Raw genomic sequence first — 140,142 nt, 5'->3', positions numbered from 1 at the left:
TTCTACTGGGTTGCTGTCTCCCAGAGATCTGCCTCTCCCCTGCTCTCTAGCGCCCTCTTGGTCAGATAGGGGGAGGCAAGTAGGGCACTTTCACCCTAGGTCCACCCTGCTTGTAAGACCCTAACCCAGCAGCATTTCTAGAAAGTGAAGCTTGGCTGCCACTTATTCCCAGGCTCCCACCCACCCTGGCCAATATAGAGGTCTGTGGGAGGAGCTGGTCCCTGGGTGGGTCTGTCTCACCTCTGGCAGGTGTTAAGAATGCAGAAAGGAGGTGTTTACTGAGCACTCAATATATGTAAGACATTCTGCTTGGTGTTTCGTGGGTAACAAAGGACACTGACCCATCTCTCTCCCCCAGGGAGCTCCTAGCCTCATAGAACCCAGAGGAGGAAACTATTTGGTGTGGTACCAGGTGTGGTCTTAACGTCAAATTACATTTCAAGAAGGCTTTCCTTTTTCAATTTTATTTCAATCAACCTGGGCCAACACATCTTCACCAGCTTCCTACCACTTGCTAAAACCTTTGGCAAACAATGGATTCAAGCTAGAATTCATTTATAGTCCCGGTTACCTTCTATTTATGGCCAATGAGATTGGTTTTCCATTTACAACAGTGATTTGCTTCTAAAATAAATCCATTGGAGTTTTTTTAAAAGGAAAAAGTTCACCCACTTGAAGAAGCATATCAACAAGTAAAAGTGCAGGTGGTGACGTGCGGACATGCCAACAGCTATCTAGAGTTAAGCAAGAGGAAGACACACTGTCCCCCGCCCAGCGCCACAGACTCAAGCTGTCTGTGGAATCCCCGTACACCAATTTCCAAAATACCCCAGAGATTAGAAGATTTTCCTTTTGGCCCAGGATCAGCTGGCAAAGGACCTGCTCGGGATAAAAGAGCAATTAACAACCTTGATATTGTTTTCTGCGGAAACTGTTTTCTTCCCTCCCACCCCACCCCCTGGGAAAAAAGATTAATATAAACAAAACCACTTGGACTCAGTTAACGCTGAATGAGCTGAGTGTTGTTTTGCAACTAAGGTCTTAAGGTGATTCAAGGGACAGTGCTCAGAAAACAGCAAGGCTTTCACCCACACGGGCGGGGGGGGGGGCCTGAATCCCAGCCACCAGGACCTCTGTAGATCTTTAGATGCCTGAGCACTGTGGTGCCCCTAACCAACCTCTTCCCATGTAATCTGAAATATAAATAACATCAAAGTACAAATACATACCTAACAGGCATGCCAAAATTAAAACTAGTTTATGTTTCTGGATTCAAAACTTACCAATTGCAAAATTCTGGATAAGATTGTCAAAATAAACCTTTGTTCTTGAGGTCTGTTTGGATTTGAGGCTTTCTTCTACTTTCCTGGTGCCCTGGGCACAACTTTTAGCCTAACTAATGGTCGTTAAGGGAGGGTGGAAGTAGGGTGAGAGGATGACCCGGCCCAGCCCAGGGACTGTCACCAATCCCAGGCTCAGGATGTTGATGTGCCACCTGTCCGCTGTGCTGTTAGTCTGACATCAGCCTTTTAGCCAGCGGGTCATGAACCTGTCCGGTCACCTGGCATAGGCTACATTCTCAGCAAGCAATTATGAGAGTTTACGCCACACAGACCCTCTCTGTTGAGCATATGGAGAGATGAGGAAACACAGGTGTGTAACAGCCCAAGCATAAGGAATAAAATAACCTGCCACCCATTATCATAACACACAATAGCTATGAGATACCTCATTCCTAGTCCATCAGAGCATGGTGGGGCCCAAGACCATGCCTTGTCCAACCTTGTCATTTTACAAATAAGGAAATAAGATCTCAGTGTTACCAGAGGCTCCTGCCAAGGAGGGACTAGTGCGCAAGTAATTTAATTTGATTTGTTGACGATTTGCTGGAAGACAGAAGAGGATGGTTGAACTTAGGAATGGTGGGGAGATAAGAGGCGAAAAGAGAGCTTGGTAGGTAGCATCTGCGGCAGATTCCGGCCCACCTCCCTCCCAATGAATGGTTGCCTGGTCTATGAACAGCTTCTGTATCTAACTAAGGGCAGAAGCACCGAGATTGGTGCTTTGGAGAAAGTATTTCCTGAAAGTCCTACTCCAGCCCTGCTTTGACTTACACTGGAGGAGTAAGTCAAAGGCCTGGAGGAGGCCCCTCCCTCCCGGGGAACCCTCCCCTACTGCCCTCAGGGATGCAGCGCCCACGCTCTGGCGTTGGTGGCCATTTAATTGTTTCTACAGGACATTTTGGGCAAGTTGCTTTCTGTTTCTTGCCTCTTGGGGGAGGTCAGATGATACTGGGACAAGGCGGGCATTGTGGTGTCAACCAGATTGAAAAGTGTCCTTAAATGGATGGGACTCTGGTGCAAGCTCTAGGCACACACATGGGCACAGGCCCGGGGGTTTTGGGAGAGGTAAGGGGGTGGGTTGGTTGTGCCTTCTCTCGCTGAAAAAAATAAGGAAGTTGGACTATTTACCGCTCGTTTTAGGGAGGGATAAGGAAGTGAGTTTTCCTGGGCTGGGTATTTTTGCTAACACAAAACAAACACTTGGGTGGGGAGAGGCTGTGACTAACTAGAAACGCCAGGTATCTCCCCGGGCCCAGGAAGATTAAACTCAGCCAGGACCCTCTGGGGCTGGAAGTGGGAGCTGGGGCGGCGGCGACTGGAGCTACTTGCTCAGTGTGTTGGGCGGCAGGTCGCTCTTACCTCGGTTTCTCCGCGAGGCTCTCTCCTCTCTCGGCCGCCACGCTCCACTTCCTCGGCTCCACAGGGCGCTCCCTGACCCCGGGGCCCAGGAGAATCTGACCTTTCATCTCTCCTGGTCAAAACTGCCTCCCCCCCTCAGAGCTTCTTAGTTCAGCTTCTGATTGTGGAGTCAGAAGACAAGTCTCAGGGTCGGCTGAACCCGACCCAATCGGCTGTGTCCGGATGGGGGGGTGGTGTGTGTGACGGGTGTCCTGTGATGGCCACCTCGACCTACAGGTGCAACAGCAGCAGGCCCTCCAAGTAAGCGAGGCAAAGACGAGCGCGTGTGCTCTCAGGGTGAGAGCCAGGGAGTTACGCGGCTTGTGACAGAAGGAAGGGGGGTAATGGAACCTCATCCCCTGGGCGGTCAGTCCCATTCACAGGCCAGTCCCTCCTTGGGGGGCTGCCATGTTGGCACCGCGTAACCCCGCCCCACTCGTAGCTGATTGGCCAGGGAGTGGACATGTGACCCAGCTGGACCAATCCAATGAGCTGTCCCGGACGCTGGCGCCGCAAAGCCTTAATGCGCTCGCGAGGCTGCCCGGGGGAGGCCAGGTGCTGCTGCGAAGGCTGAGCGGGGAAAGCAGCTGTGCAGGGGGGAGAGGAGGGAGCAGGTGCAGAGCCCGGAGACTGAGAGCCAGAAAGTGGTCTCGGTTGGTCACAGTCAAGTCCCTGCTTCCAGTCTCTCTGGAGCCTGGCTCCCTCTGCCTTTGGCTGTCACGGGCAAACCTTTTATTTTTTATTTTTTAAAAATATATCTTTATTGATTTCAGAGAGGGAGGGAGAGAGAGAGAGAAACATCAGTGATGAGAGAGTCATTGATCGGCTGCCTCCTGCACACCCCTGACTGGCAATCCAACCCCGATCACCTGGATCCTAGGTCGATGCTCAAGCGCTGAGCCACGCCCGGCCCGGCCCGGCCAACCTCCTTTAAATAAATTCCTCTTTTCTGTTAGTCCAGCAGGGGTGTTTTCTATTACCTGCAGTTAGGATTCTCCTTAACACAGATATCTAAGAAAATAAAACAGCAGTAGCTGATGTCTATTGAATGCTTATTCTGTGTCATACACCCTTCCACAGGCTTTCTGTGGATTATTGATCGTATTTTAACCTTTCAACAACTCCCTGTGGTAGGTATTATTACCCCCCGCGCAGGTGAAGAAACTGAGGCACAGGTGGGCTCACCTGCTCAAGGTCACACAGCCGGTGGAGCCAGATTTGAACCGAGGCAGTCTGACTTCAGAGCTAGGCCGCCGTCCATTACTACAGCATTTTTGGTTGAGGCTGCTGGTAGAAGGCCTGCGCCCACCGGTCACATGCTCTCTCCAATCCAGCCCCCACGCAGAAAACCCGAGGAGCTGGTAGCTGAGGCGGAGTGTTTGCCCTCTGCCCACCCTGCCCTGAGCACCCACCCCTACCTCCAGAGGTAGTGGGAGAGTCCGGAGTCCCTGGGTTTCCATGACACTGCACTTTGGGGTGGTAAACATTAAACCCATTGGTCTCCCTTTCTCAGAGTGCTCAGAGACCTCTGGAACCACCTAGGAGGGGGCTGGAAAGGGGACTGGACTGTCCTGGAGGTGCAGCACCTGGCCACTCTCACCTTCCAGAAGTGCTTGCTGGGCACTTGGAGAATGAGCAGCAGCGGCATCCTCCCTCTCCCACGTGGAGGCTGTCGGAGGCTGGGTTGTGAGTCTCATCCTGGCTCCCTGCTCTTGACTTGATCTCCAAGCCTTTGTTTCATTATCTGTAGAATTCGGATCGTAATGACGCCTACCCAGAGGAGGAAACGAGATAATGCAGTCAGAGGACTTAAAAATCTGGACAGGACTAGGGAAAATGTTTATGTATTGAGAAAAGCAGGGCCCCTCAGGATGTATCCTACAATCCCATTCTTTCAGGGTTTTTGTTTTGTTTTGAAATCTGGAAAGATGAATGTCAAGGTGTTTGGTGTGATGAGATTATGGGGTATTTTAATTTACTTTCTTTTTGCATTTAAACTTTCCAGTATGAACATAGATGATTTATATATTTAAAAACATTGTGCTTTACATATATAAAATATTCTTATTATTTACTTCAAAATGCGTTGGCAAGCATAAAGTTTGTGAATGCAAGAGTGTGGGTACTTGCCCAAGTCTTAAAGCCTCTGGGTAGGGAGACCCACTCCCCTTCTTATTTTGGAGCAGACTGGACGAGTTGGACCCCGTCCCGTCTCCACTGGTGGGACTGGATTGGCTCAAGTCAATCATTGTGGTGACTGAATTAGGAGTAAGGTTTGGTCTATGACACTCCATTCCAATACTTGTGTTTGAGGAAATAGATTTCCATGTTTTTGATATATTATAGGTGACTTCCATATGTCACCTGGGAACCTCCACCTGGTGAGATTAGGGCCAACAGGGAGGAAGAGGAGCTGAGAAATGGAAAGAGAGAGAAACCATGTCCTAATTACATCACTGAGCCACTGGGAAAAGCCTCTCCTGAATGCAGAATTTCCCACTTCATGAACCATTTAAATTTCCTTTATTTTCAAAAATAGTTTGCAAAATTGGATTTTCTGTTACTTACAAATTGCTAATTGAAAAAGAAGCTGGAACCAGGAGTGGGATGTTGCAAGTAATAGACCCTACAGTGCAGGTGGGGCTGCAGAGGAAGGTGGAGCATGGCTGGCTGGGAAAGTGGCAATTCTAAAATAGCTGGTGATGGATTCTGTTACACTGTAGTCCGTTGAATCTTGGACTTCAAACCAGGTGCCTGCAAGTCTGCCTTTTAGAAGCCTTGTAGGAAATTATCAGGATTTTGGAATAGTTGACCATTTCTTTTAGTAATGGTAAATTCCTACAAGAAAGAGACGTGATTCCTTTGAAGGGCTTTCTTGAAAGGAGAGGAAAGAACTGGGGCTTCGCTAAGAGAGGCCCTTTATACCCAAGGCCTGCAATCCAAGTTGATGGTGAGTCTAGGATTCCAGCCAAAAAGCTGAATTCTCTATGCCAAGCTATACTCAGAGTAAGCAGAGGCCAGGAGGTGGGGGACTTAGCAGGCTACAAAACTGAAGACTCCTCAGGTCCCTCCCAAGCGCATCCCATTAAGCATTCTTTGTGTGACAAAGAGACTCAATTCCAATTTTCATGCTTCTGCTGGTATGCAGACTAAGGACAAGAGGCCATTAGTGAAATCTCTCTACCCCTGCTGTGGCTTTGACATGCCAAGGTCAAGGCCGTCCATTACACTGAGGGCAGGGTGATGCATTGAGCCCAAGGCCAGTTGTCAGGAGATACATATCCTCAAGTCATGTTCTGAACACAAAGATGTGGCAAGGTCTCCATGTATTTGACTGGAAACAAATAGACTAAACCTTTAAGAATATTGCTAAAGTGATCCCAAATCAGGCCAATATCAGCCCACAATTGCACAAGCCTTAAAGCATCCTCAGGTCTCTGAATTTGTATCTAACAGGAAATGGGATGCTAAAGTGGTACAGCCCCCCAGGGAGCATCTCCAAGGCCCATCTTAGATGTGTCCATCGAAACAGGGAGATGGATGGTTAGGCTGACGCTCAGGCAAGAGGGTGGAGTAATCTTCAGGAAGACTTTATCTGAGATAATGAAAGCCCTGTGTGTGGGGGGTGAGGGGAGATGGGGGAGTGGAGATCTTCTCTCTGCCATGCTGGCTACAGCTAAGCTCCTTTCCTATTTATTAGGGATGGTTTCATTCCTGCCTCCATTCTGGAAATGCCACTGGACTGCTAAGGCCCTACCTGCCCGACTCTGCGTTGGCTTCCGGAATCCAGCCCCCCAGTAGAGGACCTTGACCCTTCCACTTGGCCTGCAGCCTTTTCCAGGACTAAGAATAGGAAGGAACATGCTCCCTCTTGGAGCTTGGAGCTTGCTCACAAGTCCCTTTAGCAATAAAGGACAAAATGGGGACATTGTTCCTTGGACAATGGGGTTTTCTCACATGACGAGCTCCCCAGGCCTTTGTGAGGGGGGCTTCCTACAATGGCAGCTAGGGCTGGAGGGTACCCTCTGGCCCGGGGCTGGCCAGTTCTTAGGGTCCTGAGCACTGGGCTGGCTGCTGGGCGAGCCTGGGACTGAGGGCTGAGCTGTAGGGGTGGAGGCACACTCAGGGTCAGTCTGTCTAAGAGAGAGGCTGAAGAGCGAGATGATAAGGGCCGTACCTCAAGATGGGATTAGGACAGGGACTGGGGCAGGATTAAGGGGGTAAACCTAGGACTGGGGCTGAAGCCGGGGCTGAGATGAGGTTCAGGCTTAGAGCTGCTCCTGGGAGACCTGACTCGCTGGGTGGTCTCAGGCAGGCTCTCTCTCGCCCTCATCTTCTCACCCGAATACCCTCTTTAATGCCACAATCTGCTCACTCCGCACTCCTGTTCCCCCTATACCAGCTCTGGTTCTTTATCCATTCCCTTAGCACCTTCTGACTTAGTGTATAATTTATGTATTTAGAACGCTTATTGCTTGTCTATCTGTCTGCCCTAACAAGCATGTCAGCTCCATGGGGACAGAAACCTTTGATTTGTTTCCTTGTGTCTCCAGTTCCTAAAACAGTGGCTGGCAGAGAGCAGGCATCAATAAGTATTGTTGAACGAGTAAAGTCGCTAAGCCTCTCTCAGCTGAGAGCATCCTCACGCGAGAATGACACTAACGATGCTGCGTCTGCGTTGCACAGAGGAGGGGATGCAGTCTCACCCGTAAAGAGCTTTGCGCCAGGCTGGCGGACCTTTCCGCAATGACAGCTCGGATATGCCGCCGTCTCCTCACCTGTCAAGTGGGGATGGAAGGCCCTGGTCTGTAGAGCTGTTGGGAGGATCAGATGGGCTCATACATACAAAGCACTTAGACCAAGGCCTCACATGACGTCAGGGTTAATAATGCGGGGCAGTGTCATTATCGGCTTTAATGATATTGCCTCCGTTTTCTTAGTCCCTTCCATTGAGGCACTGAGTGGAGCTGGAGGTGGCTCAGGGGGTCAAAAGCTAAACCTTTGATTATGCCTGGGCTTGAGATAAAATGGTCCTTCCAATCGAAGGGTCAAAACAGATGAAGGGTTTCCAGACCCCTTCTTTTTTTTTTTATCTTCACCTAGGGACATGCTTAAAGAGAGGAAGGGGAGGGGGGAAGAGAGAAACATTGATGTGAGAGAAACGGCTGTATGTGCCCTGTCCAGGGACTGAACCCAAAACCCAGGTATGTGCCCTGGCCAGAATCGATCCCGCAATCTTTGGGTGCACAGGATGATGCTCAGCCAACTGAACCACTCTGGCTGGATGACCCTTCTTTTTTAAATATCCACCTAGGTTTTCAGCAGTCTCTCTCCCCCACCCCCACCCCCGGAGCTGACTCCTTGCTGTTCTCTGTACACAGGCCTTAGAGTTTTCTTCTTGTCTCTCCGTCTTTTCTCCTTTACCCCTCACCACTGAGGGCCTGACCCCCCTGTGCTCACCATTTCAGCATTTCTCATTGTAGAAGTCTCCCCAGGGGTCAGTGGAAATGAGAATTAAAACTCTGGGGCTCCCGGCCTTCTCACCTCTAACTTAGCTTCTAATTCCTGGTGAACTTCAGGCCTCGATCAAGGCACAGGGGCACTTAATAATGGAATGGAATAAATGAATGAGCAGAAGAAGGCCCCAGCTCTGACGCTGACCTTTAGGTAACAAACGTCTCTGGCCTTTGGTTTCCTCATCTCTAATGGGAATTATAAATGCCTGTCCCGTCCACCTTGCAAAACTTGTGAGAACCAAATGAGATCATCAGCTCTTAGAGCAAAGGGTGCATGGAGGTCAAACAGTCCAATTTGCTTATTTTTAAAAAACAAGGCACTGGATCCCCAGAGACAAGATGTGTACAGTATGGATACAGAGAAACCTAATGTAATGGACTGCTTTCTACCAGCCAAGTGGTCCTGGAATCTTGCACTCTGGGCTGGATTTAGAGATTGTCCAATTCAACCACCAGAGGGAATCTGAGCCTAGACAGGGAAAGTGACTTGCTCAGCTCAGCCGGGAAGCTAGGGCACAGTTGTAAGTTGGGGCTCTTAGTTTTTAGTCCAGGCCTCCTTCCTGATGTGTTGAAGTCACCAGGCGGGGTGGCAACCAGCAGGGGCAATGGCTGCTGGGTTCCCCCTCCTCAGTTGAATTCTCTTTGGGGGCAGAGCCCAGGAGCAGGGTAGGAGGGCTGAGGGAAGGAGGTAGAGGGGCTGGACAGGCAGAAGTCCCTTTTGCTGATAACCGATCCCTGGACTTCCAAGGTGGAGGGGTACCTAGGGGAAAATCACCCCAACACAGAAACCCAATAGTGGCACATGTGGCACAATCAGAAGAGCCCATCCCTCATAGTTTTGGGGAGATCAGAAGTCAGGGGTAGGTGCTGGGGCCCATGATAGGTGGGATGGGGTCCCCCAACTCCCTGCAGGCTGTGACAGACTTTCCATGCCTGGGGATTTGCCCCAGGCTCACTGAAGATGATGACATCATCTCAAGCCTCCTGGTACACCTAAACTCTTCCTTGGAGTTTGTGAGCAATTATAGAGCCTCTCCCAGGTTTCAGGCTGTGGACACTTTCACCCACAATTTCTTATGCAAAGGTGTTTTATTTCCTAAACTTCACTCATTTACCGCCTCCATGTTTTTTTGCCATAATAACCTAACCCATTCAATATATAAATAAATATTTACTCAATGTTTTGATTCACTTTTTAAAATATAAACTTATGCCAAAAAGGAAACTTCATGTCACTCCTATAAATAAAGAAAAAACGAACACAATTGCTAAAATTACAAGAAGAAAGAAGAATAAATACAAAGACTTTCCTGGTTTCTGGTGCCAGGCTCCAGCTCTGGTTCCAGTCATACTGACAAGACATGTGAGTGCTCTCTCTGGCCCTCTGTAAAACTGGGTTGCTGGGAGATAATGGGTTCAAGATGCCTGGTGCTGAGCTGGCATGGAGTAGGTAAAAAAGAGAGAATTCTGGGCTGATATTGGTTCTGCTGGTGCTGACGCCACCTCCCCTCTGCTCCGGCCTCAGTCCCCTCCTGCTCTTCCTCCCTACCCCATTTATCTAGAATATTGGAGTTTCCTGTGCACTTTTCAACCACCGTCTCATATGACTCTCACACCCCGTGGTGAGGGAAGCCAGAGGAGATGTCTGCGTGTTAAGGGGCAGGGGAGTCCACCAGGTCAAGGGACTTGCCCAAGGACACGAGGGTGGAGTCTTGAGAACGGGCTGACTCCACTGCCTGGAAAGCTGTCCCAGGGCTCTGGCTGGGAAGCGGTCAGCAGGAATCCTGGCTGGTCCCTTCCCTCTCTAAGGAGGAAGGAGGGAACAGCCCTTGTCCAGGGGAGGTGCCCCTCCAGAAGCCCACCCCCCAGGCCTCCTTGGCTTCCTCCAACCCTAGCCAGGCAGGCAATGCAAGGGCAGGGGAGAGAGGGAGAGGCTGGCGGTCCGGTCTGGAGCGGGAAGGAGAGAGGTCAAGGATGAGAGTCAGACACCCAGGTGGACAGAGACCGAGAGCCGGACACTTGGCCAGAGGTGGACAGAGACGGACACTCAGAAAAAGGCAGACAGGCGCTGAGACAGATCCACGGAGAGGGGCGGACAGGACAGAGGGCGCCAGAAAGACACCCACAAAGACACAGGGCGAAAGGGGAGCTAAAGAGATAGACAAGAAGGACACACGCGGGGACCAGGATCAGAGTCGGAGCTGGCGGGGAAGAGCGGGGGCTGCGCGGGGAAGCGCGGAGGCCGACGGGCCGGGAGCGTCGGGGGCCGCGGCACCCAAAGGCAGCGGGGGACACCCCCGTCCGCCCCAACCCCGCGCGGGACAGGAGCGGAGTTGGGGGTGCGCCCCGATCCCCGGCAGGGGGCGCCCTGGCCGCGTGGCCCGACCGGCGGGCCGGGCTTGGGCCGGGGGCGGGGCGGGGCGGGGGCGGGGAGGGCCGGGGGCGGGATGGGGGAGGGCTGCCCGGCAGGGCTCGGGCCCCGCGGCCGCCTTTATAAGCTCGCGGGGGAGGTGGCCCGGCAGCTTCGCGCACCCGTCACTTCACGCCCTCAGGCCCAGTGTACGGACCCCACGTCCCTTGTGCCGGGACAACGAGCTCTGCGCAGGTAAGGACTCCACGCTGCCCCCGGCTCTCCGGGACCCCCGGCTACTGGGTCGATCCCCAGCCCCTCCCACACCCTCCGCTCGCTCGGGGATGGCGAGGAGGGCGGATATAAAGGGCAGGGCAGGGCAGGGACCTCCGCGCCCCCGCACGGCCGCTCGCTGCCCGCGGGGACCTGCAGCCGCTTGTCGCGCTCCGGGCCTCGCGCGCGTCGAGGCGGCCGCGGGCGCGCCGGGGCGGCTGGAGGTTGGACGTGGCTCCCGCGGAGCCCGCGAGCTAAGGGACCCGCAGTCCTGGGCTCTTCTGCCTCCCGGACTGCTGCCGGGGACCTCCACCCGTGGTCCAGCCCCCCGCCCCCCGTGCCCGGTGCCCGGTGCCTGAGCAGCCCCTATGGTGAACCCTTGGTCGGAGATCTAGAGACTCAGGCTGCCAACTCCAGCCCCTGCCTGGCCCCTCTCGTGCCTCCCGCCTAACACCCTCTAGATCTCGCCACAGCCGCCAGGGCAGGGGGCTGGTCTGCCCGCGTGGGGTCTAAAGTAGTTTGGGCCAGAGCTGGGAGCAGCAGAGGGAGGGAGGCGCTAGGGGTCCGGGAAGGAGAAAGGGGGCTATCTGGCGTGTAGGTGTCTGTTTGGGTGTGGGGGTGGGCACAGCAGCCTTGGGTCAAAGCCCTGGAGTCCCCGAAGCCGAGGGAGGCAGCGACCCACCTCTGGACGTGCCTGCCTGTGAGTGGGTTGCTTAGGGTTGGTTCCTGTGCCCGGTCTTGATAAGAAAGGGTTAAATGCATAGTCAACAAGGATGGGGTGGGAAGCTGAGAAGAGCCCAGTCTTCCCCGACGCCCTCTCTTTGTGACCCTTTTCTGCACTTAATGGGGCTGGGGGAAGGGGAAACCCTGGAGACCCAAGGACCCGGTGGTTCTCGGGCCGGCTGGGGCCTCCGCAGGTGGGCGGGTTTCCCGGGCCGGCAGGGGTTGGCTCCCACCCCAGGGATTGCCTGCCGTGCCCCAGAGCCCCTCCAGCACCTCAAGTGCATCGCATTGTTTACAAGTGGAGAGAGTGACGCTTAGAGAGGTTAAGCAACTAGGTGACAAGTTAAGCAAGCAGGGCCAGGACCTGACTCCCAGACTCAACCCTACAACCTTTGCGACCTACTCCCCAGTCTAACACTTGGAAGACCAGGGGCTGATGCCTCCTTCTGGCCCTTCTAGGGCTCAGTCCTGCCTCCCACCACCCTCCAGACCAGCCCTCTTCAAATCTTTAGTCCTTTCTACCTGTGTTGTCCCCACCCCACCCACTCTACTCCATGCCCCTGCCCTGTCCCTCTGCCTCCTTTTTCCTTCTTGAGTTCCATGCCTCCGAATTCCCTAAGCAGAAGAGACTCCTGGACACAGCTTCCCAACTTACTTCCCAGCCCCTGGACGGAGACTGGCTTGAGTGTGTCCGCGGCCCCACCTGTAAAATGGGAGTGTGCTTCTCCCGTAAGGCTATTGTGAGGGATAAAACTGAACTGAGGCCAGAAACAAAATTTCACAGCCCTGTTCTGCTGGGAATACCACAATAAATTAAACAGACAAGAGCGCTCTTCCTGGACATTCAGACATTTGCATAACAAACTTTTTTCAGGCTCTGAAATAGACATTTTAGAATTAGAATCAAACAATTCACAAGGGATTAAAATGCAATAACATAAAATTAATCCGACAACATTTAGTGCTCACAGAGAGACAAGTCAACCTAGCTGTGTGACCTGGAATGAGCTCTGTTCCCTGTCACGCTTGGTCTCCTCCTTTCGGCCAAGGAGATCAATGATAGTACTTATTGGTGGTGAAGTCTAGATTAGTGCATGCCAAGTGTCTAGCTTGTGCCTGTGCTTAAGAAAATATTGGCTATCATCAGCTCTAATTTTGGCAGAAAATGCAACTCTGAGCCTGAGTGTGTCACTGCCTCTGAATCCTGGAAACACATCACCCAACTTTGTCGAGGCTCTGCCCATTCCCTGATGGACTGCACTGTAGGGTGCCTGGTGACCCCCTGCCCACACTCAGCCGCCTACCATCCTCAATTCATCGTTGTTCAGGAGTCTGCACTCCATGTTGGGAATGGGCCTGGGGCTATTATCTCCTCAGGGCCTGTGCCCTCTGCCTTGATGTGTCCCAGCTTGGAAATGGTCCGAATCCAAACTCAAGTCCTGCCTGTTCTATGGCTTACATGCTTGATATTCCCTGCAAGCTAGATGTAGTCCTATCAAAATTGAAGAAGCAGGGCTTAGAGAGGAGAAACAACTTGTCCAAGGACACACACACTACCTGGGGAGCTGGGGCTGGATGGAGCCCGGGTGTCTACAATGCCAAGTCTAGTGATTTCATGTTGTACCCATCTCTGGGGATGAGGCCTCTTAATCCCGGGATATGATCCAACAGCATAGCCAGGAGTTCTCACCTTGAAATAGAAACTGGAGTTATTAATACTAACCCCAGAGCTTGAAGAGAACATTGCGGGGAGACGAGCAAGCTGGGCTGAGAACCAGCACTCAGAAATCGCCTCGTGGCCACAGGAATGCTGACTCAGCTCCCCAGCGCTGGCTGGGGCTAGGCTGTGAGGTATGCTTGTGTGTTTTTTCATTTTCCTTCTAGAGATATCCTCACTTTGAGAGGGCAGCTGGGGGCAGTAGAGTGGAGGTTCATTCCCAGCATTGCTATGCGACCCTGGACAAGTCACTTTCTCTTTCTGAGCCTCAGATGAGGAAATTGTGCATAATGTGGATTAATAATATGCACTTTGCAGCATTGCTGTGAGGAGCTAGCAAGATCATAAATGGTTTTCAGCATTGGGCGGAACCTGTGTTGGCGACTGTTATTGAGAAGTTAATATTCCTTGAGGGATGGCCCTGTTTAGGTTACAAAGGCCTAGAGATAGCAGGGGAAATGCTGGCTTTGGGGTCAGCATCTTGCGTGCCAGTCCTGGCTGTGTGACCTGAGGCAAGTCACTTTGCTTCTCTGACTGTTAGGTTCCTAGTAGGCTCTCAGCAACTTTTATAGGATGCTCAGTGTCCAAAGAACATTCAGGAATAGTCTCCATATTTTTCCACCTCCCCATATCACCCCCCAACATTTCATAATTGCTCCCAGAAAAACTTCATGCTTAAAGTTTTCCATGCTGAAATTCTCAACCTCACTGTGGCATGAAATCAATTGTTTGCATTTAATTTGACTTCTCAAATTAAGGGGTAAAATTTGAGATGAGGGTAGGGGGTGGGGGGAGATGAGGAAAACGAAGTTAAACCAGATGTGTTTTTGTTTAACTGCAGGATGGTGGTTAAACTGCCCGAGTGTTACCATCGTTCCTTCTGAATTCCAGTAACTAGGAGTTGGGTTTCACCAGAAATTGTAGTGTTCCTTCCTGGCTAGTGTGGACTCGCCCTCCCCATTATTATTATTATTACTATTTTATGTTCATCCTAGGCCACAGAGGACTGGCCAGAAAGGAGACCTCACAAATGCCTAGAATTTCAGAACTAGAAGGCATTTAGAGGCTGGCTCTGTCAACTGGCTGCTTTGCAGACCCGGAGACTGAGGCCCCTGCAGGGGAAGGGGCTTGCCCAGGGTCACTTGGCTGCCTAGGCAAGAGGTGAACTATGAAGTCAGTCTCCCAGCTCTGTGCTCCATGGCCTTCCCCCAAATAACCAAAAGTCTTGAATTGGGTGTGTTTCCTTTCCATCGTACATCCTTAATGTATCTTTTTTTTTTTTTTTAAAGAATGAATTGTTCAAGGGAAGATGCAAAATATGGGTTAGTAGAGAAAGATCTTCAGCTCAGAAGAGTAGCATTTAAGTCCTTGACCTGTTGATATGCTACCTGAGTGCCCTTGGGCAAGTGATTTCCTCTCTCCGAGCCTCAGCTTCCCCATTTGTAAGCAAGCCAGAATACCTGAGGGGGGGGTGCGGGAGGGGGGAAGAGCCTTCTCTAAGACTTGGAATGGGTCTTGATTTAATCACTTGGGTCTTGATTTAATCACTTGGTCCTCAAATATTTATCGCCTAGGTTATAGCACGTCAGTCACAAATTGCCCTCCTACGGTGGCAAGAGACAGGTGTGGTGGATGACCCACGGTGGGCCACATCGCTGCCTGGCCACCAAGGCTAAACCTAATTAGCATCTGCTCTGTCCACTTTACCACAGTCCCCACCACTCCCTACTCTCTCACACCCAGCCCACTTACCTCATCAACATTACCTGCCTGCCTTCTGAGTTTGCGATTTCTGGGCTAGGTGCATGAGGCCGTGGAAGTGGGGCTCAAATCTCATCTGAATGACTGCATGAAGCTTGGGCCAGCCCTCGGGGGCTCAGGATGGGAATGTGGGATGCATGGACATCAGCCCCTCTTCTGCCACCTAGCAGTGTCTCTGAAACATGTTGGCTAGGTGGAAGGAGCTTTCTTTCTGCTTTGGTGGTCCCCAGGAAGAATCTACAGGCTCCAGAGGTTTGGGGGTGATAGCATCAGCCTGTTGGGGCTCAGAGAGCTGGGCCTGGGGCCTACCCTCGGGGCGGACAGGCAGCCCTGGGTGCTTCAGTCCCGAGATTATGCAGCCCCCTCAGGGAAGGAACTCCCTTGACATCTGCTACCTCACCTAATATTCCCAAATATTCCCTAATATTCCCTGTTCATTGGTCACCACTTCACAGACAAAAAACACCACCTTGTACTCTGAACCCACAGCTCTCTGTTCCACTCCCTTTGCTGGGAGCCAAGACCTGGAGGTAACAGCAGGCACCACGGCCGCAGCCCAGGTTGCCGAATCACCATGACCATACTTGAGGGCAGCGTGGGAGGCTGTGAACCCTCATGGTTAAATACTGGGCTCTGGAGGCAGCTGTTTAGATGGGAGATTCTAGAAGGGCTCCACAGACTGCTCTGGGGGTACAAGATTCCTGATAGTAATCACAGGTCCCCCGGTCCTGGAGCCTGCAGAGTTCAGAAGTGTGCCTGCCTGTGAGGGAAGCAGCATTTTGTAAGGACCCACTGGGCACCAGGCACCTTCAACACTATCTTGGACCCTCACCTACCTCGACCCCTGTTGTTTTACAGTTGAGGAGACTGAGACTCAGGGGGCAGACACCTTGAGTTCAAATCCCTCCCGCAGGTGCCTCTGTCTCCTGTTCTGATCTAGGGAAGGGAGGAGAATGGAGGGGAGGCTGGGAGGTTATTTCTGGGCATCGATCCCGGTGACCCTGTAGTGAGGCCCTGACCCTGGCTTGCAGCAGAAAAGCATCTTCCTCCCAGACCTCAGTGCGTGATTCAGGTGGATGAACTTCACCTGGCCAGGTCTTCAAGCTGCTGGACCAAGCTCAGTAAACATTATATGTTCTTTTTTTAAAGTGTTTAGGTGGCCTTTATTGGAAAACCCACAAATCTAACCTTTAAAAGGCTCTACCATATGACTTTTGGTTAAGTCAAGCGCTTGCCTTCTCTGATCCACCTGTTCTTTGTCTACAAGACAATGGGATGGATACCCTCTCGGATCCCAGGCCGAGCTTCTCATGTCACTGTCCTGTCCTCCTCCTAGGCTCTTTGTTGGCTCTCACTGGACTGTATCAGGCTTGGCCTTTCTCTATCATTTGCCTCTTTCTCCTTCCACCTGTTCCCACTTTGATGTACTGGCCTCTTAACATATAGAAGTTAATAGCTTATTCATCTCCACAATTCTGGGCAAAAAGTGTCTCGGCTGATTCCCAGCCCCCCCAGTCTTCCCTCCCTCTCCTATTGCTCTTCTAGAGTTGCTCTGTTTTCCCTGCTCCCCCCTCCCACCTGCACACACCAGTGCCAGCGTTGCCTTGTCAGGTGTGGTGTCCAGTGCCTCACCTGGAGCCGCCTGGTTTTACAGCAGCCCTGTGTGGCAAGTGCTGTTATCCCCATGTTACAGGCGAGGAAACAGGCACAAAGTCGCCTAGCCGGGAAGTGGGAAACATACCCATTTGACCTCTACCATTGCCAGTCCACCCACTCAAGGCTGCTTTCTTCACTGTGACATGATGGCACAATCCAGCTTCCTACAAGAACCCAGTTCCTTCTTTATTCTGAAGTCATAAAATGTAATTCACATTTCAGCTTTAGTTATCAAGATATCGAAGATAAACAGAGCTCCTCTCGACAGCTCATCCAAGCCTTGGCACGAATCACCTGAGTATTTCTTTGTGAAAATGCTGTGTTTTATTTTTCCTCTTGACCTCATCCTTATAATTAACATTTAAGGGCTTGCTCAGTGTCAGGAACTGAGCAAATCACTGTGAATGACCTTTTTGTATTTAACTTGTTATCCTCTCCATTTTGCAGAAGAGGAGACTGCAGCTCAGAGAAGCTGAGTAACTTACTCAAAGTCACACAGCTGGAAAGTGGAGATGCTTTCTTGCTCAATCAGATTGGCAACTGGATTCAGATTTTTACGTTTGGATACAGGCCCTCAGGGGACCTTGCTGTATACATTTGCTTTCAGTAGAAGCATCTATCCTTGGGGTTTGCAGAGTGATGTGGGTGGGAGGTTTCAGAGGGAGGGGACCACGCATAGGCACTCCCAGTGAGTCTCAGCCGGAACAACCTCTTCTTGTCATGAAAAGGAAATAAGAGTCCTAGCAGGAAGCATCCTCAGAAACCCAGAGGGGTGTGGGGTTGAATCTGCCATTTCAAGACGTGTGACTGTGGGCAAGTCCCTTTCCGTCTTCTGGCATGACCCTGCCCGACAACCACGGCCTGCACTGAGTGAGGCAAGGCCTCAGGGCTTTTCTAGTTCATGTGTGGCAAATAGCTGGCATGCAGGCTGCCACTCCCCTGTCCTACACTCATGTCAGACATCACTAATCAACCACTGCTTTTTTTCCTTCTAAACCTCAAATTCCTTCTAAATGCAGCCCTCCAGGCAGCCACTATCAACTACTTAGAGTTGGCACACAAGATTGAAGGACATCCCAGAACCAAATTAGATTTAATTATTGTGTGGACAGGGGTGGAGAAGGGACAGGCCCAGGGTGGCACCCAGGTCAGTGTCACTGTGCTTCTCAGCCTTTTCCTTGTTTGGGACAGCAGGAGGAACCCAGAGCAGTGCTCATGTTCAGTCCTCAAGGTTTCTGGGGCTGAAAGTAAGAGTGACAAGGAGGGGGCTGGCCCTAGCTGTTTTGGCTCCGTGGTTAGAGCGTTGGCTTGTGGACTGAAGGGTCCTGGGTGTGATTTTGGCCAAGGGCATGTACCTCGGTTGCAGGCTCAATCCCCAGCCCCAGTCTGGGGAGGCAACCAATCGATGTATCTCTCTCACATCAGTGTTTCTCTCCCCCCCCTCCCCTTCCATTCTCTCTGAAAAGCAATGGAAAAAAATATACTGGAGTGAGGATTAAAATAAAAAGAAAGAAGGGAAAGGAGGAGGCTGGTTTCAGACATGCCGCAGAGTTGGCTCCCCCTCCTCTCCCTCTGTAGCAGAGGCAATAGTAATAACAGTACTAATGAGAGCTGTTAACACTTGCTGAGATTTATTAGGTGCCCAGCCACTCCTAAATGCTTTGTATGCATTCACACTTTTAATCCCTGTAAGGGCCCATTTTTCAAGTGAGGAAAGTGAAGCAACTCACCTGAGCTGCCCTGGCAGGTGAACCAGGGGAGCCGCTGAGATTCGAATTCACAGCCGTCGGACGCTGGCGCCACTTCCCAGTGTGGGGACTGCCCGACTCCGCCCTTGCTCTCCCTCAGCTCGCCATCGTCATGCCTCACTCGTGACCGTGACCGTGACCGTGGCACTGCTTTGCCTATGGAAAGCAGTGCTCTTCCACGTGGACCTCCCACGTGCGTGCGCAGGAGCCGGGCAAAGGCCTCCGTCTCGCGAGTTAGAGAACCGGGGCTGGGATCAGACAGCGAGGGGATGGTGATCCCTCCAGCAGAGAGCCCGTTCCCTGCGCCTTGCTCAGCAGGTGGCCCAGGGGGTCCCGGGGCGGGAGTGTTGGGGCTGATGCGGGCGGGGTTGGGCTTGAGCCCCATCCCAGATGGACCAATTCTAGTTCCTGTTATAATCAGCCATTGGACCCTGGACGAGTCACTTTAATCCTCCCAACCTCCGTCTCCAGGCTCCTATCATTCTTTTCCGTTTTTAAAGCCCTTTCTTATTCATGAACTCACTGACCCCTTCAAACAGCCCTATAAAGTATTATATTCCTTTTGCGAAAGGGGAGGAGGCTGAGGCTCAGGTCAAATCGATGGCAAAACCAGCCCTCAAACTCAGGTCAGGGTCGCAGGCTAAGATCTTTCTTAATGTGTCCCTGCCTCTCACATCTTTGCTTTTGCACCTACTGTCCCCTCTCCTGCAGGGCTCACCCTGCCCTTGTTGCCAGTTGCCACCGCGGCTGCTTTTCTGGATCTTGCTCAGGAATCTCGAGTCCTTTGTAATCTGATTATTTACATAGTGCCTGGCTCTGAGTATGAGTTCCTGAAGGGCAGGAAGCCTGTGGGAATCATTCACGAATTCCAGTGTCTCTCCAGGTCACAAGTGTGAGTGAGTGAAGGGCTGCCATCCCTGGCAGGGGTTTCCAGGCCCAGCAGGGCTTGATTACAGTGGGGAAACCTGTGAAGGCTGTCCTGACCTTGACACCTGATTGGCAGCAGGACAATCTAATTTTCCTATTGAAGGCTCAGGCCCTTAGTGGGGTGTGGGTTTCCCCAATGTCATACTTTGGACCAGTCTTGGTCCATTTTGTTCACAAATGTAGTCTCAGTTTCTTGAATAGTAATAGTAACGGCTGGACATAGAGTAACACATCTACGTGCACCGTGCTTCTTGGTGTATAGTATGCACTTAATACATATTTGGTAAATGAATGACCGCTTGTATGTCACACCCTGAAGCTGGGCCCAGTTGGAGGTTCCCAGGAAGGGAAACGAACCTGTCACCTTGCCCCTGTCTGGGGCAGCCCTGGCATGTGTCAACTCCCTGATTCCCCGGCACTTCCCAGCCACATGGACTAGCACCCCTCCAGATGGGGAAGGAATATGACAGCTCTGGGGGAGATGCTGCTGTGATCTATAGTACACAGAGGCAGAAATGGGGCTCAGTTGTGGTCAAGTAACTTGCCCAGGGTTGCAGAGCTGGTGGAGCTGGGATTTGAACCCAGAACCTGGAGTTTTTCCCCTTTTGGCTCTGGTGAGGGAGGATGTGTCTGTCTTGGGGATGTCTGGTTTAGAGATCCAGCTCTGGCTCCAGACTATCTTAATTTGTTTAATAATAGTAAGAGTTGTCATTCATTGAATCCCTATTTGTGGCCTGCTAAGTACGTATTTCCATACCTTTTTTTTATTTGGTCCCCTTAAACCTTGCACAGGGTAGGTACTGGGATCCTTGTTTTTACAGGTGAATAGAAGTTCAGAGAAGGGAAGGGACTTGCCCAAGGTCATGCAGCTCATAAGCCGGAATTTGAACCTGGGGCAGCCTGGCTCCAGAGTGTGGGCCCGTCATCACTTAATTAGATAAATCTCTGCAGGCCAGATGTGTAAACTCTTCTTGAACCTGATGGCTTTCCGGAGCCCAACTCGGGGAGGGGATAGGAGGCAGGAATTGACTATGTGACATTTACTGGCCCCCTGAGCTGAGAAGTGCAGAGTTTATTTGTCCCCTGCGTGATTCCTGGGTTAAGGGAGGGATGGAGTTGGGGCACAGCAGGGCAGTCCTGCTGTCTCCAGGAGCAGGGTCAGGGGAAGGCCAGAGCAATTAGCTTGGCTGAAGCCGCTGCTCACGAGAAACCTCAGTGTGGATGGGCCCCAGCCTCAGTCCAGGACTCTGGTCTCGGGTCTCACCCTCCTGGGTTCTATCTCAGGCTTCTAGGGTCTTCCTGGGGTGGGAAATCTCAATGCGCTGGCTTGTGTGACAAGTTTGCCCTGAAATTTCCTCCTTCAGCACCCAAGTCCCTGGGGTAGGCTGCCTGCCTCATTTCCCCTTTTCAGAGAGGCGGATCCTTTCCTGTTGGGTAGCTACATGATTTGAATAATCGAGTGTTTCCAGACTGGCCCCTGGCCAGGCAGAGCTCAGCTGTGAGGCCTCTAGCCGGGGCTCCAAGGCAGGCCTGCCAACCTCCTTGTTCCATCAGCGAGGGCGAAATATGCGGAAAACGCTTGTCCTGTTGGCTTTGCTGGACCAGGACCCAGGTGATCCCTGTGACAAAGGACAGTTCTGGCCTCGGGTTTTGTCCCCTCGCTGCCCGGAAGTAGCTCCTGGTGGGAAAAGAAAGGGGCTGCCCCTGTTCTAGGAAGTTCCTGCCCGAGTGGCCTTTCTTGTTTGCTCACATGGGTGCTGGTTTCTCGACACCTGTCAAGAAAGCAGAGTCAGGAAGGGGGAGAGGTGAGTGCAGGAGCTCATTCATTAATTCATTCAACAAACATTTCCTTGGCCCAGCTGCCTGCTAGGCTCAGGGCTAGGTGTTGGAATTCACAGATGGATCTGGTCCAGTTTTTGCTTTCAAAGAGCATCCAGTGTATGGGGAGACGGTTGTGTGAATAGACCCATACAGAGTCCCAGGTGGTATAGGGTAAAGGAAAATGCAACAGCCGTAGGAGCAGAAGAGGCCACCTAACCATGCCGGGGGCAGAATGACCATAGATGATTTCTGGAGGACGTGGCATTCAATCTTGTGTATTTTTTTTCTCCAGCAAATATTTACTGAGCAGCTTCCCCTCCCCCCCCCCCATTGCTTTTCAGAGAGTGGAAGGGGAAGAGAGAGAGAGAAACAATGATGTGAGAGAGACACATCGATTGGTTGCCTCCTGCACGCACCCTGACCAGGTCTGGGGATTGAGCCTGCAACTGAGGTATGTGCCCTTGGCTGGAATCAAACCCGGGACCCTTCAGTCTGTGGGCTGATGCTCTAACCAATGAACCAAACTGGCCAGGGCTTTACTGAGCATCTTCTGTAGCAGATGCGGTTCCAGGTGCTGGGGATACAGCAGTGAATAGTGCAAAGACTTTCCTCCTGGAGCTCCACTGTTCTGGAAGAGATAGACGATAAAGTCATTAATTTCAGATGGTGATGAGCACTGTGAAGAAAATAAACAGGCTTATGAGATAGCGAGGGACAGGGGTGTAGCGGGGTTTCTTTACTCAGCATGGGCAGGGAAGGAGTCAGAGAACGTGGGCTTTAAACTGAAAAGAGAGGGAGTGAGCCAAGCAAGTGTTCTTGGCAAGAGAACAGCCAGTGCAGAAATCCCGAGGGAAGACAGTGGGGCACGGAAGGTCTGAGTGGCGAGGGGCCAGGGCCAGGAGATGATGTCAGAAAGATGGGCAGGGCTCGGAGCTTGGAGACATTCGATCGGCTCTGGAAGGACGAGCAGGGCCTGCCAGGAGAAGGAAGGGGTTGGGTGACCTCCTGTTTGTTGGGTGGCCCCTTATAAACAGTTTGAGGAGGAAGGGTGTTGAGGCCTGGCACTCCAGCCCTCCCCAGGTGCAGATGGGGTGGCTTAGCCCAGAGAGGAGAAGAGACCCTCCTCCCAAGCTCACTGTTAGAGGTGGTGGGATGGGATCTGGGTCCCCTAGCCACCAACCAGTTTCTCTCCAATACGCCCTCATAGCGTCTTAATAAATTAAAACGGACATTTATTAATCACTTACTGTCTGCCAAGAAAGTTACATACCTTGCCTAGTTTGACAGGAGGAAGGTGAGGCTCAGGGACCTGGTGAAGGGTCATTCAGACCTGGGTTCTTTATGCTTGACCCCGGCCAAGTGTACTCGGAAAATAGGGCTAGTGCTACAGTAGTCCCTCTTTCCCCATGGGGAGGGAATATAATATGTTCCAAGACCCGCCGTGCATGCCTGAAACGATGGATAGTATCTATGATCAAGTTTAATTTAATAATTAAGCACAGTAAGAGATATACAACAATAACTAATAATAAAATAGAACGATTATAACAATATACTGTAATAAAAGTTACGCGAATGTGGTCTCTCTCAAAATATCTTACTGTACCGTACTCACCTTTTCATTAAAGGAAGCACTTTAGGACTTCGTTTTGGCAAATCCAAATTGCTGGCATCACTCCTGTTGCACTTTGGGGCCATTAGTAAGTAAAATAAGGGTTCTTTGAATGCAAGTGCTGTGATACCTCTGCAGGCCATCTGATAGCAGCTGGCTGCTAAGCAACTAGTGGGCAGGGAGTGTCTCCAGCGTGGGTATGCTGGCAGAGGGCTGACTCGTGTTCTGGGCAGGATGGAGAGTGGGACAGCAGGATTTCATCACGCTGCTTGGAACGGTGCACAGTCTAAAACGCATGCATTGTTTATTTCTGCAATTTTCCATTTAATATTTTCGGACTTCGGGTGACCACGGGTAACTGAAACCTTGGAAGGTAAAACCACGGGTAAGGGGGGACGACTGTAATGCCTTCTAGCTTAAAAGACTGTTGAGGATTCAGTGAGATATAACGCATGCCAACAGCTTTCTATAGTGCTCGTCAAAATGTGAACATTTACTGAGCATTTTTGTTTTCATTTAAATTATCTTATGGACCCTGGGGCCTAGAAATGGGTTAATCATGATCCTTGTTCCAAGCAGTCTTATCATTGGTCCATAATGGCCCTCTTGACTATTATGAAAAATAAATTTAAAATACCTATGAACGCCCGGCAGGGCGTGGCTCAGAGGATGAGCACTGACCTAGGATCCAGGAGATCGAGGTTCGATTCCCGGTCAGGGCACATGCCCAGGTTGTGGGCTTGATCCCCAGTCGGGGGCATGCAGGAGGCAGCCGATCAATAATGGCTCTCTCATCATTGATGTTTCTATCTCTGTCTCTCCCTCTCCCTTCCTCTCTCTGAAATCAATAAAGATATATTTTAAAAAATAATAATAAAATAAAATACCTATGAACTATTATCCAGTACCAGGAACAGAATACTGACGGTAACTGACATCTTCCTCTGGACTCCTCCATCCCTCTCCTACCCACCCTCTTTCATGTGGGGTAACCACTCCCCGGAATCTGGGGTTTCTCATTCTCTTGCCTTTTTTATTTTTTCATTTTGATCTTTATTAATATTTTATTAGTTGTATTATTATCACACATATATATGGAATTTCTCACTCCTTTTGCCTTTTTTGATTAGTTATCTGTCACAGAATTTTGAGGCCCATTAAAACAAAGTTTAATGAGAAAAAAAATAGGTGAAAAAAATATATATACATACATATATATAAAAGCTTATCATGCACAATCTCCTGAGGCTTTTTTTCATTCATTCTTATATTGCTGAGATTCATCCATATTGTCGCGTGGAGCTATAATTCTTTTTCATTGCTGTATGATGTTACACTGGGTAACTTACATAATTTTTAATTCTTGTTAATGGCATTTGGGTTATTTTCAGGTTTTTGCTACTGTGGGAAAAAAGCACCTATGAATGTTCTTGTACATGCTTCCTTATGAATGAATTTAGAGATTTTCTCTTGATATCTACCTAGGAATGGAATTGCTGGGTCACAGGGTCTATGAAAATTTGTTCAGTTTGACAAGATAGGAGCAAACTGTTTTCCACAATGGTTGTATCAGTTTATACTCCCACCAGTAATATATAAGAAGTCCTGCTGTTCTGCATCTTCTGCAATACACAGTATTATCGGACTTCTTAATTTTTTCCAACCAGATAAGTATAAGGATTTCTCATTGTAGTCTTGATTTGCAGTTCCCTGATTACCAATGAGGTTGAATAGGTTTGTATGAGTATGTGTGGGAGTCACCTCCTGGGAATGTCTTTTGCCTCTTTTTCTATTTGTCCTTTTTTTTGGGGGGGGGGGTCCTTTTCTTACTAATTTGTAATAGTTCTTTATATTCCTGAGTCTAATCATGTTTTGAAAATGGAAATTCTAAAATTTAATATAGTCTAATTTAGCAATATTTTATTTAATAGTTAGTGCTTTTGGGTCTTGTTTAAGAAAGTGGGCCTTACCCCACAGTCTCTACTAAATGTTTTAAAGTGGTCCCCCGTCCCCCATTTAAGACCTTAATCCATATAGTGTAAGGTAGAGATCCAATTCAATTTTTCCCCCATCTAGATATCTATGTTTTCCAGTTGCCTTTGTTGCTGATGTACTGAAATGCAGTAGTCTTTTTTGCATTTTGATCTTATCAAGCTAACTTGCTAAACACTTTTTCCAATTATTTGTCTGTAGATCCTATGTAGACAGTCAATTACAAATGATGATAGTTTTCTTTTGTGTTTTTTAATCTTCATGCTTTTAACCTTTTTTCTTATCTTATTGCACTGTCTAGGACTGCCAGTACAATCTTAAATAAAAATAGTGGTACTAAGTATCTTTGCCTTGTTTTTTATTTTAGAGAGAATGTTCTAAAGTTTTCCCACTTAGAATATATGTGTTGCAGATTTTTTATAAATTGCTTTTTTTCTGGTTAAGGAAGCTCTTTTCTATTCATAACTTATTGAGAGTTTTTTTAAAAAATAATAATTTGTGTTGAATTGTATTAAGTGCTTTCAAAAAGTATCTTGAGGTGATTATATGGTTTTTCTCTTTTAATGTGTTAATGTATAGATTTTCTAATATTAAACCATCTTCTTGTATTCCTAGGATAAACCTAACAGTTCATTATATAATATTTGGTTATTGTTTAATAATGTCTCATTTAGAATTATTATATCAATTTTCATGAATAAAATGTGCCTCTCATTTTCACTTTAAAAAAATATATATATCTTTATTGATTTCAGAGAGAGGAAGGGAGAGGGAGAGAGAGAGATAGAAACATCAATGACAAGAGAGTCATTGATCGGCTGCCTCCTGCACACCCCCCACTGGGGATCGAGCCCACAACCGGGGCACGTGCCCTGACGGAATCGCACTGCGATCTCCTGGATCATAGGTCTATGCTCAACCTCTGAGCCGTGTCAGCTGGGCTAATTTTCACTTTTTATGTTGTACTTTTCTGCTTTGAAATTGCAATTATAAGGCCTTATAAAATTAGTTGGTAATATTTTCTCTTTTACTATTCTCTAGAAAAATTTGGGTAAACTTGAGATTATTTCTTGAAGTCTGATAGAACTCACTTATAAAATCACCTTGGCCTGTTGTTTTCTTTGTGGAAAGATTTTAACTACTGTTTAAATTTTTTCATTCAGGTTTTTTATTTCTTCTTGAGTCGGTTTTGGTAAGTTATATTTTTAGGAATATGTGCATTTATTCTACTTTTTCAAATTTATTGGTGTCAGGCTGCTTATAGCATTTTCTTAGTAGTCTTCTTTTCCATAAAAATTGTGTCTTATCTCTCTCGGTTATTATTTTTTATTACTCTTGCCTCAAGTTTATTGACTTTTAAAAAATACCATATTGTGGCTTTGATCTCAACCAAGTCTTTATTTCCTGTTTTGTTCATTTCTGCTCTATAGAATCTCCTTTTATTTTTGGAAGGTTTCTGTTTTTCTAACTTCCTAAGTTGGACAATTAGCTACTCAGTTTTTAGCCTTTCTTTGCTACATTCCACAATTTTTGAGTTATTTAATGATGTTTTTAATCTCTACATGTGTGGGGAATTGTTTGTCCTTTTAAAAACATAATTTAACTTAATTGTACCATGGTCATAGAATGTACGCTATGTGAAAACCTGTTATTTAAAATGTGAGACTTGTGTTATGGTCAATTTTTTAAATGTTTGAGTGTTCCTGAAAAGAATGTATGTGTATGTACTTTGTTGCTATCATCCTGCATTTTTATTTCAATTATCTTGATTTTTTCTGTTTTATTTTTAATGTTTATTACTTAAAAAAAATTGTTAGCTATAGCTTTTACCCACAAAGACAAGATTAGCATTTTCTCAGGCCTCTTGGTCTCCCTCTTCCCCTTCAGCCTTTCTTCTTCTTCAAAATGCCCTTCTGCCCCCTTGACATCACATTTAAGCTCTCTGGAATTTTTAGTTCTGCGTTATTTTAGATATATTTCTTTTTGCCCTTTTCTTTGATCTGTGAACTTTTTTTAACACTAAACTTTACTAATTTATTTGCTCAGCCTTCACATATCTTTAGTACCATCTGTGGAATTTGTTTCTATTACTTCAGTTATTTCAAAACAATTTTTTTGGTGGTGGGGAGGTCTCTTTTTGTACAAGCATGAGCCCTTGAACATCGCGATTTTTATTAGCCTTTAACATTTGAATGACAGTTTAGCTGGATATAAAATTCTCAGTTCAAATTTTTTTCCTTTGGTACTTTGGTCAATTCAATTTGATACTTATTCCTTTGTAAGTGATCTGTTTTTCTCTAGATTTTTATGTTTTCGTTGTCTTTTGGTATTCACTATAATATTTCTAAGTGTGCATTTTTAAATTATTTATCCTGTTTGGTATATTGGGGGCCCTTTCAAATGGATATCTTTCATCTTTTTTTTTTTACTTCCAAAGTTATCTTTATTATTTCTTCAAATATGTCCTCCCTTGATTTATTTTCCTCTCCTGGGACTCCTATTATCTATATGTTGGCACTTATACTCCCATCTCTCTCTTTTTTTGTTGATGTATAATTTAATACAATAAAACGCATAGATCTTAAGCATTCAATTTAATGCATTTTGACAAATGTATATTACCTTGTAACAATGACCCCAAAACAAGATTAAAAAACAAAAATTTCTATTGCTCCAGCAAGTTCCCCCACACCTTTTTCTAGTCCATTTTGTCTCCCAAATGTAATTATTATTCTGATTTATTTCACCATTTGTTTTTTTTCCAGAGTTTCCTATATATGGAATCATATAGCAGTGTACTCTTTTATGTCCAGCTTCTTTCACTTAACAAAATGTTTCTGAGATTCATCTATGTCTGTTGTGTCAGCAGTTCACTTCTTTTTCTGCTGAGTAGTTTTCCATTTTATCGAAATGTTTCTTTACTCATCTGTTAATGAACATTAAAACTGTTTTCATTTGGGGGATATTATAAGTAAAGCTCCTATAAATATTTGTGTAGGTATATTTTCATTTCCTTTGAGCAAATACTTAGGAGTGGAATTGCTGGATCATGTGGTAAGTGTATGTTTCACTTTATAAGGAATTCCCAAAGTCACTGTACTAAATTATATTCCCATGAGACTTCTGTTTCTTCTATGAATGTTTGATTTTGTAAGTAGTTTTGATTTTGTTTCAGTCATTCTGGTGGGTGTGAAATGGGTTTAATTTTCATTTACCTGTTAATAATGATGTAGAGCACCTTTCCATTAACTATTGGTCTTTTGTATATTTTCTTTTTGAAGTGGCTAAGTCTTTTGCCCATTGTGTTTTGGCAGTATTGTTAGTCATTTTATTATCACCTTTATGTTCTTTATTTATTGGATACAATTCCTTTGTCAGCTATATGTACTGTGTATATTCTTTTTTATTATGTATCTTGTCTATTTAATTTCTTCATGGTATCTTTTGATGAGCAGAAACATTAAATTTTGTTGAAGTCCATTTTTTTCTTTTATGAAGTTAGGACTCTTTGCCTACCCCAAAGTCATGAAGCTATCCTCTTAGGTTTTCTTCTAGAAGCTATATTGTCTGGTTTTATAATTTCATTTATGATCCATTTCAAATTAATGGAATAAAATTGAGGTTGATGTTTTAACTTTAAACTGATGTTTTACCATTTCTTTGATGTTATCTGTTTCTTAATCCTTCCTGGCTTCCTCCTGGAAGTGTTCCTCCATCTGATATCCCAGTTCCCTATTTCATTCCTCATGTCAGCCCATTAGTTCATTCTGCCTATTATATTTGTTATTTCAGCTGGGTTTTCATATAGAATATTCCCATTTGGGTTCTTTAATACTTTCTTGTTCTATTTTGTATTGCTAATATCTTTACTTATTTCTTTTGAGTGTTTCTAATGCTTATTTAAGATTCTCACTCCATTTGTTGAATACGGCTGATTCCAGTGATATATCTAATCAGTTTGTTTCTTTTGAAGTCATTGTGCTCCTTGGACTTCCTGGTTTTTAACTGAGGAGCTCATTTCTTGGGGTGGGGGAGGTCTTTGTCAGCACCGAGCCCAAGGGGATGACAGTCCCAGAGTGGAAACCCCTGGGAACCAGAAACACGCAGTTCCTCACTGTGTTTGGCATCACTACTCTCCTCCTAGGCCTCCAAGTAACTAATTCCATAGGATTTGGCCTTACATTCAGCACCCGAGGAAGGAGCCACCAGGAGAGGGGGCTGCCTGCCCAGGTCAGCATCCACCAGACTGGAGATGTGGAAGGGAAGGGGTGGTAGAGTGATGTGGAAGCCTGTCCTGACTCCTGCAATTCCACGTTGCCTGCTGCACTGCCCCAAAGTTACTCCAGCAGACACTGTGCCATCTGCTTGGGCCACCGATGTCCAAGTGAGAACACTGGCCTCGGTCGGTCCTGGGCAGCGGGTCTGGGGGGTGGATGGAGTCAGGGGAGGTTACTGGGGAAGGCTTGATGCAAAGAGGCAAGAGCAGAAACCAGTCCCTATATTCTTTCCTACAATGTTCTCCGCCACCCTCGAGACTAAGCCCTGCCCCCTCACCTGGCAGCAGCACCTCCCTCACCCTACACACAGCAGTTAAAAAACCCCTTCTGTCCCCCCAGGAGATTCTGTTTTCTCCATCATTTCCTAGGTTTAGTGACATTTTGCTGTTATTACTCTGAGGTTGATTTGGGGAAGAGAGCCCAGGAGCCATAGATCCTCATCTTCCCTCACTGTTAGTTTTAGGCAGAGTATGTGCAGCCCCCACATGCACCACGTCATCAGCTAGAGCACAACGGCTTTGAAAGAAAACCAGCAAACTGACTTGACACACCACTGGAGTCAGCAATATTAGAACCTATGGGCCAAGAATTTTAAGTAAGCATTAGAGACATGCAAAAGAAATAAGGAAAAATATTATCAACACAAAATAATATGAAAGTGTTAAAAAGAACAACAGGTGGAAATAGTCAATGTGAAAAACCAGCCTCATCCTCTATGTGCCCCTGCCCCAACTTTTGCACACATCTTACAGCTCACTATTCTCAAAAAAGAGACCTTCTTCACATCTACATTTTGCATGGGCTGTTCCCTCTGCTTAGCCTGCCTTTCCTCTACTTTTGCTGGAAAACTTTTTGTGCATCCTCAAGACCCCTTTCCTGATGGCCCCTTGTGGCCAATGTGACAGTCAGTGATACTCAGCATAGGGTTCTGGAATTAGGAAACCAGGGTGCTGGCCCTGGTTCTTCAACTGACTGGCTCTGTGACTTTGAACAGGTCACACTACCTTTCTGGACCTTAGGCTCCTGCTGGGGGTAAGAAGAAAGTGTTGGGTAGGGCTAGATTATTCCTAGAGTCCCTATTAGCTCTGACAAGCTGGTGGCTGGTTAAGAACAAAGGTTCCGGAATAGGACTGGCTATGATCCCCTTCTGGGTCAGCACTTGATCACCGTGTTTCAACGAGCAGTTATTTCAGCTCTTGAAGCCTCAGTTTACCAGCCTAGCATATGGTTAAGATCTTGTACTTTGGAGCTGGACAGTTTGGGTTCATAATCCCTACCACTTGTCTGCTGTGTGACTATAGACAAGTGACTTGACCTCTCTGTGCTTTGTTTCCTTCTTCTGTAAGATTGGATTGATACTAGCAGTGCCTACCTCAGAGTGTGGGAGCACAATGAATGCAGCTATTGTTCTGCTGGTGGTGGTTGTGCACCCTTCTCCATTCAGTTCAACAAATTCTTGATGTTTGTCTGCCGGGCTCGGCTAAGTGTTTTCTCAGTACACTGTCTATTAAGTATTATCTCTTAACAGATACTCCCCATTTCCTTTTATCTTGATAACAACCTTGCAAGATAGGGGTGGCTAGTAGTGTTTTTACAAATAAGGTACCTGCAGCCCCAGGCATAAGGTCACTTTCAAAGCTGCATGGCCAGGACTGAACCCATGACCACCTTCTCCATGGCCAGGGTCTTCCTGCTACACCGCAGTGTTCAGAAAGACTAGACTGGGGTTTGGGGATACCAAACACATTCAGAGGGGAAGGCTCAGTGAGAAGCTCCCTGCCCCCTTACATATGTCCTCCAGCTGTCTGCCAGCCCTGGGCCAAGCACAAGATGTCTTTTGTAGGTTTTGTGCAAATGTGGGCTTAGTGATGGGCCAGAAGTTAATTGAAGAGGCAGAACAAGAGTGGGCTGGACAATGAGGGGCTCAGATGACCTGGGATAGAGAGCCAAAGGGCCTTTGGGAGCAGGAGGGGGACTCTTGAGGACATGGGGTCAGTAAAGAGAAGGATTGAGTTTCAACGTGCCCGGAGCTGGAACTGGAGCAGGAGTGGGAGGCCTGCAAAAGCAAATTCGGGTCTTGCCAAGAGGCAGTTCCAGAGGGCGGCACGGCCTGAACCCCGGCCCCGCCATGTACTCCTGTGGGCCTGGGCACATAGCTTCACCTCTCAGCACCTCAGTTTCCTCATTTGCAAAAGGTCTCCTAGTGCCATTTGGTACAGTTAGGGGAGAGGGCATGTGGGAGACAACTGGCCAGATTGGCATGCATGGGGTTGAGATTTAATCCTGAAACTTTAGCTCCTTCATCTGCAGTTTGGGAATCACATGCTCAGCTGCATGGGATTATTGCAAGGCTACAGCGGGATAATTTTTTTGGTGAACCCTCCTCTGATCTGTCTCTTTAAAACGGTAAATGCCACCTCTCGTCCCCACCCTCCTCCATTCCTTTTTTTTGCCATTAAACTTACCACCACCTGGCATTCTATTGATTTTCCTTTCCTTGTTGTCTGCTCTCCCCACCAGCAGGAATTGGGCTGTTTTGTTCAGCACCTAGAACAGCCCTGGCTTATAGTAGGTGCTCAATAAATAGTGGTCAAATGACTGTTGGTTGGATAACATATAGGGAAGGCCCTAGTGCATAGGGGATGGTGAGCCAGTGTCGGCTGGATCTTAGAGATGGGGGAGGGCAGAGGCACAGAAAGGCCAGGACAGATCATTTGGGGTGCCAAGGGCTGCTCATGAAAGCATTTGGGGCCTGGATTTCAGGGTAGTGCCTGGTCCCTCTCTGGCCACAGTCTGCCGAAGGTGAGCCCTATAGGAGAGTAAAGCGGGATAGGTCTGAGCACTGGGACTTCCCAAGGAGTTAAGACCCTTGGGCAAACAGAAAGTCCATGATCCTTGGTTTTCCTCTTTCCTTTTGCTTTTTAAACCACTCTGACTACCTCAAAGAAATTACCAATGCCACCCCTTCCATTCCAAAGGCTAAGAGAAAAAGCACTGGGTTTGGAGCCAGATAGATCCGGGGGCATGGCCTGGCCCTGCCCCTCTTTAGCAGAAGGACCTTGGGCAAGTCACTTCACCTCTCTGAGCTCTGTTTCCTTCTCTGTGAAATGGGTGGAGGAGTATTCCTCCATACGCTGACTTCCTAGGGCTTTTGTGTAAAACCCAGTAAAAATGTGTATCATGACCAACCATCACTAGATTGAAGTGCCTAGAAGGCAGAGCTTATATCTGCAGCCCCTAGCACAGGGCCAGGCACACAGTCGCCACTTGGAACCCAGTGGTCAGAGATGTTAAACTCAACTGACCTCAACCTGTTGGGAGGGGAGGGTCCAAGTCCCACACAGAGTAAGAATGGTAGGCAAATCCCACCCAGGAACCTCCTACACGTCTACTAGTTTGTAGATTCGAAGAAAACCTAACTTCTATTCAGTTGGACTTGTATTTTAACTTATTGACCCATCCTGAGCTTGTTTTCAAGATTTGTTCTTTGGTACAAATAACTGGCTGAGTATGACATGGTATGTTTGCTTACAATGGCTGAGAAAAACTGAATTGGAGTCCTGAAGTCAGACTCTGTGTTTCAAATAAATGAAAGTCCAAGGCAAACAATAAGGGGAATTAATTAGTTCATGTAACTATGATATTCAGAGGTAGGCTTCAGGCATGGCTGCACCAAGGGGCTCAAACAATGTTACCAAAGACTCAGATTCTCTGCATCTCTCTACTCACCTTTCTGAAGGATTGCTTCAGCTTCAGGCTCCACTTAATGCTCTCCCCACCGCCTCACACCCTCTCGACACACCATCCAGGTGGAGAAAGCCTTCCAGCTTAAGCCAGTCAGGGCCCACCTGGAGCTGCTGGGGGTGGGATCAGTCCCAACCGAACCACTGGCCCAAAGGGGAAGAGTCGCTTCCCAAACAAAACTGTCGTACTCTTAGGAAGAGGAATGGATTCTGAGTGGCCAGCAGTTACAGCAAATCTCCACCACAGTGGGCAGTGGAAAGCCGTAGAAACATCCGCCCAGCACATTCCAGTGCCCAGAGTTTCTCCCCCCACCCTCGAGGAGCCTATATTGGAGGCACTGTGGTGTTAATTATCCCTGATTTACACGTGAGCACACAGCCCTGGAGCATTCAGCCTCTCTGCAGACCTAGGAGCCCAGAGCTGCTGGCCCGGGGGGTTGGGCTCCAATGTGAGGAAGCCCCCCCCTTTATGGAAGGAGGGCTTTGTCCAGATATGAACGGTCCCCAGGGGGCTGCAATCACATGAAAGCCCAGGAAGAGCTGGTCCCAGGTGGAGGGAGCCCCCTGACATGAGGGTCGGTCATGAGGCAGTGCTGGGCACACACACACACTCACACACACTCACCGTGGTGTTAGGTCACCTGCCACCCTGACGCGGGCCTCCTGTATCTGGGGTGGCCGAGACATCCGGCCTTCCTTCCGTGACGGAGGTTGGCATGGCTCTGATGGGGGTAGCAAGCACACTGGCGGTGGAGCCAGACAGGCCTGGCCTCCATCCCAGCTCTCCCACACGGTTGCTGTGTGACCCTGCACCCCCCTCCCACTTTCTGAGCTTCAGTTTCCTCTCTGACCCTGAGCTGATAAATCCCACTTCACTGGGTTCTCGGAAAGCTGAACGAAAAGCTCCCAGCACAGACAACCGATTAATGCGTCTCTCACACATCGATGTTTCTCTCTTTCTCTCCCTTCCATTCTCTCTGAAAAGCAATGGATAAAATATCCTCAGGTGAGGATTTTTTTTTTAAAAAGCCCCCAGAACATGGTAGGTGCTTCTTGAAGTGTTTCCCTCCTTCCCTCTTCATAGTGTCCTGTTAATAGCTGCGTGTCCCTGGCCAAGCCAAGTTACTTAACTTCCCTGTACAGTGGGAGCAAGAATAGCACTTACCATAGTGTTGCTGTGAGGATTAGACTATTTAAGGCATGTAAAGCATTTAGAAAGGTGCCTGGCACACTTGTCACTATTACAAGTGGCTAACATTTACTGAGTGTTTAATATGTGCCAAACCCTGGGCCTTTACCTCATTGTTTACCATTGAATTCTCATTCTTGCGCTAGCACAGTGACAGGCACTCGCTCGGATTATCCCCATTGGGCACAAGAGGAAACTGAGGCCCAGAGAGGTGAAGAAGCCAGCGAGCGAGGGGGGCTCTGCCAGCTGTGTGCCCTTGGCTTCTTGTCTGTGGGTTGGGGCATAGCCCCTGTCCTGCTCCCAGCATCACTGAGAAGATCAAATGCAGCAGCAGCCGGGGCCTCCGCCGGGCGGAAGGTTCTCGGGGAACATGAGGACCATCCTACCCAGGGCCCAGCTGCAGCGAGCGCTATCTCTGGGAACATCAGTGTACGCCCTGCTCTGACATTACAAGTTCATGGCCCATTTCCCCACAGTCCAGAGCCGCCTCAGCCTCCACTCCCAGGGCCATGTGGGGCCCATCTGGGGAATGGAGGCTTCCTCTCCTGGGGGAGGGCTGCGAGGTGCGTGAGGCATCGGGGGCTGGAAGCGGGGAGAGCCACGGTGGTCCAGGGTCCAGCGCGAGGACCAGCTGAAGTAGGGAGTTGTCGGGCAGGAGGAGTGTGTCCAGGTCAGGTCTGGCCAGGATGGAGCCATGTCTTGAGCCTGAGGTCCTCCCCTCCCCCCACTGCAAGCCCCAGGTGGTCCCTGATACAGGGCAGGCCACTGGTGTGCACGGCTCAGGGGCTTGGGCTCGGTCATTCTGCGATGTGACTGTAAAATAGGGATAAGGGGAAGTCCTCCCTCCGGGGATTGTGAAGTGACATCTGGAAGAGTGTCCGGTGACATGAGGCAAGCAGTAGCTGCCAGCAGCCCATTCATCTACAAGCACAGAAAGTACCTGTTGCAGCCAGAACGGGTGTGGTTCCTTTCTCGTCTCGCCTGCTGCTTTAGGAGTTTACCTTCTTCCTCTGGGAGACAGAAGCATCCACAAATAACATTGAATTCTGGCTTAGTTACACTGGCTGTGTCACCCTGGGCAAGCTACTTAACCTCTCTGTGCCTGTTTTCGTAAAACGGATAACGTTCCCTATTTCATAGGTTGTTGTAGGGATTAAGTGAGTTAATATGGGTAAGGTGTTTAGAACAATGCCTGGCACATAGTAAGGGCTATGGAAAGTTCACTAATATTAAGAATATAATGGCAAAGTAAGTAAAATAAGGATTTTTCTGAATAGTCTCAGTTTGAAGTGCTCTCTTCAGTGGACACAAATTATGAATGCCTAGAATTCCAAGACACTGGCATCCATGCTATGCCGTGAAGACTACTTGTGCTTCCAGTAAAGGCTCCCCAAATCCTTAGCCGGTTAATGAGAGACCTGTCCCTGCCACTGATATGCTGTGCGACCCTGGGGAGGTCGTGTGTCCTCCCTGTGCTTTCCTTGTTGTGGATTGTGAGAGCAAGGACGGGAGAGCCACATCTGGTACCAGTGGGGGTCCTGCTGCAGGGGCGTTGAGTGAAGTACCAGAGTATGGGGGGGATGGCCAACATCTCAGACAAACACAGCACATGCCCTCCCACCCCTACCCTCTCAGCTTCTAGGCTTGGCGCAGAGCGAGGTGGCCCGGAACAGAACGTGTCCTCTCCGTGGGACGGTGGTAGCCTGTGTGTCCATAGAGTAGCCCTCCCTGACCTTCCTCTGTGTGGACGCTCCAGCCACCCCGGCTTCCGGTGCCGTGTCCCTCATCCCTGCCATCTCCCTCCCCTGCTCCCTGCTGCCAGCTCTCCTCCCACCAGCTAAATATTGACTGGCTTCAGCCCTCTGTCCTCAGAGCCAGTTGGTGGCATCAAGACTGTCCAGGTGCCCCAGGGAGCCCCAGAAAATCTTCGACTCCAGAACCCTGACCCTTGGGGCTTCTGGTTCCAGCTCTGCTGTGAGGCCTTGGGCAAGTGGCAGACCATCTGAGCTTCAACATCCTCACCTGTAAAATGGGCTGGTGATGAAGCTTGTAAATGAGACGGGCGTGCAAAGGGGCTGCTCTTGACCAGGCCAAGCTCAGGGAGCAAAGCCCTTTGTGGTCGGTCCAGGCTGCCTCTCTGTCCTCTGTCACCAACTGTTGGCTCCTGTCTGTCTCCCTGATCTCAATCCTGCATTGCTGCCTCCTCGCCTTTGCACATTCGGGTCCTCCTGTTGGGAGCATCCCGTTCTCTGTTCTTCTCGACCCTTCCAGCCTGGCTGTGTTCCCACCCGCTCCTTGGAACCTTCTGGCTGACCCTGGATGTTCTCTCTATCTCTCCTTCAAGAGGAAAAGAAAGCATCGGATTGCCTGGTGGGTTGTTTCCTCCCATGCGAGTGTGAGTGTGAGTGTGTGTATGTGTGTGACACAGACAGACATACAGATCTGGTTCTCTCAGGAAACAGACAGACCCCTTTGACTGTAAAAGCTGGGACCTCTACCCCTTAATCAAGTCCCCCCACCAAGTGGAGGTGCACAGCAGGCAGGAGAGCCTTTGGTTGCTAGCCTTAGATCTAGAAAGACCTCGCGGGCCTCCCAGGTGAGCCATCGGCTAATGTCTGCCTGGCTGAGTGGGCAGAGAAGGGTCTGTCCATTCTCAGCTCTGGCCCCTCAGCTGCCCCACTTGCCCCTCAGTCCACCCTCCCCACCCTGTGACCATGGCTGCTGGCCAAGGCTCACTGGACACTCACCCTGTCCTGGGCTCTGCTTTAAGCCTTTCCATGTACGAACTCATATAATCCTTACAGCGCCCTAGGGCTTCTAGTAGTCTCCCACTTGGCAGGTGGGACGCCTGAGGCACAGAGGCGTGGGGTCACTGGCCCTTAACTACTCAGCTCGAGACGGGCAGAGGCAGGATCTGAACCTGGATCCCTGGCTCCAGAGCTCACTCTTATTGCTGCTGGGTGGCCTCTGCAGCCAGTCACCCTGCCATCCTTCCACCCACCCACCAACATCCCCACCCGGCCGGCCGTGCGCCAGCCCAGGGGCTGCCACCATCAGCAGAATAAGATCCCTGCTCTCTAGGAGCTCACGCCATGGTGAGGAGGTGACACTAAGAGTCTGATAAATTCAGCAAGGTCTTGAGCACCTGCCTGGGGTTCTGGGAGCCTGCGGAGGAGCTGTAATTGCCGCCTGGGCTGGGCTGGGGTGGGGCACTCCAACAGAGCTCAGGTCAAGGTGAAGGGTGGTGGGAGGACTTCATCCTGTGAACGGCAGGGAACATTCCAGACCAGAGAACGCCGTGTGCAGAGGTACTGAAGCTGGAGGCGCACGCGGGACAGCTGCCTTCTTATCAGAGCCCTAAAGACAGAATGCCTTGGAAGCAGGCAGGCTGCCATCGAGCCTCCCTGGACACTCCCACATTTGTTTTCTGCTGACAGGCTGTCAGCAGCTAGAGGTCAGAGATCTGAGTTGTGCTCCATGCCCGGCACCTGGCCCATCCTCTGGGGAAGTCCCTCCTTGGGTCTGACCTGCAGCCCACTCTGACCACCACACACTCCCTCCTGAGCCCTGCACTCAGAGGCTGCTTCATGGCAGCCATAAATAACTTGGACAGTGAATGAATCAATCCCTGCCAGCCAGGCTTGCCAGAGACACTGGGCTTGGCTGAGAGTGGGATTGCATGTCTCCTGTCCCTGACCCTGAGCTGAAACGCTCCTGGGCTGGTCTTCAGCAGTGCCCTCTCCCCGGGCAGCTGCTGCAGCCCAGTTGGGTCTTGCAGGAGCCCCCAACCCCCTTCGCATTCCCCTCACCCGCCCACCCGCCTGCCCAGAGCACAGGGAGCACTCAGCGCTTCTCTACAGCCACAGCGCTTTGAAAGAGCCAAGAAGGCCCAGCCGACAGCCCAGAGCAGCTGGTTCCCAGCTGCCGGGCTGGTTCCGACGGTTCCCGGTGTCTTTCTCTGGGGATTAGGAGCTGGGAGACCAGGGGTAAGTCTTTCCTCTTCTTGGGGCCTCACTCTCCCCATTTAGGCAATGGGATAATCTCTAGGGCACAGTTGGCCTGGGAGATTCTGACTGAGTAGGTATGGGGCTGGGGAAACAGGAATTTATTTGGGGGATTATGTCTCTTTCTCTTCTTAAATTTCATTACAGTCACTCCATTAAACTAAACCTTTTCCCCTCTCCCCCAACACTCCCTTAACTCCATTCTTATCAGATCCTCACAACACCTAAAGGTACAGCAGGGTGGGGTTAATAGCCTCTAGGTGAATTTTTACTTACAGTATCTACTTTTAACTACCTCCCAGATCACTGTAAAGAACACTTCCATCGCCCCAGAAAGTTCCCTCACACACTTCCCAGTCTATACCCGGCCTCTAGTAACCACCTAGGAGTAAGACTTTGTCCCTAGTCACCCCAAGTGATTTTTGTGCTCCAGTGCATTTGGGGAAATCTGCTCAGAGGGCCCTCCCCAGCCCAGACATTCCAGGATTGTGACCTCTGGACTGGGGTCCCCTAACAACAAATAACTGCCCCTCTGACCCCACCAGGCACTCTGGGAAGCACAAGGCAACACTCCCTGGGTCTCATATCGAGTTATTAGGCTGGCTGGGGGTGGAGCTTTAGAGGGTGTCCAGGCCCGAGAGCTGGGTGGGGTGGGGAGCGTCCCTGTGGTGGAGAGAACCTGGAATAGGGGTGGCTCCTGAGGGGTCTCTGCAGGGCGTGGCTCAGCACCTTCCACCTGTGTGGTCCTGGGTTATCTTCACCACATCCCCTGGGCCTCATTCCCTCACCTGGGAAGAGGGACAAACGTACCTAGCTCTCAGGGTGGTTATGGGGGATTAAACTAGGTCAGCTAGGTCATACTCAGCACACAGGTGCTCCCCTCAATGGGAGATGGATCCTCAGAGGTGCGGGGACCGGCCCAATATCACGGCTGCGAAGTGATGGAGCTGGAGCCTGGACCAGCCCTGCTGGCTATGGGACCTAATGACTTCACTGATAAGCCCATTTCCTCATAGGTCAATGGGGCTAATAAGTCCCATCTTGCCTTTTATCACTAGGATGTTGTAAATACCTGATGCAGTTGGAATTAAGGGATTATTGAGAAAGAAAAAGGTTTGATAATGTGATTGGTTTTCCTGTTTTCATGGTGACTTCAGTGGCCTTGGGCCAGGAAGAGAGGACCTCCCTGGGCATCAGGAGGGTAAGAGCATCTCCCCGATCTTGGGCACTTTGCACCGTGGGATCTGAGGTGCCCCAGGAGGTAGAGGTAGGAAGCACTGGCTCTCCTTCCAGGCTGTGTGTGGCAAGTAGCTTCACTTCTCTGAGCCTCAGTTTCTGAGTCTGCAAAATGGGAACCATATCCGCTATCCTGACTGCATGAGATGTTGCTGGAACCCAAGAGAAAATGGAAAAGGGGGAAGGGGGCACTTTGGAAGCAGAAGGGGCCCCTCCAGGCAGGTGGCAGCTCAGCTACCTCCAGCCTGTCTCTCGGGTGACCGACCACTGGCTTTGGGCCAACACCTGGCGGGGACCTGACTGCAGCCTCGCTGCTCCCCTGCCAGGCTGGTGCCAGCTCAGCTCCCAGGCAGTGCAGGGCAGGGTTGGGGTTACCGCTGTGGAGGCTGGCAGATCTGGGTTCGGATGCCAGCTCCAGCGTTGCACCTCTGAGCTTGTTTCCTTCATCTCTAAATGGGAACACTGGGACCCAGCTCATCTGGAGCCTGGTGCTCAGTAGGAACAGTTCCCTGTATTCTGGACATGGGTTCACCCTCCGGTGGCTCAGTGCAGACTCAGATTCCTGGGCTTGTAAATGGGACACATGGCTGCCGCTGCTGCTGGGGAAAAACCTGACTGTGGCCCAGCCAAGGATTCCTTCCCTGCTGTCGTTTATATCCCGCAACCTGCCAGCGCAGTGCTGGTCCCTAGTAGGTGCTTTTCTACCCTGGCCGGTCAGGAGCGTCCAAGAGGACAGAGACTATGTCTGCCCTCTCCCCTCTGAGCCCTCAGTACCTAGAACAGAGCTGGGTAGACAGCAGGTGCTCCGTAAATGCTTGGGAAAGGGAATGAATGAACAAAGGTGGGTGAACAGGCATCGGGCTGGGGGAGGGGAGCTTTTCGGGCTAGTCCCCTCCCCTTTCATCCCTCCTGGGCTAATCCCCAAAGCTTAACCTGGGGACAAAGCCAGGTCACTGGCTGCTGACCCGGGGCTTTGGAGACAGTGTCCAAGGCTAGTGTGACCAGGCGTGTACAGGGTGTGGAGGCCACTCCTAACCACCCTCTTCACCTCAAGATGGCCCTGCTGTCCCCCACCCTGGACGTGGTTCTCACGGCCATCCTCGGCTTCCTGCTCCTGGTGCTGGCCTCGGGCCTGCTGTGCTTCTTCACCTGCCGCCTGGCCAGGCCGCTCCGGTAGGAGAGGTCACCGGCCCACTCCCTGTCCCGCCCGCCTCCCCGCCCAGGCGCCTTGGGCTTCTGCTTGCTCCGAGGGACAGTGTCCGTGGTGGGGAGACTGAGGCCCAGAGAAGCTGAGACAGCCTGGGATTGAATTGCACTCGGCCATGAACTAGCTTTGCTCAGTTTCCTCAGCTGTAAAATGGGGTGGGGGTGAGGGTAACACCACTTGGTAGGATTAAGCGAGATCACAGATGTAAACAGCGCGGGGCTGGGTTCGAGACTTGCGGAGAAACCGTAGTGATTTTTATCAGTTCTGTTACTCTGTCTTTTGTCCTGGATGTTTTGAGACCCAGCCCAGGGCTGACTTTTTGCCCAGCTCCCAGGGCTCCCGTGCCTTCTGCCCCAGGATGTGATTCAGGGCCAAGGCCCAGCCCCTCGGCTCCTTCCCCTGACCTGCCAAGTAGCTCCTTCTTCCCGGGCCAGAGCGGCTGGGGCTTCTGCACAATTGTCATGAATAAATCAGGACACGTAGCCGGGAGCCTGGCAGAGACGGTCCGGCTGGGAGTGGGGGTGATGGGGTTGGCACACACTCGGATGCTCCATTCTGAGCTGGCAGAGCATTGGCAGAGGGTGGGGGGCAGCCGGGGCCCCCGCAGCCCCAGACTGGGCCCCACGGAGCCCATCACCCAGGGCTGCCAGAGCGCAGACTTGGAGCCTCTGAGTGGGGGCAGGGGCACAAGAGGGGAGCCGGCGGGGAGACTGGCTTCTGAAGGGTTTCCTGGACTCCCACCCCTTCTCCTTTCCAATCAGAGGCAATGGGAGAAGGCACCTGTCAGTCTCTGGGACAAGCCCGTCTCAATGCCACATCCCTGGGGCCGGAATCGAGAACATTCCAGCCATTACCATGGGTTCCTTCACTAAGTCAGCATTTACAGAGCTGCTTCAGTGTGGGTGGGGTTAGGGATTCAAAGACGGATAAGACGGTCTTTACTGTCACAGAGCATCAGCCTAACAGAAGAGAGGCCAGTAAGCTCACAGGGCTGGGTGAGCCTTCAGATCTCCCGGGGCCACCCTTCACATCTCTTTCCTTATTACTTGTTTTGGACCCTTGGTGCAGAGAGAGTTGAATAAGTCACATCTCAGTGGATGGTGCACTATCGCGAGCTCAGTTCTTGTTTTATTTATTTCTTTCCCCCTTTTCCCTCTTCCCTGTCCCCCTTGACCAATCCCACCACTCCCCAAAGGCCCTCCTGTTAATGTGTTTAATATGTCCTTGAATTTGTGTGCGTCCTTGGAAATTCTGCTGTTTTCTGTGCGTGGGTGTGGCTTACGTTTATGTACAGGGAACCGCATCTTATTTTTTGCATTTTTTCACTCAATCCTATGTTTAAGCTCCATCCACACGACTGTTTCGACTTTTAGTTTTAATGCCAGTGCCACGTAGATAGTGCCACCACCTTTTATTCATTCTTTCTCCTAGTTATGGGCAGAGAGGTTGCCCCAAATCCTGATAAGCCGGCGGTAAGGGGGAAAATACCAAATGTTTCTCCAGTAAGCATGGTGGTTTCTGTAGGTTTTTGGTATAAAGTCTTCATTAAGTCAAAGGAATTCTTTTCTGAGGGCTTTTATCATAGAGTTTTCTCTGTCCCCATTCCCTCCTCCTAGGTGATCTCATCAAGTTTTACAAAGGCTTAAATGTCACCCGTATGCCCAGGTTTCCCAAGTGTATACCTCCAGCCAAGACCTTTCTCCCAAATGTCAGATGAGTATATCCAACCATCCACTTGGCATCTTCACTTCTAAAAGACATTTCAAACTCAGTATGTGCAGAACCACGTTCCTTATTTCCCCACCAGATCTACTCTTCCTCACACCTCAAAACACCGCTCCAAACACTGAAAGCCTGTCCAATTTAACACGGCGCTGTAAGTCCTAGCCAGTGCAATAAGGCAAGAAAAATAAATAAAAGGCATACCGATTGGAAAGGAAGAACTAAAACTCTCCCTGTTTGTCAATGGCGTGATTATCTACATAGAAGATAGCAAGGAATCCACATGTATACACACAAAACTCCTAGAACTAATAAGTGAGTCTAGCAGGGTTGCAAGATGCAAGGTTCAAAACATACATTATATGTTTACTTTGTGTCACTGGAATCACACTGTATGTATTCTTCCTTCACTCCACCTCACCTTCCCCAGATTCATTCATGCCCTTTGGGGAGCTGTTAATTGCTTGTTCTCATTTTGTAATTTTCATCTTGTGAGCCTGCACAATGTGTTTATCATCCTGCTGAAGACGGATACAGTTTTGAGGTCATTAGGAGCAGGGCTGACACGTCTTTCAGTGAATATACATGCACATTTCTCTTGGAGGGCATGTGCATGGGGTCGGCTCTGGTAGAACCTGCCAGTTTTCCAAAGTGGTTGTACCAGTCTGCACTCCGCCCGCAGTGAGCGGATACTCTGGGAGTCCCACATCCTTGCCAATGCTTGGACTTTTCTGCACACACAGAGGAAGGATTCGGGGTGATTCTTTCCTCCCCCCTCCTCCTCCTCCCTTAGAGCACTGGCTTTCAGCTGATGTAAATATTTACTGTGTCAAGCACTGGAGTATGGACAAACAAGGCAAAGTCCCTGCTCTTAGAAGCTCCCAGTGTAGTGAGTGAAACAGATCAGGAAAGAATTACTGCTTTTGATGTAGGGAGGTACCTGCAGTGATGGAAATAGTGTGAAGTTCAGAGGTGGTATATGAGTGATCATCCCGGGGGCTTCCTGACTTCAGCTTTAAACTATTTTGAATAATATTTTAATGTATCGATATTGTATATCAATTTAATAACATTTTTATGATGTTAAGATCTACTCTAGAACGTTTACAAACTGTAGTAGAATTTTAAAAAAATTAGATATCACCTGAAATCCCACCACTCAGTTAAGTGCTTGCTGTTAGATGTTCGGGGTAGGATAGTTCTATTCCCGCCCTCCCCTCCCCCACTGCCAAAAGCTGTTTTTTTAAAGAGCCAGGTGGAGGAGGGAAGGGGGTGGAAAGGCACAGAGCTGTGCAATTGGGTGGCGTGTCTGCTGAATGCTGGGTGTTTTATGGGATGTGGAACCGTTGAACCCTCACCTCTGGGCACCGGAGTGCAGCATGTGCATTTTAAAGGTTGAACCAAGATCACTTTTCTAGTGGTAGAGTGGTTCTTACCTATCATGACACTCTAACGGTAGGATGTGGCGCATCCCTGCTGTTTCTCATGTAAAAAATAATATAAGCAGAACCACTTCAAAATGGAGTTGGAGCTGCCATCCCAGAGGAACTGCCTTGCACGTCTCGCTCCTCAAACAGTTGGAATGTTAGAACCGGACACGGTAACCTTTGGATGGGGCCTGAAGCAGCACTGTATCCAAACAACTGTTTGCAAAAATAACAGGAAAGCAAACATTATGACTATGACATTCTGGCTGAAAATTAATGACATTTTTTTAGAATTAGCATCACTGTGTTAATTTATCTGCACCTGTAGAGAAATTCCTTCCTTAGCTTATCTGTACCCATAAAAATTCCTTCCTTCTACTGATGTAACTGTTCCCCTTCCCTTCCCCATAAATTCAACTCCTTGCCTTCAACTCCTTTTTAGGTGAACATTCGCAACAAATGGAATAATCATTTTTGTCTTGATTTTGGTGGAAATAATAACGTTATTTCCCACTGAAGCTCTTGCCACTTAAAATTCTTCATCTTCCAGTAACATTTATACACATCAGGGTTAGCACATTACTCAGCTGCCAGTGAATGGAGTTATCCCTCCTGAACCTATTGGGATAACCACAAGTTTAAAACATTCTAATGCCATTAGTACATGCTTATTTTAGGCAATTTGGAAAATTAAAAAAATAAATCATTTACAGCCCTACTGCCCAGAGAAAGCCACAGTTACCATGTTGGTATGTTTCCTTCCAGCTTTTTAAAAAAATAACATCTTCAAAAAATTATAAAACATCTCAACGAAGAAGAAAACTTGGGAAATACAGGAAAAAAATCATCAGAGTCATGTGTAATGTTACTACCCAGAAATGGCCACCCTTACCAGCCAACCTTTTCCTGTATTCAAGCCTAGAGTTTTTATATCTCTCACCATAAATGACAAGCTCTTGAAAAGAATGTAGCAGATGTAGGTGTCCCTCTAAGAAAGGGTGGACTCTTCTTTTGTCTCTAATGTTCTCAGGACACAGGTAACTCAAAGCCTGAAGACTGATGTTCTAGAACAGTGCTTTTCAAGGTGTGGTCCATGAACTGGCAGCAGGGGCATCACTGGGAGCTTGTTGGCAGTGTGGTCAGAATCTCTGGGCAGGGATGGGCCTGGGGGCAGAATCTCTGGTTTAACAAGCCCTCCAGGAGGTTCTGTCTGATCCATGCTACAGTTTGAGGAGCACTGCACAGAAAGACCGAACTCTGGGTGGGTTTGGATGGACTGAAAGTGGGTGTTCATTTGGGAAATGGGAGGGAACCACTTCACAGCATGGCACTAATTTATAGTTCTACAACTGTGATTAAGCTTCCTGAGGGAGGGACCACCTAGATTGGCCTGCCCAGGCCCGGCCTGTTATAGGTGCTCAACAAATGCTTAATGAATGAACCAACCATGGAGTTAAGTGAATGAACATATGAACTCTGGAGCTGTGGGCCACAGGTCTTTTTAACTTTTTTTTCTTTCTAGGATCGGCACATCAGTTAACATCACCTAACGGTTGACCACTGCCAGCCCACCCCTCCCACCCACGTGGACTGTACCTCTGGGCTCAAGAGAGAGAGCAGGGCTTGGAGCCATCATGATTTCATCATTCTTGGTGCTGGCCATTGGTACCTGCCTTACCACCTCCTTAGTGCCAGGTAGGATTGAGGGGGACACAGGTGGAGGGCAGGGAAGACCCGGTGCAGGTGGGATAGGATGAGGACACTGTATATGTTCAGGATCATAGAACCATCCAAAGTGTTGAAGAGCTGGAAACAAATGTTCAGCACTGGAAGTCCCAGCTCTGCTACTGCACATGTTTTTGCTGTCGGTCACACTTCCTCCCTTTATATTTTCCTGATCTTTAATTGGTGTTTCTTTCCCCTTATCTCTCTGATAATCTGAACTACAACTTGTTCTATAAACTCTTCCAAGTCTTGGTGCACTGTCTCCTGTTGGTTTTGTCTGCTTAACTACTGGAGTAGAGCATTTCCTGTGGTTTGTAATTGTTGCTTGTGAACTCATCTTCCACAAGAGTTTGTTTCGTTTTTGTTTTCTCTTGGAGACTCATATGGAAGTGTTTCTACAGTGCAGATTATATTTGACTTTTCAATAAATTCTAGGTAAGTTTTTATGTGAATTTCTCAGTTTGAGGTTCTTAAGCTGTAAACTTCCCTGGCTCAGATTTGGAGTTGAGCTCACATTTCTCATGACTGACTTTCTTTCCCCATCCCTTCCATAGCTCCAAGGCCAAACATACACATTCAAACAGCTTCAACCTAGACCTGCATCTTGCCTGACACCCCAGGGCCCCTCAGCATCCACTCCTGTGTACCTCCCTGGCTTTTAATTTCTTCTTAATTTCTGGGGATAGTCCTTCCCTCTTTTCTTCCTTTTTTAAAGCTTTGTATTGTTTTTAGTTGTCTTTGTTTTTATTTTGTTTTTCAGCATTTCAGTATCTGTGATTAGAAAGGGGAGACCTCCTTGGCTCCATCCAGTATGTGGTGGGAAGCCTGCCTCCGCCCCCGACTTGCCATCACGGAGACTTAATTTCTCCACCTGCTCAGCTGAGATAATTCCTCCCTAAGGCTATGTGGGAAGGACATGGGACAGTCATTGTGTCTGTCAGGGGGACCTTGTAGGAAGAATATATTTCAACAGATTAGAAAATTGGGGTACAGAGAGGGACTGGCCCTCCCAGGTCACACAGTAGGTCAGTAGCAGAGCTGCTGGGTTCCTAGGTCGTCACTCCCTCTGCAGTCCCATGATGCCTGCCACTGTGTCTCGTTGGGGACCCAAGGTCACTCTGGGACTGAGTCCTTGCTTTCTCAACACTCACAACCCACCTAGGTGAACGGTGAGCAGATGGGTGAAAAGGAAAAGAATGAAAAGTGACAGAATGAAAAATATCTTCAAATATTCAGCAATTCAGAAAAAAGTTCAGCAATCCAGCTTTTGTGATCTGTTTCATTTTAGCTACTCCGATGCGTGTGCGGAGGTAGAACACTGTGTTTTCTTTCTTTTTAAAAAAAATTTTGTATAACTTACACTAAAGTAGTTTTACATCTGTGTAACCACCACCCAGATCAAGAGCGAGCATTTCCAGCGATGGGACACCAAGGTGCTTTCTCGTGGCCCTCCCACCCCACCCCACCCCACCCCACCCCACCCCACCCCACCCCACCCCACCCCACCCCACCCCCAAGCCAAAGGCAGTAACCAGATATATTCCTGCCACCACTGATGAGTTTTGCCTCTTTTGAACTTCGCATAAACAAAATCATACAGTACGTACCGTAAGCTGACAAGTACTGTTTATATAGCATTGTATTGTGAGTATTTACACGCGAAATTTACTGGCCTGAAAACAATGGCCTCCTGATAATTATCCAAAGCCGTCATGGCTTAAATCAGTCCCCTGACAGTGAAGTCAGCTTGACGTCCACTGAACCGTTCTGAGGGACAAGCCCTGGGAGGGCCCTGGTGAGGATGACAAGGGTCCCGCAGGGAGCAAACGCAGCGGGGGACTTGGCAAACGTGACAGAACCTGTGTGGCAAAGGAGCAACAGGCGCAGGGCAGCGGGGCAGGGGCGGGGGCCGGCTGTCCGTGGTCAGGATGGGTAGAAGTTCATCACCACCCAGATGGCACCCAAGTGGCCAGAGAAGCCCCGACCAAAGCCTCGGCACTGTGGTGTGCGTCGAGGAAGGCAAGCGGGAGAGCGGATCCCCGATCGAGGCCACTGGCCGGGCGCTTTCCCCGGCTTTGTCTCGTTTAACGCCAGCACTGCCTGTAGGTGGCTGTGTCCCCCATTTTCCTGGGGCAGAGACTCCAGTGGCAGGAGCCTGCCTGTAGGCACACAGCTGGACGGGAGGGCCGAGGCTCCAGCTGGGGACTCCACCAGTGGAGAGGTGGTGCTGGGGCTGCCAGGGTGAAGGTGGTGGGCTAAGGAGTTGGGGGGGGGCATAAGGGAGACCTCTTGGGAGGGGTGTGAAGTGTGGATGGGTCCCAGGCTTGAGATGGGGAGCGGCTTCCCCCCGCCTCCTCGCCCACCTAGGCAGGGGCGCAGCCCCACAGATGTGTCTGGGGATGAGAAGCTACCCCCACACAGGGTTTCCTGTTTTTCTGCTTCAGCTCTAATCGCCGCACCTCTGGAGGAAGTAACGGGCGCTGCCCACAGGCTGCTGTGTGTGAAGCTCCTGGCACCTGCCTGGAAGCCGCGCTTGTGGGACAGGAGAGCCGCGCTTCACCCGCAGCTGTCCTGAAGGGCAGCGCCAGTCGGCGCTGGGCCCGGGGGGAGGACCATGCCCTCAGCCACCGACACGCACGGCCTCGGGCGACACCTCCCACCCTTCCTGGCCAGCCTTCCCTTCTATGCAATGGGGGCCACTGGAAGAGAGAGTCCCCAAGGAGCTCCCCTCTCCAGGCTTCTGTACCCTGATGCGCAGGTTAATGGGGCCCAAGCACAGAGGAGACCCCAGGGGACAGGAAGCCCGGGCCTCCATGTAGAAAATCAAGGGAGTCCAGGTTTGGCAATGGAATTGCTAGGGGGCGGGGTGGGCTTCTAATTTCTCCTGTGGGGCAGGTGTGTCACTGCCTTATGTAATCCAGTCCTCATGAGACCCCGAGAGGAAGGTCCAAACAACCTCATTTGCAGGGGAGGAAACGGAGGCTCAGGGAGGTGACCCTTCTACACAGCTGGCACTTGGCACAGTGGGGAAGCAGGTCATTGAGGTTCGTCGGGCACTACAGCTGTGCTCACTATTGGACACTACAGCTGGAGGACTCACTACTGGACACACACAGGCGAGGGAGGGGGAGAGGAAGAGAAGAGAGCATTCCTGCCTCCATTTTATCTCAAGATTAGGGATTCAGAACATGCTAATTTATCCTAACAGGACTGAGATTGTGTGTATCTATTTCAATTAGGTACATTAAACAAAAGGGGAGTCTTTAAACAAAAGACAAGTCTCACTTTCCAGCGCTGTTGTTAATGTTGTCGCTACGTCAGGTACCTGCAGAGCCCACTTTAATCAGTAAGCCAAGCAGAGTTTATAATTGATGGCTGGAGATGTTTGGGGACTCTGGCAGTTGGAAGTAGTTTGTTCTTTTGAATAGCTTAAACATTACCTTCCTAATCGCACTAGCACAATTCATTTGCTGCCTTAGCAGAATGTCGCTCTACTGGGTGGAAGGAAAGAGCCAGGGCTTTGGAGTGAAACCCAGCTCTGCTGGTGTCTGCCAGTGCTGTGTGGCCTTGGGCCAGTTGCTTCGTGTCTCTGAGCCTTGGTTTCTTCATTCTGAGATATGGGGAAAAGATCCAGGGTCCACAAGCTTACTTGGAAGATTGGACTGGAATAGGTTTACAAACCACACGATGACTATCAGATGAGCAACTACTGCTGCATCCCCAGGTCCTGGCACCCTGCCCTCAGGCAGGAGAGGTTGGGGTATCTGTAAGTCTGGGGATGAGAAGCTACCCCCACCCCCTGCCGAATAACTCTGCCTCACTGTCTGTACAGAGAAAGAGAAAGACCCCAAGTACTGGAGAGACCAAGCTCAGCAGACCCTGAAAAATGCCCTGAGCCTTCAGAATCTCAACACCAACGTGGCTAAGAACACCATCATGTTCCTGGGAGACGGTGAGGCCTGGAGGCTGAGGGGGGCTGGATGGGGCACTTAGGTAGGGGCCACAGAGCCAGGCAGAGGTGAAGGGGGCTGTGTGGAAGAGGCTGGAGCCCTGGGAGCATGTTTAAGAGGATGGGGGCCAGGCTGTGGACCCATGAGGTCTGCTGTGCCAGGCGGTCCCCTGCGGGTCTGGGGAGGGAAGGACTGCCCAGTCACATTTACAGAGCCATACTCTGGTGCCCACTGCCCAGCCTGACTTAGCACCAAACTTGAGAGCTGTGGGTGCCTGAGAAGGCTGAGGCCCCCTTCTCCCCTCCATAGGGATGGGCGTCTCCACGGTGACAGCCGCCCGCATCCTCAAGGGTCAGCTGCACCACAGCCCCGGGGAGGAGACCAGGCTGGAGATGGACAAGTTCCCGCACGTGGCCCTCTCCAAGGTGAGCTCCAGCCCCGAGCCCGCTGAGCCCAAGCCTCCCGCCTCTCAGCTCGCAGCATGCAGGGAAGGGCCCTGGCAAAGCGGTTGGCCCTCTTGGGGTCTCCAAGGCCTCGCTGTGACATGAGAACAGCAGCCGCTGCTTCCCAAGACTTTATTTTGAGGGGTTTTGCTCATTGATGTTTAAAAATCTATGGAAGAAGAATATACACAGAGAAAAGCGCACAGAGCACAGATGGAATTTTCGCAGCCCGCAGGTGGCACAGCCAGCATCCGGGTGCAGAAGCTGAACTGACAACAGCCGCAGGTGCCCCGAGCCCCGGTCCCTTCTCTAGCCCCTGCCCACCCACCCACAGATTAGCTGTTCTGCTTTTGTACTTGGTATAAAGGGAATCATGCAGAATATTCTCTTTTCCACGTGGTTCTTTACATTCATCTCTCCAAAGGTGGCTCGGGAAGTTAATTAGATTACTGAGGTCGAGTGGTAGCTACTGTTACTGGTGTCGTCGGTGGTGGTGGTGGTTTCTGTAATAAAGATCCTGGACACTCTCGGGGAACAGCAGAGACTGACTGCAATGTTTTTTGCTCCTTCAAGAAGCTCTCAGGCTGGTGGGGAAGGGACAGTTTCAGGGTCTCTACTAGAGGTCTGAAGGGGGGGAGGGCCTCTTTCCCATCTCCCCATTCTCTATCCTGCCCCCCCTCTCACTTTTCCACTCCTTTCCCCAGACCCCCCCCCTTTCTTCAGGAACCTCCCCCTCTCTCCCTTCTCCAGGACTCACCTTCCCCCCTTGCTGGCTCCTACAGCCCCAGACCCAGAGAGAGGCCCTAGCTGGCCCGGCCCCGACTCCTCTGCCAAACGTTTCCATGTGTTGGAGAACTGCCTTCCTGCCTGTTCCTGCTGCCCTGGCTGCCAGGGCAGAGGGCGTGGGGGCAGGAAGCAGGCAGCTGGGTGATCCTGTGGCTCTGGGGGGACCTCAGTGGGCAGCGGGGCTCAGCCAAGGCTGTGGGAGACCTCTCTGTCTTCCTCATGCCCAGGCCCCATGGTGTTGGAGGGGGACGGTGGGCAACAGAGTGGGCCAGGGCCTGGCCATCTCCCAACCCTCCCTCCCCTCCTGCAGACATACAACACCAACGCCCAGGTCCCCGACAGTGCGGGTACCGCCACTGCCTACTTGTGTGGGGTGAAGGCCAATGAGGGCACCGTGGGGGTGAGCGCAGCCACCCAGCGCTCCCACTGCAACACCACTCAGGGGAATGAGGTCACCTCCATCCTGCGCTGGGCCAAGGACGCTGGTGAGTGGGGGTAGTGGTAGGGAATGGTCCAGGCTCTGTGACCTGTCTGGGCCTCAGTCTTCCCAGCTGTACAATGGGGAGAGGGTAGAAAAAAGATGCTCTCCAGGGCTCTTCCAGCTCTGGTTCTGAGAGTCTGAAATATTCATGGGATCCCGTCCAGGACAGGAAGGCTGGTGGTTTAGGAACCCACTCCAGTGTGGGTCTGGTCCTGGAGCATTTCCCTGAGTCTTTTCATTTCACTATAAAATGGGCATGAAAACAGTCCCCTCATAGGCTTGCTATGAGGAAGACAAGGGGCCCAGCCCAGTGCCAGCCCTGGGGGGGTTCAGTAAACGTCTCCTCCTTCCTTCCTCCTGGAAGCAGGCCGCCCTGGCCCATGTCCCCAGGAGCTTTAGAGTCAGGGCAGGAGGCCAGCTGACACAGGTGACAGCACCACCTGAGAGCCCTTAGGAGGGACCCCTGTGTTCCTGGAGGAGTGGGGCTCTGCAGGGTCCCCAGTGGAAGGGAGGACTCCAGCCCAGGTGCTCACAGCTCAAGGGTCCTACAGGAGGCAGGGTATCTGAGCTGCCAGGGTATTTGGAAGCCACCATCCCCCCTTAAATACTGGTGGGGAGACTGAGGCCCAGGCAGTCATGCAACGAACGGGAGGCCAGTCTTTAGCTAGGAGGGAGAGGCAGCTTGGACACCGCTGTCTCCAGATGAAGCCAACCCCTCCTCTCCCACACCCCAGGGAAATCTGTGGGCATCGTGACCACCACTCGAGTGAACCACGCCACCCCCAGCGCCGCCTACGCCCACTCCGCCGACCGGGACTGGTATTCAGACAACGAGATGCCCCCGGAGGCCCTGAGCCAGGGCTGCAAGGACATTGCCTACCAGCTCATGCACAACATCAGGGACATCGAGGCGAGTTCAGGGGGTGCAGCCAGTGCAGGGACCCCCGGGCTGTGAGGCAGGCCTCAGGGGGGCCTGAGGCTCAGGCACAGGCTGGCAGGGGAGCAGCAGCTTGGCCTGGCTCCCTACACACCTGGGAGGGCTCCCAGCCCATTAGGGGATTTGTGGTCGGGGCAGGGAGGCTCTGTAGGATTTCTCCACGGCGGGGCTGAGGGATAAACCCTGATGTGGCCGCCACCACACCTCGAGAACCAGGCGCCCAGGGATTATTTTGTAAATTGGAGCCTGGCGCTGCACCCCGACAACACCGGGAGGTGGGTGGCAGAGTGGCCCTCTGAGGGGAGTGCCTGCCCTGTGCGTTCCCCCTTGCACAAACAGGTATGTGTCCCCCTTACTCACCCAGCCTGGAGGGAAGGTGGGTGGACGGCGGTTAGTGCATGTTCTCGATTTTCAACTTCTTGGGTTCAAATCTTTGCCCTGCTTGCTAGCTGTGTGACCTTGGGCCAGTTCCTCACCCGCTTTGAGCCTTCCCTTTCCCAGCCCCGGTGTGAAACGTACCCGTCTCAGTGAACCCACCGCAGGATCTAAACACAATAATCCCCGTGGGGTTTAGCGCAGGGCCTGACACCTCGTGAGCGAGAAAGTGGTAGCATTTATGCGTGAGCCACTTGTCCTTGCCCCGAAACACAAGCTGTAACACACCGAGCAGGTTCGTGTATGAGTGAGCACATGCCACCCAGGCATCGTCCACCTGATGTCCGGAGGGGTCCCCACTCTCTCCTCTGGCTTGTTCCTTTCTTAGGCTCTTGTTAGCTACTCTGGGGATCGAACGGAGGCGGCAAGGGGACTTTGGCCCCCTGAGCCTAGAATGGGTTCAGTGAGGCTCGGAGGAAGCCCCGGGTCCCGCCTCCCCCTTACCTCTGTGTCTAACTGTACTAGACAAACTCACTGGCTCCAGACGCACCCTCTGCCCCCCATGCAACCTCCCCAATTTCTAAATGCCCCGGGCCCTGTACCAACCCATGCCTTCCCTTTCCCTAGCAGTGAATTAACACCCGTTTTAGGACAGACCATCCTGTTGACCCTTTTAGTGAGCGTATATCCCAAGCAAAGCCACTGTCTGGGCTGCCTCGACCTGACTCGTGTCCTGGGACAGGTCACTTCTCCCCAAGCCTCAGTTTCCCCACCTGTACAACAAGAACAGAGAGCCCCGCTTGCCCCCTCCTAGGGCCGCTGGAGGACGAGATGAGGTCATGGATGTGAGAACATTTGTTGTACAAGCACAGGGTATAATTACGGGGCTGCACTTCAGAGAGATTTGGCAAGGACAGCCTGAGAGGGGGACAGGAGCTTAAGGGAAGATTTATCCGGTGGGGGTGAGGGGTGGACTGGGGGGTCCTCAGGAGCCACTGGGGGGGGAGCGAGGGCGAGGGTGAGGAAGGGGGTCCCCGGTGAGTAGTGCCCCCCTCCTCGCCTCTCTCCTCACCCTTTTCTCTCCCATGGGCCCTGCATCACCACCACCCTGAAGCCCCCAGCCCCCAGGCTGTACGTGAAACAAAAATCCTGGTGTCCGCCCTGAAAATAAATATCTTTTGCTAAAAAAACAACACAAAAAAAAAAAAAAAGAAAGAAAGACACAAACCCAAACCCCAAAGCCAAACAGCAAGTCTGTTATTTGGGAGTTTAATGAGCCCGTGTGAAGTCTCTGCTGGGGCTGGAAATGAGGAGGCTCCCGGCAGCAAGATTGGGGGCTTCATTTCCACTCGGAAAATGCCAAGGGGCCGGGTTCTGTGGGAACAGTGTGGGGGGGCAAGGGGTCAGTGACCCGAGGCCCCTTCTCCTCCCTTCACAGCCTGCCCCGCCCGCAGAGATGCCAGCCAGAGCTGGCAGTGAGGAACCTGCCCCTGGGGAAACTGATCTCTAATGCCCCGTGCAGTCAAAACACCCTCCACAGAGGCCACCCCTGGGTGCTGGGAACACTGCGTTACTGCATGTCCTCCTGTGACAGTCCCGTGGCTGTGACAGTCCTGGGGGTGGGTATTGTTTCCATTTTATAGGTAAGGAAACTGAGGCTCTGAGAGAAGTAACAGGCCCTTGGTCAAGAAGGGACAGAATCAGGATTCAAAGCCATGTCCCCACCAGCTCCCCATGATCCAGGCTGGTCCTGGGGCGCCCTCCCCACCTGACCACCTGCCTAAACTCCCCGCACAGCCTGGGACCCAGGAGGAAAATGGAGCGGAAGGGAGAGAGTGGGCCGTGAGGTGCCAGGCCGGGGACCGAGGCTCCCCAGAGCTGGGCTCTGCTCTCCCCAGGTGTCAGCCAGGGGCGGCGGCCCGGGCTGACGCCTGTGGTGACAGGAGGACACCGGTGTGGTGGTAACTGTGGGCGGCAGCTGTTATGCTCTTGGCCCCAGTTTTAAAAATAGTCAGGACTTCAAACATGGACTCCCAAGGAAAACAAACAGTCCCGCGTCCCTCCGCCCGCGCAGGCAGCGCGGTGGGTAAAATTAGCCTGGCGGCGACTACACAGGCCGGGCCCTGGCCCGCTGTTTGCCCAGGCTCCCGGCTGGGCTGCCCCGAGACCTCCCTGGCCCGCGGGCACCCTGCCGCCCTGTGGGGACAGGCCGCCCTTGGAGGCTCCCCCACGGGCTCTGCGACACAGCCGGGCCCCAGGGCCAGGCTCGGAAGGAGCCCCGGGTTCCAGTCTGGCTCTGCCCCTGCTGGCTGTGCGGCCTTGGGGGGAAGAAACCAGATTTCAGCAGCTTTGCCTGTGTTTGGAAAGTGCGTACAGGGCACGGGTTCCCTTGCGGCCTCGGGTCAAACAGGAGGGCACCCCGTCCGTCCGAGGGGCTCGGGCCGACACACGGGGGGCGCTCTCTAGAGGCCTTGTTTTCACACAGGTGCGAGTTCTGTGTCGGGCTTCTGGAAGGCCAGGCGAGGGGGTTATTGGCAGCTCTGGTATTTCACCCAGGAGCCCAGGCCACACACAGTCCCAGGGGACCCATGGTGTCCTCCCCAAGCTGGAAAAGCGAGGCTCGGGGAGAGTAGCGCAGCCTGAACCCAGGACTCTCCAGGCCGGAGACGCGTCCCCACTGTCCCCACTGGGGCTGCCGGATGGCTTGGAACCCCAGTGTACTGATGGCTCCTGTCCCCTTCAGGTGATCATGGGGGGTGGCCGGAAGTACATGTTCCCCAAGAATAGAACCGACGTGGAGTATGAGCTAGACGAGAAGGCCAGGGGCACGAGGCTGGACGGCCTGAACCTCGTCGACATCTGGAAGAGCTTCAAGCCGAGGCATAAGGTAGCCGTTTGGGGACCCGATGGCTGCGGGTGGGCTGCGGTGCTTGAGCCCTTTCCAAATCAGTTTTCTCCTCTAAAATGTAGCCATAATTCATACCTCAACGGATTCAAAATTGATTACATAGTAGGTAATCAATCGATTCCTTCCTTTAGGGGAGGGCAATGGAAAAGCTAGGCAGTGAGGAGGAGGGTGGGCCAGGGGATAGCCTGCATGGACATTCAGTCCCCCTGAGCCCTACTGTGTGCAGGGCCCCTGGCTAGCATGAGGTCCAAATGATAAATCGGATGGTCAAGGAAATGTGGGACGCTGTGTGCTTAGATGGTGGGATGCCCAGGACCTGCTGGAGCCCAGAGAGGAGACCACAGGGAGGTCCTGAGAAGGCCTGAGGAGCGGGAGGAAGTGGGCAGGAGGCAGTGCTGGGAGGTCCTGCAGGCAGAGGTGGCAGGGAGTGAGGTCGAGCCCTTCACAGGGAGTTGGCTTTGGCCAGAGCGAGGGCACGTGCTGGGGAAGGCAGGCTGGAACGTGGGAAGGGCCGAGCTCTGGCTCCCCCAGCGGCTCTGGCCTTCTTACTGTTTAATCTGTGCTGTGGGCCGCTGGGCCCGGGGCAGCTGGGGTCTGGATGACTGTGGTCAGGGCTGAAGACAGTGGGGAGCAGCCTGGCAGCCACTTTGATGTCACTCTGGGGTTGGGTTTCTGAGGGTTCCAGGACTCGCCCCAGGGGAGGCCTTGTGGGATGGGGCTGGGCCAAGGGTGAGGTGGGGGCAGGGGCCGGGCCGGGGAATGGCCCCCACGGGGTTGGTGGGGGTGGGACTGAGCTGCTCTGAACCTTTTCCATTCCTTCTGAGTCAGCTCAAGCTGGGCCAGAGCCGCTCCCGCCCTGGCCAGAAAGACAGTAGCCCTCCCAGCCTCAGTTTCTCTACCTGGAATGTAGAACCAGAACTTAATCCCTCTTACATAGGCAGGGTGCTTACCTGGGAGCTCAGTCTAGACCCCAGGGGGGAGGGAGGGAGTCCACAGCACTGGACTGGGCAGATATCACTGTGGGCTCCCAGATAGGCCATACACTCCTTGCAAACCATGCCTCAAGAGTAGGTTCTAGAGTGTCTCACCTTTACCACCAAGTAGCTATGTCATCTGTGTGTCTCAGTTTCCTCATCTGTAAAATGGGAATAATAATCCCAACTTCATAGGGCTGATGTGGAGATTAAATGAGATAACATACCTCAGGGAAGCAGAGGAGGGGATGGGAGTAAGGGAACAGAGCCCCACATTCTTAGCCATAATAACTTCCTTCCCATAATAACCCCTGAGGTTTGAAAACCACTAATCCTAATCCCATTGCCCAGAGAAGGCAAGGGACTCTCTCAACAACACACAGCTGATTCCTGGCAGTGCTAGGAGCCTGAGGCCAGGCCCCGAATGGTGCCATCTCCAGGTCAGCCAACCAGCCTCTTCCCGTGGCTTCTGTGACCTAGAGAAGCAGCACTTCCTTTATTGCCCCCTTATAGGGGGTCCCCAGTGCAGAGCTAGGGCTTTGCTTCCTCCCTGGCTCTCCATGGCCCAAGGAACACAGCTCATACCTCTCAGTGGACACTCAAAGCCCCCTGTGACCTGTGCCTCCCTCTTTGCCCCATGTTCCTCTACTTGGAACTTAACTCCCTGACCCCAGGCTGATCAATTACTACTTGTCCTCCAGGGCCTCATTAGGACATCACCTCCACCAGGGAGCCCTCCCTGATCCTGCCTTTGGGCTCACAGTGCCCCCTGGTCTCAGAATTCTTCTCTCCCTGCATTAGAATTGTCTATTTATTTGTCATTTCTTGAGGGCAGGGATGGTAGATCCTCGGGGAGGGATTGTTCAAGAACTGAAGGAAATAAATACATGCCCAAACTCTTGGACCAGCTGGAGTCAGTCCTTCCAACTCCCTGGCCCAGCACAACTGACACAGGCCATTCCTCCTAGCACTCTCACTATGTCTGGAACCGCACCGAACTCCTGGCCCTCAACCCCAACACCGTGGACTACCTCTTAGGTAAGGGGGTTTGGGTTGGAGTGGTGGATACCTGGCTGGGTGCCCTAGGGTATGACCCAGCACCTGGGGGCGAGGCCCCAGCCTGCTCCCCTACTTAGGGACCTTTGCTCTCAGGCTCCAGGACCTGGGAGGGGTGAAGAAGGGGTTCTGGTTCATAGAATTTCAGCCCCAAATCTGCTGGCTGTGCAGGGTGAATAGCACATTGAGTACAGGGAAACTGAAGGTCAGAGAAGGAAAGCGACCTGTGTGGCCCAGGTAAGTCTGAACCCTGGCTAGAGCTGAGACAAGTCCCAGTCTGTGGAGCAGAGGCCTGGAGCCAGCCTCACTGTGTGGCCAGGGCGGAAGCCAGCCTGGGTGTCTTGGGGGGGTGCTCCCTCCTCTCCAGGGAGTAAGGAGCAGTGGTGGGGCTCAGGGGCAGCGCTGGGCTACGTGGGATGAGACCTGAGCACCACCATGCAGACATCTGGGTCCGTTTTCCCACCCAGCTATGTGCCCAGCCAGTGGTGGCAGAATCTCCTGCAAACGTTTCCCAAGGAGCTTAGCTCCCAGGTCCTGGGTGTGTCATTGGTGATTATGGGCTCAGAGCTGGGTACCTGGAGGATCCCCCAGATACACATAGCCCTCTGCTTGCCTGGGTCACATGGCACAGACTCTGTCCCACACACAGGCTATGTGGAGCTGTGCATGCACTCATGGAGCAAGACAGTTCCACCCATGAATCTCAGAGCCAGAGTGCTGGGTTCCAGTCCAGTTCCTACCACCTATGAGCTGTGCAACCTTGAGCAAGTGTTTTCTCTGTGCCTCAGTTTTCTCCTCTATAAAGTAGGAATAATGACTCTTCTGTAAAGTGGGGTAACGAGAGGGCCTCCCCAGGGTTGTCATGAGGATTAAGCGATCTAATGCACTGTATAGGTTATCTACTACTGTGCATCATATTATCCCAAAACTTAATAGTTTAAAATAGGAGCAAATTTTTATTACTTACACAGTTTCTTTGGGTCAGGAACTAGGAACGGCTTGGCTGGGTCTCTCATAAGGTTGCAATTATCTAAAGGCTTGACTGGGGCTGGGGCTTCCAAGATGGCTCACTCGTATGGCTAACAAGTTGGCAGGATGCCTCAATTCCTTGCCCCGTGGATCTCTCCTTGGAGTTGCTTGAGTGTCCTCACAACATGGCGGCTGGCTTCTTCCAGAAACCCAAGAGCATGCAAAGCAGAAGCTGCAGTATCGAAGGCCCAGACCTGGAAGTCACACCATCATTTCTGCAGTATTCTATTGGATACACAGGCCTGCCCTAGTCACTGTGGGAGGGGACACGCTGGGGATTATTGGGTGCCATCTTGGAGGCTGGCACCTATGTGTTTCCAAAGCTCTTAGAATGGCATGTGGCACAGAGGGAGCACTCTGTTCATTGGAACTCTTGTTTGACTGTACACACACTCATGGAAGGGCAAGGTGTTCTGCAAGGATATCCAGAATTGAAAACACCAACCTGATCCATGTTGACTCTTGTAACATGGGGAAGGAATGGATCATTCCTTATTTCATAGTGAGAAAACTGAGCTCAGTAACCCCAAACCTGTTGTTTCACTGCACAGGTAACTGTGTACTTCAAACCTGACCAATAAGTGACATGTAAACACTGTAAACACACAGCCATGCTGCCCTGTCGAGTCCAGGGCACAGTCCTCTGCCTCAGGGACACGGTGCTGTGTGTGGGGCCCTTCAGGCTGTGGGGTAGGATGATGAACTTGAATCCTAGATCTTCCACTCAGCAGCTGAAAATAGCAAGTGACTGACCCCCTGAGCCTCAGTCTCCTCCTCTGTAAATGGACATGATGACCCCTCTTCATGGTATGGCCATGAGGGTGACAGGAGGCAACACTCCCAAAGCACCTGGCACACCTTGGGTGCCAAGAACCATCCAGATGAGTTTCCTTTCCCCCAATTGCCCCCAAGTTGTGTGTGGGGAACCTGTGCTCCCTGAGACACCGCAGGTTCCTTGGGGATCCTCCTAGCAGGTCGTGAACTCTCACCATCTCTGTCCTCCTCAGGTCTCTTTGAGCCAGGGGACATGCAGTACGAGTTGAACAGGAACAACGTGACGGACCCGTCACTCTCCGAGATGGTGGAGATTGCCATCAAGATCCTGAGCAAGAACCCCAAAGGTTTCTTCTTGCTGGTGGAAGGTAGGGCCCCAGGCCTGACTACAGGGCCACCTGCCCGAGAGCTTCTGGATACACAGCCCTGAGGTCAGGGGATGGAGGGGTCCAGCTCTCAGAGAGAACTGTTCAGTTTGGGGATGATGGGAAATTCCTTTGGGAGGATGGGTTGTAGACTGGGAGAAGAGGGTAGTGCTGAAGCTCCCAGCGCAACAAACTGTTCATCACACATACATACATTAAGCCAGGCTTACTAGTCCAGGAAGGCTTCCTGAAAAGGGGGGCGAGTTTCTTTCTTCTGGGAGTTCCTCCCTGAGGCCTCGCTCTGGGGGAGGGGGGGTGCAGCCCCCTCAGCTTCACTCCTCCCAAAAGACAAATCAACAGGCCCAGTAGACTCTGAGCAGCTGCCTGGAGCTGCAAGGACGCAGGCCCAGGGGCCTCCTCTGCAGATGCCCGTCGGTCATGGGAGCCCTCCCAGCTGGGCAGTGGACATCTGCTGTTACTAGGCACGTGTGGAGCCAAGGTCAGGTTCATGAGTCCTACCCCTGAGAGGAAAAGGCAGGCCCTGGGATATCCCAGGTCGCCCAGACTGGGAGAGCCAGACCCTCTGGGAGTCAGCAGTGCTGTGTGCAGGCATTCATGGAGCTTCCCACGGCTGCGGTGAGGCCCTGGAGTCAGACTCTTGGGCGCTCGTCCTAATGCTGCCACCCGCCGGCTGTGGGAACCTCCACCTGTACATTTCTGTAAAACCAGGCCCCACGTAGTCCCCTCTCACAGAGGGTCATTAGCATCCATTAAGTTCAGAGACATAAAGTACTTGGAACAGGGCTGGGCAGAGGATACATCCTCAGTGTTTCCATTATGATGATGATGATATTTACATAATAGCTTAGTCAATAACAATAGGAAGTTTGAGGACATGATAAAGTTTCCGGAATCTCCCAAAGTTCTAACAGCCATTGTCTTCATGTACACACACACACACACACACACACACACATTTGCACAATACTTGCCCCACTCATCCATAGACGCTCAGGCCCCTCCGCCCTCCAGAGGCCAGTGGCCGCCAGCCCGGCTTGGCTGCTTTCTTGCCAAACCCCGGGGTTCCCATTCAGGCCCCAGCGGTCTCGGCCTGGCCCCGAACAGGCCTCTGACGCCGAGGAACCAGCCAAGAACCAGCGGCGGTGAGCAGGGGCTCCCCGGGGAGCAGTCCTCTTTGTGAGCAGGGCCAGGACGGGGCCCGCCAGGCCAGCTGCTCCCAGAGCCACAACAAAGGAAGGACCCACCCTTCCAGGCTGCCAGGCCGAGGTGGTGAGGCTCAGGCTAGCGGGCAGGGCGGAGAGCCCGGCGCCCAAGCCCAGGACCCTCAGAGTTGGGAATGTCCACCCAGGAGCATCTTCCTGTTGGAGACGCACAGCCCTTAGCTGCGACCTTTAAGCCAGGCTGCGTGCCAGGCCCCCCGTGCTCACCTTGGGGAGGCAGCACGGCATGCAGGCTTCCACAGGCCTTTCTGGAATTCTGCCCTGGGCCCTGCCTGTGCACCAAGGGCTTTCACCACCTTTTCAGACTGTGCTTTTCACTCCAAGGGGACCGTTTAAAGTGGCTGAGGAAAAGCAGGTGATCAAAAGCAGCAAATGCTATGTTGGGCATGTGACTTCCCCGCTCTGGGCCTCCGTTGCTCTCTGCTGAGGGTTGTTAGGAAGGGGAAACAAGACATCACTTGTCATGCCTGGCCCCTAGTGGGCACTCGGGACCTTGGCTCCCTCCCTGCCTCTCCGATGTCTCAGGGTCTCCTTCAAGCAGCGTGGGCTGGTGGAAAGAGCACAAGCTTTGCAGTCAGGTGGATCTGCTTTAAATCCTGGCTGTGCGCTCTCCACGGGTGGGCCTTTGGTCCAGCAACTCGCCCTCTCTGAGCTGCTGTACAGGTTGAGGGGCGGCATGAGAGCCTGGCGTGGCGCCTGGTATGTGATAGTGCCCCATCAAAGGAAGGTGACCCATGTGGTGGGGCTGGGGGTGCAGATCTCCTTCCCCTCCCCTCACCCGAGGCCTTTGCCTTGGTGTCGCAAGGAGGCAGGATTGACCATGGGCACCACGAAGGCAAGGCCAAGCAGGCGCTGCATGAGGCAGTGGAGATGGACCAGGCAATCGGGCAGGCAGGCACCATGACCTCCCTGGAGGACACATTGACCGTCGTCACTGCTGACCACTCCCACGTCTTCACCTTTGGCGGGTACACCCCCCGTGGCAACTCTATCTTTGGTAGGTGGGCCTCCAGTGGGGTGGGCACTGGGCATTCCCAGGGTCTGCCCATCTGGGAGCAGGAGTGGGGTTGGAGAGCCAGCAAGCCCAGGGCCTGGCATGGGTGCAACTCAATGAGAATGTACTGATGGGTGGGGGGCTGCAGGGTGGAAGCACAGTGAGGTGAGTGCATGGGTCGGTGGCTGGCTACCTGGCTGATGGATGGATAGAAAAATGGGAGAGGGTGGGTAATGGACGTGAGGGATGTGGGCACAGGGAAAACTGATGGATGGGTGGTGAGAAGTCAGTCCATTTGGAAAGTGGCTTCCTGGAGGTGGTTCGGGGCCCTTCAAAGGGACTGTACCCCTGGTGCTCCAACCTGACCCCTGGATCCTTGCCTCCCTGTGCAGGTCTGGCCCCCATGGTGAGCGACACAGACAAGAAGCCCTTTACCGCCATCCTGTATGGCAACGGGCCTGGCTACAAGGTGGTGGGCGGTGAGCGAGAGAATGTCTCCATGGTGGACTACGGTGAGACTGCCAAGACCCAGGCCTGGGAGGGGACAGGGCACTCCTCAGGGATGGGCCTGGGATCAGAGTGTAGGCTTGAGGCCAAGGCCCAGGGTCTCGGAGCAGCCAGGACTGAGTCAGAACAGTCTCAGTTTGAACCCCCGTCTACAGCTCAGTAGCTCTGGGATGTCAGGCCCATAACTTCACCTTTCTCGGCTTCAGCTTCCTCCATGAAAGGCTCCCAAGGCCATCTGAAGAACTAAACGGGTCCGATGGCTTAGCATGGAGCCTGGCATGAATAGGTGTTTGCTATACAGTGCCATTTTTACTGGCTATCTCATATTCTAACACGTGAGCCTTCCTGGGGTGTTCATCCAATTCCATGCTGTTCATGTGTTTTGATGTCCCCAGAGGCTCCCGAGGGTTCTAATGGTGCAGCCAATGGTAAGGGCCTCTCTTGGGTTGACTCTTTCCTTCCAATCCAAATAGCTCGGGTGATGCTGATTTTCCCTTCTGGGGGTTCAGTGCAGGCCTCTGTGTTAGAGCAGACTCAGGCCTGAATCCTGTGGCCCATGTGAAATGCCTTCCCCGCCCTAAGCCTCAGTTTTCTTTTCTGTAAAATGGGGCATTCGAGCCAGCCTGGGAGGGGCACGGAGAAGCTGCTGCACAGCGCCAGGCCCTTGGTAGGCTCTGCAAATGTTTCTTCTGGCCCACAGCTCACAACAACTACCAAGCTCAGTCTGCTGTGCCCCTGCGCCACGAGACCCACGGCGGGGAAGACGTGGCGGTCTTCGCCAAGGGCCCCATGGCCCACCTGCTGCACGGCGTCCACGAGCAGAACTACATCCCCCACGTGATGGCCTACGCGGCCTGCATTGGTGCCAACCGCGACCACTGTGTCTCAGCCAGGTCATCAGGCAGCCCCTCCCCAGGCCCGCTGCTGCTCCTGCTGGCCCTGCTCCCCCTGGGCATCCTGTTCTGAAGGCCCAGGGCCCCGACACCCACTAGCCCATGACAGATGGCCAGCCTCCCTCTCCCAGCGCTGCACACTGCCCGCAGCCCACGCCTCAAGGGGCAGGGAGGTGGGGGCATCCACAGCCTCTGCAGCTGCCAGAAAGGGGACCCAGGAAACCAAAGTCTGCCGCCTGCCTTGCTCCCCTCTGAATCTTCCACTGGGGCCAGACCAGTTCCCAGCCTCCTGCCTCCACCCCCACCCGCTGCCCCTTTGGCCAACAGGGTAGATTTCTCTTGGGCAGGCAGAGAGCACAGACTGCAGAAATTCTCAAAGCATCTTATTTTTCTAGCAAACATACTTCTCTAGATCCGGAGGCTCTGAAGCTTCCATGGAACATTCCAGATCTGACCCACTCCCCTCTCCTTCCCTCTGGAACCTACCAGGCCCTGCCATGCTCCTGCCCCTGCCTGAAGAAGAGACTAAGTCCTTCCCCTTCCAGATGGGGGTTTGCTCACTCACTCATTCCAAGGCCTCCCAGGGCTCCCAGGAAGTCAGCTCCTGGGACTGGCTGTCCCACCCCAGGTGGCCTGGGCTGGGAAGAGCAGCCTGGCGGGACAGACACTTCCTAGCTCCCAACACACATGCCAGCTCCTCTCTGAAGCGACTCTCCTGTTTGGAACGGCAAAAAAAAAAATTCTCTTCTTGGTGTTGGTTAAAAGGGAACACAAAACATTTAAATAAAAATTTCCAAATATTTCTGAGGACAGAGCTGAGTCTTTGTGGTCAGGGAGGAAGAGACTGAAATATGCTTATTTCTCTGGGAAGAGCTGGACTTAGGCCCAGGCATGGGGGTGGGGTGAGGGGGAGGGGTCTTCTCCTGGCCTGGGGGCTGTAATACTCATCACCTGGGTGACTTGGAACAAATTACTTTGTGTCTCTGCGTCTCAGTTTTCTTACCTGTAAAGTGGGAAACAGCCCACACCTGGGTTGCTGTGAGGCTTAAAGAACACCTCTATGCCCGAAACCCACAGAAGGTAGCCTTCAAGGGCCCCCTGACACCCTGGCTGCATGGCGCCCACAAACAGAACCACACACCCTGGCCCATGGAGCTGCCCCTTCATTCATTCACAAATGTTGAGTGTCTGCCAGGCCCTCTGCTAGGCCTAAGGAATCTCATGGTGAACACTACCTGCCCGCCCAGAGCTTCAGCCTCGTCAGTGACTGTGACCTCTTCGTTCCTGGCTGCCCAGCCCGGGTACTGGGTCCAGGATGGCACCCGACATTGGGGGTATACAGAGTTCCCTGAGTTTGTTCCCCTCGTCATTGGAATGAAAGTCCCTATGATGATAATAGCAATCAATGTTTATCATTTACCTTCCGCCAAGCTCTGCGCTTGATGCTTTACGTGGCCTCAGCTCGCTTAATCCTCTAGGAACTAGGCCCCACCATCTCCCTTTATAGACGAGGGAACCCAGGTGATGTGATTGCCCAAAGTCCTCCAAGGTGCGGAACTGGGATCTGAACGCAGGTCCGTTTGGTTCCAAAGCTCCTGCAATTAGTGGTGCCCTTTGTTTGTAATGTGTTTCCAAGCTCCCACCAACCAGGTTCCGAGGCGAACCCAGAAAGATTGGGAAACCGTATGTCGGAAGTGGGGGATCCTTCAGGAATAAAAATGCAATTGAGCACATTTCCCTCTGAGCTTCCTAGCAGTCCTAGCAAAAGGAAATACAGCCAAGCTGATGCTGGGATAAAAAATGAAACTACATGCCTACCTTCTTGCCAGGGCAGAGATATGTCATCTTGCACTGTGCAGTGGGTGTCTTCACAGCTGCCATTATGGGCAACTAGGCCTCAGTCCCACGATGGGCCTCCAGGAGACGGTGGGAGATGCACCTCACAGGCACCCCACCACGGGGCGAGGGAGCTGGGCTACTTGTTCTCTGACTCTCATCGCTCATTGGCTAAGGGCTGCTCCCCGAAAAATTACCACCCTGGCCCTCCCAACCTGCCCCTCCCTGAGAGAGCTGAGAGAAAGCCCCAGGCATGTGCTGGAACATTAGTTGCTCAAAGAGTAAAAACAGGGCACCAACCATATCTTAAACTTTGAGATACACTGATGGGTTAAAAAGGCTGTGAGCCAAAGAGATGAGGCTTCACATCTCTGCTCCATCGTTTTCTCGTTTCCATGAACTGGGGCAAGTTCTCGAACTTCACTGTGCTCCATTCCTACACCTGAATGCAGAGTGAGCGCTTCGGATCCCACCAGGAACAAGGGGCTCTTCCCCCTGAGCCCAGGCCATGGGCTGACACGTTGTTCAGGAACCAATGATGTGTAGGCACCCGTAGCTCCAAAGTCTTTCCCATGCCTCCCTCACCCAGTCTGGGCTCCTGCACCCTTAGGTCTCTCATCACCCGTTATTGTAACTGTTGGTGGGGTCCCAGCTCCAGCCATCAGCAGCTGTGGAACTGGAAACTAAGGGTGGCAGTACCCACAGCACAAGGACTTCCATAGCCCTCAAATGCTTTCTCCAGAAGGAAGAACAGCCCTGGCCGGTGTGGCTCAGTTGGTTGGGTGTCGTCCCATTGCACTGAAAGGTTGCCAGTTGGACTTCTGGTCAGGGCACGTGCCTGGGTTGCTCGATTGGTGCAGGAGGCAGCCAGTTGATGTTTCGCTCTCACATCAATGTTTTTCTCTCTCCCCCCAGAAAGTCAATTTTAAAAAAAGAAGGAAGAATCACAATGAGCTGACAGATTCTTTTCTATTCATCCAGGTAGCCCTGTCACCTGTTGAGATAAATCCATGGGGGGCGGGGGTGGAGGAGACCAACACTGAGCACACCTAGGGGCTCAGTACAAATACATTGACTGACTTTCAACAACAAAGAAAATTTTTAAAAAAAGATAAACCCAGAACTTAACACAGTAAGAGTTTATTTCTGTCTTAAGCATCTGGTGGTTCCTTTGGCCACGTGACCAGGACCCAGACTCTCTGCACCTTGTGGCTCTTCCCTCCTCTAAGTTCCAGATGTTCTACTGAACAAAATATCTACTAAGCTCTGTCTGACCAACACATTGGTGGAGGGGACGCAGTGGAGGAGACAGGCTTTTTAACCACTTCTTCCTGGAAGTGACACATATCACTTCCACTTATAGTCCTTTGATGAGAACTAGTCATATGATCCCACTTACATGCAAAGGGGGCTAGGAAACGTAGTCCGGCTGAGCAGCTGCTTGCCACCGACCACTCTGCAGCAGGTTCGCAGCCTGGCCACTATCGATGCTTGGGGTCGGATACTTCTCTGCTGTGAGGACTGTCCCGGGCATTGTAGGATGTTTAGCAGTATCCCTGGCCTCTACTCACTAGATTTCTAGGGACAAAACTGTACCCCCACAACCAGTTAAGAGCCTCTGCTCTATAGTAAGGAAGAGGTGTGGGAAGCTTGGGTGGCTTATAGGCCATCATGCCTCAGCTTCGCTCATACTCAGGGCACCTTCCCACTCACGAGCTCCCCAGACGTCACGGGAATCCTCACAATGTTTTAAAACACTGGGAACATTCACATAGTATTGGATTTCTGGCTTTTTTGAGCAGTTGGAAGGTGTGGCTGGCATTGCCCACATTTCTGCAGGGCAGTGGTCAGCGGAGCTGAGAGATGGCTGCCCTTCGGGCATATGTTTTCCTGTTTGCCACATTGTGGGGAGAGATGGGCAGGAGGGCCTCGGGTGCCATTCCAAGAAGCTGGGGGTTGAAGACCTTGCGGGGCCATGGAAGGTTCCGGAGCTGGGACAGGAGCATCATTTTTGAAAGGTCCTCTTGGCACCAGTTTCAAGGACAGCTTCAAGAAGAGGAACTAGATAGAGGCTGGGAGACCAAGCAAGGAGGCTGTTCAAACAGACCAGTCATGAGAAGCTGGGGCCATGGAGACCGGGAGGGGGAACCAGCCCCAAGTATGTGCGTGAGGGTCCCAGCTCCTGTTTGTCAAGAAGGAAGCTAGAGCAGCACGTGAATGGATAGATCACTGCAAACTGCTGAGATTGAGGGCAGGAGGGAGCAGGACACCTACTAGGTGCCACCCACCCCAATAAACACCTGAGATGCGACTGAGATGTTGCCATGAGGATACATTTCCACACATACCCCACACCAGCCTGTGAAGGGAACATTACCCCCATTTTACAGACGAGAAAGTTGTGGCTTGGCGGGCATAGTGACAGCTGCAAGTTGAACCCAGGTCTGCCTGACTCCCAGTCCATGTCCCCCCCACTTTGCTTCTGGGATGTTAATCTCTCCAAGAAAAACAACCCGGGCCCATCAGCCACTGAAGCCCTTCGGTGGGGTAGTGAGAGCCCCAAGCCGGGTTTATAATTAGTCCTGGTGGCTTACCAGGACCTCCCACCGAGATCTAGCCAGCTGGGGGGGGGGGGGATGGGAATTACGTTCTCAGAAGAGGATTTGGGCTCCCAAGCTCCCGTGTGGTGTGGCTTCCTACGGCCTCCTTGTGATGCTGCCTTGATCACAGCGCCAGCCCAGGCCCTCTTTTGGTTCCTCAGCCACCTCTGTCCAAACCTCAGAGCCTCGGGATGGGGGCAGGCGGGCTAGGCTCGGGCATGGGCCCCTGCAGCTTCGCCCTCCTGCCCTGGGAACCGAGGCTCGAATCATCGAGGCAATGGGAACACTAGCAGCCAGAAGGTCTAGGGGCTCCCGAGTGCCAGGCACTGTTTCTGGGGCCTCGCGGGGCCCTTAACCCTTCTAACCCTCTCCAAGGGGGCCCGTGGCAAACAGGAGAGGATACGCCTGATGGGCAGCCATCTCTCGGGCCCGCTGCCCTGCAGAAATGTGGGCAGGGCCTGTCCCCGTTTTACAGATGAAGCAGCAGGAGCAGAGAGAAACTGGGCAATTTATGTGAAATCACCCTGCTGACAAGGGAGCGAGGCAGGACTTGAGGCCAAGCGGCGCGGCTCCGCAGAGCGGGGTTTAATCCCCGCTTCGTATCCTTTGGGGTTGCGCAGGGTGCGGAGCAGAAGGGAGTCAGGAACGGGACTGCGCAAGTTCAAGGTGGCCGGGTGGGTGTCAGTGGCGGAGACCCTGTTATCTTGGGCCTATGCCCTTGTCCTGGTGGGAACGCGCAGAGCCTCCACCTGGCTCCAGGGTCCCCGGATCAGCCTGGGCTTGCACGCTCTGGCTGAGGGCCCTATAACCGGCCTCTTGCACGCTCAGGACACCTGGTCGGGGAACAGTGGCAGAGGTGAGGCTGCGCCCTGAGGCCGGTTGGCTGGGTCTGGGTGAGAGGAGCGCCCTGGGGCAGGAGCTGGAGGGGTCTGAGAGGTAATCATTCACCCCGCCCCTCCCAGGGTCCCGGGTCGGGACGGAGCAGCAGCGGCAGCCTGCTCTCGGGGCAGGAGCGGGCGCTGTCCTGACACGCACCCTGGTGGCCTGGCTCAGTGTTGGATGGGCCCTTCCTCTGCCCGGAGCCCGCCACTCCTGAGGGCTCTCCTGGGCCACAGGCCTCCACCCACAGGCCCCAGACAAAGCTTAGGCTAGAGTGGGCTTCTGCAGGCCAGAGGAGGAAGGTAGCCCAGAGAGTCAGACACCAAATTGAAGTCACAAGGTAAAATGGGCAGAAGAGCCCAGCTTCCACCTCTGGCAAAAATTCTCACGGCCTTCTGGGTCCAGCCCGCTCAGGGTCAGCCATGTCTTGGGACTGTGGGTGCTGATGAGAAGGGAGAACTCACAGGGGCCCCTTCCCAACTGTCTTTCTACCCTCTAACAGCCCTGGAGGTAGGCACTGGATCTGGCCCCATTTACAGATAAGAAAACCAAGACAGTAACCGGGGGGCTCTCCCATGGCTGGTAGTCGGGGAAGACCTGTCTGAGGAGGTGACATCTGAGTTGAGACCAGTTGGTAAGATGGTGGCCTTGCAAAGAGCTAGAGGGAAGATTGCTCCAAGCAGGAATAGAGCATGTGCACTGAGGTGGGAAGGACTTAATATGTGTGAGGGACAGAAATGAGGTAATGTGTCTGGAACTAGAGAAAGAGGGGCAGTGGGTGGGATGAGGTGGGAGGGGTGGGCATCTTCCATCGCTGGGGAAGCCCCCGGAAGGCTAGATGCAGGGAGAGCTGTGATTGGGTTTATACTTTGGAAAGATCACTCTGGATGCCATGCAGAGGGCAGACCCGCATGCCAGGAGCAGATGCTGAGGGCAGACGCCGGAGGCCTTTCTGTTGCCCGGGTTGGAGGTGGTGGTGGCTTGGACCAGCTCAGGGCACTGGTGGCGGGAAAGAGCTGGATCCCAGACATGCTTGGGAGTTGAAGCCAGCAGGGCTTGCTGATGGGCTGAATGTGGGGAGCGGAGGAAAGAGCGAATCAGGGATGCCCCCGAGTTTTTGGCCTGAGCACCTGGGTGTATGAAAGTGTCATTAATGGCTGTGGGGGAGCAGATTGGGGAGGAAATAGAGCTGGTTTGCATCATGTTGGCTTGGAGATGCCCACTGGATGGACTGCGAGGTGGGCATGCTGGCAGGTAGTCAGGAAGGAAGTGTCTGGAGTTAAGGAGAGAAGCCCAGGCTAGAGACAAAAAGATGAGGGGCATGGTGACATTTGAAGCTGAGGGGCAGAGAGGCTGTGATGTGCCCAAGTTCACAGAGAGCCAGGGGCCAGGATTTGAGCTGGAGTCTCTCAGATTCCAAAAGCCATAGGAGTTCCTTCCACCGCAGCAGTTGTTTACCTCTGGGAGCTGGGAACTAAGGGGGCTTCGTCCAAGGTGTAAGGGGCTACAAGACTGGAGGGCAAGGAGAAGCCCCCTGAAAATGAATTTGGGAACAATTTGGGCCACTGTGGGCTGCCCACCCCTAACTACAGCCTGTCTGGCTGGAGAAGCCCTTCTTGAGCATGGAGTCCTGTCCCCAGACCATTGTACAGATGGAGAAACTGAGGGCCAGAGGAGGGCAGGGCTGGATCTAGGTCTTCTCCACCAGCCTCTATGGTTGAGTTGAAATGATCCATCAGTGACAACTCAATGGTTGAGTTGAAATGATCCATCAGTGACAATCCTAAAGGGGGGTGGGGGATGTTTCTCTTCAGACCCCTAGATGGAACTGGGGCCTGGAGTCTTCCCTCTGGGTCTCCCCCCAGGGCACCATTTGTCCCTTGCCTGCCTCCACCCCATGCAGCCCATCCCCCACATCCAGGGCCCCTCTAGGTCCCTGGCAGGGTAGCCTCCAGTCTGACTCCAGTCGTGACTCTGCCTGGCGGCCAGGATCAAGCCCCCCCTGGCCCCTGCCCAGACCACCCAGCGCCAGGCCTGGCGGAGCCCGGCAGGGCTGGCGGGCAGCTCTCCCAGGCTGGCCAGCCGTGGTCTGGCTCCGCCCGAGGGACTGTGGCCTGGGAACCACTAGCTGTCTCCTCAGGGAAGCGGCTGGGATCTCCAGAACAAACAGAACAAACCGCAGCCTCCCCCCTAACCCCCCACCCAACCCCTGGCCCCACCCGAAGAGGGGAGCTGCCTCTGGCCTTCTCCACTGACACCCCCGCTGTCCAGTCGCCACCAGTGGGGAAGGAGCACGAGAATGGCTGAGGTCACAAGTGGATGGAGAGGGCTGTGACTGGGGGCTCAGGTGATCCTGGGCGCCCCCTCAGAGCCCCTCAGGAGGGAGGTTTGACTGAGCTGGGGGGGACGTCTCCTTAGCCTCAGGCAGAGAACAAAGTCCTGGAATCAAACAGATCTGGGTTCAAGTCTGGACTCTGCCACATCCTAGCTGAGTGGCAAGTGACTTCACTTCAATGTGCCTCAGTTTCCCCTTCTGAAAAATGGCCCCAGTAGCCCCTGCCTCCCAGAGCTGTGGTGAAATGACCTGGAGTCCCCTGGATGGAAAGTGTCCTGCTTAGGGCATGGCGTACAGTAGTAGGTCCTCAAGGGACATCAGTCCCTGACCCGTCACTGGCTCAGTGGGAGCCAGAACAATCCTGGGGGATTCCTGGGCCTGGCGGGGCAGGCCGGGACAACCTCGCTGATTCAGAGCAGCTGGGGGATGGGGAGCATCTGACTCCACTAAAAGCCGCAATTAGAGCCCAATTTAAAGAAACGCTGTGTTAGTTCTTCCCAGGGCAGATGTGATTATAGGCTCAGCGCTAAACTGTTACTAACGGGATGACACAGAGAGGCCCCTTCCAGGGCACGGCAGGAAGTCCGGCCCTGCTCCCTTGCTGTACAACTGGGGAAACTGAGGCCCCGAGCGGGAGGGGTCAAGCTCCCGCTCACACAGCAGGTTAGACTGCGGCCAGGCCCGAGCTCTGCCTCCTGATGGTGGCTCCAAGCTCTGTCCCCACCTCTTGCTTCTCTCTGAAGGATTTATACTGAATCTTGAAGCTAGAGGCACCTGGAATGAGCCGACATTCCTTGAAAAGGAAGAATTGGAGCTCCCGTGGCTGAGGCTCTGAGAGGAAGAGGGACCTGCCAGAAGGGCCTCAGTGTGACCCTGGCAATGGAGCCAGGGCCTTGGGGCCAGCTGGCCCTGCCCTGCCCAACCGACAGGGGCCTTGAAATGATACTGACGATATTTATAATAATTAGGACTCCTCCCCCTTGGAAGTGCTATGGGAGGGCATCAGCTCACATTCTCATGGTAACTCTTCGAGGGATCTGCCTGTTTCCCTCACTGTAGAAAAGGGAAAACTGAGGTTCTAAGTGGTCAGTGCCTTGCCCGAGGTCAAGCAGGGAGCCAGCGGCAGTGCCAGCACTAGAACAGGTATGTTCCTGTTGGGACTAGAGCAGCTGCTGAGGTCCTCTGGCACAGGTCCAGATCAGGGTCATCTCCTGGAGTGGTGACAGAGTAAGGGAGTCAGCAACTGAGTGAATGAATGAATGAATCAATGCAAAACCTGTTTAAGGGATTCTGCCTTTGGGGAGGTATGGGAGGGCCACAGGCCTCTCCCCTGTTACCCTCTCCAGGGAGACCACAGGAAAAGGCCCATTTCATCTCCCCCCAAACAAGGATCCCCCACTTTCTGGGCCTTGGGAATCCCCCTGGCTGTCCAAATGCCCCCCAAGGGGCACTGAGAACATGTCTTTGGCCTGTCCCCCCCACCTTAGTCCCAACCAGTCTCCCAATGTCAGGAGCCGGAGGTCGCCGTGCCCTAACCCCCACCCTACCTGCACCCTTGCCCAGGCAGAACTCCAAGTTGGCACTGGGGTCTGGGCAGGAGTGGGATAAGGGAAAAACTGGCCCCCTCTCTTCATCCCCTCTGCCCCTCCCCTCCCCTCCCCTCGGCAGCTCACTTTGGGGAGCTCCTGGGGTGGAGGCAGTGCATATTCCCCTTATTTCCAAGGAGCTTGGGAGCTAGAGTGCTGGAGCCCCCGCTGCCAGGCGCCCCCCCCTCACCACAGCAGGGAGGGGTAGGGAAGGCTCTTCATTCATTGAACAAATATTTATGAAGCCTCTATTATGTGCCAGACCCTGGGCTAGGCACTGGGGCTCAGCAGAGAGCACGCTTGGACCCTCCCTCTTGATGTCTACAGTTCCACTGAGGAAGTGACCAGTGCCTGTGTGTCATGTGCCCGTCCATGCTCCCAGGGAACTGTGCCCACCCCCAGAAAACCGAAAGCTCCCTGTGGGCAGGAGTTGTGCCTCCCCCACCAGACCGATTTCCCCAGGGCACGGTTGTGACCTCGCCACCAGACTGAGGCTCCCGCGGCCAGAAAACCTGCTGCTCCTGACAAACCTCTCCTCTTCCTCCAGAGTCTCCCTGGACAGCATGCCAGATCAAATATAGGATGGCCAGTTAAACTTGAATTTCAGATAAACAAGGAATAATTTTTAGTTTAAGTATGTCCCAAATATTACATGAGGTACACTTAAACTAAAAATTATTCCTTGTTTATCTGAAATTCAAGCTAAACTGGGCTCCGTGTGTTTCTATTTGCTAAATCTGGCAATTCTACCCCGGAGCTCATTCCTTCTCCTGTCACCTGGCCTGACCAGATGGCCCAGGCTGTGCCTGGACATGGCCCCTGCCTGCTCAGTCGCAGCTCCTGTTGGTCCCCAGGACTGCTGTCCTCCCTGGCCCTGCCCTACCTGCAACCCTAGCTCCCGGCGGACACCCACCCCTACCTGGTGCGTATAGTCCAGCCTGTGGGCCATCGGGAATGCTGCCAGGCCTCCTGTATGTGGACCCAGAGAGAGGGGGACAGAGCCACAGCTGCAGAGAGGGACTGTGAGTATCAGAGACTGAGAGGCAGAGACACAGATAAAGGGCCATGGAGAGTGAGCGGACTGAGATGGGAGAGAGAGCCGAGACAGAGAGAGACAGAGGGCTTAGGAAGCCCACCGGGGTTTGCCCTGAATGAACTGGGGCAGAGGCAGGGCCCTGGGGCTCTAGGCCCTGCGAGGCAGCTTGGGGTCTCCTGCACTGGCGGTCAGGGGTGGGCGTCCTCCCCATCCCCTGCTGCTCTCCCCTTGCCCTGCCTCCCAGGGACAAACACAAGGACATTCATGGCTTCCCAGAAGGGCCCATGGGCAGCCAGTGGCTTTTAAAATTAGCCTCACTAACCAGATCTGGTTATTTCAGGAGGCTCCGTCCCTGGCTGTCCCCTTGGCAGGGCGGGTACAGGGAGGGACCTCCACATTCCAGGGTCCCTGGTCAAGCACCCCTGTGGCCTGGGCAGCAGAGAACATCCAGGTCACAGTCCCCTGGCACTGGGCGGGCCTGCGCCTGTGGCTGTCTCTTTGGCAATGTGGCCCCAGGGTTAGCCATGGATGTCCAGCGACAACTCAGCTGCTGGGGGACAGGGGAGGACCCCTCCTGTTGGGCATGGGTTCTCTGCCAGGTTCTTTAGAGGCCATGACAGTCTCTTAACAGGGATAGGTAGGGCTTTGTCCCCATTTTACAGGTGAGGAAACGGAGACCTGCAGGGACAGGTTCCAGCTCTTAGGCAGAGATGAAGGTGCCAGGTTAGCCAAGCACCCAAGTCCCTCCACGGGAGGCCTCTTGCCTCCTGCGTCTGGAGAAACCTCTGGCTGCCGTTTCCACCACCAGAGCTATTTCTAAGCGAGTCCAGCACTTCCCGGAACCCGGTGCCCCCCGCCCAAGCCCTAATTCCAGCCTCGGGCAGTGTCCTGGCTCGCCCTCCCCACCTCAGAACCAGGGTGAGTACGGGGCTGGCATGGGAACAAGAGAAACAGCCCTGGACACTTTGATCCCAGAGTCCAAGCTCTTCCTCAGCCTCCCCCAGCCCCACCTTGGAGCCCAGAGGAGGGCTGGGTGGGGTGGGGGCCTGGACCAAACCCAGTCCAGAGGCCTGCAGATGGGGACTGGCACAACCTAGGCCAAAGGCAGGTTCTGCTCGCCAAGCTGTCCCTGCATCTGCTACAACAGACCCAGAGCTCTGGCTCAGCTGTAGGTCAGAGCCATGGGTGGGGCACCTCATAAAGGAAAGGAATATAAGTGGGGTGCCCGAGCTCTTTTATAAAAGGATCATCAACCCCCCCTAGAACCGGGAAGCTGAGGCTCAGGGAAGCACCTGACAATCGTCCAGCCCCAAAGCCTCAGGTCGGATGTCTGCGCCCGGCCAGTGCCAGGTACTCCATCCCCCACACTGAGCACTGACCCCACACCCTCTGATGTGGGTTCTGGATGTGGTCCTCATTCCTGGCTCATCACCACCACCACCACCCCAACACACACTAATTTTGGAGCCCACATGGGCCAGGGCTGCACCAAGAACTTTATGAAGTGTCACCGCACTGAATCCTCACACCAGAGTACAAAGGTCAGGGCTATTAGCATTCCCACTGCACAGATGAGGAAACCGAGGCCCAAAGTGCCAAAGTAACAGAGCTAGAAGATTAATGACCTGAGCCAAGCTCTTGACCTTGGTGCTGAACTGTGGCTGCCGACCCTTTGGGGTGGGATGCGAGGAGACAGGTGAGGGACTGAGGCAGAGTCCTGAAGAGCCGGGACCTGGGAAGGGGTGTGAGGGTTAGAGAGCAGGGGTGAGGCTGAGTAGGGGAGAGGGTTAGTTAGGAGGGCAGCCCAGGGCAGCCTAGAGCCAAACTCAGGGGGGTGGGGCTGGGGTTTGGGTGTGAGTCACAGCCCCTGGGTGGCCCCAGACATCTGAGGGTCAGAGAGGGTCCCTGTCAGGAAAAGCATGGCAGCCGCTGGGGTGCACTCAGGATCGCTCTGGGGAGGGTGTGGGGGCTGGTGTCGAGGAGGGGGTAGGGAGGCCAGGGCATGGTGGATCCCACTGAAACCCAATTCTGTGCCTACCCCCAAGCCCAATATCTTCCAACTCACCTCGACCTGCTCTTCCTCCCACACTCCTACCTCAGAGACCGCCCCCCATTCACCCAACGTCCAGGCCAGACCCTTGAGAGACTCCTCGACTCCTCCCTCAGCCCCACATCCCGTCAGGCCCTTCGTCCAGAGGCTCGGGCCTCCTAATACCTCCCAGGGTCCTCCTAGCCACCCTGTCCCCAACAGCCTTCTTGGTTTTCCCCTCCCTGCCCCGGCACTGTCCAGCCAGTCCCCGCCGGCAGCCCTCGGTTCTCTTGCCACAGGCACGCCGTTTCAGGTCCTCCTGCCTCCCTGTTGCCCTCCGCATAAAGCCCTAGCCCCTTGGGCTGGCATTCAAGCCAAGTGGCTCATCTCTACCCATCTCCCTGTCCCCTCGGCCATTACCAGCCCATCATTCAGAACTGTTTGCCACCTTTCCAATTCCAAGCACTCTCTCCTCTCCGTCTTTGCATCGCAGTCCCCTCCCCAGGGGCACTTTCCTAAGCCTTTCTAGGATGCCCAGGCTCCACTGCTCCAGTCTTCGCCAGCCTCCCTCGCCAAGGCTGGGCCCCCTGCTCTTGCACACCAGTCACGCATCCCCCTTTATTGAACTGGAGGGCACAGTGAGCTCCTCCCAAGCTGGACAGATTCATCCCCAAAGGTCCCGGTCAGTGATCCCTCTGCGCCCCCTGGTGGCCACACAGAGCACACTCTTGGGCTGCTCTGAACATGAGGGGAAGGAAGCGATCATTGAGCACCCACCGTGCCAAACACACAACAGACCCTTGGGAGAGGTACGGTTGCTCCCATCTTACAAAAGTGCAAACTGCGGCTCAGAGAAGCTAGTAAGTCCCCCAGTGTCACCACCCAGCTAGTAGATGCTGCCAGGGCTCAAACCTGCGTCAGCCCGATTCAGAGCCATGTTCTTTTCCCTGTGAAGGAGGCAGCGTGGAGGGAAGAGCAGCGTTATGGGGAGGAAGCCATAGCTGGAGCCTATAGAGCCTGTGATTTGGCCTTGGAGGTGCCCCAGACCAAGCCGCTCTGACTGGGGGGTGGCGGGGAGACAGGCCTCCCCTCCACCTTGGTACCCATGAGACCTGTCTGGGGTTGATCTGGGCAGGGTTCACACAAAGCCAGGTCCATCTCGGGGTACAATAGCGATAAATAGAATTTATTTTGTACAACTGTTACCGACATACACATGGCCACGGGGGCTTCCCAAATGGGTGTTGGGGAGGGAAGGCTGACCTTTGGCGTGGCGCCTAAAAAGTGTGGACAGACACACACAAGGATGTGGACTCACAGCAGCTATTCCTGGCTTCCCCCTCTATGGGAGTGGGGGGGTCGCAAAGGCGAGACCTGTACTCCAGGCCAGCCGAGACCCCTCAGCCTGGAAGCCCCAGAACATGGGATGGCAGAAGTGAAGCTGGGTGCTGGCTGAGGAGCCAGGTAGGGTCCCCACCCTCCCACAAGGGAGCCACTTGTCTGTCATGTGGAGGCAGTGGACAGGGCATCGGCAGATCTGTGGTAGAGCTTGAGGGTCCAGGAGGGGCAATGGGCATAGCCAGCTCCCTGCCCCTTGGCCCACCTGGGGCCTTGTGACCCCCAAGAAGCAGGGTAGGGTGATGGGAGGCCCCTGGGAGGACAATCCTCCATTCCAGGGCAGGTGCATGGAATCACAGTCATCAGTAACTCTGGAAATAATCTTGTCCATTTGTAGCAGAGGTGCCCAGAGAGAGAGAGCCCAGAGCCACACAGCAGGACCCAAATTAGAAGCCAGGACTCAGGCATCCCAGCCCAGGGCTCATTCCATCACATCTCACATCCCATTGCCTGGAGGCTCTGTATGCACTGAGATATCTCAGTGCCCCTCCTATCTTGCTCCCCCTGAGTCTAGAGGGGCACCAAGGTGTGATAGGGGGCCCAGGTTGGGGCAAGCCAGGCCTGGAGTCCTGCTGCAACTGACCACTCCCTGCCCCAGCCTGGCCCCCTGGCCCCGGGTTGGGGGGTGAGGATGATGCCAGCAGCTTCCCCACTCCCAGGTCTGGATGGCTCTGCCCTGCAGAGACAGCCTAGATGGTGGGCCAAGGGGAGGGTTGGGGAGACAGGGGCAGCCCACAGGCTGGTGGTGGCCTTGGGGACAGAGGTCCCATCTGCCTGGATGTGACACAGCATCTTCACCTTGTGCTTCTTCGGCCTCATCTGCAGGGTAAAGGGAGATGGAGACACCACGAAGCAGGGAGACAGGGCCCACAGTCCGAGTCCCAGGCTCTGGGCCTTACCATTCCACTGGGAACCCCCCAGACTCATCCCGCCCAGCGATTACCAAGTCCCTTTCAGGCTCCATCAAATCTTCCCAGCAACTGGCGGGCAGAGGTGAGGCAGCATTTGTTAGCCCCATTGCACAGATAAGGAAACTGAGGCCCAGAGAAGGGTCAATGACCTACCCAAGTCACTCAGTATCTGAGTAGCAGAGGATTTGAACCCAGATACAAAGCTCTCAGCCTTGACAGGGGACAGAGGAACAGGGAGGAGTTGGCCCGCTCCCCTCTCCACTCCCACCCTCTCCCCACCAAACAAGAGCTGAGGACTGGGTCTGACCTGCTCAGTCTCCTTCTGAGGGGAGCCTGGCTAACAGCCCTGCACAGAGAATGGCGGCGAGGCAGAGGACAGGACAGACGACAACATGGAACAGAAGACACAGGAAGCAGAAGTCACTGGCTGTGCCCAGGCCTGATGAGCCAAACCCCGTCTGGCTTAAGGGCACCTCTCGGTCAAGTCCCCATCCCAGGTTCCCCCCGTGGCTGCACGTACCAGCTGTGACGTGTGCTGCTCAGCTGCTTCCAGCTGGATCTTGATCTCGGGACATGCAGGGTCCCCCGACTTGCCGGCGTCTGGGTGGGGTGACCTCGAGGGGCCTGGGGAGGGGGGCAGGAGGGAGCCACCTCACTGGCCGCGGGGAGGCACCAGGGAGACGGGCATGGATGGGTGGTCGGCACTGGTTGGTGCTCCCCAACCTCGCCAGTCCCTCCCCCAGGGAACCCCACCCTAACTCCCTTTTTTACCTCCTATCTTCCTTTAAGACCCTTCCAGAAGCCAGTAGCCCCCAAGCCACCCAATCACCTTAGGCTCAGTGATGACCCACCCACTGTCCCCTGTTACATACCCACCACCTGGGGCATGAGAAGTGACCTCAACCCTGGCCCCTCCCGCCCTAAGAATGGCCCTGCTTGGCGGGGAAGCTGCTCCTGGCCTGGTACCTGGGGAGCTGCCCCCACTCGTGGTGCTGACGCTGTCCTCCAGCCATGTGCTGTAGATGAAGGAGTCCCGCTTATGAGGAGTCCCTGAGGACGAGATGCTCTCCTGGGGACAGAGGAGCAGGAGGGAGGTTAGCCCTTGGCCCCGGCACTGGCTTGGCTGCCCGCCCCTCCAAGCCACCTGTGCCCTGCTTCAATCCAGCCCCCCACCCCTGCCTCCCTGCACAGAGGACGGGGGCCAGCCACGTCTGCTCCAGGGAGACCACAGAAGGACAGAGCGGGAAGGGGCACACACCGCACTCCCATTCACTCATTCAACAAACGTTCACTGATGTTCTCCTCGGCCAAGCCACCAGGAGACATCGGGCACGGTCCCTGCCTTCAGAGACCCTAAAGCCCAGGTGGCTAGACAGGCTGTGAGGAGACTATTATCATTCCAGACTCTAGGCCATGGGGCAAGGCCCGGTCTGCACTGTTCCCTGCTGCACCTAAAGCACGTGGGACAGGACCTGCCAAGAACAGGTGCCTACTGAAGGTACGCTGAATGAATGACAAAAGGGTGCTAAGGGCAAAGCCCAGGGGTCTGTGAGAAAATAAAGAGGGATTCCTAACCTACCCTGGGACTGGGAAATCAGGGAGGGCTTCCAAAAGGAGGTGGCATGAAGCTGAGCCAAGGAGGATGAGTAGGACTCAGACAAAGGGGAAGGAGGAGCCAGTAGAGAAAATGGCACATGCAAAGGTCCAGAGGTGGAGTAAGCCTCGCAGGTTTGGGGGACTGCAAAGGGAGGCAGAATGACTAGAATGGTGAGAGATGAGGCTGAGCGGGGAGGAAGGAGGGAGGGACTTCAAAGGTCTCAGGGACTGGGCTCTGTGTGGGGGTGCCGGGCAGCACGGAAGGTCAGAGCAGGGGAGGGTTGGTCTGCATTACTCCTTCAGGCTGGGTCCCCTGATCGCATCTCAGCCACAGCCAGGCTCACGCTTCTACCCGAGGTGTCTCCAGGCATCAAGGAGCCCCCATTCCAGCCCATCGTGGGGCACTTCCGCTCCCTGGGCCTCTCACCAGGCCTGTATCGTCTCCATCCACACCCTCTGTCTCCTCCACTACGCTGGCGAAGCTGCTGGCACTGGATGAGGAGCGGGAGAAGTCCTTCAGCACCTCTGCTCTCTGGGCTGCTGTCTCCGCTCTGCCACAGACAGCACCCCATCAGCCAGCACCCACTCAGGGCCCCTCCTGGGCCAAAACCCCCATCCTCGGCCCTCCCAGCCCAGGGAGGCCTGCCTACAGCCTGCCCTGCGTCTTTGTGGTTGCTTTATAACTCCCTAGGCCTCTGAGCCTCCCCCTGCCACTGTCCTTCTTAATATGTGGATCTGGTCATGGCCTGTCCCTGTTCAAAACCCTCTCAGGGCTCCCCATTGCCCCAGATAAGGTCTAATTTCCCTGGCTTGGTCCTCAATAACTACTAACAATATTATCATCTGGTGCATATTTGCTCTGTGCCAGTCACCGTTCCAAGTGCTTTTACCTGAATTATCGCATTGCTACCATTATTAGACCCATCGCACCAATGAGGACATACCAAGGCACACAGCTCAAAGTCACCCAGCTGTAGGTAGGAGAACAAACGGGACCCAGGCCTTCCAACTCCAATCTGTTCTCTTAGCCCTCCCACAATTTTGTTCCATGCTCAGGCCCTTGTGTCTCCTGCTGGGAGTCTTACTCTTTCCCTCAAATCCCCAAAAGCAAATTCATCTTTCAAAAATAAACCAAGGATCCCCTACTCAGGGAGGCCCTCCCTGATTCCCCCGTCCATGGTAGGGCGGCCTTTCCCACTCTACGTCCTGCACACCTTGTCTCCTCACATCCCTGTCACTCTTTCCTGCTTCTCTGTTCACTTGCCTGACTCTTCATCCTGGGCTGAGTCCTCTCGATGCCCCCAGAGCCAGCACAGAGGGGGCTCAGCCAACAAGCACTGGATTGAGGGGCAGCCTGTTTGCTGGCCTCCCTGCTTCCATTCCTGCCCCTGCCCCTGCCCCAGCCCCTTTACGTGGTGGACCTGACCCCTCACCCACTCAGCTCCAATGCACTACCCTTCTTCCATCCTCCAAGCATGCCTCAGGGCCTTTGCACCAGCTGTGCTTCTTACCTGGAACCCTCTTTCCTCTGCAGGGCTGGCTCCTCACTCAGCTCTCAATGCAAACTCCACCCCTTTGTCAATGCCTTCCCTGAGCACCCATCTGACTCCCCACCCCACTCATTCTTCATCGCATCCCCTGCTTTGTTCTCCTCTGACCATAACGATCTGGAAATAGCTTATTAGGTTATGTTACACTGGATTGTCACTCCATGTATGCCAAGGTCACCACTGTATTCCAGAGTGGTGGCGGGAATGTTTCAAAAGAGGACCTGAGAGAGTGCCTGGGCCTCCCTGACACCCTGGTGTGGCAGTGTCAACACTCCCAGCAGCCCAGGCCCAGGCGGGCATGGAAGAAATGAGCCCACCACTCCCAAGCCCCTGACCCCCAGCGAGCCCCGAGCCCCTACCTGTTCTTGGTCGTTGGCATCTCTGGGGAGCTCTGAGTGGAGGAATTCTCTGACTTGGGCTCCTGTGAGACATGTCCGCTGTCCGGGGTCTTCTGGCCAGCCGGGGGGCTCTCCCTGAGGGGCACATGGGGGCAGCAGGGGGATTCAGCACCAGGCCTGGCATCAGGGTAGAACGAGGCCCAGGTGGTGAGACGAGGTCATGGCACCTCCTGTCTCATACCCACACCCTGTATCCTAGGGGGCCAATCTCAGAGCAGTCCTTGCGGCTAACTGGCAGGCCTGGGCCAGTACCCCCAAGTCCTCCTCTGATTGTCCCTGTTATGGATCAGGAAACTGGAGCCTAGAGATGGAAGGGAACCTACCCAGGGATGTACAGCTACGATATGCCAAAGCCAAGACTTGAACCCAGGATTTGCAGGATTCTGGGCTCTCGTGCTCACGAGGATGGTGCCAGCTCCATTCCTGAGCCTCAGCGCGCCTGCCACTGCTTCTCGTGCAGTGAACCACACCCCTGCACCAGCCCCACGACGTTGGTTGTGTTCTTATCCTCATTTTTCAGATGGGGACAGTGAGGCTCAGAGAAGTATAGTGACTTTCCCAAGGTCACACAGCCCCGCTGTGGTAAAGATGGGGTTCACACCCAGGAACTACCCTCGGCTTCCCAGGAGCTGCCCTGCTGCTAATACAGCATGCTGCCCACCCTGCCCACACACAGATGCGCTCACAGGCGCCCAAAGACCAGCCGGCAATCCCAGCTCTGCCCCCCACTGGCTGTGTGAGCTGGGCAAGCCCCGGAGCCCGCCGACCTACAGCATCCCGATGTGCAAGGTGAGACCCCAGGGAGCCAGCAGAACTGCTGAGTGAATGAAAGCGGTTCACGTTAGGTGCCCAGCTGGCTGGTGCCTGGCACACAGCATGGACTTGACCGTACAGCTGTCGCCAGTGGGGGACAGGGGCAGAGGGTAGGCACTCCCTCCTGCCTGCTTTGCTTTGCCACTGAATGGGGGTCAGGGAGGGGACGGGGAGACACAGACCCACGCCGGGCACCTGCCCTACCCACCTTTTCTCCTGCACCTCCTGTATGTTCTCGATGCCGATGGCGCTGCTGCGGCGTGAGCCAAACGGGCCTGACTTCTTCCTTGTGGGGCTCTTCCCCGGGACAATCAGGGACTGCGAGGAGAGGCCCCCAGCTCAGTGCCCACCTTCCCTGGGAGCCCTGGTGCCCCCCACATGCCACCCTGAGTCCTGCTGCTCCAGGCCTTGAAGCAGAGGCAACAAGCAAGAAAGAACAAGAGAAGATCCATCTCCAGAGAAAGCCCCCCCTTTACAGAGGAAAACAGGCCTGTGAGGGCAAGGGACCCCCAAGATCACACAGCAGGAGTGGGCCTGGGCGGGGGCTGGGATGAGAGGCCAAGTCTCACAATGGCTGCCCCCTTTCCACCCCTAGGGCTTCATGGGCCCTGCAGCCTAAGGTATGTGGGGGGAGAGTGGGCATAGCAACCCAAGCCCCCACCCCATGCCGGGCCTGCCTGCCTCAGTCTCCAGACTGGCTGGGGGAGATTCTGGGCCAGCAGTTGACAGATTTCCCCCACCCCATCTCCACACACACAGAAGCGTGCCCCCATCTCCTCTGGGGAATCAGGGAGGTGGGCCCCAGGGAAGCATGGAGGGCAGGAATCCCCAGGCCAGTTCATGTGGGGAGGGGAGTCAGGTCAGAGGAAGGGGATGGAGCTTCATGCAGAACTGGCGATATTGGGGGACGTGCGGCTGGGCAGGGGGTCTTTGGGTGTCAGATCCTGGCAGGGATTGGGCCAGGGTCCCAGGGGCCAGGGCAGAGCCAGAAGCCCCTGGCAGGGGGCACTGGCTCTGGCACAGGTACCAGGCCCCGAAGCAGGTGCTGAGTGCCCTCAGAGCTGCCAGCACTCCGCCCTGCACGCCCTTGGGCCTGTCCCGGGGGAAGAGGGGCAACGTCCCCAATATGGCCTTCGTCCTGAGAGCGAGCAGAGAACAGCGCGTGCAGGCAGCCTCCAGAGCCGGTGGCCCCGCGGGCGACAACCTCTTCCACGGTTCCTATGCCTATGGCACTGCCCCGGCGTCCGAATCTACTTGCACTTTTCCCAGGAATAAGCAATGACTGGCAAGCAGCAGAGGGAAAGGCAGAGAGAGACAGACAGATGCAAAGAGTCAGAGAGAGGTACAGATGGCAGGAGGGGAGACACAGAGGTGAGACGGAGAAAGACAGAGAGAAACAAAGAAGGGAGTGGGGCAGGGGGTTGGGAGAGAGAACGAAAAGGCCAGGGAAGGGAAGGAGAGGAGAGGTGGGAAGAGACACAGAGGACAGAGGAAAGGAAGATTGACGAATAGACGGTTACACAGAGACCAGAGATGGGAAGACATGGGAGGAGCCCAAGAGAGGGGCAAGGAGTGAAAAACAGACAAACAGACACAGGGATGGGCCCAGGCAGGAGACAGACAGAAATGGGAAGGAACCGGGAGGCAAAGAGGAAAAGGCAAGGGAGCGAATAGTGGGAGGGCAGAGAGGGAGTAAAAGACAGGTGCCCAGGGACAGGAAAAATATAAACATGTAAGAAGGTGGCGAGAGACCAGGGCGGAGGAGTGGGGAGAGAGAGGGGAAGGAAAAGCAAGGAAAGAGGAGAGAGGGGAAGGAAAAGGAAGCAACATGAAGAGAGGGGAGAGTAGTGTAAAAACAAAACAGAAACGGGTCTGGTTACTGCCATGGTAGGTGCTGCTGGCCTGGCCCTGTCTCGGGGCCCCTCTACAGCCACCCACAGGGGGCTGGGCCACTCCATCGAGGAAAGGAGTGGCTTGTAAATCTGGGTGGGGGAGGGTGGGCTTGCTTCTTCAATGACATTGGGCTTGGTGACAGCTGGACAGCAGAGGACCCGCCTTGCTTCCTGGCCAGGCCAGATCATGGGGCAGGAATTGGGGTGGAAGGTCCCATTCACAAGTGACACAGTCTCACAGCATTGAGCACAGGGCTTGGCATGCAGCAGTCAATAAATGATTGATGGAGGGGTGGAGGGATGGAGGGACAGATGGATGGATGAATGGATAAAGAAGGATGGATGGTGAAGGGGGAGCAGAGCAGTGGGTGCAGTTGCCAGGGGTGGCCACAAGGTGGTGGAAAGCAGATAGGCCCACAATTGAAGGCATTACCCATCCTGTGTGCCCAGCACCAACCCCCTGAGTATTATAAGTAGAAGAATCCCAAAGAGCCTGGCAGACAGTAAGTAATTACAAGTAGGTACTCACTCAGGAGATGCTCACACAGAAGCCCAATTCCTGACACACAATAGGCAGCCACAGCCACATAGGCCCTGGCACACAGTAGGTACTCATACGGCAGCCTAGGGCCAGGCACACAGAAGTAGGTGCTCACAGAGTAAATGCTCACACAACAGCTCACTTCCTGACAGATAGCGAGTATTCACTGATGTGCCCATTCAGCAGTCCATTTTCTGACATACAGAAGGTTCTCACACAACAGCCTGGGGCTGGACACACAGTAGGTGCTCACAGAGTTTATGCCCACACAGCAACCCAGGACCTGACACACAGTAGGGGCTCACAGAAACTCAGGGCCAGGCCCATAGCAGATGCTCACAAAGTACACGTCCACACAACCACCCAGGTCCCCACCAGCGTCTCAGAGCTAAGCACACAGCAGGCGCTCACGCAGAAATCCAGGTCCTGACATATAGTGCATGCCCACAGCCTGACACACAGTAGGTGCTCCCAGAAACTCAAGTTAGTGCTCACACAGTAGGTGCCCACACAGCAGCTCAATTCCCAGCACACAACAGACAGTAGGTGCTCAGTAAGGAATGTGATATAGAGGCTGCCCCAGAGCTGACCCAAAGTCACACCTGAATAAGGGGCCAAGAGGAGTGGCAGGCTGAGGAGCTGAGAAGGAGACTGAAGGCTCTCAGCACCACAGTGTCATGCCTGGGCTCTTGATGGAGAGCAGTGACTAAACCGAGTCTAGAGTCTAGGATGGGAACCCTTAGACAGCAGGACAATAGGGGCAAGGGAGAGCTGAAGACTCCTAGGGAGGGCACTCACTATTCCAGCAGCCTTGGCCAGGTCAGGATTGTTGGGTGTGAAGCTCCCGCTGTGGCTGGTGGACACGGTGTTGGGCTTCTTGTTGCTTAGTCCCATGGCATCCATGGACTGGCTGCGGCTCCGGATGACCCGCTGTGAAGGTGGGGGTGGGGTGGAGGAGGTACAGGTTTCATAAGCACCTGCCCCTCAGGGAAACCCAGAAATCCAGGCATCTGGTTCCTTCCGACCAATGCCACTCTGAGTGACCCCAGGAAGTCCTTTCCCATGAGGCCACACAAGAGTCAGGTCCACATGGTGCCAAGGGTAGTTTGGGCCTTGACTCTGCCACCAACTTGCTGGGTGACCTTGAGCAAGCCACTTACCCCTCAGAGCCTGTGATCCTCTCGTGTGGCTGTTGTGAGGACTGGAGAAAATACTGGGTCATGTCCAGAGGTGTGCTCAGAGAGCTCCCCAGAAACCTCAGTTCATTCCTTTCAGGAAGCCTTCTTAGAGCTTCTTTCCCTCCCTCCCTTGCTTTTCTCAGCCAGTCCATACTGAATGCTTACCATGGGCCAGGTCCTCTACACTGGCTCTCATTCAATCTGCCCTATGAGGCAGGCACTACTACCATGCCTATTTTACACATGCTGAAACCAAAGCAGAGGCAAGCCTAGAACCCGTATGTTAACCCCAAATCCTTAACTGTGGGCTCAGACCTCATCCAGGTCCACCATCCAGCACCCACGCGATGCAGGAGTCCTCCCTCAAAGAAAACACCAGACCCATGCTCACCCCACCCAGCCCTGTCTCCAGCGAGCAGAGGCAGGGCTCTCTCCTTAGGCTTATTTCTCAAAGATGGTCTGTTTGCTTTAGTCCAGGGCAGGCCTGGGCAGCTGGGCTAATCCCCTTAAGTGAACCCATGTCTCCAGCTTTGTGGCCTGCCTGGGATGAGGGTGGGGCCCAACTGGCCTGGGTGGGCACCTGGAGGATGGGCAGGCCTTTTCCTGTGGGTGGAGGAGATGATGGCAAAGAAGCCACCACCTGGGGACCTGCAGCCTGGGGGAATCCAGGTGCTACCTGAGGAGAGAAGGAACTCTCTCCTCTGTCTCTCACTTTGGACAACAGTTGCTGAGGCAGATGGTCAGGGTTTTGCAGAAACTGAGGCTTAGAGAGTGACCAAGCTGGTAAGTGACAGAGCTAAGATTTGAACCCAGGGAGTCTGTGCTCCTAACACTAACTAAATTAGAGACAGCCAGGGTGGGTCACACAAGCTGAAGGTCACACAGGCCAGGTCCCTTTCCTATGTCCACTCAGGACCTCAGTTTCTTTACTTCCATCAGGACAGAGGCCTCCTCCTCTCTTCTCCACCTGCTGACCTGATAGCCACCACCATTGGCACCAGAGAGACCTTGTTGCCACCCAGAGGGCTCCAACCTTCAGCTAACTCCCAGGCTGCCTCCGCCCCCATGCCTAGGCCCCGCCTCCAACCATTAACGCCTCCCCAGGCAGAGCCCCACCTTCCACCCCCAACCGCAAGCCCTCCCCGGTCACAGAACACACCAAGTCTAAGCCCACCCTAAAGCCTAAGCCCACCGCGAACCACGCCCCCATCTGACTCCACCCCACCGTGAGCCCGCCTCTGGCCACACCCCGTGTGGTTCATAGCCCCGCCCCCTAACCACACCCACCTGACTCCACCCCACCGTGAGCCCGCCTCTGGCCACACCCCATTCCCCTCCCCGTGGCCCCGCCCACAACCACGCCCACCGACCCCACCCCACCGTGAGCCCGCCTCTGGCCACACCCCGTGTGGTTCATAGCCCCGCCCCTAACCACACCCACCTGACTCCACCCCACCGTGAGCACGCCTCTGGCCACACCCCATTCCCCTCCCCCATGGCCCCGCCCACAACCACGCCCACCGACTCCACCCCAACGTGAGCCCGCCTCTGGCCACACCTCGTGCGGTTCATAGCCCCGCCCATAACCACGCCCTCCCGACACACCCACAACGTGGGCCGCCTCTGGCCACACCCTCTGCCCCCTAACCACGCCCACACGCCCCCACCCCACCGTGAGCCCGCCTCTGGCCACACCCCGTGCCCTTCCTTAACCCCGCCCTAAACTCCACCCCAGCAGGTCCCCAGCCCTCAGAGCCCAGGTAGACTCGGCCCTTCACCTTGAAAGACTCAAAGAAGCCGCCGCCCCCGCCCCCGTTCTCCATCTTGTCCTCGTCGCCGCCCAGGCCCATCATGGACTGGCTGTGGATGTGCAGTTCCTCGTAGAGCGTCTCCAGGAGGGCGGCCCGAGTCCGCTCCTGCGGGGCAGGCCCAGGCGGGCAGGAGAGACCCCAGGGATCAGCCCTTGGTCCCACAATCTGAATCCCGGCCGCCTTCTCTGAGTGAGTGGGAGTGGGCCTGAGCCCCCGCAAGCCTACACCGGGCTTCCCCCAGGCCCCTCTGGATCCGGCCTCCTGTCCCCACCCCCCTTTCCCCTCCCCCATGGGGTCCCCCGTGCCAGCCGGCCCACCTCCGAGCCCCGCCCCGCGTTCCTCACACGTCCCCAGAGACGCCCTGTGATCCCCTGCCTTGTCCTACTCATCCGTGAGTCCGGCTCCCCCCGCGGCCCTCCCCAAGGCCAAGGTCTGACCACGGCATTTCCCGCCCCAAGGGGCAGGGCTGAAATTCTAAGTTGGGGAGAGAGGCTCAGCCCCAACAGCCCATCCTCACCTCCAGTTTGGCAAACTTCTCTGCCTTGTAGCAGGCATATTCAGCATTGATCAGTTTTGTCAGCAAAAATTCCTGGAACTCAGGCCCCTGGGAGCCCCCAGTGTGGAGGAGAGAAGAAAGGGGTGGTCAGGCGAACAGAGACAAGGGGCTGAGCCCATGTGTCAGGGGCTGGTGTCCCCGAGTGACACCCTGCTGGAGCCCAGAAGTTGCCCTCTTCACTCCCAGAGCACCTCCTTGGGCTCAGCTCCCCAGCCCAGGCACCTGTGAGGGCCCCCTATGGCTGCCCACCCCTCAGGAGAGCAAACCCACAGACGTAAGGGGCTGGGTCAGGGTCCCCCACTGCCTCAGTCTGTGGGGGACTGAAGCCGAGGCTCTAAGTGTGGCTTCTGGTAGGTGAGAGGGACATGTAGCCCCTCCCCAAACATTTTAGAACAAAGAAGACTAATTGTCAAAAAGATAATAGAAAAGAGGAAAGGCCACAGAGTCTGCTATGAAAAATGCAAAACAATGACATAGTTTGTTTTATGACTGTGCAAATAAAAGGTCAGTTTTTATCAAGATGAACAGAAAAGCCAGGCCCCAGGTGCACAGTTAGGGGAGCCCAGCTACCCTGGCACACAGTAGGGCTTCAGAACCTAGTATGGCAGAATGTGTGCCCCTTCCCCCAGCCCCTATCCATTTAGTCCTGCCCATGACAGGGGCTGGGGGCAGCCTCTCACCTTCCTGAACACGGCAGGGTCTGGGAGCGGGGGCCCAAAGAAGGGCACATCATCTCTGGCAGTGACGGAGACCTGGAAGGGAGGGCAGCAGTCCTTGTGGAGTCCCTACACCTGCTGGAAACCCCTAATTCACCTCCCTATCCTGCCCCATGCTGGGCACAGGGCCTGCTCCTTGGTGGGGGATGTTCAATGACTGCTGAGAGAGCAACTGAACCCCAGGATTTCAGCTCTTCCATCCTTGGCCCTGAATTTGAGTGCTGGGAAGGGGTGTAGGATCTTAGGAGTTATCAGGGAAGCTCGAGGGGAGAGGAGGCTAATGGGCCTCTTTGAGGGGGGAACTTTGGGGAGCAGAGAGAGCAGGATGGGAATCCTCCAGCAAGAGCAGGACTTAGAGCCCTCACTCAGGACAGCTGCCCTGTTTACAGTTGGGAAAACTGAGGCTCAGAGAGGCCTCATACTGGGAGGCTCTAAGATCACCCACCTTGTAGAGGGGGCCATCGGGCCCCCCACCCTCGGCCTGCACCACCACATAGGCATGCAGGAAGTTGGAGGCAATCATGTCAGGTACAAAGGGCGTGTTCTCGTCCTGGAAGACCACAGCGACGATGTCATTCCCAATGTGCCGCTTCCGCTGCAACTGAGCACAGGGCCATAGGCCTTCACAACCTGGCCGAGAGGGGCCACTGGGCACGGGGGAGGGGCGGGGGAGGGAGAGCTCTGGGTTAGGCAGAGGACAGGTCTGAGGATTCGCTTCTCCTTCCAAAACTGCGAGAAACTTGTCTTAAGTTATTTTCGTTTTCTTGGAATCCTGTGACAGATGATGAAACTAAGGCCAAGAGAAAAGTGACTTGCAAGGCCCTACAGTGAGTTAGAGGACTCAAAGCCAGGGCGCCTGGTCCCCAGGCCCTACCTTCTGTCTAAATACCCCAAACATTGCCCCTCTTGAACAAACAGGTTCCACCCAGTATAAATTCATGTTGCTAAAATGAACAGAAAATCTTATTAAAAGAAAATAAAATGACAATAAAAGTAAATATTTCCATTTTTCTCATATCCCAATGGGATGCGGATGGGAGTGAGGTAAGGTAGCCAGTCCTGCAGGAAGCTTAGGGCAAGGTGACAAATTTCCAGTCCAGTTCCCAGAACACACCCTATACTTCCTCACCTCCAGGCCTTTGCAGAAGCAGCTCTCTCCACCTGGAACACCCTCCCCCCCCCCCCCCACTTCTCACAGCTCCTTTGCAGCCGAAAAGGCACTTTATCTTGAAAGCTTTTCCTGACTCCCACCTCTGCCAAGTCTAAGTACCCCCGCATGACCCCACAGTGCCCTTCACTTCCTGTAAAACTACTAACTTGCATTTATTGAGCTCTGGCTGTACCAGATCCTCTTCCAGCCACAGTACACCATCCCTCACACTCACCCATGAGGTTGGGGCTATTATCCCACTTCACAGATGTGGAAACTGAGGCTTTCATGACTTTGCAACAGCCTGTCTCCCCTGCCCCAACTAGAGCCCATAAGTGGGAGGGACTGGTTCGCTTCCATCCCAGGGCCCACTGAGCCTGATGTGGTGGACACAATGGACAGGTAGTGGGGGACAGGAGGACAGGTGGGAAGGTGGGTGGGGGGTGCCCAGGCTACCTGCTGGGCGTCCCCTTCTGTGTAGGGCAGCTTGGTGGACACGTGAAACATGATCTCCTTGTTGCGGAAGTTGCAGTACACAGACTCGGTCCCCGTCTGCCCGTGGGTCACGTCCAGGCCTCCTCGGAACCTGCCCCAGGCCCCCCAGGCCACGGCTCAGTCTCCAGCCCCGGCCAGGCCTCCATGGGGCCAGGATGGGGGCTCCCTCCCTGCCCAGGGCATGGGTCGGATTATACTCTGCTTACCCCATCCTAATGCTCACCCCTTAAAGTCCTGCAGTTTGACCTTCTGGCCAAGAAATTCGAGGAACTCCACGAAGGCAGGACTTTCCTCATTGGTACTGAAGAGCTCCTCCTCGGAGGTCTGGGGACACACAGAGGGCAGAGGTCATGGAGCTGGAGCTCCAGAGCAGCCCCTTCCCCTACCCCAGAGAAGGCTGGAAGGAGGACCTCTGGCAACCCTAGAAAACTGAGTCCCTGGGGAGGTGCTCTCCCTGGGAAAGGTCTGAGGTCCCAGGTACACGGCCAGGTGGGTGGGGGAGCAGGGAGGAGGTGAGCACACCTGCCCAAGCTTCTGATAAATGACTCCAAACTTGAAGTTATTGCTGATAACGTGTTCATCAAAGGTGGCAATGAGCCGGGAAGCCTGGGGGGGAGAGGACAATGGGAGAAACAGACTGCTTTTCAAGTTGTAGTTCATTGCTCTTCCTACAGGCCAAGCACTGTGCCTGGCACGCCACGTGCATCATCTCATTTAATCTTCAGAACAAGCCCAGGAGGGAGACATTCCTGCTGTTTCCATTTTATAGATGAAGAAACCAAGGTTCAGGGCTTAAGTAACTTGTCTAAGGCCAACAGCTTGAAGGCAGAGTTGGGACCTGAACTCAGTTCTGTTGGATTCCAAAGCTCAAGCTCATTGCTCCTGAGTTCTGCCTATGAGCCCTGAGCCCTACTCCACTCTGTAACACCCAGCTCCCTCCGTGGCTCCTCTGCAAACCCACCTCATCCTTCTAGAACAGGCCAAGTCCCACCCACTTGCTGTGGGACCTTGAGCTGGCTCCCTCCTCATCTTGGGCCTCAGTTTCCTCTTCTGTAACAGAGATGAAATCTAATTTCTGAGGCCCCTTCCTTCAGGGACCTTTTCTGGACCATACCACCCCTCAGGGACTGTATGTTGCTCTAGAATTCAGTCAGAGCTATAAGGGTTTACTTTACATGTCTTTCAAGGCCCACTTCTTTCAGGAAGGCCCCTGGCTTGTTGAAGACAGATGCCCCTACCCTTTCCCCACATTGTCGCAGTGCCTGGAAATGCAGCTGCTGTCTGTAGGGCAGGAGATGAAGGTGCCTGTGTTATTGTCTCTCACCAGGTCCCCTCTGGGATCAGAGGCAAGGCTAGTGAAGTCCCCTTGCTCAGGAGCACCGGTTGCCCTTGGGAAGGTCCCCAAATTACACTGAGAGTTTCCAGAAGTAAGGCAAGCTTCCAAGGCTGCCAACACTAGGTGAAAATGCAGACCTTTATTATCTCCTGTGCATCCCTGGGTAAGACACAGAACTTCTTCTGTAAACTGTGGACTTTACGGGTTATGTGAGGATTAAATGAGAAACTTAGGAAGAATGCCCTGCACACAGCTGGTGCCCATAAATGCTCAGTGCCCTGGTTATCCACCCACTCTCAGTGAGCAGCGCCCAGATTCAGCCATACCTTGGGGTAGAGCACAGGATAGAATCGGTCCACATTCACATCTTCACACACCAGCTGCAGGAGGAGACAAGGGGGTGCCTAAAGGTGGGGCCGGGAGGAGGGGGTGGGGCGTCTGGGCCTCTCAGGCCAAGGCCGGGGGAGGCGCAGGGCAGAAAGGAGAACAACAGCCAAGGCTGAAGCAGGACTATGGGCTCACTGCTGCTCAGAATGGGGTGCAGAGAACCAGGGTCCCCTGTTTCCGGAAATGCTCTCAAACAGTGCCAAAACACACAGGCAGGGGACAGGGCCCCGGCACAGGGACCTCAGAGACGGGGCTGCAGGGCACAAGGCTAAGATGTGGAGCTGAAGATGGGCATGTGCTGAGGCCACACTGCAGCCCCCAAACTGTGTGCCCACCCGGGATGTCCAAAGGGAGCCCAGCATAAAGGAGAGGAGGCCTCACCTTTGCCATCTGGACCACGTTGGGGAACTCGGTGAGGCAGGAGATGGGGATGACATCATGGTATGTCCGGCACTTGGTCCTGGGAGGAGAAAGCCCATAGTGAAGGGCTAAGCAGCAGGAAGGAAGATGGGAGCCCCTCCACACAAAGTAAGACCCCAGGGCGGAACAGTGGTGATAATGGGGCCAGGCCTGGCGTGGGCACTAACATGCTGTGCAACCTTGGGCAAATCCTTGGCCCTCTCTGGGCCTCAATTAGAAGAGCGGGTAAAATGAGAGATTTCTCAGATTATAAGACCTCAGCCCTTCCTGCTCCCACAGGGCCCCTCACCCCACCCTCACCTGAGCAGCAGCCGCAGGTGCTCCTGGTCCCCGATGACATCATACTTGAGAGAGAAGACAAGGTGGCCCAGGGCAGTGTCCAGTGAGTAGTAATTGAAATGCTCCTGTGGGGGGAGGTGAGGACCAGGGGAGTGGGTGAGGCTTAGCGTGGGGTTTCTGGAAACCAGACCAGAAAGCCAACTCACTCCTCCATGGGATCCTTCACCAAGCAGCAGGTGTCCTGGCTAACAGTGGGCTGCACCAGACAGACCCACATTCAATCCCACTCTGCCATTTGCCAGCTGGGGAGCCTGATAAGGTCACCTAAACTCTGTGCCTCAGTTTCCTAGTCTATGAAACAGAAAGGAGGCCACCTACCTGTGGGATGGTGGCAGGGACTGAAAGGGATGCTGTGCTGGGCACAGAGTAGGTGTTCAGTGAATGTTTATGGGAACCCCGGCTCTCTGTGCTCTCACCAAAGTCAGGGTCACATTTGTATCTCCACATATATGTCCCAGCCCTGCCCTTCTCAGCCCTGAGCACACAGTAGGGGCTCAATAAAAGTATGTTGACTGACTGATTGCTCAACCTGTGGCCCCTGAAGCCAGAGCCCGTGAGAAACAGGAAGTGAAACATCTCCTGAACACATTGGGCGGCTGACGGAGCAGGTTCCCACCCTCCTGCCTCACCGGGAGAAGCTGCAGGGTGGGAAGAAATGGAAGAAATATCCCAGAGGGCACAAGGGGAAACTGCTGCAGGGACAGTTCCCCCAGAAAAGAGCCCAGGGCTGGTACCTCCAGGTGGGGAAGTCCCAAAGCCAAGGGCCAGGAGTGCTGGGAGATTACTCCCCAGCCTGGCCCTTGCTCCCCCTGTCAGCCCCAACTCTGGGAGTGGGGCCAGCTCCCCAGCCACACCCACCCCAGGAGTCATCCTGGAAGTAAGTCCTGTTTAAACATGAACACCTGTGCTCAGAGGGCAGGAGAAAGAGGCAGAGGCCAGGGATGTGCCCACAGATCCACAGATCCACAGATCAGGGACAGTCACAGTCTGAGTGCACCTGGGACACAGAGTCCCCCTCAGCCCTGCCGGGGCACAGAGTGATGGAAAGCTCTAAATGCTTCGCACCATCTGTGGGCAGGGAGGGGCAGGCACTTGGCAAGGAGGGTGCACCAAGTCCTCAGAGTGAGGAGTTGCCCCAGGCCCTGTGCCTGAGCTCAGGGAGCCCAAGGGGTACACTGGGAGAGTGGGCTCAGGGTCCCAGGGAGTCAATGTCCAAAGTCACCTCAACCTCTTCCCTCTGCCAGAACAGGCCCCAGTGCTTCCCCAGTCCTCCCACCTGAAGTCAGGAGGTGGCCATGGCTCTCTACCAGCCCCCAGGGTCCCCTTCTTTCTGTGTTGCTAACCTGACTGTGGTCATCACGCCCAACTGTACCTCCTTGGATCCTTCTGTGCTCAAGGCACTTGTTCTGTCTCTTGTAACTCCTTAGCAAACTTCTCTGAGTGCCCAACTATGTGGTAGGCCCACACGGTCCCCAGATCCCACACCTGCCAGATCCAGCTGAGAGCCTCTAGACAGTGGGTGCCAGGATGCAGGTCTCTCAGCTGGAGGTGGATCCCATGCCCCGTACTGGGTCTGTCCCCAGGCAAAGGCTCCTGAACCCAGACCTGCAGATTTAGTCTCAGTTACAGTGGACTCCACCCCTTTTCCCTCAACCTTAGCACCAATTCCCCCCAGGGTCAGGCCAATGCCTTGGGCTCAGACTGAGGTGACACAGCTCCCAACTCCCCAAGGAATCACCTCTCCTCCCAACACGCACGTGCATGCACATGCACACACATGCCTAGCAACATGACCCCTCCCACAGCATGTCCTCTTTAAAATATATTTGACATATAACTGTATAAATGTAAGATGTACAAGTTACTTTGACACATTTGTATACTGTAATATGATTGCCGAGTAGCGGTATTTATCACATGACATAATCACAGTACAATACTGTGACATTCCCATGGCGTGTCTTGATGGAAGGTCAGCTAGAGCTCAGTCCAACTCTTAGCACAGTAACTGTGTGACTTTGACCAAGTCGCTTTACCTCTCGGGCCTGTTTCCTCTTCTGAAAAGCTAGGACAACCCTGATCTCACAGAGTAATTAAGATGTAATAATAACAGCTAACATTTATTGAGTACTTACTATGTGCCAGGTGTGGTTTTCTATGCTTTAATGTACTTTTATTATCTCATATTCATAGATGAGGAAACAGGCTTAGGAAGGTTCAATAACTTGCCCAACCAAGGTCATACCATTAGTAAATGGAAGAGCCAAGATTCCCACCCAGGCCTCGACCCTAGAGCCCAAGCTACAATCTGTCGCCTCAGAGGAAACTGCTGTGGAGACAGCACCCGGTGTGGAGCCTGGCACATACAGGGTCCTAGCATGGGACCTCTCCTCCAGCTCCCACAAACTTACCCAATAACTCTTGCCTGGAACACCACTAGGTGACACTCTGACAAGTTGGGACCAGGCAGGGTCCCTGCTCTGGGGCTGGTGATGGGGTGGGGGCCGCATCAACCCAGGTCACACCATGACATTACTGTGTCTCCCCATCCCCCACTCCCCACCTCAAGCTGCCTGAGGGGGGCGCCTGGGTACGTTTTGTTTGCTGCTACGTACCTGGTGCCTTGAACAGGGCCAGGCACACAGCTGGGGCTCATTATCTGCGAACCCTGACTGAGCCTTACTCTGCGCTAGATGCCATTCTAAACACTTTACAAGCACCCTGTCATTCAAGCCTTGCAGCAACTTTATGAGGTGGGTATCACCTCATCTCCATTTTTACAGCCAAGGAAACAGGCACAGAGAGGGTAAGCCACTTGCCTGATGTCCCGTGCATTAAGTGGCAGAACCAGGATGCAGACCCTGGTGGCCTCTCTGCTGCTGACCACTATGCCACAAGACTCCCTTTTGCAATAAATGTTTGTTGAATGAATGAGTGAATCCACCGTGCATGCTCCCTGACACTTGGGGCTCTGGGACTGTCACCCAGCCCCAGCCTAAGGGTTCTCTGCGTCCTAGGCCCAGCCCCCAATACCAGTGGGCCACCCACCTTGCCGAGAAAGTGCTTCCGGTAGATGCGGGCTGTGGGGTTGCATTCCAGCTTCACCTTGGTTGTGGGTGACTGCAGCGACTCTGTCTCTGGGATGCTGGTGATTTCGTGGTTGGTGCCTTCAATCCAGTAGCCCCCAAACTGGGGCAGCAGGATGAGGGGGAAGGGTCCTTCTCGCCCCAAGACCTAAAGGGGGACTCAGCTGAGAGCCACCCACACTACGCCCCACCGGGGACCCCAGGACAACTCCCCAGCTCATATCTAAGGGATATTAGGAACAATCCAGAGCGTACATGGGTCCCAGACAACATGGAGCCCCAAGTTCCATTCCTAAAGGAAGGGGTGCGCGCAGGTAGAGCTGGGAGCATGACTTTGGCAGAGAGGCTGCAATGTTGGGCTCAGAAGCCTTGGGTTCAAATGGGCTCTAAAGGCTTTGGCCTATAAGCTGGGTCTCCAGGCCCCACTGTGGTTAGACTCCTCACAGGGAGGAGGGCCGGGCATCCCAGCTCCCAGAAGGAGTGCCTTCCGGGCTGGAGGTAAGGATGGGCTGGGGGGGGAGGGCCCGGCCGGTTACCTCGTGGACGCTTGGGTAGGGAATGTAGTCTTCCTCCGTCTGCAAAACACAAGCAGGACCGGGGCCTCAGTGGGGATGGGATCCGAGCCCTTTATGTCCAGCCCCCCCAGGATGCTCCTCTGTCTGGCAGCACCAATGCTGGGAATGTGGATGGGGCTGTGTCCCCATCACCCTGTCTCACAGGTGTGGGGGGCTTGCTTTGGGGTGACCCCACGGGGCAGGGGTCAAAGCGGGTTTAGCTCACTGAGTGCTGCTGGCTTCTTCGGGGCCCGTCCTGCTCGGGGAGGAGCAGCTCACTGCCTCCCAGAAGGAGCCTCCAGGCCGGAGGTTCTCAGTGCATTGGAGCGGCCTGGGAGCTCATTAAGCACAGATGGCTGTGCGCCACCCCGAGTTTCTGATGCCCTAGGTCTGGGCGGGCCCGAGAACTTCCAGCCTCACAAGCTCCCAGGCGGTGCTGATGAGGATGGTCTGAGGACCCCGTTTTGAAAACCCCGGCCCTGGACAGAGCATCAGGCTTATGCCCATGAACCCCCTTTAATCCTCAGCGCTGCAGCCCTGAGCCCACTCCCCCAGACCTAGCTGCCAGTCTTCTTGGATGGTTGGGGTCCCAAATCATCAATAAGAGAACCATATGCCTACCTGGAGGGGCTATGCAGTCGCCCCCCCAGAAAATTCTGAGCCTAAACAAGAGCCTCCTTGAATCTCCTTCAGTCCCTGGCTTCCTGTCAGTCTCCTCATGGGAGGATGGGGCGAGGGGGCAAGCAGGTCACCTCTACCCGCCCTCCCCTTCAGCCTTCCAGGTAGGAGCTACAGGGAGCAGGAGAGCATAAGCCTCCTGGTCCTGGGTTTGAGTCTTCCTACAACAGCTCATCATAATTGGCTTCCAGGAAAACGGTTTACACAGGCGTCATATGAGGGATGGGCTTAGACTCAGGGGGGAAGCCTGGAGAGGCAGGGTCTGTTTGCAGTGGTGAGGTGAAGACGGGTGGGGAGGAGCTGGAATGAAGGCGCCAGGCCCATAGCAAGGGAGGGGTCCTCCACCTCTCAGAACCCCTAGACGGCCAGAGCTGGGTACAGGACTACTTCTTGAAAGGGGATGGGTTCTCCTGGGCTGGCTGCTTGGATGGGCAGCTGTGGCAGGACTTCCCAGGCCCCACCCCCACCCGAGGGAGGGAGTCTGCCCCTTTTCCCATCTCCGGCCAGGTCCCCAAGCCCTTTGGAGAGGCTGCTCGGAAGCCCAAAGAAGGGAAGGGAGGTTGCGGCTCAGACCTACTTTGAGGGGTGGTGGGAAGGAGCATCGTTGTTCGTCCATCCTGCTTCCCTGCAAAGAGAGGGCAGCACCTCCTGTTACACCCCTCCCTCCCTTCACACCCCTCCCATGCGTGCTGCAGGGCCACCTCCCCGGGGCTCACAGCCCTTCTGGTGTAGAAGGGGAAAGCCCACCGATGTGGGTACTCCCGGGGCAGGGTGCTGGGTTGCTCAGGCCTCTCTGCAGGGCTGGCTGTCCTGCCGGTAACCTGGGCTGTGGGAGGCCGGAGGCAGCAGGGAGGGGCTGGGGGCTCTGTGCGGGAATGCCTGCCGCTGGGAGTGGGGGCAGGGGTGTGCACGTTCCTGCGTGTGAGTGTGGGGAGCTGGGGAGGGAGGCTATTGCATCTACACAGATACGTGTTGTTAAGAGAGAGAGAGGGAGAGACCCGGAGAGGGAGAGGGAGAGGGAGAGAGGGGGAGAGAAAGAGAAAGAGAGAGGAGGAGGGGAGAGACCGTGTCAGAAAGACTAAGTAAGAGAAGCAGAGAAACAGGAAGGGGCAGGAGAGAGGGTTTGGAGGGAAAACTGACATCAGGGAAAGCTCCTGCGGTTTTTTCAAGTCACCCCAGACTCTGCCCACCTCCCAACACATACCCAAGCCAAAAACAGACAAGGGCTTGGGAGCCCAGGCCTAGGGAGTGGAGGGTGGGCAGGAGTCAGGCAGAAGGGGCGGGGCTGCCTGGCTCGACACCTCCCCCTCCCTGCCTCACAGCCTGTGGCTGCCCTGTGCCCTGGCAATTGTCCCTTCTCCCATTTTACATGGGGGTCCTGCAGAGTCTCTGATGCCTCTTGAGGGGTGGACTGAAGTGGGGACCCCAGCTCTGCTGGGGACCTACACAGGGATGGGAGGTGGGGAGATGCAAGAGGTGCCTGGGCTCGATAGGGAGTTGGGCACTACCAGTCCCGTGTGTGTGTGTGTGCGCGCGCGCGCGCACGCGTGTGTATGTGTCCTGACAGAGGGCTCAGGACAACACGCTGACACCATCTCCTCCATGTATGGTCTGCCAAGGGCTCCTGGCCTGTCTTCAGAGAGATGTGGGGCTGGAGATATAGCAAGGACCCCCCACCCCCATCCCAGCCCTGTCTATGGCTCCCAGGAATGGACAACAGATCCAGCCTCACCTGCATCTTTTCAATCATCTCAAACAGATCTGTGTTCTGCAACAGAGATGGGGGAGAAAGCAAGTCATGTGCCAGCTGATCCTGCTGAGCCCCCAAGGCGTCTGCACCCAACCCATCTGTCCTGGTCCCTCTAGATCTGACCAACCACCTTGGATCTGTCAGCCCAGAGTCTGGGCCCCCATGGGGCAGCACACCCCACTCAGTCCCCTTCCCCAAAGGAGGAGATTGGTGCCTCAGACAGAGGATGTGACCCTTGGGGAGAGAAACAGCTCCCCCATGTAACTACAGGGTTGGCAGTGCCAGGACCAGCCCATGTACCCATCAGAAGAGCCCCAGGTCCCAGCCCCAGAGAGGAGCTTAGCTGGGACTCTCAGGAGGGTCTGTGGTTCCACCCTCACCCCCAAGCAGTGTGGGCTGGGGGCTGTTGGGGGAGAGGATGCTGGAATGTTCCATTGGCCCAACACACATGTGTGAGTCCACATGCACCCCTCACCCCTCACAGAGAGCCTCTCCTGAGGCTGCCAGGGCACACGTAGGGTTAATCGGGCATCTGCCAGCTGCCTTGGCAGCTTCAGCCTCTCCATCGCCAACTCCCTGTGAGCCTTCCTGGAAGACGGCATCATTGATGGCTGGTGGGCTGGGGGCTGGGCTGGGAAGCCCCCAGAGTCTCCAGGACGCGCCCCTCCCCCAACCCCTCCTGGCTCCTGCTGCCCAGTGGAGGCATCACCTGAGCTCACACACATGTGCTATGCGGTTGTGCACCAGGAAACACATACTCTTTCTCTCTCTCTTGCTCAAACACACATTCACAGGCCTACACACCAGTATTTAAACAGTCTCACTGTACCAAAGAAAGCAAACACACACAAACCCACGGGGTCTGTGTATACTAATTCTTAGACTCAAAGCTATACGCTAACCCGCAAACACTGGTGTTGGTGTACTAAGTTACACAACAGCACACCCACTCACACATACACAGGTCCATGCACAAGAATCACACACACAAATGCAAACCCACCCCTGTGCAGATGTGCACACCGGCAACTGCACGCGAAGTTACACGGACACCACAAAACCACCCTCACGTCTGTGTGCGGAGACACAATAACATGCGCTTGCACATACAGGCAGGCACGTTCATGGAAACTGGGCTACGGAGCCCCACTCCCACGTACTTTCCCCATCGCAGTCACACACCCTGTGGATCAGGCATGACAGATTTGATCGCACAACATTAAGTGAGTTTTGAGAAAAAGGAAAAGCATGCAGTAACTGTGGAGTGGCTAATCACCAAGGCTGAGGGCACAGGTCTGGTCCTCACACCCACGTAAGTACATGCCCCCATCTCTCTCCCCCCCCCCCCCCACACACAGAGCTCTGTTAAAAATCATGAGACACAAACACCCCATGTGCACACTCTGAGGCTTGACGACAGGGGCAAAACCCACCCCATGAAATGCACAGTGGGAGACACTGACCCATGGTCACCTGTGGCCACACCCAGCACTTCTGGGCTTGGACGATACAATTCCACAGGCAGTTACGGCGGAAGTCAGACACACACCTGCACTGCAGGTAGACAAACATGCCTGTCAGCCCGACACCCTGTACAACAGCAGCAGACAGCAGCATCGGCATCTGTGCCCACCAACCTCAGCCCAGCGGTGATGGGGCGCACTGATGTCCCCCAGAGCACCCCACTCAGGGTGACCTAACGTGGCCAGGAACAATGCAGCGGAGTCACATAAACAGAGCCACATAAAGCCTGACACATGGTATTGTCACCCAGAGTGTACAAACAGCAACAAGTGACACCCACAGTTACAGCCTCACGGGAGCAGCAGATGCCTTGACACATGGAAAGCTGTGAGCCAGGTGGCCCGGAGCATCACACAGAAGTTACACTGTAACATTCCGACCCCCCTAAAGGGGGCAGGGGGTGGACGAAACTGTCCCAAAGCTAGTACACACGGGTGCGCTCACACACACACACACACACACACACACACACGTAGCTCAGAGCCACAGTGCCACCACGGGCACTCTGTTTCATGGGCAGCGGCAGAAGGAGCCCAAGGTCGGGGACCCTAGGGCAGGGGTGTGCCCTGTGGCCGCCGTGTCACGGTGTCAGTCCAGAAGCTAGCACGCCCTCCATGACGGAGCCTCGCACGCGCGCCCTGGCTGGGCAGAGCCTGCCCGGCTCCTAGGAAGTCGGGCTGACCCGGCGGCTCCCGCTGAGCCCCTCGGCCAGGCCACCCGCGCCCTGGTCCTCACCTGCCAGCCGGCCCCAGTGGGCAGCGAGCCCCTCCGCGGACGGCCCGGGGGCGCCAGGGACCGCAGCTGCGCCATCCCGATCCGGCCCAGCCCCCGCCCCGGTGGTGTTCAGCTGGTCCCGCCGGCTCCGGCCCGCGCGCGCCCCGGCCCGGGTCCCGCAGCGCCGAGCTCCGCGCTCCGGCTCCGGCTCCCGGCGGCGCTGCCTGCGCTGGGCTCGCCGGGCGGCCGGGCCCGGAGGGGGCGGGGCGCCAGGTGCGGGCGGCGCGGGCGGGGGAGGGGCTGCGGAGATCCGGGGCGGGGACACAGGAGACCCCGCCCCTGGAGCGGCCGACCCGCGGCCCCGGACACTGCGCCTGCGCGCGCTTGCTGGAGCGCCAGAAGATTTCAGTGCACCGGGCTTTGTGGCACCGCCAGGTTTTCCCCATCTTCTCAAACTTTGGGTACCCCGCCTCAGGGCCTCTGGGTCGGGGTCTTGGGGCCGGCTGTGAAGCCAGGCAGGATAAAGGGGGTTACCTTGGAGACAGAGGGCTTGTCTTACTTAATTTTGGACCCTTAGCAAATCTCATCCTCTCCCCACAACCCAGGAGATATGAGTGTAATCCCCATTTTACAGAAGAGAAAACTGATTCCAAGAGGTGAAATACGCTCAAGATCACACAGCTAGGAAGGGCAGAACTAGGAATCCAGGGAAAGGCCTGGAGCTGCTCTCCCCTCCTCCTCTCCTCCTGTCCCCTAATGTCTGACAGTGGCTGGCCTGTTCTCTCCCTTCCCCAGGTCCCATGCCATACCTAGCTCTAACTACCTCCACCTTTGTCCTAATTGCCCCTGACCCTGGGGGAGACAACCACAGTGCCTGGGGAGGGGCTGCCAAGGCCCCACTGTATGGAGCAGACTTCAGGACATATTCTAGCTCTGGCCTTGCTACAACTTGCTGAGTGAACTTGAGTGAGCCCCTGACATCTCTGTAGCCCTCAGTTTCCCCATCTGTAAAATATAAGGCCTCTGCTGGCCCTTTCAGCTGACCCTGCATTGTGTCTGACATTGGGGGCAGGGCTGGGGCCTCAGCTCCCCCTTCCCAGACAGACGCTGGGAAAGTGGCAATTGCTTCCTGAGCTGTGGCTAAGTCAACACCAGCTGCTTTGGACCCTGCAGGGGCAAGGCTGCCCACCAGCTCAGTGCCCAACCTTTCTTCATCCTGAAGGAGCTGCTGGCAGCTGCCCACCACCCTCTACCTCCAGGGCCAAGGGCTCCTGGAAGGAAGGCACTATGCCTTCCTTTCCCCCAGACCTGGCCCTGGGTCAGGCTGGAGCCCAGGGGTGCCGGTGGGAACTCCAGATATGTGTGTTCCAGACACGGTGTAGCTTTGTTTTTAATAATTAACAACAGCAAATATTGATTTATGCAGCACTTCCAGGCCTGAGCGCTTCCGGGCACCCAGCAAAAAGCAGCCAGAGAAATATCCATTCCCACACTGGGAGGAGACAAGACCTGCTCGTATCACCGGAGATGCCTGTGTGCCAGGCGGAGTGGAGGGGGTGCACATGTGTGCATGCAGCTGTATGTGTGTGCGAGACTGAGACCACATGTGACTGTGTGTGCCTGGACATCCTGATTATGTGTGTTTATACATATGTATCTGTACATGCTTGCATATGTACATGTGCAAGTTTCTGAATACATATGAGGACATGTGATTGTATCCATGTACATAAGTGTGGGTAGGCTGTGTATGTACATCTGTGCAGATTTCTGAATCCCCAAGTGAAGAAACCCCCATAAGGGGACAGGGTAGGAGGGTCCTGAGTATCTCAAGCGTGGCTCCCCAATGAAGAGAGTCCCTTCTGGGTGTTCTGTCCTACCCTGGGAACATATAATGCTGATAACAGTTCAGCTACCTGATTTCTACTTTCCAAAGTTACTTTCAAGGTCATCACTCAGTTGTAAGCTGGCAAGGTGGGTAAAAAAGGAACTGTCACTTCTATTTTACAGATGAGGAAAGTGAGGGCCAGAGAGGGGCAGGATTTGCCCACTGGCACAGGGAGATCTCCTGCCCCTCAATCTGGCTCCATCAACATTATAAATGTGTGTAGAGTTAGGGGTGCTGGGGGAGAGGGTGGACAATGTGTCACAGGCCTGGTTCCCTCAGCTCCACCATTGGTTTGCTGGGGACCCAGACAAATGGCTCAATCTCTCTGGACACTGGTTTCCTCCTCTGTCAAAAGAGAATGATCCACAGACTGTGTCTTGATTCTGGGGTAGGGTGCACTGTCAGGAGTCTGCAGTCTGGGCTGTGTTGGCACAAACAGAGGTTTCTAGATAGACTGGGTGGAGGCCAGGAAACCCAAGGGAAGGCACCTCAGAACTAATCCAAGAAGGCCAGCCTCAGGCTGTCTGAGCAGGCAGGACTCGGGGCAATGGACTATTCCAACCCTAATTTTCCTAATGGGAAGACTGAGGCCCAGAGAGGAAAAGCTATGGTCCAAGGGCACATGGCCCTTGGTGAGAACCCAGGCCTCCTCCCAGATGCTCACTCATGAACCCAGCTGCCACTGAGTCAATCCCTTCCTGCCAAGCTCCGGGATCAACAATGGCCCATCTTGGGCTATTGCCCAGGCACAAAGAGCAGGAGAGGATCCCTGTGATACTGTCCATAGGACCCCCACTAGGACCCCCTTGGTGGTGGTGGTCCCCCACACGGACACCATTCCTTGGCCATCTGTTCTCCCAGCCTAGGAGAGGAACATGGCCCTTGTTCCAGCCAGAGTGCTGGGAGAAGAGCTTGGCAGATCCTGTTCTGCTATTTCCTGGCTGTGTGACCTTGGGAAAACCCCTTCACTTCTCTGAGCATCTGGATCCTCATCTGGAGAATACCTACCACTCGAGGTTTGATGAAAGGACCAAGAGACATGATGTCTGTGAACATGCTTTAGAAACTGTAAAGTGTACTCAAAAGTGAGGGCTTATGATCCTTTGCATTAGAGAGGCCACAAGGCCAGCCACTCTGGTCAGACAACCTGAGTTCCAGTCCTGACCCCATAGCATCCTACCTGTGTGTCTTTGAACAAGTAACTGAACCTCTCTGAGCCTTGACTTTCTCATCTGCAAAATGGGACTAATAATAGTAGTTAGCACTAGTACTTACAGTTTGAGGGTGAAATGAAATACTGTATGTAAAGCATTAAGTACCCACGTGGCCCACAAGAAATCTCAATCACTGCTAGCTGTTATTACTGGTATTTGACACTCTGCATAAATTTAATTCTTTCTCTCTAAACTGGACTATAGCTCCTTGAGGGCAGGGTCTGCGTCTAGTTGCTTTCTGCCTGCTTAGCACCCAGCACAAAGTCTGACACAAATCAGATACTGGGTGAACATTTGATTTTTGGTGATAACAACAATAGCCTCATTTATAGGGCTTTTACTCTCTGCCAGGTATTGTGTATGGAACGCTTCATCAGCACTTTTTCATTTAATCCTCACAATAGCCCTGTAAAGTGAGTACTGTCATACCCAATTTACGGGTGAGGAAACTGATGTTGATGAAGACTGAAGAATAGTTGAGCCCTGGCCGGTGTGGCTCAGTTGGTTGGAGCATTGTCCCATACACCGAAGGGTGGTGGGTTCGATTCCTGGTCAGGGCACATACCCAGGTTGCAGGTTCGATCCCTGGTCCAGGCATGTGCGGGAGACAACCGATAGAAGTTTCTCTTACACTGATGTTTCTCATTCTCTCTCCCTTCCTCTCTCTAAAGTCAATTTTTAAAAAAAGAATGGTTGGGGCTGGTTCATTCCCAACTGTTCTTCCTCCCCCAGTAGTGCTTCAGACCCCCATTCAACCTCTGGGACTGCATCGGGCCCACCCAGGAGTGGGGAGGGGTAGTCTGAACATTTTACCTCTGCCCAGTGGTCATTCTTAGGCATCTCTCAGCCCTGGGGGTCTCCAGACCAGGGGCAGTGGGGGGGGCACTTACCTTTGGGTAGAGTGAAGCAGTAGGTGGGGAGACTAGGTCCACTCGTGGCAAGTCTAGTGCCTGAGGGAAGCGCTGGTTCTGCCCATCACTCCCCCTGGAAGAGAAGAAGGGTCTGAGGTCAGGGAGAGCCTCCAGTCGGGACACTTGTGAACTTTGGGAGGAAGAGGCAACCTCAGAGTTGGGGGATGGAAGGGGGACAGATTCCCTGGAGGAGTGGGTGCTGGGGTCCGCAGGAGGAGGGAGAGGAGGAGCTTCCTGAGCAGGGCTGCTAATCAGGCTCTCCCTCCCCGGGGTCAGAGATGTGATGAGGGTCTCTCCCCCAGCTCTCCATTGGGCCTCCCTCACACATACCCAGCCCGTTCTGAAGACGATTAGACTGAGGCAGGAGGCAGTAAGGGTTGCTGTCCATGGCTGAGCCCTGACCTCTGGATTAAGCAGGGTGCCCCAGCCTCTACGGCCCCTCCCTGAGCCTCAGGGAGACAGCGGCCTTAGGGCTAAGAGGCTGGGCTACTGCTGTCATTGACAATGACAATACCTGACACTCATTGGGCCTACTGTGTGTTAGGCCCTGTGCCAAGCCCCGCTCTCCGGCCCGAGGGCACAGACTGTTCACCACACTGGTATTCCCATTTGACAGATAAGGACCCAGACAGAGGCATGTGGAGGTCACACAGCCAGTCAGCAGCAGAGCCAGCATCGGAGGCTAGCCGAATGCAAGCCCGGACTCTGTGCCCATACCACGCCCCTCCCTGAGGAAAGGAAACTGGTCTGGTGAGGGTGAAGTCAGCTCCGTCACCCTAGGGAGCCTGCTGAGGAGGCCACCTCCAGGGTCAGGGAGAGGAAGTGCCCAGTGGTTCCTGGGACCCAGGGAGTCCGGGGCTGGGGGAGCAGGCCTGGCTTCTGCTGGCTGCCTCAGGCCACCATGACGTGGCTGTATCCCCGCCCAGGTCCCATCAACCAAGAGGATGCGTCATTCAGGCCGCCAGTCTATCCTCAGCAGCACACAGCTGCTTGAGTTAGGTGAAGCTGGGACTGCCACACCCCAGGGGGGATGAGCCTACAGGAACCTGCCCAGGAAGGAGACCTTGAGGGACTCTGAGCCCCTCTGCTGACTCCCCTCAGTCCAGCTACTCCAGCAGAAGTGGCCCAGAGAAGCCATCCACAGCCCTGCTGCAGATGTCTCTCCTCCTCCCAGGATGCATCTGAAAAGGAAGGTCTTGGCCCACAGGATGCATGTGGTGGCATTTCCAGCCTGTGTCATCAGTGTGGGAGGTATTCCCAGGCACCTACTTGCTGTGTGACCATAAATGACACATTCCTCTCAGCCTCGGTTTCCAAAAAAATTCATCATAGAGCCTGGGCAGCTACCAGCTATTCACTCAATAAATTCTTTGATATTCATTCATTTGTGGTAAACTCTGGCTCCCCAAGCTAGGATCCCATTAAGTATTTGTTGAATAGTCAAATGGCTCAATGAGGGTTGGCAGCAGGGAGGTAGTGAAGGTTTGTGAGCAAGGAAACAGCCTAAACACAGGTTCCTGTAGACTGCAAGGCATGCTGACGTGGGGAGAAACTGAAGACGAGGGACTAGAGAGAGGCCTACAGAGATGGTCCAGGCAAATCCCACTGTGGCTGCCCAGGGACTCTTTGTTGAGACCTACTGTGTGCTGTAACTGTGTCAAGCATATTACACCCTCACTGCAGTGCTAGAACGTTGGCAATATTTATCCCCATTTTTACAGGTGGGAGAAAATGAGGCTCAGAGAGATGAAGCTACTTCCCCTAGCAAGTGGGTGACTGAGCAGGGCCAGTGCCAGTGGACTGGTGAGCAGAAGCTTCCCAGGAGCCAGGAGGTCCTGGGTTGAAGCCCAGGTGAGGCTGGGCCCTTGGTGGTAGGGACCACTGTCTTGGCGTGGCCCTGGCTGCCTCGTGGAGGTTGTTGCCCATGATGGAGCTATTTGGGTGGTATCCTCCTGCCTGTCCCCCTGTCCTGCCCCCAGGCTCAAACAGTGGTCACTGCGGGTCAGCCTGGCAGCAGCTCTCTACCACGTTCTCCTTCCAGAACCCTCTCAAATTCAGCTTCCCCACGCCCAGGTGCCCATCTCAGTCAAGACTGTTTGTGTGGGTGCAGGACTAGGGAGGTCTTCGAAGACAAGGGGGCTCTGGCTTCCATCTGGGACCCAGCCTCGAGGTCCTCTGCTCTCCAGCTCTTGGCTGGCCGGAGTCCTGCTCCTCACCAGAAATACCCAGCCTTCCGCCCTTCCCCCTCCCACAGGTAATTCCACCTCAAAGGTCATGCTTAGTTATAAAGGGCAGGGGAGGGAAAGGAATCCATGATGAGGACAGAGCAGGACATCAGGGGCTTGGGGCCCTGTCCACCCCATCCTCCCAGCTGAGGGACAGAAGGGCAGAAACATCAGAAGCCACAGCTGGCCTGTGCCTTGCCTGACTTTATTTAATTCTCGTAGCTCCTCCAGGAGACAGGTACTCAGAAATGGCTGGCTTTACACATACGGAAACTGAGGCTCGTAAGGGTATGAAACTTGCCCAAGGTCACACAGTTCATGTGGCACAGCAGCCAGTTGAACCCAGATGTCAGTCCAGAGCCCAAGATCCGAACTTCATAGTATGGGCAGCTGGCGCCGTGGACCCAGCACGTCACACTGGAGAGGTAATAACCATAGTAACAGCAGCAGCCGACGCTGGTACAGAACGTGCCACGTGCAGGCTCCGCTTCAACTCCTTTGCTCGTATTAACTCATCTAAGACGCTGAGAGGTTAAGCAACTTGTCCAAGGCCACACTGACAGTAAATGTAAGTGAAGTACGGAGGATTTGAACCCCTGACCATCTAGGTCTAGATGCTGTGCCCTAACGCTGCACCGTACTGGCTCTGAGTCAATAGCAATTTCTCAATGAACACTTTTGAAGGAATGAATAAACTTAGCCTCTCCCCTCCCTCCCCCCACCTCTAGCCTCTGATGCCTCCTTGTATCAGCTTTCCTCACCTCTCACATCTCTTTCCCACCTTTCTAGCCATCCCACCCTTCCCTTCTGCCTCTGGCCTCCGCACACCTCCCCCAACTTGATCAGTTTCCTCCCTCTTCACGAACCTGAACCTCTCTGTCTCTGCCCCCCCCCATCCCACCCTTGACTCCTCCTATTCTCCACCATTCCTTTCGCTCCAGGTCCCTCAAGCCTCTGCCCCTCCCTACTTCTCTGACAACCTTCCTGGTGCTATGGCCTGGCCCAGCTTAACATGCTTTGCATCGTGCCTGCACCTGTAGCAGCTGGAGGGTGCCTGGAGCATGCCTTCCCCATGCCATGACCATAGGTATAGATCTGCACAGCACTCTACAGTTTGCACAGGCATTGTCTCATTTGATCACCACAGCGGCTTTTTTCTAAATAAGAAAACTGAGGCTCAGAGAGGTTAAGGAACAAGCCCACGGTCATACCAAGGAAAGGGCAGTGCCAAGGTTTGACTCCAGCCAGGGTTCTTTTACTATACACATCACAGCTGCTCTCAACCCAGGCTCTCAGTCTTGCCACCCAGCCTTGACCCCTGGTGACCTCCCCACCACAGGTCCTGGCTTCTGCAGCCACTGCCAAGCATCTTCCCCAGGTCAAGCATTAATCCTGCCATGTTTGGCCTGGACACCTGCCTACAGGTACAGGACACTTGGGCACAGAAAGAGGTGGTAGCCAGAGAGGAGGTGACTTGCTCAAGGTCACAGAGAAAGCTGGAGCCAACCTGGAGTTCGGGCCAGACACATTCCTGGGTCACCTTCAGGCCCTACAGATATATGGCCACCGGCCAGCTGGCCCCAGCTCCCCTCCCTCTCGGAGCACCCATCTCTTCCAGGGAAAAAGTGCAGCAAGAGTGTGGAGGGAGGGCCCAGTGGCTCAGCTCCTGAGTGGGAAGGGCCAGGCTGGAAGCCGCTGCTGACAGCTCCCGGGTTTCTTGGCAACTGTCACTGCAACTCCTCCCCCTCCCTTATCTCCATATCAAGGTAACAATAATATTCTCACCATCATGAGAACAGCTCTTTGTACTTTTCAAAAGCCCTCTTTAGCTGCTCAACCCTGGGAGACTCACCGGAACTGGATGCAGAGATAAAGCAGTTGCTAGAGTCCCCAATTCCCAGAAGGGTAAACTGAGGCTCAGGGAGATTAAACCAGTACCTCGAGGTCACCCAGCAAGGCAGGGGCAGACTGTGGACTAGAACGAGGCCTTCCATCAGTCCAGGGCTCCAGATGCCACACCGGGGTGGGGGGCATCTCAGGGAAGTCCCCTACTCTGAAAAATGCAGGTCAGACCCAGACACGGTAGGAGAGGTAGGGGAGACCGAGGACAGGTGACCAGATGCCTCCCTGGGTGGCTTCCCACCTGTTAACCAGCCGGAGAGTTGGTGGGAAGGTCCTGTCTTTTTCTCTCATCTGCAACATGAGAGCCAACGTACCCACCCCCACAAGGTTGCTGTGAGCCACGGAGTAGAATGAACACTGTAGAAGTGTTTGCTGTTGTTGTTGTTATTATTATTATGAGGCACTCTCCTGCAGAACCCCACCCTCTCAGGGCACCAGAGGGGGAATGGAACTGGACTGTCCTTGGACTTGGCCCTTTGCCCATCCAGAAATCCCTGCTTTGCATGGAGGTCCCCAGGTGGGTCTGGCTACTGCTTACTCTTCCAGCCTCATCTCCACACACATGCAGCCCCTTTTTGTCCTGCCCGTCACCTTGTCCTAGCCTGGCTGGGCTGCAGGCAGTTTTCCAAACAAGGCACACTGTTTCACCCTGCTAAGCCTCTGCACAGGCTGTTCCCTCTGCCGGGGCTCCCTTTTCCTTCTTTGCTGCCTGGTGACCTATTCATGCTTGAAAATTCAATTTAGACAGGTGGAACTGGTGGCCAGACCAGGTGCATAGACCTGGAAGCCTGCGATGGTGAGCAGGGGAGCTGGACAGGTGCTGGATGGCACCTGCAAGTTGGGAAACCAGACTTGGGTGGTCCGGGGGCTCAGAGAAGGGGCTCAGCCAGCCAGTGAACGTAGGGCTGAGAAGGATTTGGGGAGACCAGCCCAGGACAGGACCATGAGACCAGCTGGTTCTACCAACCTGGTGATTCATGTAGGGGGAGGGGAAAGGGCAGAGACCTCAAAGTGAGAAGAGGGTGCAGAGGGCTACTCCTGTAGACCCTAACCTCCCTGAGCGAGGCCCCTTTGGACGGGGCTTGGGAGCTCCCTGCGTCTCCCAGTCATGGTATCTGGTCTGAGAGAACTCTAATCTCCTGAAACCAGAGACTAGAGGCCGCCCTGGAACTGCCCCCTTCCCTGGGGGCCACAGAGGCCCATTGTCTCCAGAGCTTAACCATCTGGCTCTGCCCCCTGCTTGCCCCTGGCCCTGCCAAGGTGCCAGGGAAGGTGGCCAGGGGCAGCCCAGTGAGTGAATTTTTGAAGCTAGGCCCAAGGAGCCTGGCCTGCTCCTCCCAAGCCCACGGGGAGTGGTGGGGGGTGGGCTACAGGCATGGCTGCCCCTGGCTGTCTTTTCCAGGCACCTTTGACCTCTGCCAAGCCTGAAGGGGGAGTGTGGGGGCCAGGGGAGCCAAGCACTGTGATATCACGTAATCCTTACAACAACCACCCAGACTGAGGGCTGCTGTTATCTTCACCCCACTTCAGAGATAAAGAGGTGGAGGCTCAGTGAGGTTGCAAGATGGGCCCACAGTCTCACAGCCATCGAGGGGTAGAGCTGGCAGGTCGCCCTGGGGGTGGAAGAGAGGGCCTCAGGCTCCAAGCTAAGCAGAGGGGTGAGCTGGAAGGTGGCAGGCGAGGCCCCCACCCTCACCCTGAGCTGGCTGTGCGCCGAGACACCCGGATCCCGGAGCTGGGCCAGGCAGTGGCCTCCTGAGCAAACAACAGGTTGGCAGCTCTGAGAGGAGGTCATGGGACTGGCCCCCACTGGGAGATACAGCACCTGGGGACTGGGCCTCCCATCCACCTGTTCCCTGCCCAGGTGGCCTGGGCCCTGCTGTGGCACAAGCCTGACCCTCCCTACCTCCCAGGGGACGTACTCCTCCCTGCACAGGGGACGGGGGGAGGAGTGACACTGAAATGACCTAGCCATGGGGCCTCTGCTCAGGAAATAATAACATGTTTACCCAGCCTGGCACTTTAGAGGTTACAAACTGCCTTCACTCTAGAACCTCTCAACAGCCTCACAAGGAACCTAAGTCAGGTAACGTTATCTCCATTCCACACGGAAGAAAACCGACGCCGGTGCTTTGCCCAAGGTACCACGCCCCAAGCTCAAACCCAGCTGCTACACGCCGTGCCCCATCCACGCAGGACAACTCCCAGTGATGGGCCCGGGACCTGCTGCCCACCGTGGAGCCCACTGTGGAGCCTGCGTGTGCATGCGCAGCTGTACAGCCACCCCCCCCACCTCCCTCGTGAACCTACTGTCCTTGCCCCCCTGAGCTCCCCGCATTCCTTCACTCACTGGCTCCATCATCCACCCACTCCCTCACTGCCCTTCATTCCTACGCTCAGTCACGCATTCAGGACACGTCCTGACGCCTGCCCCGGGCTGGACAATGGGGCTGGGTGTTTGCATCCGAGCCAGGCCTCCCCACCTCAAAGCAAAGCCCCAGCGACACCGGCCCAGACTGTTCTTTCGCTGTTCCTGGCACTCCTTGGGCCTCACTGTTCACACACTGAACCCTCCAACGCTGAGACCTTGTTTAATCCATCCCTCTCGCTCCCTGGCCAGTGGGTTTGCCACCTCATGGGCCCTAGGACAGGCTGGTGAGCATAAGTTCCTGCCAGGCCAAGGTGAAACTCCCTTGGAGAGGGACAAGGTCACCATTTCCTAACCAACGGAGACAAGGAAAAGCCCTGGCCCTGTCTCTACATCGCTGTGCGTTCAAGATTCCCAAAGACTGGCTGAAATCGGAACCCTGCAGGGCCGACTCTGCCCAGCCGGGACTGTGGAGGGGGAGCCACAGACTCCTCCGAGCTGCTTCTCTTCTCTGAGCCTCAGCTTCCTCATCTGCAAAATGGGATAGTAACACCTACTTGGCTGGGTTGTTGTATAGAATAAATTAGATATTATACGTACAACCGGCTAGCCTGGAGCAGAGTACAGTCATGTGCCGCGTAATGACGTTTCAGTCAGTGATGGACTGAATGATGGTGGCCCCACAACATAATGGAGCAGAAAAACTCCTATCACCTAGTGACGCTGTGGCCGTCTTAACACTGTTGCACAACACATTACTCACATATTTGTGGTGATGTCGGTGTAAACAAGCCTACTGCCCTGCCAGTCACAGGAAAGGCCGGCACATACAATTACGTACAGTACATAGCACTTGATGATGATAAACGACTGTTATTGGTTTATGTATTTACTCTACCACACTTTTTATCTTATTTTAGAGTGTGCTCTTTCTACTTACATAAAAGAAAGTTTGCTGTAAAACAGTAGCCGTGTTGTGCCAGCAACAGCCTCACACGCCTCGTGTTTACCATGTCTCTTGACTGCATCATTTTCTCTTGTGCTTGATTTAATCTGTTGTTTTATAAGTTCAGCGTAGTCTAAGTGTACAGTGTTTATAAGCCTGCAGCAGTGTCTAGTAATGTCCTAGGTCTCCACACTCACTCCCCGCTCACTCACTGACTCACCCAGAGCAACTTCCGGTCCTGCGGTCTCCATTCATGGTAAGTGCCCTGCACCGGTGTCACTGTTTATCTTTTACACTGTATTTTTCCTGCGCCTTTTCTATGTTCAGATATATTTAGATATTTACCATTGTGTTACAATTGGCTACAGTATTCAGTACAGTAACATGCTGTACAGGTGTGTCGCCTAGTTAGGAACAACAGGCTAGACCATATAGCCTGGGTGCGTAGGAGGCTATACCACTGAGGTTTGTGAAAGTGCACTCTATGTTTGCACAATGACGAAATCACCTAAATGATGCATTTCTCAGAACATATCCCTATTGTTAAGTGTCACATGACTGTATACAGTAGGCGCTCAATAAATTATAGGCTCCTGCCTGGAGAGGTATAACATCAGAGGTGTGGGCTCTGGAGCCAGACTGCCTAAGCTTGTATCCTAGCCCTGCCATCTAACAACTGTGTGACCTTGGGCAAGTTACCTAACCTCTCTGAGCCTCAGTTTCTCCATCTATAAAATGGGATAGCAGTGCCTGCCTCCAAGGGTTGTCATGAGGACTAAATGAGTTAATACATGTAAAGTATGTGAACATTAACCATGAGCATTTCCTGGCCTTCCCTTGTCTCTTCCTTCCTTTCTTCTTTCCTTCTTCGCAGGCTACTAAGGAGTGAGGCGGGATTCCCATTGACGGTGGTGAGAGGCAGACGAGAGTACAACACAAGAATCAGTGTGCTAGAGAGTAAAACCACCCGCCATGCAAGGTACTGAGCTCCCTGATCTGCAAGGCAGGCTGAGCCTCTCGGGGACGCAGTGGGGAGATACCGAGGTGTAGGAACAGGAGGAGTAAAGAGAGCACGGGCATGACTAGATGACCTCCCAGGAGCCTCCCACATCTGGGATCTTTACCTCTCAATGACCCTAGGTCCCTGAGGTTGAGGACCAAGGCAGTGGGTAATTCCCATCGTTTTGAGGAAATGAACTTTCTCGGTTGGCTGGGGGCACACAGATTGCTACTGCTTCTCTGCAGGGTTGTTTGGCTGTACTGTTAAAGGTGAAAAAGTGCATTGGCCCAGTAACTCCACTCCTAGGCATTTACTCACCCCCCAGCACTACTTACACACGTGCACGCAACAGTCATTGCAGCGGAGCATGCAACAGCTAAAACCTGGAAGCCACCCCAACGTTCATTCAAAGGCGGCTGGCTAAATAGATGGAGGCCCGTGCAAACCACAAAATACCATGCAGTGATGGCAAAGAAGGTCTCTCGTCTGGGCGGAAAAAGGGTTTGGAGGCATAATGCTCAAGGCATAATGAAAAAAGCAAGCTGCACAACAAAAACCTTACTTGCAAAAATTTAACTTTACATGTAAAAGTTCACATGGCCTACCCCTGGGAAGCAGGACCACGAGGAGCCTCTACCTTCTATGGGATATATTTGTCTGTGTTGTTTGAATTTTTACAATGAGCACTTATTATTTTTGTAATCAGAAAAAAACAAAAGATTTCTTCAAAGTGAACATTTACTATACAGTCAGCTATCTGAGTACCTGACTCCTTTACCTTTTTCGGTCATCTCGAGAAGGAGATACGCTTGACTCCTTGTTCCAAAGAGGAGACGCTGACACTGAGGGAGGTCAAACACCATGGCCACAGTCCCCCAGCCAGCAGCGACAGAGCTGGGCTACAGCCCGTCTGGCTGACTCGAAAGCTCTCCATTAGGCATTAGGCAACCTGCTCTGAGGGTCAGGGAAGAGAAGCAGCCTGGGCACTGGGCACAGGGCTGTGCCCTGGGACCTCAGCTGTCACATCCTGGGAGCGAGGCCAGCTGAGGTTAGCATATGCTGGGCCAGGGCTGTCTGCCTCATTTACAAATGCAAATGTGGGCTCTGCTCCTAGCTTCAGCTCCATGCCCTGAGCTGCCCCAGGCTGGCAGGCTGTCAGGTGCCCAGCCCCACTCCTGGCGCTCCCCCCCAAGGCCACAGGGTCACTAGGCAGGTGGGCACGAGCTGGGACTCTAAATAACTTTCCATGTTGATCAACCTGTTTCTGGAACAATTGGGCATCAAAGGTCACCTGCCACCTTCTCAGTGAGAGCCTGGAAAGATGAAGAGCCCTGAGTCCGATGGGCCAGTGAACAGATCTAGAAATCAGATGGATCTAAGTTCAAATCCCTCCTCTAGCTGTGGCCTGAGGCAAGCCGTGTCACCTCTCTGGGCTCAGTTTCCTCAGCTGTAAAAGGTGTTGATGATCTTCTCTGCAGGGTTGTTGGGGGAATTTGATGAGATAATGCACCGGAAAGTGCTCCCTGAGCTAGAAGCCACCTTCCACGTGCAGGGGGTGGGGGGATGTTCCCATCTGCATGTGTGCGCATGGGGCACGTGCATGCCTGTGCAAATGTGGAGTGGACAAAGGTCACACCTGGATGGAACGGAGGGCCCTGCCCCACGGAGCCGGCAAGCAGGTGGGGCAGCCAGCTCGGGGATTTCTGCAGCTCTGCCTAGTGGTGAGAGCGGGTGCGTGACTGTGCGTGAGGATGTGGATGGCAGGTCTAGCAGGAACGTAAAATGTGGGTGGCAGAGAAAGTGCTCGTGTCTGGGGCATGCGTGGGTTTGTACATGAGCATGTATTATCTACCACGTCATCTACCCGCCTAAGAGCCACTAGTGGCTTCCCACTGCACTCAGGATGGAGACAACTGCCTCACGTGGCCCACGGGGCCCTGCGTGTCCGCCCCACCTCCTGTGCACCCTCTACCTGTCACACTCTGCCCTGGCCTCCCCATCACACCTCGCGTGCTACACTCTTAGCCAGTCTTCCTGGAGCCCCCTCCCCAGATTGGGTCAGGCTGCCCCCACCCCAACCAGCTTTCCCAAAGCCTGTGTCAGGCCATCACACATTTATCAGTTTGGTTTGCACATGTCCTAGCGTGATTATTAGATCACTAGAAGGCTCTCCCACCGGAAATGGAGCTTCCTCGGATAAGGACCGGGTCTGTTAGGGGGCCTGGCACACAGCGATGCCCAGTCATGGTCTGGTCTGCTGTGTGTGTACATAACCCTATGTTCGTGAGGAAGCTGTCTGGTCAAGAATCAGGTCCATGAGTGTGAGTAGGGAAAGTGTGTGTGTGTGTGTGTGTGTGTGTGTGTGACAGAGAGAAAGAGAGAGCACGCGCATGTGTAGGGGGTCATCTCAAGTACCTCTGGCCCTGAGGGCCAGGTCTGGGAAAGGCTGCTACACTCTGTGGCCGATGCCCAGGCTGGCTGGGGTGAGAGAAAGCAGGCAGAAGCTCCCTCACCCCTCACCCCTTTTCGCTAAGCTCCTCCAAAAACAGTCAGGCCCAGGGTCTCTGTACCAGACCTCAGAATGCTTCTGGGAAGTGGGGTCAGCCAGGTGGGTGCCAGGCTGGCCCCCTGCCTATGCCCTGAAGTGGGCTCCACCCCCACCAGCTCAGAAGCCCTGCCTTCTACCTGCACATCCCATCTCACCCGAGGCCCAGCCCACGCCTGGTCTTGCATGCCTGACCACAGTGCCCACCCCAGACCTGCCTCATGGGATCCAAGAGAAGGTGGGCCTCTGACCTCCCTGCCTGCTCAGCCACCTTCCACCAGCTGCCAAGAGATGATGTGGAATGTCCCAGAACTGGGGTGGGAGAAAATAATCTTATTCCTGCCTCAAGGCCTTTACACTTAACTCTGCCCTCTGCCTGGACCACCCTCCCCACAGCCAGCTCCTTCCCACCCTGACATTGTTTTGTAGCCAATCTTCCCATTTTTATAGGCAGGAAAATGAGCCTCAGAAAACAATGTTTCTCCAGATCACCTGGGCCCAAAATGTTTCTTCCCTCCTGCAGCACGTGGTCTGAAACAGCCACACTGTTATGCTAGGCCAGCCCTTTAAAAGTACCTCCTGGCTCCTCTCCCTCTCCCTGGGGTGGGGACTACTAATACCCCCCGCTGTGCAAAGGCAGAAACCACCACCACCCAGCCAGGGACGTACTGCCCAAGGTCACCCAGGCAGGACTCAGCGCAAGCCTGCCTGGCTGCAGAGCCGGTTCTCTGGGCCAGTGTCAAGGTCAGTGCCCAAGGCCAGAAAGCAGGCTCACATGTAAGCAGGTCTCACCTCCAGCAGGTGGTGAGCTTCCAGAGGGCACAGTCCACACTCTGAGTAGTTCCACCCCCTGTACAGGGCCCAGCACGTAATACAATACGGCAATAACTGTGTTCGCTGGCATCGCTCTGTGCCAGACCCTGGTTTTAGACCTTGGCACAAATGACCTCATTTCATCCCCATGACAATCTACGATACTGGTGCTTTTACTGTCCTCATTCTACAGGTGAAGAGACCAAGACCCCAAGAAGGTGGCCTACACTGTACATGGCACTGGACTGACAGAAAGTCCAAAAAATTGCAGTTGGTATTTGAACTCAGGCCTACCTGGAAACAGAACCCAGACTTTTCTATGTACCACCCGATCAAAGGGACCCGAGCCTGAGCATCGCCGGGATGCAGAGGCAAGCAGGGCCACCAGGCTGGGAGCCTTCGAGCTGCAAGAGACCTGAAGGACCATCTCCGCCTCTTCACTGTGCCAAGGGTGGGCCTGGGGAAACTGCTCAGAGGTGGGGACTCCCTTCCCAAGGTCACACAGGAAAACAGTGGCAGTCCCAGGAACGAAACCTATCTGGAGGGGATCCTCTCTTGTCTCCTTAGCTAGAGGGGCGTTTTCCTGGAAGAGGGGGTCTCTCTGGTCTTGGGTCTCTCCCAGGAGTCCCCCAACCAAGGATGGGGCCTCCCCCAAAAGGGTATCTCCTGGCCCCGTAGGAAGACAGAGGACAAATAAAGGGGCTTTAGGCCTGCAAGAGCCGAGTTGAATAGAGGTTGGAAAGGAGGGCGGGCTGGGAGCAGGGACTGTTTAGACCAGAAAGTGCGGAAGTGGGGAGATACTACATAATCCCCATCCTTACCTCACTGAGGAGCCACTGGGGAGGGGATGGGAGACCCAGGGGGTGCATCTAGGCTCAGGCAGCTGGTTCCAAGAAAGGAAGAACCTTGTTGATATCCATCTGAGCTGCCTGCCCAGCAATGGAATGGGCTACTTTTAAGCAAGAAAGGGCTAGTCAAGGAGCTGCTAAGAGGTCATGATGGTCTCAACCAGGGATGTGAGTTTCAAGAGGTCCATGAAACCTCTGAAAATAAAGGTGCATATTTCTCAGGACACCCCCAAAGCCTTCTTCCAATACTCAAAGGGGTCATGAGCCAAAGGAGGGGTTCCTTGCTAAGTGGGAAGCCATAAAAGGGTACCTCAAAGGTCTCCTCCATCTCCAAAGCTTCTAGGAGGCCCCAAATTCTCTTATTTTAAGATTTTACAAAGCCAGGAGTCTAAGATTCAGTGATTCTGCATGACATTATAACCAAACTTCTACTCTGCCTGCAAGACCCTGATCAATCTGGCCCTTCTCCTCTCTCCAAACCCACCCTCAAATACATTCCTCCAGCCACACTGGCCTCCTCCCTGTTCCCAGAACAAACTAAGCTTGTTCCTGCCCCAGGGCCTTTGCAACTGCTGTGCCCCTCTGTCAGGACTGCCCTCTTGCCCCTGCTAATTCTTCCCACAGCCAGCTCCTCTCTTTCCTCAGGTTTTGGTTCCAATGCTACCTCCTCAAAAAAGGCCTTCTGTGACTTCCTCTGTCACCCTCCATCCCTATAGCTTGGGGCAATGTGCAAACTGGAGCCTAGTTGCTTAGGTTCAAATCTCAGCCTTGCCAAGAGACCTTAAACAGGTTACTTAACCCTCTACGCCTCAGTTTCCTCAGCCCTAAACCACAGGTAATAACGGTACCTGCCTCATGAAGTGGTTATGAGGATTAAGTCCACCAATATATGAAGTGCTCTGGGACACAGCCCAGCACCCAGTAAGCTCTAGGTAAGGATTGGCTCTTGTTAGTGTGTTTGCTTTCTTGCCTATTTCTAGACCATCTTCCCTACTCTCCATTTTGTAGATGAAGAAATTGAGGTCCTAAGACGTGAAGTACTGGCCCAACTAAGCTCTCTGAAGCTTGGGCCTGGGCCTGCCTCAGTTTCCACTGAATCTGCAGTCCCCAGAACTGTGCCTGGAATGCAGCAGGTGCTCAGTAATTACTTGTGGTTGAATGAATGAGTGAATGATGAATTAATGACCATGACTCTGTCACTCAGAGGTGCTGTGCGGGCAGGAGGTCATGCACTTAAGATTCTATTTCAGCTGCCTCTGCCCACCCTAGTCCCAAGTGACCCCCAGCTCAATCCAGGTCCCAGACTCTCTTAGAAGTAGCTGCTGGAACAGGCAGGCTAATGAGGTGGGGACCAGCATCTAGTGGGACCACCCCAATAGGACCCCCTCACCCCAGCTGGGCCAAGGGGATGAGGCAGGAGCTGCCTTGGCATTCACCTTGGGGGATCCCTGCCCAGAGGTATGGTGGCAGGTGCGGGCTCAGGAAGCAGCTGCTAGCTCCCTCATCCTGTGCTCTGCCAGGTACCCGCCAGGGGCCTGCCCACCAGATGCATAATAGATGAGGCCCAGCAGGCTATGCCTGCCTGGCATTTCAGAGCCACTAATGAGGCCAACCTCATGCTTCCTGCAGTGGCACACATATCCCAAGGGCCTCTGGCTCAGTGATTACAGAGAGAAGCCACCTGAGGACAGGGGGTGCCCACCCAAGCCCCCCACTCATCACAGGCAGCATCCAGGAGAGCAAGGGTTAAAGGTATGAGCTCAGGCTGACCGCCCTGCCAGTATTGGGTCACCACTCATGGGCTGTGTGTCGCTGGGCCAGACACGTCCCTCCCTAGAACCTCTGTTTTCTCATCTGTAAGATGGGGGAGATAGATGGCAATAGTCTCTACTTTTTACCGCTGTTTAAGGATGGAATAAAAGAATTCAGATGAAGTGCTCAGCCCAGGGCCTGGGACTCAGGAAATGCTTCATACATGGAAACAATGGGTACCACCACTGCCAAGGGAGATATCTCAGTCGCCAGGTGGGCCCTCCCAGCGGGACACCCGGGGCTGGGTAATGACCACTGTTCTGGGGGTATTCAGGGTCATCTCACTCTCCTCCTCCCTTACCCCTTACCCAGGACTTTCCTCATTTCTGTGGCTTCCTCAGCTCTGGCCAAGGTTCCTTCTTGGCAAGAGAAAAATCTGGGTTCACATCCAGCCCTCATCAGCTCTGTGATTTTGGGCCAGAGCACCATTCTCAGTCTTGGTTTTTGGCCTCTAGAATGGGGACACTAAGGCCAACTTGCAGGACTGTCATCACAACTTAATGAGACGACAGTAGTAAAATGCCTGGCATGTGATTGGAGCTCAATCCTTGCTGGGTCTGGCCTCTTCCTCTCAGGTTCCCAGCTTCAAGGTCAAAGTTGACTCTCCTCTTCCCAGGGTATTTACAGGACCCCCCTTCCCTGCACAACTGCACTGAGCCATTCCCCCACCCTGGCATCGCTCCTTCCTCTCCCCACCATTTGAATCCACCTTAAATGTCCAGCCCCCTTATTAACCAATGTCACCCCAATAAATTCAAGAAAAAAATGTTCAGCCCCATTAGGGCTGCAGAACCAGAGTCACCCACTGTCCCACTGGCTCCTAATTCTCACATTGGGCCTTAGGCCTCATCCCTCTGACATCTGCACACTTATTCCGAGTCCCTCCACTGCAAATAACCTGCTGGTGAGGTGCTGGGGGTGGGGAATCCAGTTATGATCACATCTGGCCTCTACCAGCCCTCACTGCTTCCATCACCCAAGCCCCAAACTCTCAATCCTTTCTTTAAAGGAGTGGGAAATACTACACCACCTTCAGGAAGCCCTCCCAGCTTACTGGACACATTCAATTCAATTGCACAAATATTCATTAAGCATTTTACTGGGTTTGGGTAGCTTTGCAAGATCATGTAGAGGACAGAGAGATCAGAGGAGTACAGCCCGGCTTTTATGGGACTAGTGCTGGAAAGTGGGCCTAAGTCAAAAGTGACTCAAGCCACCCCTGCTTTCAAGGACCTTAGAGCCTGCCCCACACTGCAGTGCAATATGGACACGTTCAACTCAACTGAGGTCAGCTCACAGAAAGATCCAATTTAACAAATACTTACTGAACATCAAGTGGCTCAGAGAAGGAAAGTGACCTGCCCAAGGTCACACCACTAGTATGTGGCAGAGGCAGATTCAAATCCATGCCTGTCAGACTCCAAAAGCCATGCGGCTCCCACTACCCCAGGAAAGAGCACTCGTGTATGCTCTGCAGGCATGATAGGGAGCAGGGGAGGTGTTCTAGGGAGAGAAAGGTGGGGTGTGGGGTCAGGAAAGAAAACACCCAACAAACGGTGACACGGGTGGGACAGAGGCATGGTGAAGGCTTGTGGGAATGGAAAGAGAGGGCATATCAAGGGGAGGGCGCGATGTGAGCAAAAGCATGGAGGTGGTGCTCAAAGGGGCCATATCTCATTTATCAGAAATGCAGAGAAGGGAGAAGTGAGCCCCAGACTGGAAAAGGAGGTAGAGGCAGGCCTTGAATGCCAAGAAATCATAATTAATAGTCAAAATGGCTCCCATTTTACACTAATTATATACCAGGCACAGGCCGGGGGGCTAAGTAATTGGCTTCCATATGTGGGGGTGGGAGGGAGGGAAGGGAGGGCCTAGGGGTTAGCACCTTGGACAGCAGCTCCTCCAAGGAGGGCTCGGGGCAAGGCATTGTGGGAAATGGGCAAGTCCTGCTGCTTTAGGAATCCCGCTTCATAGGTGTCCGCTGAGGCCCAGAGAGGAAAAGGGACTTGCCCAACATCACAGAGCAGGTTAGTTACTATCAGTCCTGGGCCCTCATCGCTGACTCTTCTTCCGGGGCTCCCTAGAGAGGGCTTTCTGGGTCACCCTTCCATCTTCAAGTTTTCCCTCAAGTGCATCCTTCACTCAGACCCGCCCTGTGCCTGGAGGCCCTGGGACACAGTGGGTGAGACTCTGGGCTATGCAGAGTCTGAACAGCCAAGGTTTAAATCCTAGCTCTGGCACTGACTAGCTGTGTGAACTTGGCGAAGTCCCTTCCCTCTCTGCATCATGGTTTCCATCTGGAATTAGGGGTAATGGTCCCCAACTCGGGGATGTGGTAGAGATTCTGTGCGATGATGTAGCTCAAGCACCTAACCGTACCTGGCGCACAGCAGGTGCTTGACAAATGGCAGTTGTGGGGACAGTGTTACTGAGCTCCTTGAAGGAAAGGATGGCATCTTCCTCACCTCCATCTCTGTCTACCCTCACCCCACCTCAGCTCTGGGCTTAGCACCCCATTGTACGCAGAGGAGAGGCTCAAGCTGACGGCAAAGCAGCATGACCTAAGCCCAGAGAGGGAGTGTCACTGGCCCCAGGTTACAGAGAGCCTCAAAGGAAAATAAACGAGCAGACCCTGGAGCTCAGCCTGGGTATCCCACATGCCTCTCACCCTGGCTTCCTGGAGGCAACAGTGCCAGGTGGGAGTCATCCAGCAGCTGGGGGGCACTGCGGTGCCTGGGGACCCCAGGAAGCCCTCAGCAGGAGCAGAAAGCAGGAGCCAGAGCCCTTGGGGGCTCTCCTGCTGGGGTTGAAGTGGCAGCAGGAGCAGCCAGCTGGGCCCATGTGGTGCTGGTGCCAGGGAAGCCGGGAGGCGCCTGCCTGCTGGAGCCCCGGGGGTGCTGTGAATCCCGAGGTGAGGCTGCACCTCCACCCACCGCTCTCGGTGTTGGGGAAGCTGCAGGCACAGCCGCCTCCTGTCCTCCTCCACAGATAGGGCAGCCTCACGCTTAGGAAATGGGCTGGACGAGGGGGTTCTGAAGGCTACGTATGGAGGGGAACTGGAGGATTGGGGGTCAGCGAAAAGCCTAAGGGCACCCCCAGCCCAGCTGGGAGCCACCATGAGGTGGGAAGGAATAGAGAAGTGAAGGAAGGAACCCCTTCAGTGAGGGCCTACAACATGCCAAGCCCCGTTTTGTTTTTACACCTTACACTCTGTTAAATAGGCATTCAATCTACATTTCACAGATGGGAACACTGAGTCTCAGAGAGGTTAGTGGGTTGCTGAAGGCCACACAGCAGTGGCAGCACTGACATGTGACCTGATTTGTCTGCCTCCAAGGCAGAGAGCCTAGAAGGAACCGTGGGGGGAGACTATCTGGGGACAGAGCTGGTAGAGGGTCTGCCCACCCCCTGGCCTGGAGAGGGTCATTGGAGGGTTGGTGGAGTCTGGTATGGCTTTATAGGGGTGGTAATGGTTTGAGTGTCCCAAGGGCTGGGCCCCAGTACTTACCACACACTCCGGTGGGGGGTGAAGGACTTGTCCACCCTGAAACACAGCAAGAGGGGCAACAGGTGAGGGGACAGCCCTTTCTTACCCAGCCTTGCCCAGCACATCAGGCCAACCCCCCCACCCTGAGCCTGAAAGAGGTGCTGGATGCACTGTCACCATCCCTCATAGGCTGCAGGAGCCCTAAAGTCAGATGAGGGACATGGGAAGGTATTGTAAAGGAGAAAGGAAAAGAGGCAGGACTAGGGACATGGGGGTAGGGAGCAGGGGCCTGGGACCAGGCTATGGGGTGGGAGAAGGGTGGGGGTCAGCGTGGGAGGTCTTGGAACAGGTGGAGTGGGACAGTGACCACAGAATTTGGGGTCAGAGCAAGGATGTGGGGTGTGGCTGAGGCCAGCTTAAAGTGTTTCCAGACAGGATTAAAGATGTGGGTGTTTAGGAGGGACCCCCCCCACACACACTTCCACAGCAGTCTGCTTGGTCTGGGAGTTGGAGCTCACACATAGCCACCAGGGGACAAAAGCCAGGAAATCTGGGAGCAGGAGGTCCACAGGGGCTTCCTCTCCTACTCCACCCCCAACACACACACCCTGCCCCCAAAGCAGAGCCAGGGTAAGTCCTCAAGCCCCCAGAGTTCGGGGCCACCCCCAGGTTTTATCTCCCCTAATCCCTCCAGGTCCTGCTTCAGAGAGAATGTGTGGACAATGCCCCCTCCCAGATTCTTCTCCTACCCAGCTCTGAGGGCACCTTGGGCTTGGGAGGGCTGGAGAGGGCTCCACCCCACTGCCTAGCTGGGGGCCAAAGGGCTCAGTAACTGTTGGGACAACAAACAATTCTTGCCTCCTGCCCAGAGCCCAGAAGAGAATAGCAAAGGGGCCCCAAACCAGACTCTGCCAGCTAGGGGGCACCATCTGGGGGGACAGGGCTGGGGTCTCCCAGGGATCAGCTAACGTGGACTCTACAGGCCAGGACAGTGAGGTCAAAGAAGCCAGGACTTGCCCAAGGTCACACAACAGAACCCAGCCCCACTCACTGGGCTGCATGTCAGCTGACCAGGAACCTCAGGGCTCAACCCAGGCGCCTCTCTTCACCTGATGGGCTTAGCAGGGCCTGGGACAGGGAAGGCAGCCCACCCAGCCCCTCTGGGGGGTCCCCTTGGAGGCTGGAAATCCCGAGAGGGTAGGCACGCTGGACACTCTCCCCACAGCTTGAAGAGCACCTAGTCTGCACCAGTAGCGTTACATGCGTGAGTCCCAACTGTTTCACACCCTAAAGGTGTGTGTCCCACTGACTGCAGGCAGGCAGGGCCTGTTGGAGGTTATGCGACTACCGTTCAGCCCGGGAAGGGGCTCTGGCTCCAGTCTTCCTCCCCATTTACCAAATCTCTGCCTAAGGCAGGGGTGGGTAACACCCGGCCCGCAGGCGGTACAACCGGCCTGCGAAATCATTTCCTCTGGCCCCGCCAAGGCAACCGCAGACGGCACTCGAAATTCAATAAATCTAGGAGCTTTTTTCATAGCTCATTTTTAAGTTGATAATTTTGTATGGCCCAGGAACGATGTTTTAAATATCCAAATGGCTCTTAGCAGAAACAAGGTCCCCCACCCCTGGCCTAAGGCAAGAATCCCCCAGCATGCCTCTACATTCCTGAGGTGGGCACTTGAGGTCAAGAAGGATAGTGACCCCAAGATGTACCAGCCACCACTCTGATGACCTGCACCCAGGTCTCCAGGCCCAGGCAGCCAACAGCCCTGGGAGGAGGGGGTCCCTGAGAGGCCGGGGGGCACGATACGGGGGCAGCCCAAGTGCCCAGGGGTGGGGTGGGCACAAGGACAAATTCCCAGCTAGGTACACAACCACCCGACCCCACCCCGAGCACGCGCGCCCGCGCACCCGCGCGCGCACACACACACACCCCGCGCGCGCACCCCCGCGCGCACACACAGCCCCGCGCGCACCCCCGCCCGCGGGCTCCTCGCCCGGCGCACCTACCCGCCGTAGGCCCCGAAGGTGAAGCTGCGCTTCCGGCAGCTCATGGTGCCGCCGCCGCCGCCCTGCCCCTCTGGCCGCGGCCGAGCCGAGCCGACTTCCCCGCGCCCCGGTCACCTTGGCAACTCGGGCCGCCCCGCCCCGGCCACAAGCCCCGGGATTGTCCGCGCCCCCGCGGGGGCGGCCGCGCAGAAAGGGCCGCTTGTTCGCGCCGCCCTCGGGCCGGCCGGAGCCTCGCCGGACTTTCCCAGCTGGGACCTCGGGGGCGGCGGGAGGGGGGCAGGGCGAGCCGACCCTCCACCCCCCGACCAGGGGCGCAGCGGGCTGCAGACCCTCTTCTGTGGGTGGCACCCTCTTCCATCCCCCCTGGAGCTGTGGGTGGATCTGTCCCCGTCACCAGGCACCACGAAGGGAGAGCTCACAGCAAGCAGGTGGGACCAAGAACTGGGAATCCAGGGTCAAACGGTCGCAATGTGGGCAGGTCCGTGCCCTCCTGTAGGTACCTCAAATTTCTCATCTGTAAAATGGGACTAATCCCCTCCCCTCGCCTTTGTGGAAATGGGGTGAGTTACTACATGCAGAGTGCTGGCCCAGGCTTGGCACACGGTAGATGCTTAATAAATACCAGCTACGAGCCCCACACTAGGTTAGAAGCTCTGCTCAGGCAAGTAAGTGAGCGAGAGGAGGAATGGACCAGTGTCCCCCGAATAAATCAGTAAAAAGGAAATAATATACATATATTTTAAAAGAATATGTAAAAACTTGAAGGGGAAGAAAAAGAAGGAATGGAGTCTCCAAAAGCCCTTCTCTTGCTCACTCTCACCCCCTCTCCCTGGGTGAGGGAGATCCAAAGGCGCAGGAATGGAGATGCCCCACCCTCTTCTTGAAAATTCATCTGGCCTAGGCTCCCTCACTCAGCAGTACAGGGCTCTCAGTCCTACAGCCCGTCACGCATTCACTCAACAAACACTCTGAGAGCCTCTTCCACCCAAACTCACCCAGAGCTCACAGTTCAGCCCACCCCACAGGAAGCTGCCTCTTCTGCCCCAAATAAAAATGCGTCAGATGCCCTGGCCGGCTTGTCTCAGTGGTTAGAGCATCAGCCAGCGGACTGAACGGTCCGGAGTTCGATTCCTGCCAAGGGCACGTACCTTGGTTGCAGGCTCGATACCAGGCCTGGGTCAGCCACGTGTGGGAGGCAACCAATCAATGTGTCTCTCTCACATCGATGTTTTTCTCTCTCTCTCTCTCTCCCCCTTCTGTGATCTCTGAAAAATCGATGGAAAAAATATCCTCAGGTGAGGATTAAAAAAAAGTGTCAGATGACAGGGGACACTGGCCCTGCCCCCAGGACTACTTACCCCTTCCAGAATGCCCACTTTGCTCCCAAAAGAAGGAGGGATTATTCCCCAACCCCCTGCACCCAGGGAAGCCACCAGAGCCTGGAGGTTTTCTATGCGGTTTTCTGTTTAAAAGGACTGCAGGGAACAGATGCAGTGGTGGGACAAGGAAGGAAGGACGACCAGGGGCACAATGATAGGGTGACAGGGATTCTTCAGAAGCCTTTCAGGAACTGTTCTGCCTGAGAGCTCAGTTAGCACCATGTTCCCCTGGGAAATGACTGGTCTGGGTACAGGGTTCCACAGTTTGCCTCACCCAGGCAGGTGGAGGTGGTGCAGCAGTCTCCCCATTTCGCAGGAAGACCCTGGATCACAGCAATCACTTCTCTCTTGGGGGTCCACCACCAGCCTCCTCTCTGCCCCCACCCTGGACCCCTTCTCCTCTCTACACACTGTGGTGGGCAGAGGAGCCCTCCAGTGCCCCTTGCAGAGTTCGGACTCCCAGCAGGGCAGGGGTGATTTCTTCGCCCTTAGAACTACCCCCTGGGTTTGGTTCTCAGAGGAGGGTCTGGCTCCCTCTTGGCAGGGTGCTCTGGAGCCAGGGCAGTTCCTGGGTGGAGGGACCAACCCAGGGCAGTGAGGGAAGCCCACTCCTCACAGGGAAGCCCAATATGGCTCCGAGGGGCACTGAGGTTGGCCTGAGAAGGGAGGAAGTCTTTCCTTCCTGAGTGGTGGCAGCAGGGAATGGGGGCCAGAGAGCTGGGGAGAGGGAAGGACCAGAAGCTAGGCCTGGACTGGGGGGGGGGGGGGCAGTGCACAGTGCCAGGGCTGGGACCCAGGACTCCAGCCACATCCAGGCCGCTGTACCCCCTAGGACATGGCCCTCAGTCTCGCCAGCCTGTCTTTTCAGTAGGAATGATTCCTAAGTGGGCTCTGCGTGTCCACTTGGCAGGGTGGCCAAGGGGCCTCCAATGTGCCAAGTTTCCCAGCCGGGCCTGGCCCTGGGGAGGCCCTGCTGGTGTTGGGACAGTGGGCCCTTGAGAAGGGCCGGGGGGCCACAAGGTTCCCACCGAAGACAAAGAGCCCAGTGTGGGCTCCCGCCTCTTGGGTTCTGACCAGCTGCAGCTGCCTCGCTGGCGAGAGCCGGGGGTGGGGTGGGGGTGGAGGTCACGTTCCCTTAGCCAGGAAAGCAGCGGACACTCAGCCCAGCTCCTGGTCCCTCGGGCAGCAGCATAATTGAAATGCACCTTCTCAACCTGCAAGGCCACTTCCAAGAATTTAGCCTCTACCTCATGGCATGTGAGCCTGAAGATGAATGGCCAAGGACAAGGGACAGAAAGGCACAAGCTTATGTCTTTATCATTGTGAAATTCTCACCCTCACCCCCACCCCCATTCAAATCCCAGCTCTCCTACTTGTTAGCAAATCCCTTAATCTTCCTGTGCCTCAGTTTCTTCATCTGCAAAATGGGGTTGATGATGACAATAACAGTACCTACTTCAAAGGGTTTTGCCAAGGATTAACTCTAAGTTAATACTTAGGAAGCACTGGGAATAGTACTTGAGTAGCTTGTGTCTGTTAAATAAAACACTCGCTCCAGCATCCTTTGAATTGGGCTAAACTACATGAAATTATGATTTTTGTGGAGTGAGCAAAGGTTTCAGTAAGAGTTCCAAAACAAACTAATGGCCAGACAAATAAATGAAGGTCCACTTATACCATGCAATACCACACAGCTGTTGGAATGGGGCAGATCTATGTGTGTGGACATATGGAACAACCTACAAGACAGACACACACACACAGGCAGTGCACCAGGCTCCGACACTTCCCAGATGTGTGACCTCAAACACATTATTTAATGCCCCCTAGAAATCCAGCCTCCACTGGTCCACTGTGACCAGGAACTTACTACTCTCAAGTCAGCACAGAGTGCGTGCTTGCCCCCTGGCACTGGGAAGTCACTGCCATTTTTGGGGCGGGATAGAGCTTCCTTTCTTCCTTTCTTCCTTTCCCTCCAGCCTCTGGCCGAGAAACCAGAGCCAGGCTGCCCTCCAGGGGCCAGGCCCTCCTTCTGGAAGGCAGCTTCCTCTTCGGGACCTCCTAGGTTTGCACCTGAGTTGTTCAAACAGGTGCCAGACTGTGTGAAGGAGGAGGGAAGGGTGCAGGGGTAGAGTGCTGCAGAGCTCCCTTTCCAAGCTCACCCTGGGTCAAGCTCTGGGAGTTCTGCCCACCTGCCTCCAGCTTCCACTTCCCAATGCACAGCAGGGAAACGTAAGCAAGGGGCAGACCCCTGGGAAGTTCTCAGGCCTGGGCTCCAGGTGGGGCTGGTGGGGTCAAGTCCTGTCAGGGGCCCCAGCAACCTCCTGCCCCAGTCATTCCCATTCAGGATAACTGTCTGGGGCCTCCTGGGCAGGAGACAGGGCGGACCTGGGTTTCCTGCCCGGCCAGCAGCCTCCCGTGTGGCTCTGCATGAATCAGTTTTCCTCCCTGGATGGCAGTTTGCTCATCTGTTAAACACCCACTCTCACCTTGCTGGGTTAGCGACAAAATAATGGAAAAATGCATTTGCCTTCGGAGAATTCCGTTATCCACTATCCATTATAGAAATATCATTATCCTTAGCCTGTGTCCTTTCTAGCCAAGCCACACCTACCCAATTAAAAGGTGCTGCAAATCCCGAGCTCTGGGGGGGTGGGGGGGGAGCCTGAGGGGGGTCTCCAGGCCCTGGGAAGGGAGGGAGGAGTGGGTGTGGCTTGGCTCGCAGCATTTCCCCCAGCAGTTGTCCAGTGAGGTTACCAACCCAGCCATCCCTTGTCCTGGCTCTAAGGCTCCTACCCCATTCAGTGGGTTCCTGAGACACCTGCCTACTCAGTGTCCCCTTCAGGGATCAGGACAATCTGGCCTGGACGAAATGGCCAGAATAAATGCCTCCACTCAGGCCAACATCCCTAAGGATGTGCCTCGAAGGTCCCTGAGAGCAAAGCCCTTTTGGAAACCCAGATACACATAAGGCATGTCTTCCTTCCTTCAATCATTCCACAAACACACCCTGAGCATCTATTGTACACCCGACACTGTTCAGGCGCTAACAATAAAGGATAAACAAGACAGATAAAGTCTGGTGCATGCACGCCTGCACAGGAACTTCACCAGCTCGCACATGCACATCGCCTGCCCTTGTACTGTGCACAGACATCTACCTCATGCCTGTAGAGATCAGATCAGACCAAATGCATCTGACTCATGTCTACAGAGGTCAGATCAGCTCCCATGAACATCAGTCCCTACAGTGCAAACCCACATGCACATACACATGCAAGAGTCAGATCAGGTTCACACCCACAGGTTCCCAAATCAGTGTGTGCTCACCTACTGTGGCTGGATTTGTACACACATGTGAACACACACCAATGACAACAGATTCATGCATAGAAGTCAAAGGTCCACATGCCTTTAGATCACATTATGTTCACACACAATATACAGACACACGTGCACACACATACATCACACACACATACACACACACATGCACACACAGAGTGCCCAGCGAACTATTGGGAAGAAGTAGAGACAGGATAGCTCTTTGGGGGTCGAGGGTTGTGCAATTGCTCACCCCCAATGAGAGGGGAAGCCAAGGCCCTTCTCACACACTGTAGGCTGGAATCCAGACAGGCTCTTTCTCCTACCCCTCTGCTAAGGGCATGGCCCTCCCTGCCCATTTTCAGGGGCAGCTAGGCTGAGCTAGGAGACTGCTTGATGCCCAGAGCTCCACCCAGTGCAACTAGGCTTACTGATCCTTGGACCAGGGAGCAGGAGACCTGGGTTGGGGCCCCTGCTCTGCTTGTCACTTGTGTTTCCTAGCACAATCTCTTCCCACTTTGGGCCTCTGTTGGTCCATCTGCAATATGGGGGATGGGATGCCCTGAAAATTCCTTAAGCTGCCACCTTCCCATTCAGCCACTCAGGATTCTGTGAGCCCCTCTTCACCTGGCCAAGGCCCCTCACTGTGGCGGTCATTCTCAACGGGGGTGTCACTGTCCCCTAGAAGGCATTAGGAAAATACAGGAGGATGGTTTTTGTCCTTGGCAATTACTGGGGTCACCACTGTCATTCATTGAGTGGGGGCTAGGAAAATTATGCCAGGAAGAATCTCACCCAAGGAAGACTTTCCATGCATCAAATATGCCCCCAGATTTTCATGTGGGTGAAAAGCCCATTTATCCCATCCTAGACTAACTCTGCTTTATATACATATATACACATACGGGTGCAAAGTACTTAGATACTTCACTAGGTCTTGGGGTGTGATTATGCTAATTTATCTATGGAAGTAGAGGGCTTTTGCTTCTCTTAGGGCAGGATATCGTTTGCTTTTTGAAATCAGGTGTGTAGGTAGGCCATCACAGGAAAGTGAATGCTCTAAAAAACGTGTTCTGAACCGGCTCCGGAGTCCGCCGCGGTCCCGGGCGCCCTCCAATGGCCATCAGCGGAACTGCAGGGCAAGCGGCGGCGCGCTCCAGGACCAGGGACAGCGCCCCGGGCGTCTCTTCTGAGGAGGGTGGGGACCTGGAGGGCGCCGGGAGGCAGCGCCCCGCGACCCTGGCCGTGCGCTCCCCACCCCCTGTACTTCTCACTCCTCCCCTCGTGCGGAGGCGGCCCCCAAAGCCTGCCCCCTCCCTTCTCCCGCGCCTCTCCCGGGGCACAGCGGCGCACCTGAGCGCCGCTTCCCGCCCCCACTCTCCCCTGGGACCCGTTGGCTCCGTGTGCAGATCCCCGAGCCGCACCTATGCGCCCTGGGACCTCTGTGATCCCAACAACAGCCCCGCGAGGCAGATCATGCAACATGTGAGCCGTGACTGACGGGGACACAGGCTTGCGACAGAGCAGATCCGGCTTTTCTGATACCTCAAGACCTCAGCCCCATCACACATGCACCCTGGCTCAGTAAGAGAAGCTCCTAGTTCCCAGGCCCTGCGTCAAGCGCTCTCATTGGTTCAATCCTCATGAATTAGGTGTTCTCACCCCCGGTTCAGACCAGGAAACTGAGGCCCTGCGGGGCTACATGACAGTAGAAGTGGCTGCAAAGACCCTCTGAGGTCTTAACTCTGCTCTGAGTCACTCTCGGGGATGCTCCTGCCAAGAAGAAAGCCCTTGGAACAGCACACACTGCCCCGCCCTGGCACCACTGGAGGCCTGGGAGCCTCTTCCTCAGGGCTTGGGTGGGCTGGTTGCATGGGGCCCCACGTCCCTCACAGAGGAGCCCCTATCTCCTCACCTTCACAAGCTTTAGCCTTACGAAGCACTTCCCCAAGGCACAGGGTAGGTGCTCGCTCAATACTTGTTGCCTGGCAGAAGCCCTGCCTTCCGCGAACAAGGATTCTAAATGCGTAACCACAGCCTGGGCACAGAGAGCATGGCTGGGTGAGCCACCGGTAAGGAAACGGGCATGAGATCTGGACAGAGCCGGGTTCCGGCTCAGTCTTGAGCTGTGTGACTCTGAGCTCAGTTCCCACCCTGGAAAATGGAAACACACTAGCCCTCAGCTCACAGAGTGATGGACAGTGCTAACGAGGTGACGTAAGTGGGGAGAGGACCGAGCACCGTGCCTGGTGCCCAGGAAGGGCCTGATGGGGCTGGTTGCCAATGCTGTTGCCAGTAGGGTCTTCTTTGGGGTGTTCAAAATCCACAAGCCCATATTTCCAAGTGTAACTCGGGCTACAACATACACTGCGGGCAACCGTGAGGGGCAGAGACACAGGTTGCAAACACAGTCTATGGCTGGGTTGGGGACAGAGTGGGGTGGGCAGCCATCCTCGCTGGGGGCAGGGAGTTTAGGAGTGTCTGGAGGCCCTCTACCTTCTGTCTAATCTGACCCTCAACCCCTGGCCTCTGGCTCCAGATAGGCCCCCTGGTCTCCTCAGCACAGTAGGAGCTCCATAAACATTCAAGGAATGAATTATGTCCTAGATTGGCTATGAAAAGAAAGAAAAAAATCAGTTTTATTGCCGTCATAATACAGATAGGGGTTGACATCAGCATGGGATTCGTCAGATGGACGTTGTTTGAATCCTTGCCTCTGTCACTTCCTGGTTTGTGACTTTGGGCCATTTTCATAACCTCTCAAAGCCTCAGTTTCTTCATCTGTAAAAGGGGGTGGTAAACGTAATAATCGTACTTGCCTCATAGGGCTGTTCTTAGGATTAGTGTAATGTGCTCCACCCTGGCACAGAGGAGGCAACTATAAATGGAGACCGTCTTTACTCTTGCTTCTGGGCACGTGCTGGCACAGCCGCACCCTGAGTCAGGAGACCCGGGTCCTAGGCCCAGCTCTGCCACTGGCCCAGCTCTGCCTCTGGGCTCCAGTTTCCTTCTCTGTATAACGAGGGCCCTCCAAAGTGCCTTCTCAGTCTGATTTTCTGGGGATCCTGGTCCCCATGGGCATAGCAGGTGGAGAGGCCTCTAGGGAACACATCTGCCCCTCAGTCTATCACCCTTGTTATGGAGAAAGGGACTGTGTTCCCACAATAGGGAGAAAGGCCGGCAGCATGGGAGTCCCAGAGCTTCACCTGGTACCTGCCATGTTCCCATGCAGTCCTCTCAGGACCAGTCCCCCCGCCCGCGCCTAATGCAGGATGTAGTCCTGAGCCACACCTCGTGGGCTCTGGGCCTCAGGGGCCCAGGATGGTGTCATGAGCTCAGCGGGGAGAGAGAGCTGGGTTTGGAGCCCAGTACCAAAGCCAGATGTGTGTCCGAGGCCCATCTCTTTGCCTCTCTGAGCCTCAGTTTCCTCAGTCACAAAGTGGGGAGGGAATAAAAACTGCCACATGAGCTCTGCCAGCCCCAAGGGCTCTGGCGCGCATAGAGGCAGCCCAGATGTGGGAGCCCTTCATGAATTGCTACCATCGGGTGTAATCATAATAATTATTATCTGTAAAACGAGGGGGTTGGACCAGCTGATCTCCACGGGCTCCTCTCCAGCTCTGATGCTGAGGATTTCTTGGTTTCCCAGCTGGGAGTTCAAGCAGACAGAGGGGGCCGGGAGCAGCCAGGATCTGTGGGATTGGATGTCCCTGGGAACGGCTCCCAACAAACCTCCCCATTCATCCCCTTTCCCCGACCCAGCCCTGGCCTCAGAGCCCCAGAGGCAGGCCACGGGGAAGGGAAAAGGGAGGAGCTGGAGGGTTAGGGCCAGGTCCTGAAGGTGTGGGGACAGCCGCAGAGGTGGAGCTGCCCCTGCCCCTGCCCCACCCCCCCATTCCCTAGGCCACAGCCCATTCCTCTCTCCTCCCCTCCCCATCTAATTCTGCATGCAGCACACGAAGGGATTGAAAGTGGAGTCAGACAGCCCTTAATTCAATCTCAGCTCCAGCCACGTACCAGCTGGGTGACCTTGGGCAGCTAATAAAGGTTGCTCTGAGAATTAAATGAGATAGATCCGTGAAAAGTGCTTAGCATAGGGCCCAGCATACTGTAAATACTCCATTAACGCTCCCACCTGCGTCCCATCGCCCAGCCTCCATCGGCTCTCCCCTGCCCGAGCACTCCTGGAATCCCTCAGCTAGCAGGTCGGTTCTCGCCTTGGCTGACACGGGACAGGCCCAGTGTCCTGTGGGAGCAAGGGCAGGGGGCAGGTCCCAGCTCTCCCTGCCTCTCAGAGGACCACTGAGGGCCACACCTCTCTAGCCAGAGAGGTCTGGGGGCCTGCCTGCTGCCTGGTGACAGGGTGGATGGCCTCTCTCAGAACCTCCAAGGTTGGGAAAGGCTTGCCCACCATCAGCCTGGGCCTTGTCCCGTCAGCCGCTTACAGGTCAATGACACACCCTACTTATGAGAATGGAGAACCAGGCTGCCCCAGCGGCTCTGGCACTGAGCTTTCAAGCAGAGGGTTGTTGCCAAGGTCACCCTCCATCAGCCACCTCATCCCACCTGGAAGGCCCTAACTCAGAGGAGGGGGGCCTTGGGGAGGTCTGTCTTCTGAGCTGGGGATGGGATGTCTTTCTCTCACAGACTTGGGGCAGACAAGTCAGGAGCAGAGCAGAAGGCTGGACCCTCCACCGCCTCCAACAGCCAGGCTGCGACAGGCATGTGGCGCCTGTGGCCTTGAGAAGGTCATGGCCTCCCTGGTGTCTAAGGAGTCTGTCCTTATCCATTGTCCCCCCAAATCCCAGCAACCCCAAATTCTCGGAGGAGCCTGGGCAATAGGTAATTGTAAGAAACAGCATGATTCCCCCCAGAGACATGACTCGGTCGGTCTGCAGCTCGGCCTCGTTAGCATCACACTGCAAAGGTGGCACAAATGCAGCCACCCATTGCACAGAGGAAAGGGAGGCCCCTGGAGGCGGGTGACTTGGCCAAGATCACCCAGCTAGTGGGGTAGGGTCTCCTGATTTCAGCACAGACGGCAGCCCCCTCCTTTCCTGATGGGTTGGTGCCAGGCCTTCTCGCCTGCCCCTGGGATGGAAAATGCTGGAGGCTTTCCCTTGCATGAAACCCAGGGAAACAGCAGCACTGACCCAGCAGAGGCAGGGCACAGAACGGTGCCAGGCTATTTCCTCATTCCTGGTGGTGAGCCTGGCCAAGTATTCAAGGCCTGCCCACAGAAGGCTCAGCTAGTCCCTCCAACGGGTTACCCACTGGCTTCCAGGGAAACACAAACTCCTCAGCCTGGCATTCAAGGCCCATAATAAACTGACCCCAGCTCAACCCTACACACACCTTCCACTGAAGTGAAACCAGTGTCCTGATCGCCACAGTGCAGCCGATCATGACTCCAGAAACACCTTAGCTCCTTTCACTATGGAACTCACAATTCCACTTGTGGCCACCATTACCATTGACTGATCACCTACTATGTGCCAGACACTGACTCCTCAGGAGGAAAACTACCCATCTCATATGATGATAGCAATGCCAACTGCCTTGGAAATGTGAAGTTATGGAAAAACTGCCCACGTCCCCAAAACACTGAAGAAAAGGCTTATTTTTTTTTTCTTGCTGTAACAAAATATTTGAAGTTTTTAAAAAAATATTTTTTCTCCACATTTTTCTGGTATTTGCTTTTCCTCCTGAGTGCAGCTCTATGCTTTTCACAGCAGCTCCCAGCCGTCACGTCTGCTCTGCACAAACACTCCCAGGTGGGGGGCGAACAAGGGCTCGTCATCCCTATTCTATGGAGAAGGAAATGAGGCACAGAGAGGGCAAGTGACTTGTTCAAAGTCACACAGCAAAGACTGGACTTGGATTCCTGACAACTCCCAGCCCCTCTCTCCTTAGTCCACAAGTGCCCACGAGGAGGGGGGCATCGCCCTGGGTATTTGCCTATGTTCATCTTCTTAACCCTTGGAGCAACCCCATCAGGTGCATGAAGTGGGTGATCCCCACTTTACAGATAAAGAAGCAGAGGTTCAGAGAGATGGAGTGACTTGCCCCAAGTTGTGCAGCTGGACAGTGGCAAAGTCTGACTTTGAACTCAAGTCTTCTTCCAAAAGGAGCCCCAAGGGAAGGTGGCCCACGCTGACAGGCGTTTTGTAACAGTGAGCGGGCAGGGTGCCTCGCCTCTGAGCCTTTCCTCTTGATCTCAGACCTGGCCACAGTAAAACCACGCTGGGCTGTGGCAGGGACCAAAGGATGCCACACCCAGCCACTCGCTGTGTCCCAGGACATCCTACGCACTCAATATCACTGAGAGTGTGTGCAAATGAGGTCCCCACCACTGTGCAGCGCACAGCAAGAGCACCATAGGTTTGGCTCCTTTCTTCTGGGGGGGAAGGCTCGTATCTCAGTGGGATACCCCTGTTTTGGGATGTCTCCCCACCAGCACCCCTCTGCTTCTCCCTTCATCCTGAGTCACTGCCTGCAAGTATTAGTCTTCAGCCCTAAAAATAGAGCACATTTGGGGGCATAGAAATACCCACAGCTGCAGCCCCGCTTTCAGGTCCCACCCAGGGTGGCCACCCCAGGTGTCCCAGATTGGCAACCCCTGCTTGACCTGGTGTGGACCTAGAGTTTTCAATCTGCTGGAAGTCCTTAGCCAGGGCAGTGCCCCACACTGCCCAACAGAGCCAAACTTCCTTTCCACCTTAGCACAGGGCTGCCACCTCCCACCTCCTACTCCCTAAACAGGTTGAGCTGCCTCTCAAAGCTGGAGATGGTTCCCAGAGAGAGGAAATGATTTTCCCAGGCCACACAGCCAACAAGAGGCAGGGCCAGGCCTGGCAAGCCTAGGGCAAGTGCCCAAGTGAGAATGGCAAAGCTCAGAGCCCCTCGCTGCTCCCCACCTAGCACCAGTCTTCCCTGGAGACTCATCTGAGCCCACAGAAGCACCTCTCAGCAGCTGTTCCCCAGCGATGCCAGAGGCCCAGCCATGGGGCCAGGGCCGAGCCAGCAGAGGTTCTGCCAGGCGCAGAGGTAAGCAGAGGGGAACTTGGAGGATTCCCCTCCCTTTACACCAGCTGGCCCCTAGAAACCAGGACTTGGCAAGGCCTCCTGGCAAAAGTGGCAAAGGAAACAAAACCCCAGGGCTGCTTGAGTCTGGGCTGAGAGTGTTCTGCCTTGGGAGGGGCCTGTGGAGCAGCATCTTCAGGGGTGGCAAAGGGGGAACCTGGGGGGAGAGGCTCCTCTGGCAACCTGGCAGGAATAGGTGTGGTGGGGAGGGGGGGAGGAAGGAGGGTCCAGTAAGGGGAAAGCACCAGGCAGTTTCCCAGTATTCTTAGCCAAGCTGGGTTCACATGAAGCAGAAAACAGGGAAGAAGGTAAGCTTTTGCTGGGGCTGCTCAGAAGCGCCCCTGCCACCCTCTCCCAGGTGATGAGTTCAAGTCCCACACACAGGAAGCTGACGTAATGCACGGGTGTGTGCACCTGTGGTGCCTGGGCGTGGGTGGGTGCATGTGCATATCTGCCATGCTCATTTTTAAGGGCATGGGGCTTCCTTGTGCTCCTTCCCACGTGCGTATGTATCATGTGTGCACCCTGGAGGAGATCATGGAAACAGATATCAGCCAGACGAGGGCTTTGGAGGAAGCTCTCCTTGCTGACAACCACCTTCAACCTGTGTGTGCACATCTGGATGGTGTTTGTAGTGTTGCTCAGAGTTGGAGGTGGGGGTCCTGGCCTGAGTGTGCCTGTGGGTTCCTGTGTCTGGGTCTCGAGGTATCTGTGAGTAGAATCCTGTCTGGCTGTGTATGGGTCTCAGTGTTTGTGGAGCATGTGTGGCTGCTCAGCAGCCTCTGACAGCCAGGACAAAGGCCTCTATAGGCAGACAGGTGGTGTGGAAGACAGACCTGCCCCAGGAGTCCTCAAAGGGCCTCTAGGCTGGGGAACATGACAGCCATGCAGGGGGCAGGGCCCAATGAGAGGTGGGGAGCAGGGTCTCAGGGCTCCTTAACCCCAGGCTTGTGTAGATCCTGCTGAGGGGCTGAGGCCCAAGCAGCAGAGACCCCCCCCCCCCCAAGCCAAAATGAGACCCTCTGCATTTCAAGAGGCCAAAGGGAGAATCCTCTTGTCCCCTGAGGGTGGCTAGGTAGTTAGAGCCAGGAGAGAGACCCCCTGAGATCCCTACCAGGCAGACATCCTGGGGCAGAGAGAAGAGGGGAGGGCTTTGCCAAAGGAAGGCTGTGAGCTGGGAAGGTCCCAGGGTAGGAACTCCATCCTGGCTGTGAGAAGGGGTGGCAAAGCGAGCACGGGGCTCCAAAAGAGCAGGAGGTCTGAGTTCTGGACCCTGAAGGTGGAGGGGTTCTCCTCAACCTGAGTCAGCTTCTCCACCTCCAGCCTGATGCACCCCCAACCAGCACAGAGCAGGTCCACTGTGGATCACTCCACATCATCACTGACCTTGCCTCCACCCCAGGGCGGCGGAGATCTACATGGATCAGACAGCAGGCGACTCTGTGACCTTGGACAGTTCATTTAGCCTCTCCGGGCCTCGGTTTCCTTATCTGTGCAATGGGGACCTCAGTCCCTCAGCCGTGGATGGGGAAGGTGCTCATGCCACCTGAGGATTAATCATTACCCTGGAATTCTTTCCAAGGCCATTAAGGTGTTCCCTCCCCTTCCCCAGAGCCTCCATCTGCCAGGGGTCTCAGAGCAAGGCCGAGGTCCTGGATAGAGGGGAAGGAGGGGTCCCTGGGGCCAGGTGGAATGACCACCACCTCCCCCACTCAGCTGCTGCCTTCAGCTGCTCTGCCAGGCCTAGATGCCCTTCAGGGGTACCTTTGACTGAGTTCCTTCTCATTTGCTAGAAAAGTCAGGGCTGCCTCCCATCTTCCAGTTTCTTCCCTCAACCCCCCAGGGACGGAGGTAACACTGTCCTGTGGCAGGGTGGCCAGGAGCCCCGACCAGCTCCCTCTGGGAGGAGCTGATAGTCCTACTTCATTTCCCACCCGCCTTTCTCTGCTGCTGTGCCCTGACCCAGCTTCTCTGAGCCCCTCCTGCTGGCCTCTGACTTTGGGGAGGGACTGGAACGAGGCAGGGAGACAGATGCCAACGTGCCATGTGTGAGGAGTGGGGTGCCCAGGCCTGTCGTATGACCCCAAGGACTTGGAGGTCAAGCGCTGGTCGAGGTCTGAGGACAGCGGAGGGAGGGCGCTTTCCTCCTGAGCTGGTGTGTGCAAGTGTGTGTGTGTGTGTGTGTGTGCAAGTGTGCAAGTGTGCGGGTGCGTGCACACGGGGTGTCTTCCCCAAGCCCAGGCGCCCCATGACGGGCACCAGAGGCCTGCGGGGCGCGGGGACCGCCCTGTGGATTCCCACCGAGCCCTCAGATCCTGCGGGGCCCGGGAAGCGACGAGGGGGCGCCAGACTGCGTGACGCGCGTCCTGCTCCGAGGCGGGTCAGGGACACCGGGCGGGGGAGACGCTCGGAGTCTGAGGAGGCGAGGGCATCGGCGCGCGCCCAGCTCAGGGTCGCTGGACCTGGGGACCCCGCGTCGGCCCTCGGACGACCCGCGCGCCTGCTCCAGGGCGGTGCTACGGCCCCTCCCCAGGGGCCAGGGAGCGCGCCCACTTCTGCCTTCCCCGCGGTCCCTGCTCTGAACCCAAGGCGCCCCCTCCTAGGGGAGCAGGCGGCACCCCCACCCACGCCGGGGGTGGGACCCGAGCCCCCTCCGCCGGCCTGGCCCCACCCCCGGGGGCGGGGGGCTTGGCCGGCTCGGCCCAGGCCTGGCCCCCACTCGCCGCCGCCCGCGGGGGCCAAGCCAAGCGCTGCCCGCACCCTCCCCACCGCCCGCCCCGGGGACCCGGGTCCCGCCCGCCCCCAGCCGCGGCGCGGGGTCTTGGCTGCCGCAGCACCTCCGCGCCTCCCCGATCCGGCGCCGCGCCCCGGGCGGGCGGACTCACCCGCGGGCTGGGCCGGGGTCCTGGGCTCGCGCTCCGGTGCCCGCGGCCGCCGCTGCAGCTCTGCTCAGACGCGGCTCCGCGCTCGCCGCCGCCGCCGCAGTTCGGGGAGGGGGCGTCACGTGACCGCCGAGCGCTCCCTCCCCGCGCTCCCCCCCTCCCCGCGCTCCCCCCTCACTGCGGAGCCCGAGCCGCGGGCGCGGGAGCGGCGGCGCCCGGACCCCGCCGCCCGCCCCCTCCCGCCAGCCGCCGCCTCGCACAACAGGTCCCGGGGCGGCCGCGCTGGGCCCCCATCTTACAGGTGGGGAAACTGAGAACCAGGGGGGCAAGG

General features: G+C 54.4%; 2 protein-coding genes across 25 annotated transcripts; one reads left to right on the top strand and one right to left on the bottom strand.

Annotated features, from left to right (window-relative positions):
* The first annotated feature begins 10,701 nt into the window (after positions 1–10,701).
* ALPL (alkaline phosphatase, biomineralization associated) lies at positions 10,702–63,882 on the top strand. Of its 3 annotated transcripts, none has more exons than XM_081143893.1 (12): positions 10,702–10,862; positions 45,165–45,337; positions 49,200–49,319; positions 49,627–49,742; positions 50,857–51,031; positions 51,762–51,937; positions 55,083–55,226; positions 57,190–57,259; positions 59,314–59,448; positions 61,492–61,683; positions 62,073–62,192; positions 62,888–63,882. In XM_081143893.1, exons 2-12 carry the CDS (start codon positions 45,277–45,279, stop codon positions 63,151–63,153), a joined length of 1,575 nt encoding a protein of 524 aa, XP_081000019.1. In that variant the 5' UTR covers positions 10,702–10,862; positions 45,165–45,276; the 3' UTR covers positions 63,154–63,882. The 3 variants fall into 3 exon arrangements, with proteins under 3 accessions (XP_081000019.1, XP_081000021.1, XP_081000020.1); XM_081143895.1 differs by lacking the exon at positions 10,702–10,862 and adding an exon at positions 35,917–36,416; XM_081143894.1 differs by lacking the exon at positions 10,702–10,862 and adding an exon at positions 37,476–38,032.
* A 12,659-nt stretch (positions 63,883–76,541) lies between these two features.
* On the bottom strand, positions 76,542–139,915 carry RAP1GAP (RAP1 GTPase activating protein). Of its 22 annotated transcripts, none has more exons than XR_013999384.1 (26): positions 139,815–139,911; positions 123,155–123,190; positions 105,167–105,260; positions 98,919–98,954; positions 97,764–97,811; positions 96,491–96,529; positions 95,917–96,102; positions 92,830–92,933; positions 92,491–92,569; positions 92,049–92,102; positions 90,909–90,992; positions 90,610–90,710; positions 90,348–90,477; positions 89,187–89,342; positions 88,706–88,777; positions 87,987–88,073; positions 87,437–87,574; positions 85,279–85,410; positions 83,252–83,329; positions 82,256–82,365; positions 81,196–81,309; positions 79,714–79,837; positions 78,657–78,759; positions 78,211–78,345; positions 77,998–78,036; positions 76,542–77,598 (listed from the first exon to the last, which is right to left on the bottom strand). XR_013999384.1 is itself a non-coding variant. In XM_081145048.1 (26 exons), the coding sequence occupies exons 4-25, from the start codon at positions 98,934–98,936 to the stop codon at positions 78,028–78,030; spliced, it is 2,070 nt and encodes a 689-aa protein (XP_081001174.1). In that variant the 5' UTR covers positions 98,937–98,954; positions 105,167–105,260; positions 123,155–123,190; positions 139,815–139,911; the 3' UTR covers positions 76,542–77,598; positions 77,998–78,027. The 22 variants fall into 22 exon arrangements, 13 of the variants coding, with proteins under 13 accessions (XP_081001174.1, XP_081001176.1, XP_081001177.1 ...); XR_013999386.1 differs by lacking the exon at positions 139,815–139,911 and adding an exon at positions 125,144–125,224; XR_013999387.1 differs by lacking the exon at positions 139,815–139,911 and adding an exon at positions 125,144–125,224 and having other exon boundaries at positions 79,714–79,777.
* Positions 139,916–140,142: the final 227 nt, after the last annotated feature.

This window comes from Miniopterus schreibersii (genome assembly GCF_964146895.1).
Source record: "Miniopterus schreibersii genome assembly, chromosome: 8".
In the NCBI taxonomy this organism is placed as follows: Eukaryota; Metazoa; Chordata; class Mammalia; order Chiroptera; family Miniopteridae; genus Miniopterus; species Miniopterus schreibersii.
This window is presented reverse-complemented; position numbering and strand designations above follow the sequence as displayed.

Coding starts and splice junctions, on each gene's coding strand:
- ALPL (XM_081143893.1), top strand. CDS start 45,277: ATGATTTCATCATTCTTGGTGCTGGCCATTGGTACCTGCCTTACCACC. Junction 49,743..50,856: donor CGCACGTGGCCCTCTCCAAG/GTGAGCTCCAGC, acceptor CCCCTCCTGCAG/ACATACAACACCAACGCCCA. Junction 51,938..55,082: donor ACAACATCAGGGACATCGAG/GCGAGTTCAGGG, acceptor TGTCCCCTTCAG/GTGATCATGGGGGGTGGCCG.
- RAP1GAP (XM_081145051.1), bottom strand. CDS start 125,187: ATGAGCTGCCGGAAGCGCAGCTTCACCTTCGGGGCCTACGGCGG. Junction 96,103..96,490: donor CCTACCCAAGCGTCCACGAG/GTAACCGGCCGG, acceptor GTCCCCCTTTAG/GTCTTGGGGCGAGAAGGACC. Junction 92,103..92,490: donor ACGTGGTCCAGATGGCAAAG/GTGAGGCCTCCT, acceptor CTCCTCCTGCAG/CTGGTGTGTGAAGATGTGAA.